The 144,179-nt window shown below is 35.5% G+C and overlaps 9 protein-coding genes, 2 long non-coding RNA genes and 3 pseudogenes across 13 annotated transcripts; 9 read left to right on the top strand and 5 right to left on the bottom strand.

Annotated features, from left to right (window-relative positions):
• The first annotated feature begins 39,556 nt into the window (after positions 1-39,556).
• LOC147523999 (uncharacterized) lies at positions 39,557-40,800 on the top strand. Its single transcript, XM_086573252.1, has 3 exons — positions 39,557-39,889; positions 39,971-40,443; positions 40,533-40,800. The coding sequence occupies exons 1-3, from the start codon at positions 39,557-39,559 to the stop codon at positions 40,798-40,800; spliced, it is 1,074 nt and encodes a 357-aa protein (XP_086429378.1).
• Positions 40,801-46,403: 5,603 nt separating this feature from the next.
• LOC147523998 (uncharacterized) lies at positions 46,404-53,332 on the bottom strand. 2 transcript variants are annotated; one of them, XM_086601262.1, is made up of 4 exons: positions 53,189-53,332; positions 52,821-53,102; positions 46,803-46,991; positions 46,404-46,715 (listed from the first exon to the last, which is right to left on the bottom strand). In XM_086601262.1, the coding sequence occupies exons 1-4, from the start codon at positions 53,195-53,197 to the stop codon at positions 46,656-46,658; spliced, it is 540 nt and encodes a 179-aa protein (XP_086457388.1). In that variant the 5' UTR covers positions 53,198-53,332; the 3' UTR covers positions 46,404-46,655. The 2 variants fall into 2 exon arrangements, with proteins under 2 accessions (XP_086457388.1, XP_086457394.1); XM_086601268.1 differs by lacking the exons at positions 46,404-46,715; positions 46,803-46,991 and adding an exon at positions 47,717-47,901.
• A 55-nt stretch (positions 53,333-53,387) lies between these two features.
• On the top strand, positions 53,388-56,776 carry MED31 (SOH1 family protein). The gene is made up of 7 exons (XM_086601249.1): positions 53,388-53,603; positions 53,683-53,780; positions 53,857-53,953; positions 54,030-54,108; positions 54,539-54,799; positions 55,035-55,100; positions 56,343-56,776. The coding sequence occupies exons 1-6, from the start codon at positions 53,560-53,562 to the stop codon at positions 55,050-55,052; spliced, it is 597 nt and encodes a 198-aa protein (XP_086457375.1). The 5' UTR covers positions 53,388-53,559; the 3' UTR covers positions 55,053-55,100; positions 56,343-56,776.
• A 5,882-nt stretch (positions 56,777-62,658) lies between these two features.
• Positions 62,659-67,540, top strand: LOC147523996 (glutamate dehydrogenase 2). Its single transcript, XM_086601236.1, has 9 exons — positions 62,659-63,097; positions 63,171-63,284; positions 64,998-65,219; positions 65,314-65,388; positions 65,496-65,612; positions 65,718-65,968; positions 66,795-66,870; positions 66,950-67,036; positions 67,154-67,540. The coding sequence occupies exons 1-9, from the start codon at positions 62,990-62,992 to the stop codon at positions 67,337-67,339; spliced, it is 1,236 nt and encodes a 411-aa protein (XP_086457362.1). The 5' UTR covers positions 62,659-62,989; the 3' UTR covers positions 67,340-67,540.
• A 601-nt stretch (positions 67,541-68,141) lies between these two features.
• On the top strand, positions 68,142-69,860 carry LOC147523995 (light-harvesting complex-like protein 3 isotype 1, chloroplastic pseudogene; annotated as a pseudogene).
• LOC147523994 (uncharacterized) lies at positions 69,592-80,529 on the top strand. Its single transcript, XM_086573231.1, has 7 exons — positions 69,592-70,362; positions 72,791-72,853; positions 79,338-79,493; positions 79,568-79,835; positions 79,924-80,023; positions 80,118-80,236; positions 80,468-80,529. Exons 1-7 carry the CDS (start codon positions 70,276-70,278, stop codon positions 80,527-80,529), a joined length of 855 nt encoding a protein of 284 aa, XP_086429357.1. The 5' UTR covers positions 69,592-70,275.
• A 13,981-nt stretch (positions 80,530-94,510) lies between these two features.
• On the bottom strand, positions 94,511-99,333 carry LOC147523993 (light-harvesting complex-like protein 3 isotype 1, chloroplastic). The gene is made up of 3 exons (XM_086601232.1): positions 98,828-99,333; positions 95,165-95,302; positions 94,511-95,075 (listed from the first exon to the last, which is right to left on the bottom strand). Exons 1-3 carry the CDS (start codon positions 99,201-99,203, stop codon positions 94,837-94,839), a joined length of 753 nt encoding a protein of 250 aa, XP_086457358.1. The 5' UTR covers positions 99,204-99,333; the 3' UTR covers positions 94,511-94,836.
• Positions 99,334-103,010: 3,677 nt separating this feature from the next.
• LOC147523992 (putative F-box protein At5g55150) lies at positions 103,011-103,733 on the bottom strand. Its single transcript, XM_086573215.1, has one exon. The coding sequence runs from the start codon at positions 103,731-103,733 to the stop codon at positions 103,011-103,013; it is 723 nt and encodes a 240-aa protein (XP_086429341.1).
• Positions 103,734-113,092: 9,359 nt separating this feature from the next.
• On the top strand, positions 113,093-113,674 carry LOC147523991 (protein FAR1-RELATED SEQUENCE 5-like). Its single transcript, XM_086573206.1, has one exon. It carries the CDS (start codon positions 113,093-113,095, stop codon positions 113,672-113,674), a length of 582 nt encoding a protein of 193 aa, XP_086429332.1.
• A 1,273-nt stretch (positions 113,675-114,947) lies between these two features.
• Positions 114,948-115,651, top strand: LOC147523990 (uncharacterized). The gene is made up of 2 exons (XR_015218268.1): positions 114,948-115,240; positions 115,326-115,651. It is a non-coding gene; the product is annotated as an uncharacterized LOC147523990 (long non-coding RNA).
• Positions 115,652-116,076: 425 nt separating this feature from the next.
• Positions 116,077-118,205, bottom strand: LOC147523989 (serine carboxypeptidase 1-like; annotated as a pseudogene). The gene is made up of 4 exons (XR_015202496.1): positions 118,146-118,205; positions 117,107-117,299; positions 116,871-116,978; positions 116,077-116,762 (listed from the first exon to the last, which is right to left on the bottom strand). The product of XR_015202496.1 is annotated as a serine carboxypeptidase 1-like (transcript).
• A 2,220-nt stretch (positions 118,206-120,425) lies between these two features.
• Positions 120,426-133,515, top strand: LOC147523987 (uncharacterized). Its single transcript, XR_015196834.1, has 5 exons — positions 120,426-120,656; positions 120,744-120,801; positions 121,041-121,181; positions 132,278-132,391; positions 133,323-133,515. It is a non-coding gene; the product is annotated as an uncharacterized LOC147523987 (long non-coding RNA).
• Positions 124,669-126,233, bottom strand: LOC147523988 (BAG family molecular chaperone regulator 1-like). Its single transcript, XM_086562860.1, is given in 5 exon segments — positions 124,669-125,197; positions 125,199-125,226; positions 125,229-125,274; positions 125,381-125,527; positions 125,603-126,233. Coding segments are annotated over 5 exon segments (543 nt in total). The 5' UTR covers positions 125,684-126,233; the 3' UTR covers positions 124,669-124,956.
• Positions 133,516-139,977: 6,462 nt separating the features above from the next.
• On the top strand, positions 139,978-140,298 carry LOC147523986 (putative Peroxidase 48 pseudogene; annotated as a pseudogene).
• The last annotated feature ends 3,881 nt before the right edge of the window (positions 140,299-144,179 follow it).

Genomic DNA, 144,179 nt, shown 5'->3' with positions numbered 1-144,179 from the left:
GAATATTAGCAAAGCTATATACTACCGCCCCCCAACAATGCATGTGGATACAATTCACATGTAGTGTTGAATAAGAAAGTTTAATTTGTGTATACTAGTAAAGTTCAGTGTTTTCACCAGCATAATGTAAATAGCAATAGAATCGATAAGGAATCGACGTTTGGCGATTCACCAATATTCCATTTGTAGAATAACTCGGTTGAATAGATGCAACCGGGATGAGCAGTTTTGTAGTAATACTCAGATAAAATAAGTCTATATAGTTGAACCCTTGTAGGTGTTACATATCATAGACATTTTCGAAAAGATTATCCCAATTAGCCTGAAGCATAGTTGGGCTGAGCTTTTTTTGTTGTGAAGCTCATATATGACATTAACGCACATAGTCTCATTCTTTGCATATTGTCTTCGGTTTAGAGGGTCAATGCCATACAACCGTACCAAACGATGTTCTTTATCCAAACTTGGCGACGCCTCCAAGGGATAGATTGCATCCAGCACTTGGGTTTTTAAAGTCCTAAAGCTTCGGAGTTACCCAGTTCACAAATAGGATCAAACTAGAGGGTCGACGCCATTTACTTGGACCAACGCATAGTGCGCTTCTATATGTTGGATTTTTGAACTTCGGGGATTTGATAACCATAAAAAGATAGTCTTACTCATGAATAAAGCGATGAAACTCTAAACGCAAGTAAAACTATAAACTAAACTGTTACTAGACTTATCAAAGATATTTGTTTTCTACTCTCGAATCTATTGACGTAGAGTTGGAATAGAAAATTTGTTCCACTCCTAGTCCTTTAGCATTCAAGTTTTCTACAATTGACGAGTCTATCCAAAGTCTAATGAGAGTAATGGTGGAATTTATACTACGATGTGAATTCAAATAACAAGCTACGAATAACAAAATGACAAAATGCTAAGAGTTGAATCAAGATAAAAAATTAGGGGAATTTGATTCCACCTTGAATCCAACTTAATAAACTAGCATATAATTGTGGTAAACCAATTCTTACGTTCTTACGATAAGAATTAGTCATTCTAATCCCTAATTATACATGGCATTTCTACCAATTCATAACTAGCATGTGAGGTCGTCCACCCATTCTCATGGCGAATCAACGACCTTCTAGAGTAGAATAGATTCTTACAACGATTCTATACTACACAATCAAGTTTTCATCAAGGCTTCATCAAACCCCTCTAATGGTGGTTTAGCCTTAATTCATCAAACTATCATTTCCCATTGAATTAAAACTAGACATAATATAAAGATTTGAACTTTACTAATTTTAACTAACAATACTTCAAATCTAATTAATAACTAAGAATTGAATAACAACAAGAATTAAAATTAGATCTACAAATTTAAATGACAAAAATCTAAATGATCAAGAACTACTATTTTATTTATCTAATCAATGAAGAACAATCATTCCAATAATTAATCTAAAACAATGTATGAAACTAATTAATTAACTAATTGAAATTCCAAAAACTAGATCTACAAGCTATTTTAATGGCTACTTTCTATTCTAAGCTATCTACTAAGTCTTGTTTTATGTAAAGCAGGAGACCAGATCCACAATTTCATGCATGGGCTGAGGAGCCATGTTTTAGGCCGGAAAATCGAGCCCAAAGCCCACTTTCTTCAGTCCACAGAGCCCGTTTCAGCTGGCTTTGACTTCAGCAGACTTTTCATCCACTTTTGCTCCTCTGATTAGGTCAAGGCTTAGACCATTGGAAAGCTCTTTCCGAGCCGGTCGTTTTGACATAAAGTAGGACTAAATCCGAGGCCTGAGTCCAAAGATATGGTCTTTGGAAGTTCTACTGACTTGTGCACTATTTCTGCCCGTGTTGACTTTTCAGCTTTTGATCGGGCTTCATAAAGGCCTTGTCTCCTTCAATCTTGGCTTTTATCACAGAACTTCTTAGCAACCAACCCTTTGCTCCTTTATATCGCCAAAGTGGCACATTTCTACACATAATTGAGTTCCATACCTGAAATACATAAAAAACACGTAATTAGCATTAACTCTTATTTATTACTCGCATAATTGGTCTAAAAGTAGTATTATTAAGGGGTTAAAACTATAGTTTTGGGCTCTTATCAAACCACCTCCAAACAGCATTTTGTTTGTCCTCAAACAAATATGTGAAATTAGCATAAGTGACCAAAAATGGAGTTCTAACTAATCTCTTTTCGCCTAGTACGATTGCATTGACCATATGCAACAAGGCCTTAAACCGCTAGGAATTCCCTAGTGGACGAGTTATAGCCTCGTGAGAGTTTTCCAGTGAAAGTACTCACAAACTTCATCTATACTACAACGACTCAGAAATAAAACTATTGTTTCCTTATCTATGTCTCAATTATCTATACATCTCACTTAGCAAATGAATCTGAAGATAATCAAGTGAAACCCTAAGCTAATATATGCATAATAATCTATCATCTACGAATAAACATATTTACAATGAGTAACACTATGAGATGAACTAGCAGGTCCGTTTCTGAAAACTCGGAATAGCGTCCTTAAGTAGGTCCTCACATAAATGTCAAGACAAAAACCACTCTGATTTTTCCGCTCAAGTTTCGCTACTCTAGTGTGCAGTGGGCACACTTTACCTTACAAACTCAATGACACACAAGGAAGCCGAAGTCAATCAAACACATCTGCCACTTACTATCACACTAACATATTCCTAATTTAGCTAGAGGTATTTATTAGGTGTTGCGGGGATTAGAAGATGGTTTAAAAAGGAAGGAAATGGATATTCAAAGAGAACAAGTCTGAGATAATAGAGTCTTCATATTATGTAACTAGAGAAAACCTTATTCTTTACTTTTGCTTCTACACTTTGTTTCCATCCTTAGCCATATTTTTCTTTTTCTTTTTCTTTGGCTTTTGACTCCTTGATTCTATTTTTGGATTTCTAACTCTTTATTTCCTTTTATTTTATTTTATTTTATTTTTTATTTGGATGGAAACTTACTTTTCTCTTCTGAAGTGACTAACGAATTCTTGATTTCAAAGGTTCTTCTCTTTTCTATTCTTCATCTCTATTCTCAAACTTATTCAAAGAATTGGGTAGGTTGATTTTTTTATTTTGTTTTGTTTTGTAACAGGGTAAAGGATTTGTGGTTTATGAAAGGCTAAAGAAAGGCTCAGAGGGGCGACTAGCCGAAAATAATGCATAGGTTTGAATTTCTGGCTATATCGATCCAAAGAGGGCCTAAATTCTCACTTAGGATATGGTATAGTAATCAAGCAAGTGGACGTGTGATTTCTCTATCCGGATTTTACTTCTCCCTTGTGTCATTTCTCAAATGTTCACTCATATAAGGCTTTATAGGCTATATTCTCACAGGATTTGTAGAATAAGTACTCTAGCCTAGATTTGAAACTTCTTTTGCCAACAATCATAGATACTAATGTAACATATTTATAGATAGATGCAAGGATTATTACCTATATATTAGCCTAAGTTTCTAAAAACTATTCTAATGCAAAAGCTACGTGAGACTTCTAGATTATTGAGAGTATAGATAAAGAAACCAATACCAATATTCCTAAGTGTATAGCATACTTTTTATTTATATTTTTTAAAATTTTTGAATTTTTTAGCTAGAAAACAAGTGCATATTATACATATCTATATCCTAACAGATGTTTTAATTACATGTGTTTCTATGCCCCCCCCCCCCCCCAAACAAGAAGCATGCTTTGTCCTCAAAGTATTTTAAATAAAGAGGGTAGGAAAATATCATTGAAACGCGTGAAATTCCGGAACATCTGCAAAACAAGGTTATAACATACTAATATATAAAAGAAAACTGACGCAACTCTATAAGAGTTCCACCTGTAATGGGGTTAATGAGAAACAAATTTGCTTAGGACATAAGCAGACACTAACTGAAATAAAAACTTACATGCACTCCCGTTTACACATTGTCCTCCTCATTTCCCTCTTCAAAGAGATGAGGTTCCTTCGCATCCTGCCATGCCATGATAACTTGCCAAGCCTGCCTCCGTGTGTCGTCAACTTGTGCTAACCTGTCTAGTGTTACTATGTCTGATGGGGTGTAAGGAGCAACCAAATGAGGTTGCACCTGCCATCCCGGCCAAGTCATTACTCGAAATGAGCGAACCACCCAATTGGTGGGTCTCATGACTTCAACCCTTTTCCAATCCGTGAACTGGGTACATAATTACGGTAGACATGGCGAAAGCATGATGCGGCAAACCAAAACAGGGCATAAGAAGATACTTATGTCGCATGCTTTGGGCTCTCTTAAGACTAGCCACTAATACTCGGGGAATGTCATATCGGCGACGTCCCTCAGCTAAAGCAAGGAAAACGTCACCAGCGGTACTATTTGTAGAAGTAAACTGCCACTCCCCTAGAATATTCATGAGGATGAATAACATGGTGGTCCCTATATTTAGGGACAGGTGTCACAGCCCGAATTTCTAAACAATAACAAAGTGAATATTAGAAATATAAATATCTCCAACATCACTAGGTTCACTTGTTTAAAAACCCAAACTATGACAGGGGATACTACACATACAAAACCCTAACAGCCATGTCATAAAAGAATCAACTTAAATAACAAAATCCCAACAATTATCCGCAACTTCTTTATTAAGATAACATCCTTCCAAATAAAATATCAACCAAACTCTCATAAATAAAATTCCTCAATACCATGTTCTCATGCCATGAAAAAGGTAAACTACTTTATTACATCCTTACAATAGGAATCAGACCTAAAAGAAAACTAACGGACTGCTCCAGGCACGAATCCCAATCACACGTCGCGGTTCCACTGCCTTCCACCTATGTTCCCAAGAACACACCCACGTTGCCAAAACAAAGCAAACATGGGTCAGCAAATTGAACTTGCTGGTATGAGTAGACTAAATACATATAAACATTTCAAACTTTACTTATCCAACTAACACTTTAAATCTATCATAACCTAATCATTCTCAGCTTGGAAGACAGGTAGTTCCGTCATCTCAACCGGCATAGTTTCTTCCCAAGCAAAACTTCCATTTTATTAACTTCCATTTTATTAACTCATTCTAATAACTCCTTTTAATATCTAAATAATTGAATTACACTTTACCGATGTCCCGCACAGTATAAGGGTAGGGACGGCGTCCCCAATACAAAATATTATTAAGTCCTACCCTCCTGAAAAGAAAGTTAGAACTTGTATATATAACATATGTAGATATTCTATATGTATTCAAAGGTAAACCCAAGCTTTTCATTATAAACAAATCCATTTCTCTTATCAATTAATCAATTACTTTATCTTATACACCCACCCCTTTAGTACCTACTCCACGATTTGCACTCCACACATTTGCCAAATCACACATTCTGTGTGCCTCTCTCCCACCGAATACCACAATATCATAGCCATCTCTGGGCTTTCATACACATATTTCACAGCCTCTTTGGGCACAAAAACTCAGGTCATTCATGGCACATTCAATGAATACCTTAGGTCATTTCCGCCACATTCAAGGAATACCTATCATATCACTAACGGGCTATTCATGGCACATTCAATGAATGCCCTGGGTCATTCCTGCCACATTCAAGGAATACCCAATCCTACATTCCCGTATACTCAAGGAATACAACTAACCCGCAAGACGAATACCTTAGTTCCTCTTTAGGGCAGTCTACTGAAATCTGGTCATTCATGGCACATTCAATGAATACCCGGGTCATTCATGGCACATTCAATGAATACCCTTATATAACACTAACGGGCCATTTATGGCACATTCAATAAATGCCCACCTAACATATGACTTCATCAGTCCTAAATTAAATTCCATAACTTGAGGCGTGGAGAGTTCTAAAAGGGTGCGGTAAGTTTTGTTTACGCATTATTGTACTTTATTGCATAGATTATTTCAGAGAACGTAGGAATATCTTGATTCAATTATTTTTGGTTTACGCGTTATTAATTTCATGAATGTATAATTGTCATATAGCGTTATTGTATCGCAAAAGACTGAAAAATCACAAAGCAGTAAATACACGTACACAAGTATATTTATAAAGGTCCTAGCCTAAGTCAAACCTGCTAGTAGTCCTAGACTTATCCTAATAGACCTAATCATAATTTTAGGAAAAAGTCAAATTTTCGGGTCAACTGGTCAAAGTCAACCCTGGTCAAAGTCAAAGTCAAAGTCCACTCTAGTCAACAGTCAAAGTCGAGTCCACTCTGGTCAACAGTCAAAGTCAGAGTCCACAAACTCTTCTAACCCAAAGGCCCAAAGTCTAAGACCCATAGTCTAAATTAAAGCCCAAAAATAAAATCCAAAGTTTATAACATATGAGCCCACCACGATTTGGCCCAAGCCCAAATCGTGGTCACTGTTCATCTCCTTCCTCATGAAATCTCCACCAGCGCCTCCACCACCGATGCAGCCACCACCGGCCACCTATAACTAAAACAAACCCAGCGGTTTTCATCCTCACAAAACCCCTACATACCTATCCTAACAATTTATGATTTTATCATACTGTAAAAATTCGAACGACGCCATTAAAGCTCTCTCAGAGCTTCCACAGGTATCGCTCGGCACCACTGAGCCATCTCCACTCAACACACAACCCTCAACACCTTACCCCACATCCTCCATGTTCAATTCCAACCATAAACTCACAACAAAACTAATCAAAACACTAGTCCAAACAATCCAGACTCAGGACGGTTTGGTGCTGATTTGGTCGCCAATAGGAGCTTCAACCGCCCACCTCGCGATACCAACACCCCATCTACCACCAATTATAACACTAACAGTTCCAGCATCACCACAAATCAAACAAAATAAATATACTTCAAACACAAAACAAAGAGGACGATTTGGTTATGGCGGTGACGCCATTAACAACCCTCGTCAAGTCTTCGAGAGTTAAACTCTCAAATTGTCAGAATTGATTTACTGTAGTACTTCAAAATGGTGATGGTATCTAATAGAATCGGCATCATTAACAGAGTTCTTTTTTCATCTTTGTGTATGCTGCTGGCCTTCATTATAAATCAGTTGACAACATTAAAGGGGTTTTACACTATCTCAATTCTGGAAAACAGTATTACTGGGATGAATAGCTTAAACAAATATAACAAAAACTTTAGACTACTCACCGTTATAAACCGAACAGCTTTCCTTAAGCAGAAAACCCCTGAAATCGACTGTCGCGCGAAACTGGACGATCTTTCTTGTTCAAACCCCCCTTTTTTTTTCTCTCAGTAAAACTCTCCTCTCTTTTTTTTTCTAAAACTCTCATTTTGTTTTTCCCAAAAAAAAACTCTACGTGAGAAACTCTAGTTTCTAGTTTTTAAAACTTCTCAAAAAAAAGATAACTCTTATCTAGTTATTTACGGGCTTTTATCCGTAACTACTGGATATCCTATATCTATTTTATCTATTACACTATTATTATTATTATTATTATTATTATTATTATTATTATTATTATTATTATTATCTTTATTATTATTAGGAAAAAATAAAATAAAAGACGGGGTGTTATAACAGGCTACCAAGGGCTATGTTGTAACGCCCTTGGTCCATTATACGAAATACCCCTCCCCCATAATACTCATGGAAATATGTATAGTCATAGAGGTATGAATTATCGGTCATATATCCCCACATGTGAATATGATCAGGTATTGGTATTCCCGAAACTAAAGCTACCACATACTTATTGAATTCTAGGGGTGTGTCATCAACCGTGACGGAGAATTCTTGTTCTCCATCCTTGTTACAATAGAACTTAACATTATTGTAGAAAAATTCAATAAGCTTAGGTGAATACGAGTCGTCTTCACTTACCAGAAGATGCCTCCATCCGAACTGCATGATCCTCTCGCGGAACCAATGTCCATAAGACTCGCTCCCCAACAAGTGTTTGAAAGACTGCTCCGGTATTATTATAGGAGAAGTCATCACAGAACTACTCTCTAGAATAGCTGCAACTATCCTGGAACAACCCTCGGAAACCTAGAAATTTTTGGTGCCCCGGGGGTATGAGTGCGCTCAAGGTATGCTGGGATGAAGCGGGTGCTGTTGAATTCGAATTCGGGCACTTGGGGGAGGGTGTGCTCACTTTTAGCTGGGATGGGCGGGGTGCTTCGGGATGAAAACTGGAATTCAGTGTTTTGGCAGAGGTGTTTCGAGGTTTGAATTGGAGAGAGAGCAGGTCGCTTCGGGGTAATTTCTCTCGACAGCCGATCTTTGAGGGCGAGGTGTGCTTCGGGGAGCTGTTAGGCCGAAGTGCGAAGGAAAAATAAGGTAAAGTGGGAATGAAACGTGAGAGATGAATGTGAGGTGTAGTTGGGGTTGTGAGTGTAGAATGAATGCAATTTTTATAGGATTTAAGTTGCTAAAATGAATCGGGAAGTTACCAAAAAGTTTTAAGGCAATTGCTGGAAATAATAAAATTTCCAAAACCGAAAACAGAAACAACCCATATTCTCTATTCCAAAACAAACCTAATATCTTTTAGGTTGAATTTAGGTTAGATACTGCCTAATTTATCGATATTTCATCCTAACACAATATCTATTTATAGCGATGCCCATATCGACAATATTCTCAACCGTCACTCCAAAACAACTTCTTCAAATAGATGATCATATAACGAATTATGCTAGGCTAAACTTAACAAAAATTCGTGATCCCATTCAACAAAAACTTAACGAATTATGATCCTCCTCCCAGCCACCTTAACAAAAATTCGATTCCCATTCAACTCCCTCGTCCTATAAAACTCTCGGACCAAATCTTCGTAGTAAAAATCGTCTGTCAAGTACCACAAACCACTCCAGTCTCTCCTAACCATCTCGTCACCATAAAACGGCGCGAAGTGGTCGGCAGTAAAGGCATGCTCCAGCAATATCCGACGTCTTTGAGCCATTGGAGTTTTTATAAGATGTGTAGGTTTGAATAAGGTAGGGGGACTTGTTTTGAAACACCCTAACTAAAAATAATGGCAAGAGGCGCGGTGGTAGGGGTGGAAATTAAAATTTTTGAATTTTTGGTAGTTTTTGGTTGTTTAAGTTGGTGGAGGTGGTGGTGGTTGTAGTTAGGAGGAGATTTGGGGTGGGTTTTAACTTTGGGCGTGGGTGTATTTAGGTTTCTTATTTTTTTTTTTTTTTATTTAGGTTAGGTTTTTGAAGCTTTGTTGTTTGGTAATGGCGGTTTGGAGAATGGAACACGACTGTTGGTGGAAGAAGGAGACGTCGCACGTGCGCCGCGAGGTTGGGCCCAAGCCCACTTGATTTTCCGATTTTGTTTTTCGATATTTCGCACAACTTCAAACTTAAATTGCCGCTTCATTACCGGGCCGATTTTTGCGAATGAGGTATGGAAATGATCAGGAGAGAATTTCCAATCCAATGATCCATAAAACACTCTAGTCCGACCGTTGGTGACATGTAAGAAGATAGAAAACGCCTCGAAGTGCGTGCATGACGTAAGTTATGCGAACGAATGAAATCTAATTTCATAGATAATGTCAACTCAGATCGGAATACGATTAAACGGCCTAAACAACACAAATGGACAGTTGAACAATCCAGGATAGAAACCGGACACCCCACCCCCAAACAAATTTTTGACAGCAGAGTTTAGAAAAAAAAAAAAAAAAAAATTTTTTTTTTAAAAAGTGGGTCTTTTAAAGTCAGATTCCTGAGACTTCTTAAATTACTATGTTTGTGATTTTAACGATTTTTTATTTTTTATGAATAAAATTTAATATAAGAAAAACAAGAAGGTAATAAAGGCATAATTCACACCATAGAGAGACATGACTCAAAAACTGAGAAAACATGCAAGAGTGGAAAAGGTGAATTATGTTAACCGTGGACTTAGGATCTGGTACTTACAGCCATACACTCTATAGGGAAGGCCCGGTTACATGAGTGGTACACTTACCAATATATTGAAATGAAAGGAAGTACACCAATGAAAAAGGTCAGTCCTCGTAGACAGTCCTGTAAAAGGACTTCCTCTACATCAGGGGACAATAGCTCATGGAAATATTTTAACCGTTGGCCATTAACTTGAAAGGTATTGTTGTTCTTGGGATTTACCAAGGTGATTGCCCCGTAAGGGGTTACTTCAGTAACCAAAAAAAGACCAGACCAACGGGTTTTTAATTTCCCTGGAAAAATATGTAGACGGGAATTGTATAGTAACACCTTTTGACCTACCACAAACTCTTTGCACAAGATTTGCTTATCATGAACACGTTTCATGTTAGCTTTATAATCTTTTGCGAGATCATAAGAGTCGCTACGGATTTCTTCCAGCTCATTAAATTGCAACTTGCGCTTGACACCCGCCTCATCAAAATTGAAGTTAAAGCTTTTTATAGCCCACATAGCACGGTTCTCTAATTCAACGGGCAAATGACAAGGTTTCCCAAATATAAGTCTAAAGGGAGACATACCTATAGGAGTTTTGAAAGCAGTCCTATACGCTCATAAGGCATCAGATAGACACTTCGACCAGTCTTTCCTATCAGGATTTGCAGTTATTTCTAAGATCTTTTTGATTTCCCTATTAGAAACTTCCACTTGTCCGCAAGTTTGTGGATGATACGGAGTTACTACCTTATGTGTAACTCCATACTTCTTTACTAGTGATGCAACAACTTTGTTGCAAAAATGTGTTCTTCCATCACTAATGATGGCCTTGGGAATGCCAAATCGATAGAAAATATACTCTTTTATGAAAAACACAACTGTCTTATGGTCATTGCTACAGCAAGCTATGGCCTCTATCCATTTAGACACGTAGTCCATGACAACTAGAATATAAATGAGACCGTGGGAAACTGGAAAGGGACCCATGAAATCAAAGCCCCATACGTCAAAAAATTCTACCACCATGATTGGATTCAATGGCATCATATTACGCTTCGTGATTCGCCCAAGTTGTTGGCAACGAATGCACGCCTTGCAATGCACTTGGGCATCTGTAAAGAGAGTAGGCTAATAAAACCCACATTGTAATATTTTAGCAGCTGTTTTCATACCACTGAATTGGCAACCACACTCTTTTTCATGGCAGAATGAGAGTACCTCATTATATTCCCACTGGGGAATACAACGACGAATAATCTGATCCGCACAATACTTAAAAAGGTAGGGCTCATCCCAGTAGTATAGCTTAACTCTGGCCAAAAACTTCTTACGTTCATTTCTTGACCAGTCATAAGGAATAACATCAAATGCTAAATAGTTCACGATGTCAGCATACCATGGTGCAGAAAAGATAGCATACAGATGCTCATCCGGAAAAGAGTCCGGTATGGAGTCAGAATCACTATCATCGTTGTTTGTAAGTCTAGATAAGTGGTCGGCAACTACTTTTTCGACCCCTCGTTTGTCCTTTATTTCTAATATGAATTCTTGCAGGAAAAGAATCCATCGAATCAATCTCTGCTTAGCATCCTTCTTAGGGAGAAGGTACATAAAGGCTGCATGGTCCGTGTAAACTAGAGTCTTAGAACCAACCAAATAAGGACGAAACTTATCTAAAGCATAAACGACAGCTAAGAATTCTTTTTCAGTAGTTGTATAATTCCTTTGAGCATCGTTTAGAGTTTTACTAGCATAATAAATAACAGTGGATTTATTATCTAGTTTATGTCCCAAGACAGCACCAACTGCATAATCACTAGCATCACACATGAGTCGAAAGGTTTAGACCAATCAGGAGGCTATATAATGGGTACGGAAGTTAAGGCAGCTTTCAAAGTTTCAAAAGCCTGTTTATAGTTAAAATTAAAATCAAATATGGCCTCCTTTAAAAGTAGATTAGTTAAAGGTCTAGCTATTTTCAAAAAATCTTTGATAAAACGCCTATAAAAACCTGCATGGCCTAGAAAGGCTCTAATATCACGGACAGTCCGTGGTATAGGTAAAGTTGCTATCTTATCTAGTTTGGCCTTATCGACTTCGATGCCATCACTAGATACGATGTGACCTAGTACTATGCCTTTTTTCACCATGAAATGACATTTTTCCCAATTTAAAACGAGACTCTTCTCTTCACATCGCGTTAAAACTTTAGACAGGCATTCAGTGAAAGAGTCTCCATAGATGGAAAAATCATCCATGAACACTTCCATGAAACGCTCTACCATGTCACTAAAAATATGAAGCATACACCGCTGGAAGGTACCAGGAGCATTACAAAGGCCAAAAGGCATTCGTTTATAGGCGTATATTCCAAAAGGACATGTGAAGGTAGTTTTTTCTTGGTCATCAATATCAATAATAATTTGGAAATAGCCAAAGTAGCCATCTAAAAAATAATAAAAACCATGACCAGCTAAACGTTCAAGCATCTAATCTATAAAGGGTAAAGGAAAATGATCCTTTCGTGTCATGGCATTTAAACGTCTGTAATCAATACAGATCCTCCATTTCATAGGGCCATGCCTGGCAACATATTCACCCTTGGTGTTACATACCATGGTAATCCATGATTTCTTTGGAACTACATGAATGGGACTAACCCATTCGCTATCAGAGATTAGGTATATGATACCCGCATCAAGTAACCATAAGACTTCTTCCCTGACCACTTCTTTCATGGCAGGGTTTAAACGACACTGAGGTTCGCGGGAAGTTTTTGCGTTATCCTCTAAATGGATATGATGAGTGCACACATTAGGGTCAATTCCCTTAATGTCGGCTAGGGACCAACCAATCGCAGAACGATGTTCCCTAATCACCCTGATCAACCGTGTCTCTTCCTCCTTAGATAACAGAGAAGATATAATTACTGGATGACTACCATCCGGATCAAGTTGAATATACTTTAACTCAGGGGGAAGAGGTTTAAGCACCGGGGTAGGAGGAATATCGATAAATGCTTTTGGAGGGTTCTCATCTTGAGTAATGAATACTTGCTTAGGCAGCAGGTCTTCAAACTCTATATATGGAGCAACCGAAGGGTCTACGATTTGTGTAGACTCAAAGATGGTGTTGACTTTCTCTATGTAGGAGTCATCAATAAAATCTGAACTTCCAAAAGAAAGGAATTTATGCATATGGTTTTCTGGAAACGTGTTATTAAAGTAATCTTGAGCTAATCTCTCGATCATGCTAACCTCTCCATCTATAGACGAATCTGGTAACTGTTTCATTAGTTTAAAAACATTTACCTCAACCGAAAGATGGCCAAAAGACAAGGACATCGACCCATCGCGGCAGTTTATAAGCGCATTGGCAGTCGCCAAAAAGGGACGCCCTAAAATGATCGAAATAGAGTCGTTAGCGACTTCTGTATCGAGGATAACAAAATCAGTAGGATAGTAGAAATCCTGGACCTTAACAAGCACATTTTCAACCACACCCTTAGGGTACTTAATTGATCGATCTGCTAATTGCAACGTCATTTTAGTAGGTTGCATCTCTTGTAGACCTATTTGTTTATATAGATAATACGGGAGTAAATTAACACTCGCCCCCAGGTCTAGTAAAGCGGTCGTCGTGTGGGAATCTCCTAAGGTGCATTGTACAGTAGGACGACCAGGGTCCTTGTACTTAACGATTCCATTGTGTTCCGTTAAAGTTGGAAATTGTTCAGTTAAAAAGGCGTCTTTATGAATATTTGTCTTACGCCTAGTAGTGCACAACTCTTTAAGAAACTTAGCATGGTGAGGTAATTTTTTTATCGCTTCAAGAAAAGGAAGGTTTATCGTTAGATTTTTGAAAACTTTCTTAATCTCATCAAAATTCGTATCCTTAGTTAACATTGCTAATCTCTGGGGAAACGGTGGTTTCTCTCTATATTTAGCGTAATGATCAACAGGATGTTTAACCTTGGCTTTTTGTTTCTTAGGTTGTGGTTTAACTGGTACCTCTACAGGGGTAGGCTCTTCATTTTCTATTACGGTATCTAGTATAATCTGCGGTGTAGGGACAACTGGTGGGGTAACTATAGGCATAATTACTTTGTTATCAACCACTCTCCCAGAACGAAGAGTAGAGATGGCATTTAGCTCACCTACGTTTTCATTTTCCATACTAGTATTATCATTTACCTCAAAGGCTGTGTTTGGTGTTTTGGATTAGGTATCGCTTGTCCTGGAAACACACCTTTGGGTTGTACTTTCTCTTGAGCTAGCTGTTGTAAGGAAAGTTGGATGGCTTATAAAATCTGTTGTTGAGATTGCATAAAGGTATCGAAATGATCTAGTTGTGGAAGAGTGTTAGCTTTAGGTTGTGTGACAAGAACTATGTCACGTTGATTATTAATGGTTGGATTTTGGTAGTTATTATTTATCGGAATGATACCTCTATTAGCATTATAATTATTATAATTACCCTGACCTTGTGCTTGACCTTGTCGTGGTTGCACTTGGTTGTTATAATTATTATAATTATCCTGACCTTGTCCTTGTCGTGGTAGAGCTTGGTTATAATTATTTGCTTGCCTAACATTTTGATTATTAAACCCTGGAGGTGTTACTTGTTGATTATTTCTCCAATTGAAGTTGGGATGTTGTCTCCAAGGGGTGTTAGGAATAGGAAAACTATTAATCGAGCAAACATTATCTTGTTGTGACTGTTGTTGCTCATAGGCGAAAGGACAATAGGAGTCGGGATGCTCTGGACTCAAACAAAAATTACATGGATTGGAGTTGACATTCATAACGGGGATAGGCGTTTGTTGAACAGAAATAGCTTCTACCTTTTTAGTTAGAGATTCGATTAAATTTTTAAGTTTCGGATCGGGTTTCATCTCAAACATACTGGTGGCCTTTACTGTTGTAGAAGAACTAGCGTTGCGGGAGATATCGTCACTACCCCCAGTTATTGTTACGCTTAGTCTGATCTTCTAAAAATTTATAAGCCTTTGAGGCTCCTTTACTTAAGAAATTAAACTACCCCCATTCATTATTTCAAGGACTTCTTTATGGTGGTGTAGAAGTCCCTTGAAAAAGGCACGAACTAACGTGTCTTTCGCGAGGTTATGATGTGGACACTCTATAAGTAGATCGGTGAAACGATTCCAAGCCTCTGAAAATGATTCATGAGGATTCTGTCAAAAGAAATGAATCTTGGAAAGCATTTCATCGGTCTTCAGTGGTGGGTAAAAATGTTCCATGAATAGTTGAACAAGTTTAGCCCACGAGTCCACAGAATTAGGCACTTGGGCAGTTAACCAAGACGCCGCCTTATCGGCTAAGGTGAAGGGAAATACCCTCAGTTTAATTTGTTCAGCACCTACCGTAGGATGGTGAATTGTAGTAAGGACTTGGTCAATCCTACGCATGTGCTGATAGGGCTTTTCATGGTCAAACCCATGAAAAACGGGTAACAAATTAAATATATTTGGGGGAATTCGGAAATCCCCCAATGGGTCTGATAGAACGATGCAAAATTTAGGGCTATCGTTCAAGGCTTTGTAAAAGTCCGAGAGAGGAGACTCTCTTTCTTCAGCCATTACTTCAGGTGTGGTGTGTGGTATGCTAGCTAGAGGTGTAGTGAGTAGTATACTAGAAAGGCGTATTTGTTGTCGTTGTCGGTTAATTACGTTAGGCGTTTTTCTTCGGACTGACCTTAATGTCATGCAAGGCTAAGACCAATCTTAATGAAACACAACAACACTCCAAACAATCCTGATATGCTAGTATGAACCTCTAACAGAAGATGCGAGGTGTGGAAGAAAAGAGTACCTGGAAGTCTCCTTGCTTCGCTTATGAATAGCGTCATGTTTACACGTGCTCAGTGTATATGACAAGTTAGAACACTGAAAATCCTGAAGAAATGGAAGTTTGAATCAAACATGTAGAAATCGGGCAGTTTCAGCAGAGGGCGCGGTCGCGCTCAGAATAGGCCTAGGCTGGGCGCAGGTCGCGCTCAGGTCAAGCTGAAGTTCGTGTGAATGGAAGGTCGCTCCCAAGTAAGCCTTGGTAGAGGAGCGCAGCCTTCGAGCAAAAAGTGGAATTCCAGGTGTGTGTACGCAGGGTGCGCTCCAATTTGGCTTGCCCAGGGCGCAGGTCACGCTCAGGCTTGAAATGGAATTCTAGGCGTGTGGGCGTTTGGCTTGCCCAGGGTGCAGGTCGCGCTCCGAGTAATTTTCCTAGCAAAATTTCAGTGTTGAAACGGATAACCACAGTGAGAATCAAACAAAGGTGGGTGGGTTATGGGACTTTGAAAAACTATCAATTCTAAAGAAAACAATACTAAAGAGTACTAAGATGGCAGCGGCGCCATTTGATAACCGTAAAAAGATAGTCTTACTTACAAATAGAGCGATGAAACTCTATACGAAAGTAAAACTATAAACTATTTCTTATACTAGACTTATCAAAGATATTTGTTTTCTACTCTCGAATCTATTGACGTAGAGTTGGAATAGAAAATTCGTTCCACTCCTAGTCCTTTCGCATTCAAGTTTTCTACAATTGACGAGTCTATCCAAAGTCTAATGAGAGTAATGGTGGAATTTATACTACGATGTGAATTCAAATAACAAGCTATGAATAACGAAATGACAAAATGCTAAGAGTTGAATCTAGATAAAGAATTAGGGGAATTTGATTCCACCTTGAATCCAACTTAATAAACTAGCATAGAATTGTTGTAAACCAATTCTTACGTTCTTACGGTAAGAATTGGTCATTCTAATCCCTAATTATACATAGCATTTCTACCAATTCATAACTAGCATGTGAGGCCGTCCACCCATTCCCATGGCGAATCAACGACCTTCTAGAGTAGAATAGATTCTTACAACGATTCTATACTACACAATCAAGTTTTCATCAAGACTTCATCAAACCCCTCTAATGGAGGTTTAGCCTTGATTCATCAAACTATCATTTCCCATTAAATTAAAACTAGACATAATATAAAGATTTGAACTTTACTAATTTTAACTAACAATACTCCAAATCTAATTAATAACTAAGAATTGAATAACAACAAGAATTGAAATTAGATCTACAAATTTAAATGACAAAAATCGAAATGATCAAGAACTACTATTTTATTTATCTAATCAATGAAGAACAATCATTTCAATAATTAATCTAAAACAATGTATGAAACTAATTAATTAACTAATTGAAATTCCAAAAACTAGATCTACAAGCTATTTTAATAGCTACTTTCTATTCTAAGCTATCTAACTATTTTTCTTAAGAGCTAAGTCTTGTTTTATGTAAAGCAGGAGACCAGATCCACAATTTCGTGAATGGGCTGAGGAGCCATGTTTTGGGCCGGAAAATCGACCCAAAGCCCACTTTCTTCAGTCCACAGAGCTCGTTTCAGCTGTCTTTGACTTTAACAGACTTTTCATCCACTTTTGCTCTTCTGATTGGATCAAGGCTTGAACCATTAGAAAGCTCTTCCGAGCCAGTCGTTTTGACGTAAGGTAGGCCCAAATCCAAGGCATGAGTCCAAAGATATGGTCTTCGGAAGTTCTGCTGACTTGTACACTATTTCTACCCGTGTTGATTTTTCAGCTTTCGACCGGGCTTCATAAAGGCCTTGTCTCCTTAAATCTTAGCCTTTATCATAGAACTTCTTAGCAACCAACCCTTTGCTCCTTTATATCGCCAAAGTGGTACATTTCTGCACATAATTGAGTTCCATGCCTGAAATATATAAAAAACACGTAATTAGCTTTAACTCTTATTTATTACTCGCATAATTGGTCTAAAAGTAGTATTATTAAAGGGTTAAAACTACAGTTTTGGGCTTTTATCAGGATTTGTGTTTCACACCAAAGCCACATGCAAGAGGGTCAAAGCCATATACCTGGACCCGATACTTTAGTCGTACGGGACATTTTTCAAGCCTGACGCGCTCACAACACTTGCCTTATCACCGGCCCCAGTCGATGCCAAGGGGTTTAACAAATAGGAGGATCGCTCAAGTCTGTACCAAGCCAGAGGGTCAACTCCATTCACCTGGATTATAGAATTTGAGCTGGAAAAACACCAAAGTCAACCAAGTGCGTTGAGCGCTTGAACTTAGATTATAACAAGAAAGGTGAGGCTCCTTACTTGACCAGGCATGCTAAACATTGGAACCTGGATTTTTACAGGGGCAATTTGATTACCACATTAAACCTAACCAAGTGCACTGAGTGGCAAAACTTGGATTTCATAATAAATGGAAGGGGATTAGCCACCAGTCCCATTTTAACTAGGTGTGCTAAACACTTGAACTTGGATTGTATAGTAGCAAGTAAAAGGTAGTTCACCGATTCTAACTTGACCAGGCGTACTAAGCACTTGAACCTGGGTTTAGGGTTGAAGATTGAGCACATAAGAATGATTTTCTGAGTTCAATCTAGCATTGCTTTACAAACTTTGGTGCTGAAGTGAAAACCTTGTGGAACTTCAAAAGCTCAGAAATACTTCAAATATTAATTTGGCTATGGCAAAGAATTTATAATAACATGCCTAGACTTTCCTGGATTAATTGCTGCAATTGTTGATGCTTTGACGCCCCCAGCATTGTTTTTTATTTGCTAAAATGGTATATCCAAAATATTCTGGTTCTGATATCCCTGAATGCCCCAGAATAAATTGTACTGAGGTTGATCTCATCATCATGGGCCTTAAACTGGCTTCTCCACTTACTTTATTTGTTGCAACTGATGCACATACTGTAGATGCCCCCAATAACGCTGAAGTGCCCCTTCTGTATGGGAAATTTGGAAGCATGTTGATATGAGAACTTGAAATTGGCTAGATATAGTTGGACATGCAGTCCACTATAACAAAGTAAATTGTGTAATGTAGACTGATTTTGATGGATCATTTCTTTATTGAATCACAATTGAAATCAATGACAGAAGTAGCTTATTAGCTATAGGATATGAACCATGTTGTGATGATCACAATATCTTGGTGTAGACAACATAATGTTTTATGTCGAGCATGCTGAGCTTGATTATCAGACTTCAACCTTCAAAAATTGAGCATGTCAAGGCGGACGCTTTTGTTTGAACCTCCAAAGATAATTTAATGTTGCCAGATGATTCTTAAGAACAAGGTAAATCAATTGTTTTGTTCCGGCTAGAATGACACCATTGACATAGACAATTAATTAGGCCTAGAGTTTTGCTGAATTCACCCCCAATTATGTTAAAGTTTCAGAATTTTCAAATCTTCCTCAACAGTAGCATACCTATATGCCTACACCAGATACTCTGTGGGTACGATTTCTCCTTTCAAGGCTCCAGCCTGGATCAACAGAGTCGTGCCTATATCACCTAAAATTTGCTTCAGCCCTATGTGGGTTTAGCTTTCTGGTTCCAGCGTAACCACCCATAAAACTATAGAGGGCTCTGGTTCTGTGGCATCCAGCGTAACCACCCATAGAATTATGGTGGGCTCCGATTCTGTGGCTTCCAGCGTAACCACCCACAAAATTATGGCGGGCTCTGGGTCTGTGGTTTTTGGTGCAGCTGGAGGCATGGCTCCTAAGATGATCATTTTTTCTAGTCAGCTTGAGCAACATAGACATTAGAGTTTCTTCATCAGATGGGTGAGCATCATGGCTCAGATCTTGAGGGCCCGATTCAGGCCCAAGGCACTTTTGCAAACGCCTAGGCAATATGGAGATTTGGTGGTAACAGCACCCGACCTAGGCCCAAGGCGTTGTTGCAGACGCTGAGGCAGCATCGAAGGTCTTGCCCTAGTAGATGCAAATCCATCTCCGTGTGTGATCGACGACTCGAGTATCCCTAGTTGCAACTTGTTCCCCTGCTGGAACATTAATCCATAGGTTCTCTACCAAATCTCTTTCTTCATGTTGAGCGTCTAGATTCTATGGGGGAATCTGTCGCGCATGCTGATGTTGAGCATGAACCTCGTCAGCAACTGTGTTATGTTGTTTCAGCATTAGGAGGATGGTTTTGTGCAATTTTTGGAGCCTGACTGGTGTCAGCCAACTTTTGATTTCTTTTGGATCTACCAGCAGCCATTGATCGTGATATTCAATAAGAGAGAAGAACGTGGTCGTGGGTTCGCTCCCCACAGATGACGCCAAAAGATGTAGGGGCAAAAACTATAAGCTACAGATCTACCAAGACACTCTTGAGAAACTAACTTTCCAAATATCGCAACCCACATAATTATGCACAGAATATTCAAAGTGATGGTGAATTGGTTTGTTTAGATGTTGAGACTGAACCACTTTTTAGTTTGGTAGCTGCCTACATACGCCAGAGGGATCAAGTCTCTGAAAGTCTACAACATATATAGCTTCCAATGTAGGTCTATTCAGGAAAACTCTTCAATACGTAACCACCCAAAACCTTAGAGAATCTCTAGCTCTGAATCCTTATCCCTAGTTTTCAAGTACATTAAATAGAGTTATAACCTTTGGATTTTGTGGGATCCGGCTGGGCCTTGTTTTTAGCTGATTACGGGCTTACAGTGAGGCTTGGCTCACATGCCATGTTGTGCCCTGGCTATGAACCAGGGCTAATGATAAGCACCCAAAACTGTAATACTAAACCCCAACATAGCATTTTGGTTAATTATGTGTTTAATAATCATGAAATAATTATATTTTTGTACTTTTGTAGGTTTTCACAGTTAACGTGAATATGATGATAAAACCTACATCAAAGCACAGGAATATTGTGCATACTTGAAGTCTTTCCACTCTGCCCCAGTGAAGCCCAACAAAGCCTGACTAAAGCCGAAAATTCCAACGGGACAAAACCAGTGCAAAACGGGATCACGTGCAAAGAAGCAGCAAACTCCCGAAGCTCATATCTTTCAAACCTGGACTCCGATTTTGGCAAATGAACTGCTAGAACGACCAGGGCAATGAGCTCTACGCAAAGATAGAAAGTTGTAAAAACGCCAACATCCAGGCCACCACTAGACACAGCATGTGGATCCACTATATGGGCCCACAAGAAGTGACAAGTCATCATGCATGGACAAGTGGTAAGTTATGGATACTTTTGTGACACCTTGCAAGACAAGACAAGACAAAACAATAAATGTTTGACTAGACTTGTGGGTAGGAAAGGTGTGCTAACTTTTGGCATGGTTTGGTGGAAAAAGACAAGCTTGGAGAAAAAGTGGGAAGGCTTCACGTGAGATGACGTACTTGATATATCTTTGGGGATTTTTGGAGAAAAGGGGCATTCCATTCTTGCATTCCATTTTCACTATTTTACATTTCATGCATTGTATTTTTCTCTTTTAAGCTTTCGTACTAGTGTTGATACAGGAAGTCTTTAACTCCAAATAAGATCTGTTTTCTTCAAGTAAAATTTCTAGCTCTTGCTTTGCTTCTTCTTTACTTTTTCATTTCATACATCAAAGACATCAAATCCATCCAATGACTACGAGCTAAAACCCTCACAAGGGGAGGGCTAATGATGCTCATATGAGGATCAGGCTGCGTTTTAGTAGTCCAGAATCACTACTTAGGAAAATAGGTTTTGTTATACATCTGGTCCCAAAATGACTGAGTCTGATCAAGTTTGAAGTGCTGATACTTCAGATCAGTCTCGTGCGAGACCCAGTTAACACTAGGTCAAGTCTCGTGCGAGATCCTATGGTATCCAACAGACCGTTAGTTTGCCCAACTAGTGTATAATTGAACTAGGAGTTGAAATGATATTCCAGAGATGGAATGTCAATTCAAACCCTCATGCTAGCAAGATGAACTCAGAGATGAGTACATCTTACTAGGGATCGATACTCGACGCCATTTTGAGTTTGTCTATGAGCTCGAGACGGATTAGAGATGTAGTGATAAGGTGCTCTAAAAGTTTGTAACTGATCTTGCATGATTATGATTGACCCTCTTTATGTATCTCTCTCTCTATCTAGTTTACTAAGAAATTAATCCTTGGAGTTCTACGTTAACTTGCATTCCAAGTTTTAATTGAGATATCTTTAGCAACATATCAAATAACCAAAAATCATACTCACGAATTCCCTTGAAGCTGTAAATTCCAGTTGTGAACTTTAGCCTAATCCTAAGATTTGGACGATCCCTTACTCGATCTATGTTATTGACCCACATGAGTAAGGTAACTTGACTAGTCGGACGTTTTACGAACTATGGACTCAAAAATAACAAACCTATAAAAAGTCTGATTATTAAATAGCGACGATGCACACCTAAGGACTCCAGACCCTTAATATAACAACTGGAATACATCACTTGGGGAACCCCCCCTTTTTCTTCTACACTCTCCTCTTTTTGATTTATCATTTATTTTGCGATTCAATCATTTTTCTTACTACTCAAACTGATTTTTGTTTTTATGCTTAAAGGAACCTGTGATCCAGATTGGAATCATCACTCTTAGGACTTGCTAAGCATGATGTATTAAATTGAACTACTACAAGTTTCTCTAAGTCTCGAGCGAGACTTTCACGGGTTGCGAGCAAGACTGCCCTGGAGTATCAGCCCTCCATTTTTTAGGCCCAAATCACTTCTCTTCTCAGTGTTGTTTTGGACTCTCTGGATCTATTTAGATAACTTCCAATACGTTCACGAGTTCAACTCGTTTCAGGAGTTAATTCGGTCGCTTAATTCTAATAGGTGGAGTTGCAGTACGCTCCAGGTTTCGCATTCTTCCACTCCTCGTCAAACTTTGTCGAAGAGTTTGTTTGGTTGATTGTTATAACCTGTTTTACATCGCGTATTTGTATGCTGGCATGCTCAATAAGAACTCTTTGCATGTATAGAATTTTTCCTAAGTATGTGTGGTTCGTCATTGCATATTGATGTTAATACGGTTAATATGATTCGAATATATTTGGATGTCTGCGTGATTTCAACCCGCCTGCTTAGATTATTTTTGTATGTGTATGTTACATCCATTCACATACGCGGCATTACTGTGCATGAGTTCATTCTCGATATTCCTCTATCTCGCATCTAGTTGCACATGTAGGTTGTATTTTATGTATGTGTAGCTATATATTATTGCATGCGTAGGACGTGTTTCTATTCACGTATGAGTAATATAGGGTTTCATGTGTAGCCTTCCTATGTATAACTAGCATGTGCTTATTGCATGATTAGCCATGTATTTTGGCATTTCTCGTCTTTATTTGCATGTTTCGTAATCTAATCACCTGTTAAGGCTACATATACAGTTGCGCGAATATATTACCTATGTTTCTCCCCCTTCTCCATAGTACATTAATTACATAAACTTTAAAAAAAAATCATAATAATAAAATTTCATCATAATCATATTAATAATAATCGCATAATATACCATAATCAATCATCATCCTATTCCATCAGTGTCTAGGAAACTTGAAAGATTGAGGTTCTCTAATTAAGGAACGTGCTAGCACGGATAACCTCCCTCAATTCTCTCATGTGACCTGGCTGCTGGAATATTCACACGTTATCCTAGCTTACCTGCTCACGTTAGCAACAGCTCAGGAAGACGTGATTCACCTCCCTCCTTCCGTAATTACTAATCCTCATGTCATAATTTGTTCCTTATGAGCCTAGAATTAAAATATGTGTTTGCATGAGACTACGATCTGATACTAATAAGGAATTAGAGCATACATATCATCGTCGCAAATATGATAAACAACTGCATAAGTTATCCCCTAGACATAGTTCTTCCTCCGTAAACCAACCTCGTCTAGTATCTCATTTGCCATTACCTCCAATAGTTATGGCCCAGGAAAATCCCACAATAGATAAACCCCTTTCGAACTTCTATACTGCCTTATAGGAAGGACCTGCTTCCTGCATTAAACTCGATGAAATTGCAGGTGATTTTCGCATTCCGCCAAACGTTTTTGGATTGTTGCCTATTTACCATGGTCTAGACCATGAAAAACCGTACAATCACCTTTCGTCGGATTCAGCAAGTGGCCACCACTTTCCACCATCCGACCATTACCAACGAATAAGTCTTGCTTTGGTTGTTTCCCTTCACCTTAGCTAATAAAGCTTTAATTTTGCTCGCGGGTGAAGCACTGCAATCCCTTGACACATGGGCCAAGCTCGTACAAACATTCATGATAAAGTTCTATACTCAAAAGAAAACTACAAAGATGCTTCAGAAGATTCAATTCTTTCGCTAGCATCCCCATGAATCCTTTACGAAAACATGGAGCAGATTTACTGATATGTTTCTCGAATGTCCCCATCTTCAACTCAACATCACTGTCTTAGTTCGATCATTCTTTAATGGTCTCTCTGACCATCAAAAGGAAACACTAGATATCATGAACGGCGGCTATTTCAAGGATAAAGGTGTTATTGAAGCATACACTTTTCTCGAGAAACAGGCTTCATGAAACACCCATTGGGGTAACACTGATTCTTCTAGATCTTCTAAAGAGACTCCTACCAAAGTTACGTCTATGTTCGAGGTCAAACCTGATCTGGAATTAAAAACTCTGATCGAGTCCCTAACCAAAAAGGTTGATGCTCTTTCTGTTCAAGTGAATGATCAAAAACCCAAACAAGTCATGGTCGCCAACACTTCCCCATGTCTTGCTTAAGTCCTGAGCACTCCGATTCATATTGCCCTTTGGCATACGAGTGCCCTCCCCAACCATCTGAAGAGGCTTGTGCTTTCAACATCCCTAATACACCTTGGCGATAACATCCGAATTTTGCTTGGCGTACCCCTACCCAACAACCAGCTCCTCCAGGTTTCAACAACCCTCCTGTACGGCCATCCATGAACTACAATTCCTACCATCAAGGGAATCCTTAGCAGTTCCCGCAAGGGCAAAGTTAGTTTCCCAACACCGCCAATATAGGGTACCAAAACAACCACAGCCTTGTTCCCGCTACTCCAGGTTATGGCTACCAAAATTAACCCATAAACAATAACCGTGAACTCGTTCTTGCTGCCCCACTGGTGCAATCCACTGCCGATAAAACATCTGAAACTTTACTGACTTATATGAATCAACAATCTTAAATCCTAGCATCTATCCAACAGTTTCTTCAGCTATTAGCACAGGATAAAAGTCAAAAGGGCATGTTTCCTAGCCAAGCAGTTCCCAACCCTAAGCCTACAAACATTGCTTTTGAACTCACCAATGCACCAGGATCTAGTAATACCAGCCATGGTGAGGTAAATGCCATCACCACCCTTCGTTCTGGCCGAACCATCGACAATCATATACGTATGCCAGACATTCAACTGACGAAAGCTGCGGCTAACGTCATTCCAACTCTTACCTCACAACCTATACCGGACAAAGTTGTTCCTTCTAAATCTGAACCCACGTCACTAGGGAAAGACATTGCTGATCTATATACGCGATTTCGCCCAAAAGCTCCATTCCCTATCCATTTGGTAAAAAACAAACCTGACGAACATTTCAATAAGATCCGAGAAACCTTCAAAAATTTGACCATAAACCTACCTTTTCTCGATGCACTTAAGCATTTGCCCAAGCATGCCAAGTTTTTGAAGGACACATGCACCACCAAATGACGAACGAATGTTCCTCAACAAGTGTTCCTCACTTAGCAGTTTCCCTCCATTACTATTACCAATGGTGTGGTTAAATACAAAGAACCAGGTCGACCAACTGTGCCATGCACGTTGGGTGACAAGTATATCTCTCCTGCACTCTTAGAGCTAGGCGCGAGTGTTAACTTACTTCCATACTACTTATTCAAGCAGTTAGGTCTCCATGAATTAAAACCTACTAGCATGACCCTGCAACTTGTCGATCGCTTCATCAAGTACCCAAAGGGCATAGTAGAAAACGTCCTAGTCAAGGTCCAAGATTTTTACTACCCAGTTGATTTTGTCATTCTAGATACCGAAGTTGCATGTGACTCCATTCCTATCATTTTAGGATGTCTATTTCTTACAACTGCTAACGCTCTCATCAATTGTCGGGATGGCTCAATGACAATGTCTTTCGGGAACCTTTCTGTAGAAGTCAATGTGTTTAACTTAATGAAACAACTTTCCAATCCTTAAATTGAGGGTGAGATTAGCATGGTTGATAGTCTGGCACAGGAATATTTCACAAACTTGTTTCCCGTAGACGAGGTACACCAATTTCTTTCTTTTGATAATCCTAAGTTTGACGATGACTCATACATTAAGGATGTCCACGTATTATTAGAGTCAGTACCACTATTTGACCCTACTGCTGCATTACCAACCAATTCAGAAGAGCCTAACTCGCTCTTTTTCATTGAAGAGGTGGTCCTTCACGAATCCTTGATCCCCACTCCTCCAACTCCGGATTTAAAACCTCTACCCTCTTATTTGAAGTATGTGTATCTCGATCCTGATGGTAGTCATCCTATAATAATTTCTTCCCACTTAACTACCGACAAAGAAGTGCATTTTATTCATGTCATTTGTGAACACCACTCCGCCATCGGTTGGTCCTTAGATGATATCAAAGGAATAGACCCTAGTGTGTGCACTCATCGCATACATCTAGATGATGGCGCATAGACATCACGAGAACTGCAATATTGTTTTAACCCCACCATGAAAGAGGTGGTGAGGGAGGAAGTTTTATGCTTACTTGATGTGGGTATCATATACCCTATCTCTGATAGTGTTTGGGTTAGTCCTGTCCACGTTGTTCCCAAGAAGTCTGGCATTACAGTTGTGCGCAATGATAAAGATGAATTCATCTCCACTTGCATCCCAGTGAAATGGAGAATTTGCATTGACTACCGCAAAGTTAATACCGTAACACATAAAGATCACTTCCCTCTTCCATTCGTTAACAACGTTTAGCCGGTCATGTTTACTAAAATTTTCTTGATGGCTATTCTGGCTAATTCCAAATTGTCATTCATTTAGCTAATCAAGAAAAGACAACTTTCATATGTCCCTTTGGCACCTTTGCATACAAACGAATGCCTTTCGGTCTTTTCAATGCCCCTAGTACTTTCTAACACTGCATGCTTCACATTTTTAGTGATATGGTGGAACGTTATATGGAAGTCTTCATGGATGACTTTTCCATTTATGGAAACTCCTTTGACGACTGCCTCTCTAACCTTTCTAAGGTGTTAACGTGTTGTGAAGAGAAAAATCCGATACTTAATTGGGAGAAGTGTCATTTCATGGTTACCAAAGGAATTATTATAGGTCATGTTGTTTTGAAAGACGGGATAGAGGTTGATAAGGCTAAAATTGTTAAAATTGCTTCTCTACCTATCCCCTGAACAATTCGCGATATCTATGCCTTTTTAGGCCACGCCGGGTTTTACAAGCGATTCATTCAGGATTTTTCTAAAGTTGCTCGACCCTTAACCAATCTCCTACTTAAGGATGCAGTCTTCGACTTCAATTTCAATTGCAAACAAGCTTTTGAAACTCTAAAAATTGCCCTAATTACCGCTCATATTATTCAACCCCCTAATTGGTCTTAACTATTCGAACTAATGTGTGATGCTAGCGACTTTGCTATTGGCGTCATACTAGGCCAATGACATGATGACAAATCCGTTGTCATTTACTACACTAGTAAAACTCTTAATGACGTTCAACGTAATTACACGATAACTGAGAAAGAGTTCCTAGCTGTTATCTATGCTTTAGATAAGTTTTGCCCTTACCTGGTCGGATCTTCAACCATCGTATATACTGACCATGCCGCACTTCGGTGCCTACTCACGAAACAAAGATTGATACGCTGGATCCTTCTCTTGCAAGAATTCACTCTGGAAATCAAAGACAAGAAAGAAACCGAAAATGTTGTGGTTGACCATTTATCAAGGCTGGTTGGTGACGTTGATAGTGATTCTGAAGCCATTTGTGATTCCTTCCCAGATGAACATTTGTACTCCATTTTCTCCTCTCCATGGTACGCGGATATCGTTAACTACCTAGTTACTGAGGAAGTTCTTTCCTCTTGGATAAAAAGTTCTTATCTACTGTAAAATATTATTTCTAGGATAACCCCTACCTCTTCAAGTATTGTTCCGACCAACTCATTCGTCGTTGCATTCCCGACTGGGAACACACCAACGTGTTATCCTTTTCTCATGAACAATCTTGCGGTGTCCATTTTAGTGGGAAGAAAACTGCGGCCAAAGTTTTACAATGTGGTTTTTACGGGCCTACCCTTTTTCGCAATGCGCACAAACATTGCAAAGCTTGTATTCGTTGTCAACACCTAGGTCGTATTACCCAACGCAATATAATGCCCCTAAATCCCATTTTAATTGTGGAAATTTTTTATGTTTGGGGCATTGATTTTATGGGACCCTTCCCTATTTCTCATGGTTTTCTCTACATTCTAGTCGTTGTGAACTATGTGTCCAAATGGATTGAAGCACTCGCATGTCGCTCAAATGATCATAAGACTGTCATAAAATTTGTAAAAGAAAATATTTTCTCTTATTTTGGTGTCCCCAAAGCTATCATCAGTGATGGGGGTACACATTTTTGTAATAATTTTTTTGGGTTTTTAATGAAGAAATATGGAGTTACTCACAAAGTTGCTACCCATACTCCGTATCACCCACAGATGAGTGGCCAAATGGAAGTCTCCAACAAAGAGATAAAGTCCATTCTGGAGAAAACTGTCAATCCCTCAAGGAAAGACTAGTCTCTCCGCTTATCGGATGCCTTGTAGGCATACCGAACGGCCTTTAAGACACCTATAAGGATGTCTCCTTACCGCATCATTTTTGGAAAACCTTGTCATCTGCCGGTTGAACTTGATCATCGTGCTCTATGGGCCATCAAAAGCCTCAATTATAATATCAACGCGGCAGGCGATAAGCAAAAACTGCAATTAAATGAGCTTGAGGAGATTCAGAGTGATGCATATGATCTCTCAAAATCCTACAAAGCTAATATGAAAAGAGTGCACGACAAGCACATTTTGCATAAAGATTTCAAAATTGGCCAAAAAGTTTTACTTTACAACTCCAGATTACACATTTTTCCTGGTAAATTGAAAACACGATAGTCTAGTCCTTTCATTGTGTCAGCTGTGACCCATTATGGGACAATCTCTTTGCTTAATCCACAAGATAATAGCGAATTTCAAGTAAATGGCCAATGCCTCAAACATTACCACGAGTTACGCTCTCCAACTGTTGAACAGACTCTTCTTCAGGATCTGATCTACATAGACTAGATGTTTCATTTGGCGTACTCAATCTTATTTTTCTGTAGAGGGTACGTCATTTTGGTAGCCGGACCATCTTCTATTTTATGATCTCAAAATTACTTTGAAGTGTGTGGTTTCAAGCGCCGGAGCCGTAGTCCACAAAAACTCTATTTCAGAACTGAGTATAAATGTCTTCTGAAATGTGAGCAAACATTCCTACTGGTAAACGATGGGTTCCAAAAATTTCACCCTCTTCTTTCTACTCTTTTCTACTCTCTTCCTGCCCACGTTCAAATTGTCATTTGGACAAAGTCTCACCCCTCTCGAATTGGACAAGGTCATAGTACTTTTGCTCATCAACAACGTGCGCACAGAATGGGGTGGTGCATGCATTATCAAACCCCTAACTGCCCTGGTCTTCAGCCGCTTGGTGAAGGTGCTTATTATAACGTGTGCACTTGTTTGACACCAGTAGCTCGAGATCAACTTCGCCAGGTCGTTCCTCCCACAGGTTGGGATTCATCTTGAGGATCTGACGTTAAAAGACTCACCTTGTGTATATGTATATATTGATGTCTTTTAAAATTCCCCTTGCATTAACACTGTGCACAAAGAGATTCGTGTTCAACCTCGGATGTTGCCTACTTGGGACACGGGCAATTGATTCCACCAGGTCAACCCCTAGATGTTGGTTACTTTGAGTTCCCTTTCGGGCAGTTTGAGGCTAACCATATGTAATAATGGTAATATTATTAGACCGTAGCGCGCACGGTCGAGGATGGTATTGTCCTGCACCCTAGGCCCCCAAAACATAATGGTGAAGCCACAGTTTGGCTGGATTAGGTTCGTTCCAAAGCCGACATGACAGTTGCCTGAGAGTTTAGATGGAGAGTCTTCTGACCATCCAGTGTTGTTCACATTAATCTCCCTTGTATAGAAATAAAACCACATATATATATAACAAAAAAAAACCCTCATTGTTTATAAATAAAACATCCTTCCTTTTTTTCAGAAATTCCTTTGTCCTTTAAGCATGCCACCTCTAATTGGATGGCACTTTTCATGCCGATCATTTTGGCAACTCATTTATCCAATTTGGAGTCCAAACGAGTCATGTGTGCATTTACATTTTTCAGGTTTGATTTGGGCTTGGGCCCGACCAAATCTCATAATTCTCAGCCCATTTATAACCCGAGACACCTCACCACGTGTCACTATTCCCTCATTTCTTCTCCCGCAGAAACTGGATCTCGCTCCCCTCCATTTGAGTCTCGCACGAGACAGCCCCCAATTCAATTCCAGTCTTGGACGAGACCACCACAACCCCAGTTCAAATTCTGTTCCACCACCAACTTCAAATTCTTCCTCTAATCTCAAAACAGTTGCCATCCTCTTCCTCAGATCACCAAATGGCCGAAAACATGCGAATTTCAGTTGAAAGGAATTTTGGATCACTCTTTGAAAATGGGATGTTTTCCCCATTTTTTTATACTAAAATTCAATCTCGAGGTTGGGAGTATCTGTTGTATGCCAATGGTAGTCTCTATTCGACGGATTTGGTGTTGAAGTTCTACAACAATGGCGATTTTAATGGCAACCATTTTTGGGTCACCATCGACGACGTGCCCCGCCAAGTCACACCCGCCTTGATCTCTGGGATCACTGGCATACCTCTGGTCGACCATGTGCTGACTCAGCAGCATTCCATGTATCCATGGACTTACGACCTAATGCTCGACATGCTAGTCAAAGGAGATTATAATATTGATGGGAAATGCGCTTATCAACGTTCTCTGCGTCAAAACCAACTTGCAGTGACTCAATGGCTGGGTCAGAATGTCATTGGCACCTCTAAGCCATCTGACATTAACAAGATATTTCTCCACCTACTCTGGGACCTCCAGGAGCAAAAGGGAAACTTCTTCATTGTGACCTTTCTATTCGACATCATTACTCATGCCACACTCAGGTCAGCTCCTCTTGTCGTTCTTGTCACGCAAGTTATGATCAATTTGGGTTTCCTGTCTACTATACCTTTAGTTCCTATACTGCAATATGAGAATATGCATGTTTTCAAGAAATGCGTACAATTCCCATGGGGACCCACAGCACGCATGACAACGGAACACGATAACGTTACTCCACCTCCCCCATCCCTTCCACATTTTTTTGATGAGGCTGCTATGAGCCAGATGAGCTGTTCTATAGATTCCCTACGCACTTCCACGGATGCATTTCAGGATCAGCGTAGTACTCCCCATAACCAATTCTAGTGAATGCTCATGGCAAACCAGCACCAGTTTCAAGACTAGGTGGTGCATACTCTAGGCGATATCCAGAAGCAGTTAGTCTTCATGGGAGCTCATCATGTACGTCGTCGCAGGAATCGTGGTTCTTCTTTAGCAGCCCCTGAGGATTCTCAGTAGACGTTTTATTTTCCTGGACTTGTATTTTATTTATGTTGGATATTTTATTTACGTTTTTCCATTTTAATTTTCTACCTAAGTATGTCTTATATTTCCTACATTTTCCACAAAATTCTGCCTTGTCAAGTATTATATTAGATCTTATATATCTCCAATATCTATTTCAAAAAAAAACAAAAAAACAAATATAAAAATTAAATAATATAACAGTTGACGCCACACATAACAGTGAGTTTTATCGTCAACTAACAATCTACAACGGTCAGAAAACCGCCACCACAACGATCAGGAAACGGCTCTATTTCCTTTCTATAAATAGAAAGTTCACCACATCCTTCACATTCACTCCTTTCCTCTTCTCCTCTACTCTTTTTCTTTAATTCAAATTACGCTTTTTAAGTTCTTACCAATCTTCAGCTTCATGGATGCACTTGAAAAGTTCGAGCAACAGCAAATTGAATATACTACTCACGTCTTCATGCTCGTTAGTTTTATTATCGTAATATTGTTGATGTGGCATATAGTCATATCTAATATCTAGATATGTATTTTTTCCGTTGTCATTATAGTGTGTTTTCACATCCCTGTACGTTGTTACAACTTATTGTGAGATCCTATTTACGTATTCCTTGTTCTTCTACTTACGCTACGTCTAGCGAAAAAAAAAAAAAAAAAAAAAAAAGGAATAGATTAGGTAAAGTGCACCACTCCTTGTAATCGCGTGCCCTATTCGTTCCCCTCCACACTACATCAATTTTTGTGGTTTGCTTAATTGATTTATGAAGTACGTTCGTTGCTTCTCCAAAGACAAAGACATGGTAGCTCATTTGGACGCTTCTAAAAAGAGAAAGTGGAGCGAAGTTTGGCAGGCCATGGCGTGACGCCAAAGAATGGCACTTCGATAGAGATGAAGTTAGAATGGACATAACCCTAATTCTTAATTAGGGTAGTGTAAGTTTATGTACATATTTGTTGTTTTAGTTCTTGATGTGCCCTTTCCCTTTTGTTTTTGTATATTATATGTTGTGTTAGCATAATTTTCTATTGCAGATATCAGCTCTATTTTTGCTCAAGCCTCTCAAGTATATTCTTTCTTCATCTCTTGACACTTTGAGGGCACAGCACCCTTCTGTTTGGGGGTAGTTAGAACCTTTCGAAAAAATTAAGCATTTTTAGGTTGTATATAGCTTTATTTACTGTCTAAATAAGCATATTTAGTGACAAAGTCTTGTTTCCTTTTCTGTGATGAATAATTACCTAGAAATCTCACCCTAGCATTAGAATTAGGATTTGTTCTTAGAAACTTAAGTTAATACGTATGCAATAGTTTTTACATCTTTTCATGAGCATTCATGCACTGACTGTCATTGAATGTACATAGCAGTAAGTTTCTGGGAGCCACGGTTAGACAACTTAATTTCTATATCCTATGAGAATATAACCAAAAAGCCTCAACATGTGTGATATATGAGTAATGACACAGAGGAGTAACTTTTCCGAATAGAGAGGTTAACGCGTCTACTGACTTGATCACTACCCGAATCCTAGGCGAGAATTTAGGCCTTCTTTGGATCGACATAGCCAAAAATCCATACCTGTACAAATTTTACCACTAGTCACCCCACTGAACCCTTTAGCAGACTTTTCATTTTCACCAAAAAGTCCTTACCCATCTATTAACCACAAATAAATAATCCCACCTAGATGATGAGTATGAGAAATAGGATGAAGTGTGGGAAAATGAAGATAAAAACCTATCACAAATCAAAATCAGTTACTTGCTTCAGAAAGAAAAGAAAAAGAAAAATAGAAATATGTTTCCAAAAATCAAAAGAAAAATCAAAGTTAGAATTTTTCCCAAAATCAAATCAAAAGGGAATACAAAAGCTTAAAAGAGCTAAGTATGGAAACTCATGTTAGAAGCAGGAAAGAAAATAAGGATTTCTCTAGTGTAAATATCTTGAATACCTTATTCTCTCATACTTATCCTTTTTTTAATTTTCCATTCCATTTTCTTCAACACTACCACCTATGCCCCATAACACCTAATAAAGACCTCTAGCTCAATTAGGAGTAGGATGGTGTGATAATAAGTAGTAGATGTGAATTCTCGATCTCGCCAAGTAATCCTCCGACTGTCAGAACAAAAGTATGTGAGGAAATGTGTTAAACTATCATTTTCTACTGCATTAACAATGGAGTTAACAAAACTTAAGTGAAAAAATATGAGAGAATTTGTGTTGAACAAGACACATATGAAACTGCGGAGAACCTACTAATTAATTAATAAGGACGCTTTATCCAAAGGATCCATAACTCTAAACTTTCGTTTATACACTTAACTTTGAAAAGCCCACTATTACATGAATGCTCACATATAGATGTTTTGATTATTGTATGTATATTAACTTGAATTTCTAAGGAATTAATCTTCGTTCCCCCGCTAGTGAGATGTATAGATATCTGAGATTAATTAAGGGAACAAGCCTTTGTTACTGAGTTATTGTAGTATAGATGAAGTTTGTGAGTATCTTCTCTGAAAAACTCTCATGAGGTTATAACTCGTCCACTAGGGAACTCCTAGTGGTTTAAGGCCTTGTTGCATACGGTCAATGCAACCGCACTCTGCGAAATGAGACTTAGTTTAGGACAACACATTTTTGGCCACTTATCATTTTAATGTCTCTTCTTTGCTTGAGGACAAGCAAAATGCTGTTTGGGGGTGGTGTGATAAGCACCCAAAAATGTAAAACCCCGTAGAGACATAGCATTTTGGTTAATTATGTGTTTAATAATCATGAAATAATTATATGAGGTATTTAGTTTTTAGTCCTAATTATAATAGCAATATTAGGCTTTGATACATTTATACTTGAAAATTAGACTTTAGTCCAACTTTTGGTAGTCAAACTCGTTGATTGCCTTGTATTTTCTTAATACATAGAATACCCTTACACGTGTGTCTCACGTGCAAACCATAAATTTTGGTTTTAGGCTTGCTACGTGGCAAACATCTAACGCGTGTAGATCTACCAAAGCACCACCGTTGATTTCCACTTTCGTGTATCTCAAAAAGGTGGCCAGAAATAATGAGGGAAAACATTTCCTCTCCCTCACTTGTGCTCTCTCTCACTCAACTTACACTCGTCATCTCTCTTACTCTAACCCTAACCTCTCTCCACTGAACCATAATTCACACTCATTTCAACTTATTCTTCTCAGTCGAACCCAAACTTGAACCATAATTCTAACTCATTTCAACCATAATTCTTCTCAGTTCTCTCATTTTCATTTAACCCTTAAAGATCTGACCTTTACCATCAAAGGTCGTTTGGGGTGGAATATTTGTGATTGTTTGAGGTGACCATTTGAGGTGATTGCGTTGATCTGGGAATTTTCTTCAAGGGACCATTATTGTTTTACATCGTTGATCGAAGAAGTTCTACGTAAGTGTTATTGCATGTGTTTGAAGTTTGCTTACTGTAAATTTTAGGACCAAGGTCTAATTTTTCATTATGTTCTAGTACTATAAACTAAATTACTAGTATAAAGTGATACCTAACCCTAACTTTACTGAAAATTTGGGCTTTTGTTTGCCTATTATCTAATTGTCTATTTTTCGTTAAATGTTTTTGTCACAGCCCGAATTTCTAAACAATAACAAAGTGAATATTTGAAATATAAATATCTCAAACATCACTAGGTTCACTTGTTTAAAACCCAGGCTATGACGGAGAATACTACACATACAAACCCTAATATCCATGTCATAAAAGAAACAACTTAAATAACAATAATCCCAACAATTATCCGCAATCTCTTTATTAAGATAACATCCTTCCAAATAAAACATCAAAACAAACTCTCCAAATAAAATTCATCACTACCATGTCCTTATGCCATGAAAAAATAAACTACGTTATTACATTCTTCCAACCAAGAAAATCAAACCTAAAAGAAAACTAACGGACCGCTCCAGGCACGAATCCCAATCACACGCCACGGTTCCACTGCCTTCCACCTATGTTCCTAAGAACACACCCACGTTGCCAAAAACAAAGCAAACATGGGTCAGCAAATTGAATTTGCTGGTATGAGTAGACTAAACACATATAAACATTTCAAATTCTTACTTATCCCACTAACACTTTAAATCTATCATAACCTAACCATTCTCAGCTTGGAAGGCATGGGTAGTTAAAGTCATCTCAAACGGCATAGTTTCTTCCCAAGCAAAACTTCCATTTTATTAACCTCCATTTTATTAACTCATTCTAATAACTCCCTTTTAATATCTAAATAATTAAATTACACTTACCGATATCCGCATTTTGTATAAGGGGAGGACCGTCCCCTCCACAAAATATTATTAAGTCCTACCCTCCCGCAAAAGAAAGTTAGAACTTGTATATATAATGGATGTAGTTATTCTATATGTATTTAAAGGTAAACCCAAGCACGCTCGTATAAACAAATCAATTTCTCTTGTCAATTACTCGATTACTTTTCTTATACACCCACCCTTTAGTACCTACTCCACGATTTGCACTCCACACATTTGCCAAATCACACATTTCTGTGTGCCTCTCTCAGTCTCTCCCACCAAATACCACAATATCATAGCCATCTCTGGGCTTTCATACACATATTTCACAGCCTCTTTGGGCACAAAACTTCTCAGGTCATTCATGGCACATTCAATGAATACCTTAGGTCATTCCCGCCACATTCAAGGAATACCTATCATATCACTAACGGGCCATTCATGGCACATTCAATGAATGCCCTGGGTCATTCCTGCCACATTCAAGGAATACCCAATCCTACATTCCCGTACATTCAAGGAATACAACTAACCCGCAAGGCGAATACCTTAGTTCCTCTTTAGGGCAGTCCAAACCATCGGTCATTCATGGCACATTCAATGAATAATTTTATATAACACTAATGGGCCATTTATGGCACATTCAATAAATGCCCACCTAACATATGACATCATCGGTCATAAAACTTCGGCCCAAAACTTGAAGTGGAGAGTTCTAAAAGGGTGCGGTAAGTTTTGTTTACGCATTATTGTATTTTATTGAATAGATTATTTGAGAACGTAGGAATATCTTGATTCAATAAATTTTGGTTTTGGCGTTATTAATTTCATGAATGTATAAGGGTCATAACGCGTTGTGTGGTAAAAAGGCGAAAAATCACAAAGCAGTAAATACACGCACACAAGTATATTTATAAAAGTCTTAGCCTAAAATCAAACACGTTAATAGTCCTAGACTTATCCTATTAGACCGAATTGTAATTTTAGGAAAAGTCAAATTTTCGGTCAATCGGTCAAAGTCAACCCTGGTCAATCAACTCGGTCAAAGTCAAATCAACAACTCTGGTCAACCCGGCCTAAACTCCAAAAACCCAAAAGCCCAAATCCTAAGGCCCATAGTCTAACTTAAGCCCAAAAACTAAAAATCCAACAGTTAAAACATAAGCCCATCGCCAAATCGTGAAACACTGTTCATCTCCTTCCCTCATTCAACTTCTACAGCCCCTCCACCACCGATGTAGCCACCACCGGCCACCCATCAGTAAAACAAACCCAGCGGTTTGGTTCAGGGAGAAAAACCCTATCTACCCATATCAACAAAGCATGATTCTGTTATACTGAAAAAAAACGACCGACGCCATTAAAGCTCTCTCAGAGCTTCCACAGGTATCGCTCGGCACCACTGAGCCACCTCCACTCAACACACAACCCTCAACACCTTACCCCATATCCTCCATGTTCAATTCCAACCATAAACTCACAACAAAACTAATCAAAACATTAATCCAAACGATCCAGAGACAGAACGGTTTGGTGCTGATTTGGGCGCCATTAGGAGCTTCAGCATGAGCCACCTCCACTCAACACACAACCCTCAACACCTTACCCCATATCCTCCATGTTCAATTCCAACCATAAACTCACAACAAAACTAATCAAAACATTAATCCAAACGATCCAGAGACAGAACGGTTTGGTGCTGATTTAAAGCCATTAGAGCTTCAAAGCTGACCCACCTCCACTCAACACACAACCCTTCTAACATCAATTATCACCCTCACAGTTTCAAATCTCCAATTCAATCAACAGTCCATACCAACTTGATCTACATCACCACCTTAATCCAAAACCCAATAGAATCGGCTTACCCAACTCCAACAGGACAAGCTTATATCCAACGTATATCAACAATTAAATTTGATTCAACATCGTCTTTTTATTACTTAAGTTTGTTTACACAGTACCCAGACTAAGTCGATCACAGTAGCAACTAACGAACAGTATGTAGAATAAACAGTATTTAGAATAACACTGACGAATAATTGAACAGAAAGAAATTTACAGATTAGCAGATATCAAACAGTAAAGTTTTTTTTTTCACAGACTTGGAAATATTGGTTCTGTGAAAGATAAAATATCTACTCACCGTTATAATCCGAACAGCTCCCCGAAATCGAAAACCTCCAAAGACTGAAGTCGACAACGATCTTTCTTGTTCAAACCCCTTTTTTTCTCTCAGTAAAACTCTCACCTTTTTTTTTTCTTTCCTAAAAACTCTACGTGAGAAACCCTTATTTTCTAGTTTTTCAAACCTCTCCGAAAAACCAGGGTTTTAAACCTATCTACTTACTTACGGGCTTTTTTTTCAAAACTACTGGATATCCTATTTCTATTTTCTATTTACATTATTATTATTATTAATATTTATATTATTATAGAAAAAACAAATAAAAAGACGGGGTGTTATAGTTTTGGTGTAGTATGGCTTCTCCTTTACAGGGTGTGAAGGAATTTGTGGTTCATTATGGTGGTTCGTTGTTGGGGCATAACTACCCCAAGGAAGCTTAAGAGAACAAATTACAAGGGTAGGAAGAAATTAGAAATGCAAATTGATGGTGATGAGTTATGTATGCTTGATGTTAACAAAGATGTAAGGAAGTTGGTTGGTGGAGTTGACTCTTTCGAGATTGCTTATTTGATTGAAGGCCGAGTTCATGTGTAGGATATCATAAGATGCACACCTATTACATATGTGGGATGAGTTAAAGCCTGAAAAAGACAAAAAGTATCACTTATTTGTCTCCCCAGCCCCAAAAGCCACAAAGTTTACTAGAAGCCCTCTTATTATCATCACTTCAAGCAGTAACACTCTCCCAACAATTAAGTCTACACCAAAACTACCTAGTACACCTAATAAATCAATAAATTTTCATGATAGTGTTAGAAGGTCACCCAGATTCACTAAAAGCTGCTCAAATGTCCTCACACTACCCAGTACACCTACTAAAGCAAAAAAAGTTCAAGAAAGTTGTAGAAGATCACCCAGATTAATTCAAAGTTGCTCAAATGTCCCTACAACACTACCCACTACATCTCAAAATCCCAAAAAACTAGTTAAAACTACACATGTTCCCACAGTAGCAATGGCACCTATAAGAAGGTCCATGAGACATAATAGAGAACCATTGGTACTTGAAATTTCTAATAATAAGGGTGACAATGTTATGAAGGGGCCTGAAGAAGTGATTGCTCAATCTAAGCTAGGTGACCTAGATAGTGATGGTGTGTTGAAGGCATCTGAGAACATTGAGCAGTCTCAGCTAGATGAGTTGGAACATGACTTTTGTACTCAAAATATTCATGAATACATGGAGGCATTGAAACATGCAGATGATCATGAAGTGCATGATGTTGGAGATGTGGAATTGGATGGTGTTCCTGATGTGGAATTGGATGGTGTTCCTAATGTGGAATTGAATGATGTAACAATGGATAAAGTGTTAAATGGTGACATTGACAATGACTCTGACAATGACTATTATTATGGTGAAAAGTTTGGTCCCACTATTGGAGGGAGAAATGAAGCTGACAATGCATTTAACTATGAATCTGATGATGAGGATGAGGAGAAGAATAATTGAAAGGTTCTGTGTTAGGCAATGTAGTTAGGGAAACAAAGAACATATATGAAGCAGAAGAAATGGAAAAGGTTTCAGACCCACCAGTTATAAATGAACTATGTGACTTGAGGCCCAAAATGATTTGGCCTGCCTTAAAAGATTGCAGAGATTTCTTCAAGTTCAAGCCAATTAAGCAGAAGTTCAATTTTAGGCAACATAGAAATGACAAGGTCAGATACGTTTTGTTATGCAAGGATGAGGAATGTAAATGGACTATAACATCCACTATCGCAAGGGATGGTCACACTTTCATTTTGAAAAAATACAATGATGAACACACTTGTGAAGCAAATGAGAAAAACGAGTATTGTCAGGCCACATCACCTTGGGTTGCCAAACATTTTCAAGATAAGGTGAGAGATCATCCAAATTACAAGCCAAAAGATCTTGAAGCTGATATGTTTAGCAAATTTGGTGTTAAAATCTCATATTAGACTGCTTGCAGTGCCAAAACACTTATTCTTGAAAAATCGAATGGAAATTATGAGGAAGGGTTTGCTCTTGTACCAGAATTGTGTAGGCAAATAAAGAAAGACAATCCAGGGAGCATTGCTAAGTGGTCTAAGAAAAATGGGACTGATGAGTTCATAGGTGTTGTGATAGCATTTAAGGCTTCTTTGGATAGGTGGTTGAATGGGTGTAGACCAGTAATTGGTCTTGATGGGTGTTTCTTTAAAGGAAAATATGGTGGATGTTGTTTAACTGTTATAGGGTTGGGTGTCATGAATGGTATATTTCCTCTTGGGATTTACATTTGTAAAGGTGAGAATAAAGCTACTTGGATGCAATTATTAAGTCAGCTAAAGCCATTTCTGATTCAGCATAAGGATCCTTTAACTTTCATCTCAGACAGACAAAAGGGATTAATACCAGTTGTGGCACATTACTTCCCAGATTCAAATCACATGTATGAACTTAATTACTTCCCAGCTGTGGCACATTACTTCCCTTATTCACTATGCTTGATTAATACTAAACTATAACTTCTTGTTGCAGATTTTGTTTCAGGCAGATGTACAAGAATTTTAAAAAGACTTTTAGTGGTGAATTATGGGAAAATTTAGCTTGGGGAGCAACCAGAGCATACAAGTTACCAGAGCTTAGAAAGATTTTGGGACTTATTCTTAAGACTGACAAGGCTGCTTTAGATTGGTTAGACATAGAGGATAGGCACACATGGGCTAGGGCACACTTTGATTCGACATCAAAGTGTGATGAGCTTACAAATAACTTCAGTGAGTCTTTCAATTCATGGATATTATAGTATAGAGATAAACCATTGATTCAATTTGTAGACAAGTATAACCTAGCTCTATTGCACATCATGTATGATAGAAGGATGTTGTCTATGGAGTTACCATAAGAGGGTTTAGTGCCTAATATTAAGTTTATGATAGAAAAAAGAGAGCAGAGATATATGAGGTACAAGGTATCTGGTGTGTCAGACACTGCTTTTTTGGTTATGAACACCCAGACTGGTACAAAGTATGTTGTGGATATTGTGAAGAAGACATGCACCTGCATTGAGTGGCAAATGTCAGAGTGCCATGTGTACATGCTGTTGCAGTTATCAGGGAAAGAAGAGAGCCATGGATAAGGTACTTTAGTTATTTGCAGTGTTATCATGTATTTAGTTATCAAGTGCAATCATCCTTTGATATTTGCAGTGTTAGATAAGGTAACTTATTGACTGAGACTTGTCTGCTCTGCCAATGTTAGATATGTGAGTCCATACTTCAGTGTTCAAGCATTAAGGGAGTATGCAAATTACTTGTATCCAATTGATAACAAAGAGGACTAGGATCCAATAGTAAGTTTATTACTTGTATCAAATTTAATCTTTTAACAATATTAACTTATTAAATTAGTATAAATTGGTTTCTAAAGTGTTTTCTGGTTTTTTTTTCAGGTTGCATTCAAAGACTTGGTTGAACCTCCTGAGCTCTCAGTACAACTAGGCAGACCTAGGAAGCAAAGAATTAGAGATGAAGATGAAGCACCAACAAGCAATAAAATCATTAGAAAATGTAAGAAGTGTGGTAAGGAACGCCACAACAGCACCACATGTGAAGCAAGGAAGCAAGCAAACTACAAGAAAAGAAACAAAGAAAAGGTATTAAACTATTTATTAAACAATGTAATGTGCTCATGTTTTTTCTAATTATCGAATATAATGCTTAAATTTGAAGGTGCCCCAGTGGATGATGGAGTTGAAGTGCAGCAATCACAAACAACTCAAGTGCAGCAACCACTTGAGTTTCCAGTACAGCAGCAGGAAGCACCAACACAACAAGATGGAGCAAGTGGAGGGACTAGCAGGGGTAGAGGTGGAAAGGGAGAAGCACCCCTATCACCACCACAAGGTAGAGGTGGTAGGGGTAGAGGAGAAGCACCACCAGTGCAGTAGGCACCAGCAACACCACCACCACAAGGTAGAGGTAGGGGAGGCAGTAAGAGAACAAAAGGAGCACCAATGCAGTAAGTACCACTAGTGCAGCAGGCACCACCAGCACAGCAGGCACCACCACCACAAGGTAGAGGCAGGGGAGGCAGTATAAGGCAAAGAGGACCCATAGAAACCAATGGATGCAGGACAAGGGCTATGTATCATTTGATGTTTGGTGAAGACTCACCTTCAACTCAACGACCTAGGGAGCATCTTAGTCAGACACAATAAATAGTTGGTCAGTTGGTACTTTTTATCACTCAAAATGGGCATCATAGCCAGACACAATGAGGCATATTTTGTTATGTTTTGGATATTCTAGTTCACTTTTGTGATTCTGTTGAATTGATATTGTTATAGTGAACTTGCTTGGTTCTATTTTAGTTATGTCTTGATGGGGTACGTGGACTTGTTTTGTTAGTGAATGAGACTTGTGTTTGCTTCTGTGATGCAATGTTATGGTTTTGCTGCTACAGTTGTGGTGTTGCTACTATAGTATATGTGACAGAATTTAAAGTTTATTTATTAGAATACTTAAGAGGGAAGATCACCCTTACAGGACATAAGTACACACACCACACTTAGAATCACTTGGGATATTCAACAACACAACAACACTCAGCCTCACACACATGACAATTGAACACAAGTTTGGTATTCATATATGTAGGTAGCATTGGTTTAGTTGTAGTTAGTCTCTCCTTTTTACCACATCCAACCCAATCACAATGGAGCCACAATTCAACAACCTTGTTTGATTCATTGACATGTTTTACCAAATTCATGACTCCTCTGCATGGATTAAGGTCATTATCTATAACCCTTCTACATCTCTTGTGCAGGTATGGGCTTTGTGGAGCTGTGGCCTTCTTGGTAACATAGTTGATAGATCTGTTTATAGAAAATAAAATTAGATAAGTTATAAACTTTGACACAAGTTATATATTACCTTATAGACTTTGAGCCCTACTGTAAGTAGGTTAATTAGGTTTTAGTCCTACTTTCTGCCATTACCAATTGAATTAGCTAGTAAGGTTTGAAGAATGTATACCTCTAGTAAGGTTTGAAGAATGTATGCCTTCTTGTGCAGTGAAGATATGTTCTAAAGAAGTAGTAGAGAAGATGACTTCTACCTCTCCATTTATAAAGGAAAAGAGTATGTACCAGTGGGTTGTAACGGCTCTATTTTTTTTTACCGTTGGATTTTTTAGATCAAGTTGGTTGAAAATTGTGACAAGTGTCCATTTATGCTCAATTTTTATGACCGTTGGGTTTCAAGCCTAACTTATGGTTTGCACCTTTTTGAGATACGCGAAAGTGGAAATCAATGATGGTGCTTCGGTAGATCTACACGTGTTAGATGTTTGCCACGTAGCAAGCCTAAAACCAAAATTTATGGTTTGCACGTGAGACACACGTGTAAGGGTATTCTAGGTATTAAGCAAAATACAAGGTAGTCAACGAGTTTGACTACCAAAAGTTGGACTAAAGTCTAATTTTCAAGTATAAATGTATTAAAGCCTAATATCGCTATTATAAGTAGGACTAAAACCTAAATACCCCTAATTATATTTTCGTATTTTTCCAGGTTTTCACAGTTAACGTGAATATGATGATAAAACCTGCATCAAAGCACGGGAATATTGTGCATACTTGAAGTCTTTCCACTCAGCCTCAGTGAAGCCCAACAAAGCCTGACTAAAGCCGAAGATTCCAATGGGGCAAACCAGTGCAAAACAGGATCACGTGCAAAGAAGCAGCAAACTTCCGAAGCTCATATCTTTTAAACTGGACTCCGATTTCAGGAAGTGAAGTGCTAGAACGACCAGGGCGACGAGCTCTACACAAAGACAGAAAGTTGTAAAAACGCCAACATCCCGGGCTGCCACTGGACACAGCATGTGGGTCCACTCTGTGGGCCCACAAGAAGTGATGAGTCATCACGCATGGACAAGTGGCAAGTTATGGACACTTTTGTGACACCTTGCAAGACAAGACAAAACAATAAATGTTTGACTAGACTTGTGGGTAGGAAAAGTGTGCTAACTTTTGGCATGGTTTGGTGGAAAAAGACAAGCTTAGAGAAAAAGTGGGAAGGCTTCACGTGAGAGGACTTGATATATATTTGGGATTTTTGGAGAAAAGGGGCATTCCATTTTCGCTATTTTACATTTCATGCATTGTATTTTTCTCTTTTAACCTTTCATACCAGTGTTGATACAGGAAGTCTTTAACTTCTAATAAGATCTGTTTTCTTCAAGTAAAATTTTCAGTTCTTGATTTGCTTCTTCTTTACTTTTTCATTTTATACATCAAAGACATAAAATCCATCCAATGACTATGAGCTAAAATCCTCCCAAGGGGAGGGTTAGTGATGCTCATGTGAGGATCAAACTGCATTTTAGTAGTCCAAAATAACTACTAAGGAAAATAGGTTTTGTTGTACATCCAGTCCCAAAATGACTGAGTCTGATCAAGTTTGGAGTGCTGATACTCCAGATCAGTCTCATGCGAGACCCAGTTAACACTAGGTCAAGTCTCATGCAAGATCCTATGGTAGCCGTCAGCCCACTAGTTTGCCCAGCTGGTGTATAATTGAATCAGGAGTTAAAATAATATTCCAGAGATGGAATGTTAATTCAACCCCTCATGCTAGCAAGATTAACTCAGAGATGAGTACATCTTACTAGGGATCGATACTCGACGCCATTCCGGGTTTGTCTATGAGCTCAAGACGGATTAGAGATGTAGTGATAAGGTGCTTTAAAAGTTTGTAACTGATCTTGCATGATTATGATTGACCCTCTTCCTATATCTCTCTCTATCTAGTTTACTAAGAAATTAATCCTTGTAGTTCTACATTAACTTGCATTCCAAGTTTTAATTGAGAATATCTTTAGCAACATATCAAATAACCAAAAATCCTACTCACTAATTCCCTTGAAGTTGTAAATTCCAATTGTGAACTTTAGCCTAGTCCTTAGGTTTGGACGATCCCTTACTCGATCTATGTTATCAATCCACGTGAGTAAGGTAACTTGACTAGTCGGACGTTTTATGAACTTTGGACTCAAAAATAACAAACCTATAAAAAGTCTGATTATCAGCTAAGCCTGCAGATATGAAGGGTCCAGTCTAGGTGCCATGTCCAGAGAACATGCCCAGCTGGTCCATAGAGGCATTGTGATGCTAAGCATTCCATCGAGCTGGATGTCTCACTACACAAATCGATCTAACGAGACCACAGATGAGGAGGATCAGATAATGTCATGTGGACTATTTATGAGGGTCCACACACTTACTGACATTAACAAGATTACAAGATGACCAACATGGAAAACTCGTTCAGCATGCATACGAGGTACTAAAACTTTATTCAATATGTACAATAATGCAACTATATTTTCCATGTTATTGGAAAGTCTTGACATGATGTTCCAAATTTATGTTTAGTTTCAATTCCTATAGCAATAGTAGTCCAAACCAAAGTTTATGTTGCTTTTTTTGGATGTAGTACTCGATCAAGACAGAATTTTGCTCTTGTATCTGGGACAAGCATGGCCACCCCTCACATAGCCGGTGTCGCTGCTCTGATTAAATAGAAACACCCTAAATGGAGTCCTGCTGCAATAACATCAGCAATGATGACAACTGCTAATATAACAGATCACTTGGGCACTCAGATTCTAGCGTAAGAATCTAACCAATTATCTAATGCGACTCTATTTGACTAAGGTTCGGGATTTATTAATCCTGCTCAAGCCATTGACCCAGGACTAGTGTTTGACGCTTACTTCCAACACTATATACAATTCCTATGTGCCCATCCAATAAGAAGACTTGGTGTGGATGAGGAGTAAGTAAGGCGAGTAGTCGGTGATGGGTGCCCATCTAATAAGAAGACTTGGTGCTCTGACTTGAATACAACAAGTGTTATAGTGTCGAATTTGGTTGGTACAAGGAAGGTAGTTAGAAGGGTCACAAGTGTCGCATCTGAGAAAGAGACTTATCAGGTCACTGTCCAGGAACCAGTGGGTGTATCTGTTACTATGCAACCGACAAATTTTAGCATCAATACAAATGTATCCAAGCACCTTCAAATTATGCTAATAGCAAAGGAAGCCACAAATGCCTACACGTTTGGGGAATTGTTACTCAAGGAAAATAAGAATCATGTGGTTAGAGTTCCTATAGCTGTTTATGTGACCACTTCCTTAGGATATTAAGTCCTTGGCTATTTGGCTTGGCTTTTGAGCTGTATCCTAATTTTGCACACTTACAGCAATGACAATTTCCAATTACCGTCTGACAATCAGGCATGCACCATCGAGAAATAGAAGACGAGAAAAAGCTTCTATTATATATTTTAATAAATTGAATATGCCAGTGATTTTGGATCTTGTTTATCGAAGAACAAAAACTGTTGAAAAAGCTTTGATTTGGTCCAGTTTACAATTCAGTAGTTCCTATTAGTACATGTATCAAAGAAATGTATGGGTCTCAAGATGGTAAGAGTAAGGTAGACAACTAAAACGCAAGAAAACATAAACCTTTCACCACTGAGGGCCAAGGAAGGATTCCAATAAAATCCCTAACCTTATTTTAGAATCTTCCGTGGCCCTTGCACCTTCAGATATATGTTGCACTTGTGTGGTCCACTATAACTGAACACTTCACTTTCGCTTTTTGAACGAAGTGACTAGTTTCAAGAAGAATCCTGACTTCTTTTGTGCCTGAACAAAATTTTGAATGAGTGGTTGCATTGCAGTGACAAAGAATGACAGTGATTCATGTATATAAAGCACTTTCTAAACATTTACCTGAAAGCTTTTCACGATAGTGTTAATACTAGAGGATGTTGATCTTGTCTTCTTCTTTTTATACTTCTTTCCCTTTTCGTTTCTATATGAGCCTGCTAAGGATTTGATAAAATTTGGAATGAAGTTCTTCAAGCTGCCCATGCAAGTAGGAGCCCTTGATTCTCTCTGTTTGCTTTGAACAATAATAATCTAGTGTGATTGGACAAAGATTGTTATGATATATTCAAGATATATATGAATTGATGTATTAAAATCACATTGAACTTGAAACATTCCTAATTTGATCAAACTTCCAAGAATAGTATTTAGTGTGACAATAAATGTTCATCTAAGAGTGTACACCGATTGAGGCTTCAACTCTTCTCTCAATCACTTTGAGCTAGCTAGGGTCATATGTATCATGATATTGGTCAAGCAGCATTCAATATATATCCTGTACAAATAGTCAAATCGAAAATCATAATACTGACATGTGAAGTTGAGGGTTTTGAACTGTTGAACTAAACGATGGTCCCCCTTGACACCCCTAGATCCATCACTAAATCGTAGCAAAATGCAAGCATAACCAGAGCCTTTTGTCTAGGATGTGATTTGGCGAGCATGAATACAAGTGGAAAAAACAAAACAAGAAAACACAATTGTCATTTTTTTATTGCAAATCCTAAATAAAAATATATCTTTTTTTTTTCTTTTTTTTGGTGAGCAAAAGGGAGGTCGCCCCTAATAAAAGGGTCGACTCCCTAAGATTACAGACTCAATGACAACTCAACTAAGAACCGTGCTTAACCAGGGTCCAGAGAAAAGTATGGAGGGGCCCATCTACCTCTAAAGGCTTTATAGGTGATAAAGTTTAGAGTCCAACATAATAAAATTTAGACTCAACCAATTGAGATAATAACGAGTAGATATCATAAGCTATAGAAGTTGCTCCCTAATAAAGCATTGTTCATCTAAGCTCCAAAGTAGCAACAAGAGTTTGAAAATCTGACAATATTGCCAATTTATATATTGATTTGCAACAGTTGTGCTAACTTCAATCCTTCAAGGATAGCTCTCGCTTCGGCCTCCTCTGCGTCCCCATATCTAACTCTGTCATGTCCTGCACCAATACATATACTAGCAGAGTTCCATAAGGCAAAACCAAAGCCTGCTTGGGTGTGATCGTCTACCCAAGATGTATCTGTAGATATATAAGACCAATTTGAGCCTAAGTTGAGCCAATTGGTACTCTTAATAAGTGGTTGGTTGTTCTTGATAATGTAAGTGTTTGCCTTGAAGAGGATAGCGGTGATAGGAGTTTGCTTGTTGTTAAAGGTGAGATCATTCTGATCAATCCATATGGAGTACATGTTGTAGCTACGGAGCTATGTCTATGATATCATGCTTATTATTGTGTCGATTGATAAGCCTACTCAAAACGGAGCTGAGATTATCACTCAGATTCCAACATTCAGTTCTTAGGCCAAGACTAGAATTGGACCAATCAAATACGTACGCTTGATCATAGTGCAATGGAAGAGAGCATGAGAAGTAGATTCCACCTGGTTATTGCATCTTGGGCAGGTAGATGACTAGACTATGTTTCGGTAACTCAAATTTTCCTTTGTAGGCAATGCATTTTTTATGGCTTTCCACAAGAGTTTTACCCAAGTGCTCTTCAACAAACACAACCAATGATCTTTAAAATGTTTCAAGTGTTAAATGTTGATTGGTGTCTGGTTGCTGATGGAAACGTGTTTGGTTAATATGATGAGTCATGAGCTAAATGGGGAATGCCAAATGTTTTTATTTCAATTTCGACAGTCAACGTGGAGTCAAAAAACTCTCTCTCTCTCTCGGGGGTTTTAGGAAATTGCAATTTTCAAATTTTCATTTATGATTTATTAGGTTTCTTCCCCTTCATCATCATCTTCTTCTTTCTTCCTATTATCTTTCAATATAAGGTTGTTCAATATAGCTGCAAGGTCATGTGCATACAATGGATCTGTGTTGTTTCTATAAGAAGTTAAAAAATCTTGATGTTTGCTTGGAACTAGCTAGATAGTGAAGAGAAGTTTGGGTTTTTATACAGGAAAAAACGAAAAACGATTGTGTTTTTTGTTTGGGTTAGTTGTTGAAGAAAAGGAAGAGCTCGAATTCTCCTTATTGTAAATTACCACATTGTAAATGAGAGGAATGCAATGTATAAGAAAGGTGTTTAATTTGTTTAAATGAGGAAGAATGATAGATGAAAATGTATTGTATAGCCACACCTGGCTTTTTTTGGACACTCCGTGATTTAATCAAATTTTGTACCAAATTCTAAACTTTTTAATTAAATATTGTACAAGAAACTTTTTGACAATCTCTATCACTTATTAAGAAAAAAAAAAATTATTCATCTTATTTTTTGTATTTATTTATATTAGACTAAGTAGTAAAATACATTTAGTTGTATAAATGTTGATCAAGGGACATATGTCGCAATCAAGAATTTACCTATCAAAAGACATTACATTTAGCTAAGATAATCATTTATTATGCAAAGTCGTTCATCCGAATTGTTGTTTCCATTGAACAAAAACATACAATTGCCTGGGTGATAATATAATGTATACGATATGACCAAATTGGTTATTGGGCAGTCAAAATTGTGAGAGGCGTACCTGATGCTATTCCTGTAATCAATGAAACTCCTACATTTGCTTAGAAGTAAGATTTCAAATACATTTGGGATCACCCCCGCTATCATATTGGTATGCGGTGTCTGGAAATAAGCCCTGTCGAGCTGTATTTTCCATTATGTTTTCAGGGATTGAGTAGACTCCCCTCATTTTGTTGTGCACGACTCCTCTGATAGACACGTTTCCACCACTCTCGACGTGGTATCTCCAACCCATGGACCAAAATATCGCCTGTATATCCCATATATCGATATATATCGGTATTTTGGTACACCGACATCGATATTTCCGACATATATCCACCGAATATAGAACTCTTTTTTTTCCGATATATATCGGAATTTCCGATATGAAACTTTATATCGCCGATATAATCGATATTTCCGATATAATCGATATATATCGGTTGACTTTTTGACCATTTAAAAATATAAATCCGATATTTCCAATATATTTCCGATATATATCCGATATTATATTTCCGATATTTTGATATTTTAAATAGTTTGAACTGGTTACCAAAAAAAATAGATATATCCGATATATATATATATTTTTAGGTACACCAATATATTCATCGATATCGATATTTTGGGCCTTGCTCCAACCTTCTTGTTTAAGAATGTGAATATTATGAACTGGAAAAAATACCGCATCTAGATATACATGTAAAATTTTGTAAAAGTTCTTTATACAATGGGCTATCTAGGAGAGGATAAAACGTCATATCAAAGATTATAATAGCATTTAGATATGTTTATATAGTACATTTATCAACCTCAGCCATAGAATCTTTAACTTTATAATTTCTCGAACCACAAAATATCAAATGCTCCAGAACGTAGGCAACTCAATTGCAACTCTTCAGAAGAGTTTGGAAAGCTTTTTTTTCTCATCATTGTTAATCACTGAAATAACATCTGCACCAGCTCTTATATGACGATAACGTGACACAAAGAAATTGTACTCCACCATATACTCTTCCGACAACTTCTCAAATTCACTGATGTTTTGAGAAAAAGATAATCTTCTTAAAACTCCAACTACTTTATCTAGAATCTAAGCCATCTCCACTAATCGAAAAAACTATACCAACGCATATACAATACAAACAGTCAAATTTCAATTCAAAGCTTGAAACCTTATGTATAGATGAGACTCTCAATGGCAAACTATAATCTTTTTTGTCGTTTTCGTGATTGCTTGAAGAACCTATTATTTCCTTTCCCCATCACTCCTAATCACTTTAAGCATTCCCTCATTTCTTCTATATTATCTTGTTAAACTGATGTGGCTTTTAAAATTCTAGCAATACATACGTACATACTTTGAATTCTGTAGCAGAAACAAATGTGATTTGTGGCCGGTAGAGTATGACTAGCTGCGAAGGGTGGAGAATGAAGAGGAGGAAGTTATGGCGTTTGGAACATACAAGCGCCAACAAACAGCTCACCAATTGAAACTTGACATTATAAGCATGTCGTAACAGCCAAGTGCAAGAAACCTTGTGATCCACTTATAGCCTACCCCAAGATATTGTAACAACGTAAAAGTAAGGCGAATTAGTAAAAAAGTCTGAGCAGCAGTAGCATGCCCAACATCTCTTCTAAAACATGATTATAAAACTTTCCCCTAAATCGATAACCAGGGAAACCCTAAACTCTTAATTCCACAAGGTTTTTTCTATTCTGACAATAATAATACAAGCCCAAAGAATCAGATCGATCAGTTGGCTATTGTATTTGGCCCAAAGAGCCTTGCTGTTTACTCCACATAACCCAAGTATGTTTGTCCACGTGTTAGGCTCCAATAATATCACATGTGAGGGGGCGTGTTGAGATTTTTAGTCTCACATGGGATATGTCAATAAGCCACGTGATAAACTCTCAAAATTGTAGTTTAAAGCCCTTAATAATATTCCATTTAAACCAATTATGTTTATAATAATAGGAGTTTATTACTGTTTACTTGGTTTTGTGTATTTCAGGTCTTAGAGTTAAATATGTACATAAAGACATCACGTTTGCAAGAGAAATGAGTCAAATTGATTGCTAGAGAAGTTCTATGGTTAAAGCCCAAGTTTCAAGGAGAAAAAATATTTTTAAACCTAGTCAAAGTCAACTCGGACAGAAAAAGATTAGAAAGTCAACATAACTTCAACAGATCGTATCTTTAGACTCAGACTTTATAATTAAACCTATTTTATGTCAAAATATCTAGCTTGAAAAGAGCTTTCTAATGGTCTAAGCCTCGACCCAATCAGAGTAGTAAAAGTGGACGAAAAGAATATTGCAGTAAATTTCAGCAGTTAAGACCTTTTTGGACTTACGTATTTAGATTTTAGGCTTGATTTAATGGCCCAAAACACAGCTCCCAACCCCATGCAAGAAATTGTAACCTAAACCTTTATTTTATAAAGAGGTTTAGGGCAAAACAAAATAATCTTCTTCCCCATTAGTTAATATAATTCTAGATTTTATATTTTTAGCCTCCAACTCCATTAAATACCAAGTTCTTATTTTTATACAAGTATTATTATTTTCATGTCTTCTTCTTATTCTTTTATTCATGATAGTCTCATGAATCAAAGCTAAACCTCAATTAGAAGGGGTTTGAATGAAGCTTTGATAAAGACTTGATTTGTTAGTATAGAATAGTTGTTTAGAGCTTCAAGTCTAGGTTTTTCTTTACTTAGAAATAAAGAGAGTTAACCTAGACTAGAAAATAGTGAGTTTGCCATGAGAAGGGAACAAACTTTTTCTCATGTTAATTAGTTATGACTAGAGATACCATAAGTGAGTATGGACCATTAAAGGTCTAGTCTTTATGTTTGTACCTTGTGTAAAAATATAAAGACTAGGGTTTATATTTTTTAGATGCCACAAGGTGAGGATCGCTTTCTTGAGTAATAGGATTAATCACATAAAAGAGAGTAGGTACTATTTGCACGTAGTTTAATTTATGCATTCTAGGGTTCTAAACACTTGGTTTAGTCCCATATTGGCTCACGTACATATTATTAAGGGGTTTTAGAAGCATGTTTGATTATTAAGGAGGCTAGCTTGTAAATTCATAATTCATGTAGTCTATATATATTGAGTTGTAGGTCTTTGGCCATATTGGGTTGTTGATTAACGCTCTTTGTATTCTTGTTATTGATTATTTATTTGTCGAGTGATTACAAGCGATAACTTGTCGTCTCCATTCTCAAATTTGTAGGTTTCAAGTTCGGTTGTCACTCACAAGCAACCAGTTCGTGATTTTTCGGCGTCACTTTCATATCTATATGCACACTAGTGCATCATTAGCTTTATCATAATAACCGTATTAGTAGATAGTACAGAGGTACTGGTACCTTTGTTGTAGGTCTTCGGTTGTGTACTTGTGATGAGGCAACAGCTGCAGGACGATGCAATGGTGTAGTTGATGTCGAACGTGCAGACTCCCTTAGGCAATGTGAGTAACGAAGAAGCTCGGCTTTCCTGTCATAGCCCCTACCACCACCCCTATTACGTATTACTGCCTGAGTTATAGGGTGATGGATTTTATTAGGATGATGGTTTGATGAAACTCTCCTCCTTGTTGGCCTCTCGACAAAAACAGTCACCAACACTGCCTTCTCCCCACAGCATGCTCCCTGAAATTCAGAAAATTAATCAATCATTCAATATCCATTCATTACAAATATGGGGAAAGGGGAGTTTGGTCGATCAGAACAAGTACCCTTCTCATGATGTCAAAGAATAGCAAGATTTTGAATCACACTGATGACTGATCACATATAGAGAGAAAATGAGATGAGGAGAGAGGAAATATAGACGGTGGTTGAATTGAAAAATATGTTGCAGGCCAAGACTGCAAAGCAAAGAAAAACACAACTGTATGCTTATTATTGCTTAGTCTGAAAACGAACAAATAATTTGTTTAAACTAAAGTTGATGCACGAAAAACAAAAATGACATAACAATAGAAAACAAGGAAACAGGCAAATTTACATTCCAGAATTACCCAATCAAGATCGGGGTATTTTTGTCAATTCAGAAGATAATTTAAGCACAAAAAATTTTTAGTCCCCATTCTTTCTCGACGCAGGAATGGCATTTGAAGATAGGAACGAAGACACAGAAACTCCATCAACGCAAGTCTTTATTCTTTATTCTTTTAATTATTTACTATAATACATCACCTGATTTTATATTACTATTACTGTTACGCAGTCCACCTAACTTGTACAAGGATCCTGATGATGGGCGCCAACGATTTTTGCTCGAGTTAGAATTTGTTCAATGTCTAGCTAATCCAACATACATTCACTGTAAGCTGTGTTTTTTTGAAACGATATTGTCCCATTCATGATTGTTTATTCATTACTGTTTCTGCATTTAATGCAGATTTGGCTCAGAATCGCTATTTTGAGGACGAAGCTTTCATTGGCTACTTGAAGTATCTTCAATATTGGCAACGACCTGAGTACCTAAAATTCATTATGTAAGTTTTCATATCAGTTTTTTAACGTTCTTTTGGCACTCATAATTACGCACTTATGAGCTGTGACTGATGTCAGGTATCCACATTGCCTGTACTTTCTTGAACTTCTACAAAATGCAAACTTCCGCAATGCCATGGCACATCCAGGGAGCAAGGTTACATTCTTCTCTTTCTTGGAAATGTGTTTATTTTCCTTTATGGTATTGGTTGATCAACTGGACGCTCAATTAGGATCTTGACTATATACTGGCTGAAATTCATGTGTGAACCTCATGCATCTTCTGGTTGGACTTTCATGCGTGTTTGTTAAACCCTGAACCTAAATCAGTCGAGTCTTTTCATATTCTAGTGAGGTTAGAATGAAAAAACAAAAGAGATAAGTGGCAAGGAAAAACTTCCTTAAAGACATGGAAAAGCTGCAGATTTCTAATCAAGTAGTATTTAGGCTGTTAGGCATTTGGTTGTTTTTAGAGGTACTTATGACCGAAATATTAAAATGTTCATTTATTTAAAGTGATGCAAATGGCCATTAAATCAAATATGGTTGTTGTCTGAACATTATATTTTCTTATTTGGGGTTATTAGGAATTAGCCCATAGGCAACAATTCTTTTTCTGGAAGAACTACAGAAACAATCGTCTGAAGCACATAGTACCAAGGCCTCTTCCCGAACCAGTTGCTGCACCTATATCTTCCGCACCACCTTCGACACTAGTGTCAACTTCAATGGTCTCTGTTGCACCTGCTCAGGCCCTTTCTCCTATGCAGTATGGTGTACCACCACCTGGACCTGCTCCACCAAAGAATGACATGAGGAATATTGGTGGTGACCGAAGGAAGAGAAAAGTATGTTCCTTTCTCAGTCTTAGTTTTGTATCTTGTTAACAATATCTTAAGAGTAATAAGTGGAGATCATAATTGCGAGTACTTGTTCTAAAATTAGTTTTGTTTAATTATTCCTTTTGATGAAGTGACCCTAATATGCAATTAAGTATTATTTTACTGTTAGCTAAATTATCTGTAGAAGCTTAGTTTATCAATGCACCCTTTTGCTCATATTATAATCATTGTTTTAATGCAGGAAAGAAGCGTGAGTTGAATGGAAACTTCTCCTTTTAAAGATGGTGCATACTTCATATCGGAAGAGGTAAAGTTAGTTTTCTTTCCATCTTATTCGGAGTGTTAAGAGGAACAAAGAGAGAAACCTCATGCTAATTAAAATTGTTGGATTAGGTTTTATTTACATTTTGAAAAAGTAGGTTTTGTACTAAGGTACTATGAGAAATAAGCTTAGGAACCATTCTTATTTCTACCTTTGGAAGAAACACTGGTTGAAGCCTGCAGATGGATAGATTTACTGCAAGTTAGATAACTCTTGTTTCCCTGATGGGGAGAAAACGTTTTTTTCAATTAGGATGTATGCTGAGGCGTGGGGATGTATACTTGTTCTTGCCCCATGCAAAGTCCTTTTACATTTGAGGGCGAGACAAGGAGTTACCTATCCTGTTTTCTCTTCCTGATGGTAGAGACTTTGGCGATTGCATCCCATGTCAAAAGTCCGGTCTGGGATTTCATTGAAAACCAAGTTTAACAGAGCCTTCTGTATTAAATTAATTAAGGAGATGGCATATTAGTCTATCTCCTTCTTACTTTGTGGGATCCAATTGGACAAGCTTCTGCCTATGAAGGGTGCAAATAGTTTGTCTAAATTACTTCTTCTCGATGGTAGAAACAGCTTTTGATCTTGATCTTTCCGAAAAAGGATTTTATGTGTCAACTGGACTCGTATATCCTTGTGCTGAAAACAGATTTTCGAACTTGTTTTCCACCTAAGCTGTATGCTAGTATGGACAAGATCCCGATCAGCTTGTACTGATCCGTCTAAAGCTTGACCTTCTCTGGAACACAGACCACCTCAGGAATTGAACTTAGGTGATTACGCTTCAAAAAAACAGGGTCGCCTGTGGGTGTTCCAAATAATATAAGTCTTTCTTTTAGATGAATTCAGGATATATGGACAAATATTGAGTTAGGATTTCGATATGTGCTAGACAAGTCGGCTAGGAAACTCTTAGCATTTTTAATCCGGTTACGCTAGTGATAATACATTTGCTATACATTCCAGTAGCTAGGTAGGGGCTAACAATATCCTTACGTAGCTTTACATTGCTATTCCATTTATATGAAGGTTCCCCTACGAAAGGTTATATTAGGACATTATGAACTTATGCTGACCGTATATGCATGTGGCACACAATTCCTCATTAAACCGAAACAAAGATCACGTATTTTGTTGGTTGCCTATTTCACCTTCCATCATTCAGAGTACTCGTTTGGTCGTTTTTTCATGTTTCTTTCTGATCTGTGTCTTTATGTTTGAGTTTTTCAGGTTGAATGCGCTATCTCTAAAGATTATGGATCTACATGGACTTGAGAGTTCCAAGGAGATAATGCTTCTGAACTGACGAAACACAGGATTGCATATCATTTCGAAGTGATAATATTTATCTTTTCTTGATTTTGGTATGTTTGAGGTTCTATAGGTTTTGTAGATTGTTGTATGAGAATTCAATCTGAACAGATTTGGTTTTTAACCTTCAGTTCATTTTGATGTTTTAGAAACCCTGATTAGTGGAAGGTAGATATCCGTTTCTACTTAGTTGGGCTCTTTAAAATTTTAATCTAAGATATCGAGCTTGTTTAGTGGTGTATATTTTTTAGAATTTAATGTAAAATAGTGTGGAGTTTGGTTCTTATACATTCAACTTCTATTTAGTATTGTTGGAACCCTGGAAACAGATTATGGACTTTGTCTTTGTTTTCTGTTTCTTGTGTTGATCCTTTTTGAGGATTTGAATTTCAATATAAATTTAAATTTAGTAAAATAAGAAATTATAAAAAGATAAAGATAAAAGAAAAGATGATGGTCCTTCTTCAATTCTCTTTTCTGTACAGAATGAGGACGAATATTTGAATAATGCTTGTTCGAATCCTCGGAGGCTTCATGAATATTTGAATTATGATTAGTTCGGACTTCTGTGAAAAGAAATATGAAAACTTCTGTATAACAAAATATATAATATACAGGCAGTAATTTCTATTCCAGTAAAACTGGGTCAGTATACATATTCATAGAAACAAAATGATTGTAGGTGTTGCACCAGACTACCAGAGTGACTTCTGCGCTAGCAACAGGTAGCTCAAGTTAGGTGTGTGTTTGGCGTCAAGTACAAGAATAACTCTTTGCCTTCCGCGCCTATGCACTGATCATATTTTGGACATGCTGGAAAGTCTACAAGGCCTGTGTTGAAACGCTTCTCTTCTTCTTTGATGATAAGACGAAGATCGAAATAAAGCAGCCAAGGGACATTTTTTACCCCAATCACCTCCAAGTATACTCATTCAAACCAGCAGATCCCAATGCAGTCGTATAACATGTTCCTACATACTTGTTGTCTTTGTATGTTCGAGAACGCAACAAATTCTCTTCGGTGGCTGGGATGGTATATAGATCATCCTTGTGTCGTTTCTTCACTACTTGGTCACTATGAGATGATGTGTACTGTATTGCTGGCGACCACCAAAGCATGGCGTTGTTGTTGAACAGAATCTCTTTGATGGATGACTTGATTGCTGTTGTTGTACACTTCTATTAACTGGTAAAACTAGACAAGTCTCCATTGTTGAACTAGAGAGATAAGGGGAACTTTCTTTTCAAGCTACTGTTTAGCAAATCCTATATAGTTTTAGAAGTTTTTCGGGTAAACAGTAAAGGGTTAATTAGTATTACCACCACCACCACAAACGTTTTTCTTTTATAGTGACTCCAACAAGTTAAGCGAATACTAATTGAGTGCCGAGTTAGGAAACAAAATACGCGTATAGTTTGGGCTACTACTATTTTTAGAAACTTGTTTAAGATCATGGATTTAGGATCAAGTTGCGCCTAACCTGACATTTTTAATCCATGAATTTGGGCCGAACCCCTAGCCAGCTTGTTCCAGTAACCGGGATGGTGCTTGAAAATGGGTCCAGCTGCTCAACGACCTACTTCCTAATTTTATTATGGTATTTGTTATTGACAGACCCCATATTGTGTTAGGCAGACCCTAAAAAAAAACAATTATTACAAGTGTGTCATTGGTTCTAAAAAAATTGAATTCGAAAACCCCAAACTTAAACGACCCGGCTAGGTCGTTCATTGTACAAACTCAACGATATGGCCACACCATTTGGACTGTACAAACCCAACGATATGGCCACACCGTTTGGACTAAGTCCCAAATGGTGTGGCCACACCGTTTGGACCAGTGTAGTAAAGGCGTTAAAGCGCACCTAAGGCGCAACACCCTCTTGTGCCTTAGGCGCAAGGTGCGAGGTGTTGCGCGCGCCTAATTGAAGTGAGGCGTGTAGTAATAAATATATATATATATATATCAAATAAAAAATAAAATAAATATTAAATATGACATGAATTATCACTGATTTGCTTAGCCAAACTTTTAAATTAATTTTATGTGATTGTAAGCATAAAACCATTGTGGTCATTTAAAAGAAAAATCTTAAGTAATAAGTAAAGAGCAAAATAAAACTCGTATCTCTCAATACAATCTAGCTCAACTTCAATAAACTAAAATAATGAACCGATCGAATTGAGCCAAATGAGTTCTTTATAAAATAGAACACGTGATTCAAAGTTTAGAATCCCGTAAAACTTTATTTAAAATTTAATTCATCTTTGTGTCTTCTCTCAATCCATACAACTTAACAAAAACTAGTCAAAATTAAGTTTAGTGTACTCCACAATGAAACTTACTAAATTTGTACAATTTCTTATATCATACAACAACTGGATTGAGTGTAAATGTGTCACGTATAGCAAAAATTGTAAAAGTTGATAAGGCGCGCGCCTCGACAAAAGGAGCAAAAATGCACAAAAAACGCACGCCTTATGTTACTTCTCGCGCTTTGGTCAAGGCGAGGCACTAAAGTGCACCTTACGCCTTAGGTGCGCGCTTATTTGCGCCTTGACTACGCTAGTTTGGACTAAGTTCCACACGACTTGGCCACACCGTTTGGGACTTAGTCCAAACGATGTGCCCACACTGGTCAAGAGCCCAAAAAACAGAACTTTATATTTTTTTCAAAGTTCAAATCCCAAACGGTGTGGCCACACCGTTTGGACTAAGTCTCCAACGATATAGCCACACCGTTTGGGATTTGAACTTTGAAAAAATATAAAATTCTATTTTTTAGCCTCTTGACCGGGGAAAGCACATCGTTTGACTAAGTCCCAAACGGTGGTAATCGTTGGGGATTTAGTCCAAACGATGTAACCATATCATTTGGGTTTTTAATGAATGAACGACTGGCCGGGTTTTAAGCTTGGGGTTTTCAAATTCATTTTTTTGGGACCAATGGCACACTTGTAATAATTGTTTTTTTTAAGATTTTTTGGGACCAATGACACACTTGTAATAATTGTTTTTTTTTAGGTGTGCCCAACACAATATGGGGTCTAGTAATAGGACTCTTTCATTATTTCAAGCTTTTAAACTTGCGAACTAGAGTAGATTACTAGGGTTTAGGGCTGGAAATGGAACAGGGTTGAATTCTCACTCAAAACTCTTTACCATATTTGGATCCATCCGGATTCGGATCGGATTTCGGATATCCATATCTATTAAAAAACACTAAAAAATACACTATTTTAATGATTTTTATATATAAATATAAGATATAAATTAATTTTTAGACATCAAAATATAAATCTTGTTAAAATGATTCGGGTTTTCAGATATTCAGGCCAGATTCTTCACAAACATATAAACCATATCCGTTAAAATTGATTCAGATATGGTCGGATTCAGGTTGAATCCCGTACCATTTTAAGCCCTACTAGGGTTGTAGCCTATAAGGCTGTCAACGGGCCCGACCTGAGCAGGACACACTTACGTCCAGACGCAGCCCACAACATATATGAATTTTCGAGTCCAAGTCTAGTCTAGGTCCTATTGGACAAGTTCGGATTCCAACCAGGTCTAAATCCATTACCAATATATGGAAACTTTTTTTTTTCTTAAAAATCAATCAAATTTAGTAGCAAGAGTTGAACCCTTATCTCTTGTGTACACTGACCAACATTGCTTTCAATTTTTTATGTACATTATTAGTAAATATATTACTAATAGTAACTATAAAACATACAAATCTATAATAGATTTCGAGTCGGGCCATTATCGGACCGAACAAAGATATGTCTAAACCTGGCCCAATAATCTTATCGGATTAAAGGTAAAGTCTAAGTCTTTGTTTTAAAGTCCTATTACTGACAGACCCCATATTGTGTTTGGCAGCTGACCCAAAAAAAAAAAACAATTATTACAAGTGTGTCATTGGTCCCAAAAAAAAAAAAAAACAATTATTACAAATGTGTCATTGGTCTCAAAAAATTGAATTTGAAAACCACAAGCTTAAACGACCCGGCTAGGTCGTTTATTGTGCAAACCCAATGATATGGCAACACCGTTTGGACTAAGTCCCAAACGACTTGGCCACACCGTTTGGGACTTAATTAGTCCAAACGATGTGCCCACACCGGTCAAGAGACCAAAAAACATAACTTTATATTTTTTCAAAGTTCAAATTCCAAATGGTGTGGCTATATCGTTGGGGACTTAGTCCAAACGGTGTGGCCATATCGTTGGAGACTTAGTCCAAACGACTTGGCCACACCGTTTGGGATTTGAACTTTGAAAAAATATAAAGTTCTGTTTCTTGGCCTCTTGATCGTTGTGGGCACATCGTTTGATTTAAGTCTCAAGCGGTGTGGCCAAGTCGTTGGACTAAGTCTCCAACGATATGGGCCAATTGTTTGGACTAAGTCCCGGCGACTTTCTTACATAACCGTTTGGGATTTAGTCCAAGCGGTATGGCCATATCGTTGGGTTTCTTATGATGAAGCGGCCTCCGGATCATTTAAGCTTTGGGGTTTTGAATTGATTTTTTTGGGACCAATTAAAGATCTTTGTAATAATTATTATTTTTTGACTTTTTGAGACTAATGGCACACTTGTAATAATTTTTTTTTTTTTTTTTTTGTGTCTCTACCCAACACAATATGGAGTCTGTCAATAACAAGTAACTTGTTTTATCGTTCGGATTCAATCATGCTTGTCTCAACCCATTGACAACTCTAAGTAGGGGGTGTGTTTGCCAACCAAAATTTTAAAGTGGAATTAATAATATATTTAGTAATCCACAAGATATAGTTACGAACGTTTGTAATTGCAGTTCCAACTTCCAAATCAACGCTAACAAGGAGAGAAGAACCACTAATCAAGAAAATGAACAAAGAATTGAGTTGCATTCATCCATGCAAAGTTACCTTCGGCCTGTTTTTATTTCTGTAAGCCCAATTTAGATCCAGTGCTAATAGTGTTACCATATGGTGCCATGGTGGTGTCTGTCTATCAAACTTCGAAAAAGTGTGATGTGTCAAAACTTTCACTCTTTTTTTAAACCTTTGCCCACGTTTATTAATAATATCTCACAACAGCAAGACGCGGCGACTTGTCACAACTCACAAACAAAATTGCCAGCGCAGTGACGTAAAAGATAGATGCTTACGTGTTTATGATTATTTCAATTGACTGACGTGCTATATATATGGTCTAAAATTCTAAATTATCGGTTTCTTCTCGCCACGTAGAAAGTTAATTTATAGTACACCTGGTTCTAAATTATTTTACTACCACTCTTATCTTTTGACCACTGGAAAATTATGAGATCACAAAGTATAGTATCTACAGTAATGATCTAGGGATGCAATCGAGGTGGCAAGGTGTTATGTCGTCACCAAATGTATAGGATTATTGTCGCTCCATACAAAACGCGACTGCACAACCAAATGCGCTCTTTCTTGGGTTTTAATTGTCCTCTTTTTGACATTTTAATGACAATACTCTCCTTCCTATGTTAAGGTTTAGAGAATGAGAACAAACAAATCTTTATTAGTGTACTTTTTGAAATTTATTGTAATAAATAGATTTACTAAATTTGCTTATATTTACTTGGACAATCAAATAGTTTCCATTCAATCATTAATATATTATCATGAAGGGATCTTAAATTAATTTTCATTTGGTTGGTTATATTAGTATTTTAATTTATTAATGATTGAATAAATTCATCACTCTATACAGTTTTAGAGAAGTTGTCATCGGTAGCAATTTGACAATTTTTATGAACAAATTTGCCAAATTATAATAACAAAACAATGTCATTGTTAGATTGTAGCAAATACTGGTCACATATTATCTGGGCTTTAGACACGCTTAAGTTAATAATTGGAGACCGATAATTGTTAAAAGACTTTAAAAATCATAACTAACACTCGTTTCTCGTTTCTCGCCAAAACCATAAACTAAACATTTGGATTTAATTGTCATAGATAATCCATAAAAATTCAAATTATTCTCTGTAACATAATTAACTAAACAATAATCTATACACTTAAATATTAGCATTTTTCAACTTTGTACACAAATTGAACACCTCTTACTTCCAACTAATTTAGTAAGTATAAAATCATAATTAAAAATGAGTCACACTCTATAAAAATAAAAATCAAGCTTATCCAAACGAGGACAATATAGTAAAATCCCACCCACCACATATTTAGGAAAAGGAAAAGTAAATATAGTATATAAAATCAAAATCTCATCACAATTTATTACAAAAATAAGTTTTTTTCTTCTTCTTCTTCAGAATGGATTAAACTTCTTACCTTGTATCATTCCACACAAGTGTCGTATGATTCTTTGAAACGTTTCTGACTATAAATACCCTTTTCAACTCTTTCAGTTCTCTTCATCTTTGTTCTTCTTTTGATGCTCTGTTTTTTGTTCTCTTTCCACCACCTTTTCTTGTTCTCTGTCAACTTTGAGTTCCAGCCTCTTTCTTTGTAATCCCAGACTTGTTTTTTCAGTTTTGATCCTTGGGCATTCGTTGTTTTACTGTTTTATTTGATTCAGAATGAATGCTCTTGCTGCTACCAATAGAAACTTTCGTCATGCTGCTCGTATTCTTGGCTTGGATTCAAAGCTTGAGAAGAGTCTTTTGATTCCTTTTAGAGAGATCAAAGTAATTTTCTTTTGATTGAAAGAAGTGGTGGGGTGTTTGATATGAGGTTTAACGTGTTTTTTGTTTTCGGCAGGTTGAATGTACTATTCCTAAAGATGATGGTTCTCTTGTTTCTTACATTGGATTTAGAGTTCAACATGATAATGCTCGTGGACCGATGAAAGGCGGGATTCGTTACCATCCTGAGGTGATGATATATGATCTTATTTAATCTTTCTTTGATTTTGTTATGTTTCATGCTTGTAGATTGTGTGCTTTGTAATTTAGTCTCAATTGATTTGGGTTTTAGTTCGTTTTTATTTAATGAATGTTTATCTTGTTGTGTATTGTCTGTGAAAAAAAGAATATATTAAATTATCATCTTTGGCACTTTTTTTCTGTTTGTTATATTCATGTTATTTATAAATATATGTGAACTGATTTGGGAATTCATTTCTTAGTTCAATTTGACTATTTTCTAGCTGCTAAAAGTTGTGGGAATTTCAGATCAGATCTTGTTGATTTTTTTTTTCCGCCATTTTCTTGGGGTTTTATGGCTTTCCATCCGTTTTTGATAAAATCTCTGCATCAGTTTAAGACTTTTCTAGCAATGACTTTAGGGATTCAATTTGGGCATTTTGGAAATGTTGACCAAATGATGGAGCTTCCAAAAATAATTTCTAAAGTGTTGTTTTTATCTGTTTTGCCTTAATATTGAGTACATGCTTTCTCAAGAAAGTCATGGTCCTTTAAGCTAATATGTTGGATTAAATTTGTGCACAAATATAAGTTGATCCTCATTATTTCAAGATTAGTACATCATTTTATTTTGTTAGAATAGTCACAAGATATGCATAGAGCTATTATCGTAATAATTACTTCCATAAAGCAAAGAAAAAACTTAATTATCAATAGATAGGTTTATAATTATAACGTGCAAGGGTTTCCATCTCTAGCAAAATCGCAAAGATAATAAGATTTCAGAACTTTGATTCTTCGTATTTGGTAGTTACAGTTTGACTGCAAATGTCTGGTTTGTACGTGTATTTGGAGGGGGTATCTTTTGGATTTTTCTTTGTTTTTATCATCTCTAGTTTGAACATTCTCGTCCTTATCTGTTGGATGAATATCATGTTGTCTAGCTAAAGAATGTTCCAAACAGCTTTTTTTTTAAATGGAAGAATCCAAAGGGGTTCTTTTTTCTGTTATTCATTTTGTTTCCTTCTTGTTATCGTGTCGACTATTAAACATATATAAAGAGACACGTTGAACGAATAACTTCACATTATAAACGGATGTGTTAAAACTAGACCTGTGCTATGTCAGAAAATGTTTTTTTTATTATCAGATAATAATGATAGCAGAGATCATTAATAACCAACAAGACACTTTAGATGGATACACGTGTTATTGACCATTAGCAAATATTCAGGTAACGCAACATTTTATTCCCACTCATACACATAGATTGACTCGTTGTTGATTAGTGTTTAATTTCCTAATGTATCTTTCTCGTTCTTACCTGTCTATAGTACTATAATTCCTGTAGTAAGGTTTAAAAAATCTCCGATGATAACTCTTTCTTCTAAGTAGGTCTGTACCGCTTTCTTCTAAGTTAGTAACAATGTCATACAGTTTAAAGCGAATACACATATCTCTTATGAATATATGTGATGTCGAGTTGTATTCCGATTTTGTAAACACATGCATATTGTTAGATTCTCTTTTGTTGGATTCTTGAAAACCTTTCAATTGAATGGAGGAATTGGGTTTACTCAGCTACTTCTAGATGTTTGTAACGAGGCGTCCTTATTATTGTTCATTCTTTTCTGTCTCTTTGATCAACATAGCAGATTTCAGATGTGTGATCTTCTTCTCATTGTCCTTTTGTATTGATATGTGAGTTGATTGATGTCAACAGGTTGACCCTGATGAGGTGAATGCTCTGGCTCAACTAATGACTTGGAAGAGCGCCGTCGTGGACATTCCATATGGTGGAGCAAAGGGTGGAATTGGATGCTCACCTAGAGACTTGAGTACAAGTGAATTGGAACGGCTCACTCGTGTCTTCACTCAAAAGATCCATGATCTCATTGGAATTCACACTGACGTTCCTGCCCCTGACATGGGAACCAATGCACAGGTACTCTAAGCCTCAGAGTATGTAGACAATGGGCTTCCTGTTGTCATAGTTTCTCCTTGAAGCTGAAGTTTAATTTGTTTATCTCAATTTGCAGACAATGGCATGGATTTTGGATGAGTACTCAAAGTTTCATGGTCACTCACCAGCAATTGTCACTGGGAAGCCTATAGTAAGTATTTGTGGCGAAGGAAAAAACAGGGTCTTCGTGATGTATTCCAAACTGGTCAATATATGGAATGTCAAGAACTAAGATTTTTACAAATAAATTCTCTGTAGGATCTTGGTGGATCACTGGGAAGGGACGCTGCAACAGGACGAGGCGTAGTTTTTGCAACGGAAGCCTTACTTGCTGAACATGGAAAGTCAATCCCTGAAATGAGATTTGTTATCCAGGTATATCTGAAAAAAATTCACTTCTATTTTAGTCCATTTTGTTCCTGATTACAGAATATGGATATTCTTATTATGCTTGTTCTTATTTTTAACATGAATTTTCAGGGGTTTGGTAATGTGGGTTCTTGGGCGGCTAAGCTCATTCATGAAAAGGGAGGGAAAATAACTGCAGTAAGTGACATGACTGGTGCAGTTCAGAACCCTAATGGACTCGATATCCCAGCTTTGCTCAAACACAAAGAAAACAATGGTGCTCTGAAGGATTTCGATGGTGGTGATGCAATAGATCCCAATGAATTGCTCGTGCAAGATTGTGATGTTCTTATTCCATGTGCTTTAGGAGGAGTCCTTAACAAGTTCGTCTCTTCCCTCCACAAACCTTGATATATAATTATTTTTTTATGATCTTCATATGCTCTTTTTACCATTATATTCTGATCTTTTAAGTCTTAAAAGGTGGTTGCATTAATTGTTCACAACATGTCTTCAAAGATAGTGGATTACATGTATCTGATTGCTCTTAGTTCTGAAACGTTACTGGTCAGTGTTAACTTGGATTCTAAAATTAAAGCATAATTTGCTAACGGAGCTAATGTTTCTACAACTCTACATTAATGTATGGCTGCAAATTAAGTGTTCATGTACCATACTACATAATGTGCTGCATTCTACTTTATCTAAGCACATTAAATATGTTTGACATTCTTACAAACTAATATGTATGATATGGTATTCTATTAAGACTCATTTTTTGCAAAGTCAGATTGAGCAGGCATACTCAGTTAGTATAGTAGTATATCAGCTCGACAAACTTCTTTATCAATATCAGCTCGATGGACGTACTCTTATAAAACTGTCATTGAGTATACCGTGGTAGAATATCTGTATGTATACTATATGACCTTGGAAACAGAGTCCCCTAGAGTATTTCAGTATAACATGGTAGAGTATGTATAATATGAGCTGCAAAACAGAGAGTAATTGAGAATTTGAGTAGAATGACAACTTTTTAGTTTAATGTTAAAAGGTTGTCTACAGCTAGTCTCAAATCCTTGACAGAAGATGTAGCTTCTAGCTCAGATAAGGTGTCATCTTATAATTTCTGTCTGATCTTAATAGGATAAGAGCTCACTGTAGTTTGGTTTTATGAACCCTAATCATCCTTACATTCTTTGGCTTCAGGGATAATGCTGCAGATGTGAAGGCCAAATATATAATAGAAGCTGCAAATCATCCTACTGACCCTGAAGCTGATGAGGTAATAGTTCTTGGTTTGGTCAAATCCATATGTTATACTGTTATAGTACACTTCCTAACTTCAATTTTCTATGTTGTAGATACTATTGAAAAGAGGAGTTACTATACTCCCAGACATATATGCAAATGCTGGAGGGGTGACAGTGAGCTATTTTGAATGGGTTCAGGTACTTTATAGTACTAAAAGTTTGTGAACTTGGCATCTCTCTTTTATTCTTATCTTAGAACTTAATATCCATCTATCCTTATACTGAGAATCTGTCCTGTTTATTACATTTTTTCAGAACATTCAAGGTTTTATGTGGGAAGAGGATAAAGTTAACAATGAGCTGCAAAAGTACATGAGACGCGCTTTTGGTAATATCAAAGCAATGTGTCAATCTCAGGACTGCAGCCTTCGAATGGGTGCCTTCACATTGGGAGTCAGTCGTGTCGCTCGTGCCACCCTCTTAAGGGGTTGGGAAGCATAAGATGGATACATTTTTCATCATACTTTAAGAACATAGTTCTGAGTCGGTTTACCTGTGTGTTTTTTCCTTTTTATCATTTGAACTTCTTTTATGTCTTGGGTCATTAAAGTGAACATGGAAAGATGATATGTATTCATTGAAGTTTTCTTATAGAGCACCCCGGGAGCCAAAAAAATTAATGAATCAGGGTTTGAGCTTAAATAGTTACTTTATCAGTTAACTATATTTCCTTTTCTTTGCAACATTTTGATCTTCCGATGCCTATGCCAGTAGGCCTGCCCCCTGCATGCTAGGGTAGTAGCTAACCTTTTCAGCCTAATATAGTAACAGTACAGACATGCGCTGCTTCACCTTCCTGTCTGACTAACCTGGGTAAGTTTAAGGCTCAGTACAAAGTGAGCATTCTAACATAAAGGCACAATTCCAGTTACTTGATCCTCTACACTTTTCTTTTCAAAATCGTACACTATGCAAATGGGGCCTGCATTTGGCAGATGATGAACTTCACGGGTCTGCCTGATTTAGGAGTTATTTTTGTGTGTATAGATGATATAGATTAGCCAATTTTTTCGTAACAAGACAAAGGAGCGATTAGCCAATTTTTTCGTAACAAGACAAAGGAGCTGCGGTAGTTTACCCATGCCCACTTTGCCCAGACTGACAGTAATGGGTAGAAGGATAAACTTCTTTATTTTCAAGGATGGGCTTTCATTCTTCATATCCATTCCTTTTGCTTGCAAGAGTGGAGCAAAGGAAGATAGAACTCGACGAGCATTAGAACTATAGCCCTCCCCTATCATCTATGGCTTCAGTTGCAACTTCTGCCTCTTTGCAAAGAGCTTTCAGTTCTCACCGTGTAATCAAGAAACATAACTCCATTTTGAGACCAACATGCTCCTTGGGAGCTATGCATGCGTCCAATGTCGCCACCATTGATGTTGAGAGCAAGAAAATGGTTAACATGACAGAAACACATGAAAGACCCGTTGTACTCAAGACTGAACCAGTGGCCATTAAAAGCGAATCAATGCCTGGTACTGAGACAGAGTTATCTGATCCAATGTTCAGCGACGAGAGATGGAAAAATGGGACTTGGGATCTGAATATGTTCGTGAAAAATGGGAAGCTGGATTGGGATAGTGTTATTGTTGCAGGTAAGAGGCCCTTACAGTGTTCTTACTTCAGAGTTGATTCAACATGTGAAGTTTCACTTAACCTCATAATTTTTTTGAAAATATATTCCTCGTTCTTGGTAATGACAAATGAGTATATAAATAGTTCATAGACAAATCTATCTAATTAGAATCTGAACGTATCCGTCAATCTGTATGTTCAGGACCTGCCTGATTTGCCTTAATGGTATTGTCTCCATAATACTAGGGTCTAACAACCTATTCCAGGATACACTTATCTCCACTTCTTGCATGCCGTACGCCGTGTCGTTCGAAGTCGAAAAGAGAATTAAGATCTAGTTAAAGCATTGATAATGATGATGGTGGTGATGATGATGATAAATCACCACTCATTTTAGTTCAATCACAGTAATCTCTATTATCTACTGAGAGTCAGACACATTCTGTTCATAACTTCAGATGCTGAAATTAGTTATGGTCTTAGGGAGAATCATATAACATGTACACTTACTGAATTTGCTATGATCCCATCTCCTATTTAAATTCCACCTAGAAGCTCATTGATTCAAGTATATTGTATTTATTCTAGTCACAAGATAGAAAAACAAACATATTGGTCCTCAATAACCGTCAGCTCTAAATTAAAATTATTCGAAAACTAATGAATGAATGAATAAGACTAAGACAACGTTGAGGAGCGAGTCTGCATTCTGCAATCATAAAAAAAACGTTCATTAGATACTTCGGTGTGTGTGGACTGCCAATACAAAGCTTGTGAAAATTAGTTCAAACGCTCAGCTAAAGGTTTTAACACGAGACAACAACAAATATAGCTAAGGTATCACCCTTCTCTTAATGTCATCCAAATATTTGTTTTGCTGCTATTGAAGAAGCAACACGGAGAAAGTTTCTAGAGGTTTATCCAGAGACTGCAACAAACTAAACTCCAGTAACCTTCAGAAGCTCCATCATACCTTGGTGGGCATGGGTCATGAGGTCCTATCTTCCAGAGGCAGAGCTTATCAATGGTTAGCAGGCCATCAGTTTCTTCAGCGTATATAATGTTTCATATATATGGGCTAAACCCTTGAGGTTTCTTTCAATGGCATTTTCTCACAGGACGTGCAGCAATGATCGGGTTTTTTATGGCATATTTCGTTGATGTTTTAACCGGGCTAGATGTGGTCGGCCAGACAGGGAATGTCATCTGCAAAGCGGGCCTCCTCATAACTGTTCTTGGAGTCGTAGCATTTAGAAAATCCGAAGACATTGGAAACCTGCAAAAGCTATTAGACGAGGCCACTTTCTATGATAAGCAATGGCAAGCTACATGGCAAGATCAGAGCATAGACAGTTCATCAAACAAGAAAGATAAGCCAACTAAGTAGAAATGACACCGTAACACATAGAACTTCACATGCCGCATGGAAGGTACCTCTAGTTTTATAACAAGGAATGCTATGTGATGGTTTTATTATGGATTTGAGTGCTGAACTGATGGAGAATATAGCATCTAGTAATTTCTTAGCATGGAACTGAGATCTCTACACTATATGATAGCCGGGTCTTTAGGAGTCCCACTTCAAAACCGAACAGTGTATTTCCAATCTCTCTATTTTAAGATTTTAGAACCACCTCCCTTAATTTGCAAAAAACTCCCCCACTTTACTGAATACCAATTCCAATCGAAATTAAACACCAAGTTCACTGTATTACACATACACACCAACTCCAATTTCTCCAATTCCAATCGAAGTTCACTGTATTACACATACACACCAACTCCAATTTCTCTCTATATATATGAAGGGCTTTCTTGAGAGTTTGTTGAGAGGTATAAGGTTTTTTTTAAGCATTATCAAGTGTGGGTTGCTGTGGAAGAGGTATAAGGTTAGAATTTTGCCTTTTTTGTTTTTTTTTTTAATTATTATTATAAAAGTTTGAAAGTTTGATGGATATGTGAAATCATGTGAAACTATGATTGTGTCATGTTTTGCTTTCAACTTTCTCTTTGATCTTGACTGATGGTGAGGAAGAACAATACTATTATTGTTTTTTTACAAAGACAACGTTAACTTAGAGTGTGTTTAGGGTCTGCAAACATTGTACAATAAAGTATCTATTTATATTTGGGGATCATGACGGAATATCATCTCAAACACCACTATAATAACACGGAAAGCACATAATTATTATAAAAGTTTGAAAGTTTGATGGATATGTGAAATCATGTGAAACTATGATTGTGTCATGTTTTGCTTTCAACTTTCTCTTTGATCTTGACTGATGGTGAGGAAGAACAATACTATTATTGTTTTTTTACAAAGACAACGTTAACTTAGAGTGTGTTTAGGGTCTGCAAACATTGTACAATAAAGTATCTATTTATATTTGGGGATCATGACGGAATATCATCTCAAACACCACTATAATAACACGGAAAGCACATAGGAGACTAGGCAATACGTAATTAACTACATACAACTGCATTACTGCCATACAAGTAGTGGTGTGGGTGGGTTGGGGGAAGAAAGTCAGAACTAATAAGTGTCTTTCCCTCCCAGCAAAAAAAGTTTCCCTAAAGCAAGACAACTGAAATTCCTATATGTTAAAAGGAAAATCTAGCAGCAAGTAACTACTTTAGCTTTTTCATAGTAAACATCTGAACCTTACGAATTTCTAACCACAATAGATTTTACATCAAACTATTTTGGCGATGCTTAATCTGTAATAGAAAATACCAGCATTAACTCGTGAAATCTAGCAAGCGTAGACACAAGTGACAAGGATTATTGGTGACTTCTTCAAAAACAAATCAGAGTAGATTGTATAACAAGGTAAGCAAATGGATGTATCAAGTCCTTTAAATTTCAGGAATCTTTCTTAGAAGTGCAACACCTTATCATTCTCAACCAATGATAAGTGTTAACATTCAATATTAGAAATGGATGTATCAAGTCCTTTAAATTTCAGGAATCTTTCTTAGAAGTGCAACACCTTATCATTCTCAACCAATGATAAGTGTTAACATTCAATATTAGAAAACTCCTGTCAGATGGTTTGACATACACAAAAAGGTCCTCTTAAATCATTGTAAACCCATCTTAAGTGATGTCTAAATAAAATTCAAGGTACCATTGTCAAGATGGTTGCTTAATTTGAATATCAAGGATAACAGCTTAATGATATGGAGACAGTGGACATTACTCATTAGGAGTTAGGAGCTCATGTTCGAGGGCACTTTACTTTCTCTGAATTTGTTATTCAGACAACAAAATACTTCAAGGGAGGTTACCTCCTGAGTTTACAAATTTCCGCATGTCAGACACCAAAACATGTAATGTAACTTTTGTTGCAAAATCGCCGTTTAGTTGTCAAGAAAGCTGAAATTTTAATGACAGTGTCAATAACCCATCTCCAAATTTCTAGCTCAGCTGAAATTTTACAGGCTTCATTTTCTCAGCTTTCAAGGATTTGTTACACGCACCATATTATCCACTTATATTCGCCTTTTCCTACCCAAATAGTATATGTGAAAGGCATCTTACATATTTGCTCTTATTCAGGATTATCACTTACCTATTCTCACAGAGGCAATATCTTTATGATTAAAGGTTTTTTTTCCTTACCCAAATCTCGCAGAAGTCAGGGCTCTGTTTCATTATCTCTACGGTGACTATGATATGCCAAGAGTGTTTGACAGTAGCAGTAAGCCTTCTCAGCTAATGACTTCTCTCGACCTTGGTACACAACCCCCTACGCACATAGGATATGACCCTTAATAGGATATGACCTTGGTATAAGGATTGTTGTACTTATTGTAAGAGTGGAAAAACTGACATGGGCTGATCACGTTGATTTAAAAGTAATTTGACGTGCATTTTTTCAGTAATACACTGGAGATAAGAAATTTGGAACTGATTTTACCTAGAAACTGGTGTACTTCTTAGGATGTAGTATGAGTGGAAACGATTTGAGCTGTGCTTTACGTCGCAGAAGTCAGGGCTCTGTTTCATTATCTCTACGGTGACTATGATATGCCAAGAGTGTTTGACAGTACCAGTAAGCCTTCTCAGCTAATGACTTGACATGGGCTGATCACGTTGATTTAAAAGTAATTTGACGTGCATTTTTTCAGTAATACACTGGAGATAAGAAATTTGGAACTGATTTTACCTAGAAACTGGTGTACTTCTTAGGATGTATGAGTGGAAAATATTGACTTGCTCATATGTGTTTATCTCTTAGATCTAAAAGAAATTATGAAATTAAGGATAAATTAATGCTGGAGTATAACTATGTCTGTTTCTTATAATAGGCACTGTTGGCTAGGGAGCGTGCTAGAGCTGAATTTCAGGATTGGGAAAAGAAAGAAGAGGAGGTTTGTAATACAACTTGACATTGTCTCACTTTTATTCTATGATGGATTGCGTATTGATAGAACTCGCCAGTGCACTGCTTCATGTGCTTTTCCCACTGCAGGACATCTTTTTCCATCTTTTTTATTCTAGGTAACTTAAAAGTCCCCTTAAGAACATGTGCTAGCCTACACCTCATCCCGGATATAAGTAGTCACTTATTAGTCCTTTAAGTGCTTTCTTTTGTTCCAGCCCAACTCCAAATGTATTGTTGTTCACTTGAGTGTTGGGCTGTTTAGTGATAGTAATGCCTCCCTTTTCCCACTGCAGGACATCTTTTTCCATCTTTTTTATTCTAGGTAACTTAAAAGTCCCCTTAAGAACATGTGCTAGCCTACACCTCATCCCGGATATAAGTAGTCACTTATTAGTCCTTTAAGTGCTTTCTTTTGTTTCCAGCCCAACTCAAATGTATTGTTGTTCATTTGAGTGTTGGGCTGTTTAATGATAGTAATGCCTCCCTACATCATCAAGTAGTGTGTCTTGATTGGAAAGGATCATGCTGGCTGTAATATGCTGCTCTATCTCTGATACCCTCAACGCATCTGATTGAATATAATATATCAATTAATACATTGAAGGTATATTATCATTGAATTAAGTCGAGTACAAGATAGTGGGATTGTTAGTTGCCATGCATGACCCTAACAGTGAGGTATCAAATGTCTTAATGTCAATTTGTAGATTTGGTTTTCCTAAAGTTCTTGGTTGGGTCCACGAATTTACTATTGTTATAAAACTTCTAAGCAATAAAACTTTATTTTCTAACAAAACTTTGTTTGCTATTGTTATGAGAACCTTATATTAGAGTTTGCCCTCTTTGGATTCACTTACATGTAAATTCGTTTCTTCTGAGGTAATGTTAAAATTTTAAATTACATGATTTAATTCATAATATTTTTGTATGTGCATGTAATTATATATCGAAAGTACTTCTTTTCTTTATATTAGATTTTTTGTGAGTGCATAGTTAATTTTTTTTTTGTTATATCCGAAAGTACTTCTTTTTTGTATGTGTTCAATCTAACTACTCTATATTAAATGTCCCTTACAATTATAATTTGCCTTTTTTTTTATCTTTATTATAAGAAATCCATTATGGCCAAGGACAAGAATAAGCAGGTTAAGTAAATCAAGGCTAAGATGCAATCTTCTCCCACAAAGAGAGTTGGTTATAAATGATTCACGTGCTACGAATTTCAAATATTGAAAAGTTCAATCTATGCGAGAGAAGAAACCGTGAATAGGCAAAGAAGCATCACTCTTGATGTTGATTTTGAGAACATCAACAACAATTCAACAAATTTTAATTTGTCAGATTTTGATTTCATTGACGGCATTCCACTTCTTAAAAAGTACTTTCGCGATATTGGTAAGTATTAAATTAAACACGTTGAATATTTAGATTAATAACTTATATCCTTTTTCTTATCTTTTTTTTTCTTTATATAGAACTATGGGACTTTGGGGAACCCAACAAAATTTGTTCTTTCTGTGGAGCTATACTCTGGAATGAAGAAAGGAACAACAAGAAACAAAAGGGACAACTTCCTACATTCTCCATTTGTTGTCAAGTAGGAAAAATACAACTTCCACTATTGAAGAATCCTCCACAATTCTTAAAGGATCTGCTTGAATTAAGGGGACCAAGAAGCACTCATTTTATTGAAAACATAAGATCATATAATTCGATCTTTGCTTTCACATCAATGGGTGGAAAAATAGACTATGCAATTAACAATGGTGGTGGTCCATATGTCTTCAGAATTCATGGACAAAATTACCATAAAATCGGATCGTTACTTCCATCAGGAGATAAACCAAAGTTTGCGCAGCTTTATATATATGACACAGATAACGAGGTGTCCAATAGGTTAAGTGCTCTACCCAATCAAGCACTCGAACAAGCATTGGATGGTAGTATAGTTGAAGGATTGATAACAATGCTGAATGCAGAAAATGAAATTGCAAAGGCCTTCCGAATGGCACGAGATAGGTTCAATGAAGAGGATTACATACACATGCGCATTAGACTTATCGGCTGCGCTCAAAAGATGCAAGACAAGTATAACCTACCTACATCTAATTATCGAAGTAGCAAAGAGCGATGCTTGGAAATGGAGTTGAATTTCATCATCGAGATATAGTTGTTGAACACCAAGAAGAAGGCCTCAAGCGAATTCTTGAACATTATCCTAGCTTTATGGCAATGCAATATCCTCTTTTATTTCCATACGGTGAGGGGCGGCTACACATTCGATATTTTGTATCGAGGAGAAGAAGAAATATCGAGAAAATCACCATAACACGGTTAGCATCGCGAGAATATTATGCCTTCGGACTTCAACATAGAAAATGAGGGCGGACTTTAGTCGAGGTGGTAAAGTAAAATTGCAATTTTCGGTCGATATATACACATGTGTAGAAGAAGAAAGACTTGATTGGTTCGAAACAACCAGTCCACAATTAGAGAGAACTATATAAGAATATAGTTGACTCGATTACTTATTTGGAGACACGGATGCAAGATTAGTCGAAAAGCGTTTAGTTTTGCCTTCTTCATTTTCTTGGTGGGCCCGCGGTACATGGTGCAGAATTATCGGGGATGCCATTGCTATATGCGGATGGCTTGGGACCTCGGATCTATTCATCACATTCACTTGCAATCCAAAGTGGAATGAAATTAAACTTGCAATGAAAAGAGTTGAAGGTCTAAAATCGAATCTTGCCCGAAGTTGTTGTTAGGCGTTTAAGATAAAAGTGGATCGATTATGAAGGACCTCAAAGAAGAAGAACACTTTGGCAAAGTTATGGCAGGTAATTTTAAATATTTTACATCTTAATTTTATTTGTGTGATGCCTAAACTATGTGACTCTTGGCTTGAAAACATCTTACTCCTTTTTTCCCCCGTAAATTATTCATTTTTATTTTATTTTATTTTCTAATGGTTTTACTTTTATATAGGAATAATTAGTCGATTTACAATATAATGTCTAATGTCTCACTTAGAACCTTCAAGCCAAGTGTAATAACTAATAAATAAGCCAAAAAATGAATGATATTCCAATGGTTGCTCGGGGTTATGCAAAACTTTATATATTATACTCTTTTCTTAAACGTAACGACTTTATACAAACAAATTTGTAAATTTTCATGTGATATAGTGGTATCAAGCACTCATATTTATTTACTTTTAAATTTGAATTTTTGCGACAATCTATGTTATTGAATTCCAAAAAGCGAGGTCTACCACACGCTCACATACTACTTTGGTTGCACCACGATGACAAACCTTCTACACCGGTGACATTGATAAGATTATATCAATTTGAACTTCGGACAAAATGATGACCGTTGTTGTTATATGAAATTGTCGTGAGACAACATGATTCACGGTCCATGTGGAGAGCTAGACAAGAATTCACCTTGCATGAACGAAGCGAAAATGTACCGGACTTTATCCAAAAGAATTCTCTGAAGAAACTACATTCGATGACAAAGGGATTTGCAAAGTACATGAGAAGACCGGGTAGAGCGGCTACAAAAAGCGGAAGAAGAAGACTTTCACCGTTGATAGCAGATGGGTTGTTCCTTATAATCCGGCTCTTTCAAAGAAAATATGGAGCACATATCAAGCGTGGAGTTACGTAATAGAAGTCGAATGGTCAAGTATCTCTTCAAATACTTGAGCAAAGGTCAAGATAGATCCATGCTGTTGTTGAGGCCCGATACCAATGTTGAAAACACGAAACCGAAGAAACAATAATACAAGTTGATGAAATTCAAAGATTCTGGGACCGAATCGGTATGTATCGCACATGAAGCTTCTTTGGAGATTATTTGGATACGATATCAATATCGATACCCACCCTGTTGAGAGACTACCATTTCATCTTGAAGGCGAACATACGGTGTTCTATCATGACGATGACAACACAGGATGAAGTCATCACCCGTGAAAGTGCAAAGAAAACCAAATTCTGAGTGGATCGCTATAACCAATTACATGAAGATGGTAGACACGAGGTATGTTGATTTCCCATTAAAATTTGTTTGGGTTGATTCTTTTAAATGTTGGCAAGTAAGACAAAAAGGAGTAAAAATCGGAAGGATCTTTTATGCACATCCGACGTCGGTTAACGGTTTTATTCGCGAATGGTATTAAATGTTCAAAAAGGTGCAAGGTCATATAAAGATCTTAGAACCGGCTAATCAGCGGCAAGGTGTATGAGGATTTCAAATCAGCGTGTTTTGCACTTGGGTATATTGCAAAATGACGAAGAATGGAGCGATGCAATCGTTGAAGAAAAGTCAACGGGCCGGTAGTGCTTCCTTGAGGCAGTTATTTGCGACACTATTAGTTTTACGTGAGGTGAGTGAACCTTTGGTTCTATGGAACAAACATTGGGAGTTGTTTACGAGGCGACATCTTGGACAAAAAAGAAAGAACTTCGAGCAAATGGCGGTGATCCGATTTTAACACACGAAGAGCTTAGAAACCATCTTGTTGAGATTGACAAATTACTTAAACAAGTCAACCGTCCGGTGAAGGATTTTAAGATACCGTTCAAAGACATGAGGTCAGAACCTAGAGACCCAGATAGACTCATCACGGAAGAACAAGACTATAGTCACAATGAAATGCACCGACAATTTCATGAAATGCAAAACTGCCTGAATCATGACCAGAGGACTATATATGATGAAATTATAAATGCAGTCAATACAAACTCAGGTGGGGTTTATTTTGTCTATGGAGGAGGAGGGACTGGCAAGACATTCCTCTACAATACCATACTGACCCAACTGCGGTCACAAGGGAAAATAGCCATTGCAGTTGCTTCTTCGGGAATAGCAGCTCTACTTTTCCAGTGGAAAGACAACAAGATTCAAGATTTAAAATCCCAATAGAAATTAATGAGTACTCGAACGCAATATAAGTCAAAACACCATCTTTGGCGGACTTATTCAACGAAGTGATCTTATAGTATGGGAACTAAGCTCCTATGACCCATGGCATGATTTTGAGGGATGAGACAAGGCTGAAAGATCTAATGGGCAAAAGAAAATGAAAACAAGATCTTTGGAGGTAAAATTATTACGCTGGGGAGATTTGAGGCAGATTTTACTGTCATTCCAAGAGGTACAAGGGAAATAATAATTTCTTCATCGATAAACAGATCACATATTTGGCAACATTGCAAAGTCTACAAGCTAACTAGAAACTTGGCGGCTTAAAGAATGTGCATTCTTCATTGGCCGATTTCAAGCAAGTGGGTATTAGACCTCGGAGAAGGAAACTTACGGCATTTCCATATTCGAAGGTAAAGAAAAAAATTGGATCCAAATTCCTAATGATCTTCTTTATTATTCCGGGCGATGACAAAGATAAGTGATATCGTGTCAAGTATTTACAAAGATTTACCATCAAAATACATGGATGACAACTACTTCGTGAGATAGATGTATTTTGTCGCCTACAAACGAAGTCGTAGATGATATCAACTCCCACATCCTTCTTCTTCGAGGGACAAATCATTGAGTACTTCCGATTCAATAAGCTCCATATCTGAAAATATTGAAGAACAGTATGCAGTATACCCAGTTGAATTTCTTAATACAATTAAAGGATCTGGTCTTCCAAACCACAAGCTGGAGTTGAAACTTGGCACGCCAATCATGCTCATTAGAAACATAAACCAAAGCCTTGGTCTTTGTAATGGAACCAGACTTATTGTTATTCAACTAGCTCCAAAGGTCATTAGAGCAAAAATTATAACAGGGAGCAACATTGGCGGAGAAACTGATATACCAAGGATAGAGACAACTTATAAGTGCACTAACTGGCCTTTCAGTTTGAAGAGAATACAGTTTCCAATAAAGATTTGTTTTGCAATGACAATAAATAAAAGTCAAGGACAGACATTGAAGCATGTGGGGGTATACTTGCCTAAGCCAGTTTTCAGTCATGGACAACTATACGTTGCAGATCACCGAACAACTACAAGATCAGGACTGAAATTCCTAATCAAGAAAAATGGTGATGAACCAGAAGGATACACTCAGAACATTGTCTACAAAGAAGCATTCAACAATTTACAATGAGGTAAAAAAAAAATATTAGTTTAATATCAAATTTTCATTTTTTAACTTCAGATAGTATTTAATTACTTATTAACTGATTAATTTTTTTATCCTATTAGGTGTAGAAGACCATCTACTACTATGGAGACATTATTCACATTCGCCATTTTTTTATATTCTCTTTTGTTCTTTATTGGAATATACACACCCATTTTCTATATATGCCAAGTGTTTGAAATCACTACAGGTTTACTACCGTTGGACATACATTTGTTTTCCTTTTATATTTATTTTTTAGTTAATTATATTAACTTTGAAAAGATAATCTCCTACTTATCTGTTCTCGGTCGATCTACTTGCAGCATTTAGACATGACAACTCATTACAATTTGATAAAGCAAGCCACCAAGTCAGTTAGGAATTTGAAGCTCAGAGTAAGAATTGATAGAAGCTGGGACCACTATCTGGTTGGAAATGAAACATTGTTAAGTAAGGATATGATCCTTATTGACGAAAAAGTAAGTACCACACTTATTCAACATTTTTTTTATCACTTTAAGATTTATATCCATTATTTTTTTCATTCATACAGGGTGACCAAATTAATGCGTCTATACCTATGGAGATCTATTCACAGTTTAAGGAAAAAGTTCAAGATGGTTCAGTGGTACATTTGGAAAAATTCACTGTTAAAAACGTTAGGTCTTACTGTCCCGTGAACAATAAAAACAAGATAACATTTGAGAAGTATACTACCATGAGGAATATTTCAGATGAAACATCAATTCCACGACAACTATTCAGCTTTGTCGATTTCAAGAAATTAGCCCCACGTGATAAGCAAGACGAATTTCTTACTGGTAATTCTAACATTTTTTTTTCAAATTACATTAGTTCGTTTATTGGTAAAATTTTCATAGGCTTACCAATAAAGTTTACCTTATTCAGATGTCATTGGTTTCTACAACAACATCGGTGAATTGCAAAAAAATGTTCACACAAGAATGGGACAGTCAGATAAAAAATCAATCTACATTGATAATGAGAGGTATGCTTTTTCTTATTAATGATACTCTACTATTTAATAAACCAACTAATCACCAATGGTATATTTTTAACTCTGTTTCCTTATTTGTTGTTAGAATGGAATGCTTGGAAATTACTTTCTGGGGAGATCGGATTAAACAAATACCACAAGTCCTAACAAAAAATGGCCCAAGAGATATTATAAGCTGTGACTTCAACAACAAGATTGTTCTCGGTACATCTATCTAAATATGTACATTCAATAAATTTGAGTGATATGTGCTAATGTACAAAGTTATTGGGCTTCGGTAAATATGTACTACAAGCAACACCGTGACAAAGGTGTATATAAACACTGAAACAGATGATGCTCATACTTTAAAAATAGGTAACAATTACTTATTTCATAGGAAAAAATCATGTACATACTTTAAAGTTTATGACATATCTCTTATGTAAAATGCAGTTCAAACAATCCACGGCGGAGTTGCCAATTTCAGAAAAAGGCCATCTACCTATGCAACGTGAGGCAATTCAAGTGAAAAATTTAGAAGAAATTGATACATTGCTAATGAGTACTTCATCGATTGGTAACTTCCTCGCCTTTATCCAAGTTCATGTGTAATTCTTCTTTTCAATTATTGTTTGACTATTTAACAAAATTTGAAATTATCAATGTATATGGGGAAAAGGTACAAATTTAAAGCAAAAATATCGGATATTGACAACAAATACAACCGGCATTACAATTGTTGTGAAAGCGACCAGTCTTGAGAAGAAAGGTAGAACTAAAATATCCGGAATGGTGGTGTGACTATTGTTCCATTTCAATGAAAGAACCAACAAAAGGTATTGAAACAAATATTATTAAATAAATTACAAATATTATCATAGAGAATAAAGTAATTACATTCTATGCAGGTACAAAGTCCAATTTGAAATAGAAGATTCAACATGCAAAAGTTGATAACAACGTTTGATGATGATTTTGAATATTTGTTGCAACGCCCTTTGGATGAACTGTTGAAAATTGAGAAACAGGTATTAATTAGTTTTAACTCTTTAAAATTACATTTATTTACAAAAAATCTCGCACGATGATATTAAAATATTATATGCGGGAAAATGGCTTCGACTTGGTTTTCAAATATTAGAAGAACCAATTGGCAAGGAATATGAATTTGAAGTCGAATAACAAAGTACAACTGTGAAAATGGAAAAGATAGCTCATTAACCGTCTCAAAAATAGACAAAATTGAAGGTAAGTACAAATTTTATTGTTGCTTATAATGCATTGTTAAAATTTTCATTGTTGCAATTTATTGCCTAAGCAAGTTGTGGAACTTTAGCTTCATTTCATACCCCAGTAATAGTCATAGCTAATGTTTCACTCTACTACTAACCTATCTTAAAAAGGGGGCATCAAAATCATCAAACAAGAAGATGAAGAACCAAATGCCAAAAAAACAATGTGTAGAAATTCGGGTAACATACTCATTCTCTAATACTTGGAAATAAAATATTGAAATAATAACTAATTGTGATTTAAAATTATTCTTAATCTGCAGGATTGATTGAATTCATAAGGCTTCTCATCAATAGAATCATGGACGAAACGAAGGAGTCTTGAGGCGACATACCTGAAAATACACTCAAGTTATATGTTGAAGTTGCTTTAATTATACATTTTTCTTATTTAAAGGGATATTATACATACATTAAACTCATTATTTGCTCATTGTCTTCCACTTAATTGAAAGTTCTTTCACGATCTAATAGTGGTAATCGCTAAAGGTTTGCTTATTTAAACATCTTTCAAAAATTTATATATGGGCTTAGAAATATCTATTTGATTAGTTTAATGGGGATAGTGTGCTTACAGTCTTTAGTTTATCTATGCAAAGACGCAAAGAGTAGATACTATGGTACTTTTGTGATAGGGAGATTTGGCTGAGTCTATGGAATTCCACTTGAATTGAGGGATTGTAGTTGCGAGAGTTGGAAGTGAAGGGATGGTTGTTGAAATGGTTCTTTGGGATGGTAAATGAAATGGATGATATGGGTGTTGAAAGCGGTGGATAAAGCCGGTTATAAGACACCTTCTCCTATTCAAATTTGATACCACTTGGGTTGCAGAGAGATGTGATTAGGATTGGAACCGGGTCGTAAAACTGCCGCTTTTGTACTTCCTATGTTGACTTATATATCTAGATTGCCATCTATTAGTGAGGAAAATGAGGTTGAGGGGTCCTTATCTTTGTTGTTATGGTTCCTACTAGAGAACTTCTAAAACAAAGTTTGGTATTAAGGAACATACCTCCGAAAGTGTTAAAGAAGCAGATTTTTGTTTTTCGCATTATGGATGTAATGGCTGAAATCACCCCCTTCGAGGTCATTGGACCGAATATTAGTTCTCTGTTATGGAGCAGATTAAGCATTGAATCACGATCGCTTTCACCTTCATATATCATTGATTTATCACCGGATACCATGCTAGATAGTTTCCAACTCCAATTGCCGAAGTTACGTCGACTTTACTCTATATATGTGTTTTGTCGAGTCGATCATCGTGTATTCCACCTAATTCTACATCGTGATGTTAAGCCAAGCAATATATTGTTGGACAATGACTACAATGCTTACCTATCCGACTTTGGATTGGCCGGGCTTCTTGGTACCTCCAAACTCATGCGACAACAGGTGTAGCGGGCACATTTGGATACATTGCTCCGAGTATGCAATGGCGTGTCGAAGTTCGACAAAGGCGAGAATATATAGTTACGGTGTGGTGTTTGTTGGAGTTGATCTCGATAAGAAAGCCTTGGATCCCTCTTTCTCTTCATTTGGAAATGGTTTTAATATTGTTGGAAATGGTTTTAATATTGTTGGATCGACTTTGGAGAAAACAATTTGGTCGTGTTGCTCCAGTTGATTCGGTAAACTATGTTTTAACAATTCTTCTCGAGTAAGGTTTTAAAGATAGTAACATATACTAAATAACAATCGTAACATTAGGATTATGGTGGACTTCATAGGAAAATTGTTAGTTCATCCAGTTTGAACATTTTCCTATTTTGAACACGTACATCTCTGAAGTCTCAATTGATGTGTAATTTCTCTGTTTTGATCGCTTGAGATAAGCTTCACAATAAAGACGAAGCACTTCGAAAGTATTTTAAAATATTCTCGCTTTGATGGTTTCGCAAATTAGTTCGGTTGGAACAAGAAAAGTAATCTCCAGTTTTTTAATCTTGAAACAAGATCGATTACTAAAACATTGTTTGCTAAAAATAAAGGTAATAAACACATCATTACACGTGTTGATGAAGAGAGTGAATCTGCCTTGCATGAATTAATCAAGTCGTGGGTGAATATGCTCGTTGAACCGTGATACAACCACATATGCTTGAAGATCACAAATCCACCTTAAAGTGTCGTGGAAAAATCGTTTTACCTCGTCCTTCACCATAATCACACATCACAAGACCTCCTACATTGTACATATCGCTACAACTAACGCTAAGGCCAACAACTTTTAGTTACCTTGAATTTTTAGCCACTCCAAGATAAACCACGCGAACTGAAAAATGCCAACATGATCCCCCGAAACACTTTTTGGTAAAATCCCTAAAATACACCGGTTGAAAAGTTGAACATCGCCTCAAGATCGGGCTACTTTTGATAAAACCAACTGAAAGCACGGTTCGCATACTAGTGTATCTAATATAGCAGGGAAGTAACGGAGAATACAGCTTCTAGTACCCTCAAGCAAGGTTCAAAATATCGATATCGATCAATATATCGGTGTACCCAAAAACCGATATATATCGGAAATATCGGATATATCCATTATTTTGATGACCAGTCCAAACTATTTAAAATATCGGAAATATCGGAAATATAATATCGGAAATATCGGAAATATATCGGAAATATATTGGAAATATCGGATTTATATTAAAAAATGGTCAAAAAGTCAATCGATATATATCGTAAATATCGGATATATCGATTATATCGGCGATATAAACTTTTATATCGGAAATTACGATATATATCGGAAAAAAAAGGATACTATATTCGGTGGATATATGTCGGAAATATCGATGTCGGTGTACCAAAATACCAATATATATCGGCGATATATCGGATATATCGGCGATATTTTGAACCTTGCCCTCAAGAAAGGGGAGTTCTATCTTTCAATACTTAAATAAAATTCCATCAGGTTCTGCACTTCTTCTAGTAATGAATGAAAGCGTTCAAATGCGTCATGTCAAAAACCATATCCAACATAACAACACGACAGCTGGTGATAAGTTCTTATTAGAATGGACTAGATTTTGGACCCGGGCATACGCCCGGGATCTATTAAATATTTTGTGTGCTGAAAAAGTTTTTACAAAATGTTTTACACAAATTTTCGAATCAGAATATATTTTTATTGAAAAGAAACCGAAAAAAGTTAATGAGCAGCGATTATGGTGCATAAATACTTGGAAACTAATGGATCAAATTGAGATAGCCTCTTCAGTTTGTGGTTTATGATATAAATCCATAATTTTCAAATATAATTATCTTAAATTCGATCTAGCTTGTATAATAGTTTTATTAGATTTATGGTGATTTAGCGGCAAATTTTCGAATCAGAATATATTTTTATTGAAAATAAACCGAAATACATTAATGAGCAGCGATAATGGTGCATAAGTACTTGGAAACTAAGGGATCAAATTAAGATAGCCACTTCACTTTGTGGTTTAGGATATTAATCCGTAATTTTTAAATAAAATTATCTTAAACTCAATCTAGCTTGTATAATAGTTTTATTAGATTTATGGTGATTTAGCGGCAAATTTTTGAATCACAATATATTTTTATTAAAAATAAACCGAAATACGTTAATGAGCAGTGATTATGGTGCATAAGTATTTGGAAACTAAGAGATCAAATTGAGATAGCATCTTCACTTTGTGGTTTAGGATATTAATTTGTAATTTTTAAATGGAATTATCTTAAACTCGATCTAGCTTGTATAATAGTTTTATTAGATTTATGGTGATTTAGCAGTAAATCATCACCGCTCAGCTTACATACTAATGTGTACAAATCACTAAAACAGATTGATTGTTTCCATATCCTCAAAGAATACACTACTCCCACTTGAAAAGATTTGTCACATGAACGTGTCCTACGAACAGGTGTCGTTATATTAAATTATTCTAAAAAATATTAGCAACTATGCATAGCTATGAGATATGAAAATTATATTAATTACTCATTTAAATTTCTTGCATCACTATGCATAGCTCTATAAAAAGGAAGCATCAAACATTGATAAAACTCATCGACTTCTTTTTATTGTTAGGTTTAACAATAGAAGTTTGATTGAAGTTTTGTAAGAATGCCTAATGTGGCGAAGATAATATTGAAGCTACTTGAATAGCAAGACATTCCCAATCACAATAAAAGAATTATGATAAACACTACTTAAATTGTAAAACTATATTTGTGGAGATATTTATTCCTCCTACATATAATACAAATATATTTTAGGGTTATTAGTTCAATGCATTTGCATCAAGTTTCGATTTTCCATTAATTATTCTTTGAGGTTAGTTTAATGTAGACGTTGCATCTAGTTTCCAAATTCTCATTAATTATTCTTTGAGGTTAGTTCAATGGAGTTGCATCAAGTTTCGATTTCCGTTAATTATTATTTGAAGTTAGTTGGTGCAATTGCATCCACTTTATGATTTCCGTTAGTTATTCATTAAGGTTAATTGATCTGGTTGTATCCGGTTTTCGATGTTTCGTTAATTAGTATTTGAGATTAGTTCATTGCATTTGCATCCAGGTTCCAATCTCCCATTAATTACTCTTTGAGGTTAGTTCAATGCATCTGCATCCAGTTTCTGATTTCCCGTTAATTGTTTTTCTAGGTTAGTTCGATAGTTTACAATTTCTATACAGTTTGCATACATGTAAGACTCTATTTTTATAAACTCACTTTCGTTTTAGGTTCCTAATTACTGATGTGAGAAGGCTAAAAAAGCAGACATTTATGTTTTGAGGTCAGCACGATGCAGTTACATTCGACTCCTGATTTCCAGTTAACTATTTTTTAAGCTATTTCAATGCATTTGTATCCAATTTATGATTTCCCATTAATTAATCTCTGATTTTAGTTTTATGCAGTTGCATCCAATTTTTAGTTTTCCGTTAATTATTCTTTGATGTTAGTTCAATGCAGTTGCATCCAATTTTCGATTTTATGTTAATTGTTCTTTGAGGTTAGTTCAATGCATTTGCATCAAGTTTCTGATTTTCCGTTAATTATTTTTTAAGGTTAGTTCAATGTAGTTACATCAAATTTATAATTTCCCATTAATTATTCATTTAGATTAGTTCAGTGCAGTTTCAACCATTTTTCAATGTTTCATTAATTAGTCTTTGAGATTAGTTCATTGCATTTGGATATATAATTTCCCATTAATTATTCATTTAGATTAGTTCAGTGTAGTTTCAACCATTTTTCAATGTTTCATTAATTAGTCTTTGAGATTAGTTCATTGTATTTGGATTCAGTTTCCGATTTCCCGTTAATAACTCTTTAAGGTTAGTTCAATGCATCTGCATTTAGTTTCTGATTATTTATGCTTTGAGGTTAGTTCGATGCAATTATATCCGGTTTCTGATTTCCCATTAATTATTCTTTGAGATTATTTTATTATATTTGCATTTAGTTTCCGATTTCCCACAAATTATTCCATGAGGTTAGTTCAATATAGTTGCATTCGGTTTTTTATTTTCTGTTAATTATTTTTTGAGTTTAATTCAATGCATTTGAATTGCATCTACTTTCCGGTTTCCCATTAATTATTATATGAGGTTTGTTTGATGTATTTGCATACTGTTTCCGATTTCCCGTTAATTATTTTTCAGGGATTTGCATCCAATTTCTAATTTCCCGTTAGCTATTATCTGACATCAGTTTAATGCAATTGCACCCAGTTTCCGATTTCTAGTTAATTACTTTTTGAGTTTAGTTTATTGCATTTGCATAAAGTTTCCGATTTCCTGTTAATCACTCTTTGAGCTCTATTATGTATTTGAATCCAGTTTCCGATTTCCTTTTAATTATTCAATGTGGTGTCTAATACCAACTTCTACTGATTCATCTGTAGTGTCTTTGCAAACATGACATAAAAAGTAAATTATGCTTGATTTACTATGTGGGATCATCGAAGATTATCCAGTTCCCGATTTTCCATTAATTATTATTTAAATTATGCATGACTCACTATGTGGAATATTCAAAGATTATCTATGAACGGGTGTGTTATATTAATTATTCTGAAAAATATTTGCAAATATGCATAACTATTATATATTAATATTATATTAATCACTCAACCAAATTTCTTATAACATGAAAACCTCTCTCCATTAAAAAAAATAACTCACATTTGATAAAACCCTTCAACTTTATTTTGTTGTTTAATAATAGAAGTTTGATTGAAGTTTTGTGAGATTGTCTAATAAGGTGAAGTTCATATATATTGAAGCTACTTGAATAGCAAGGAGTTTCCAATCATACGGAAAGAGATAAGATAAACACCATTTTAAATGCAAAACTATACTTATCGAGATATTACCACAATATAACCTAACTATGTTTTGAGGTTAGTTCAATGCATTTGCATATAGTTTTTGATTTTTCGTTATTTATATTTTGAGGTTAGTTCAATGCAGTTGCATCCAATTTTCAATTCCTGTTATTTATTTTTTGAGATCAGTTCAATGTAGTTGCATCCAGTTTCTGATTTCTCGTTAATTATTCTTTTCGATTAGTTCAATACATTTGCATCCAATTTCCAATTTCCTGTTAATTGTTCTTTGAGTTAGTTCAATGCATTTGCATCCAGTTTCTGATTTCCCATTAATTATTTCGTGAGATTAGTTTAATGTATTTCATCCAGTTTCTGATTTCTCGCTTATTATTTGATAAAATTGCATTTCCATCTAGTTTCCGATTTTCCGTTAATTATTGTTTGAGGTTAGTTCAATGAATTTGCATCCAATTTTCGATTTCCCGTTAATTATTTCTTGAGGTTAGTTCAATGCATTTGCATCCAATTTTCGATTTCCCGTTAATTATTTCTTGAGGTTAGTTCAATGCATTTGCATCCAATTTTCGATTTCCCGTTAATTATTTCTTGAGGTTAGTTCAATGCATTTGCATCCAATTTTCGATTTCCCGTTAATTATTTCTTGAGGTTAGTTCAATGCATTTGCATCTAGTTTCCGATTTCCCGTTAATTATTGTTTGAGGTTAGTTCAATGAATTTGCATCCAATTTTCAATTTCCCATTAATTATTTCTTGAGGTTAGTTCAATGCATTTGCATCTAGTTTATTTTTTTGAGATTAGTTCAGTGCAGTTGCATCCGGTTTTCGATTTTCCGTTAATTAATTTTTAATATTAGTTCCACGCATTTGCATCATGTTTCTAATTTATAATTAAATTTTCTTCGAGGTTAGTTCAATGCATTTGCATCAAGTTTCCGATTTCCTGTTAATTTAATCTTTGAGGGTTAGCTCAATGCATTTGCATCCAGTTTCCGATTTTCCGACAATTATTTTTTTATGTTAGTTTGATGTATTTGTATCAAAGTTTTGATTTTCCGTTAATTATTCTTTGAGGTTAGTTTAATGCAGTTGTATCCATATTCCAATTTTCTATATATTACTTTTTAAGATTAGTTTAATACTTGCATTTGCATCCAGTTTTCGATTTTCTGTTAAATATTATTTGAGGTTATAGTTTGATGCATTTGCATCCAGTTTTCGGTTCCCCATTAATTATTTTTTACGTTAGTTTCATTCATTATTATATATTTTTTTAAAATATTTATCATTATTGCTTTGCCGTTATTTTTTTTTAATTTTCTATTATATATTTTGTGATGTTATTTTTTGTATAATTGTTTTTAAGTATATTTTGAGGCCGTGTTAAGGATATATTCGAAATAAGTCGGTGCTTTATTAAAATTGTATGATTTGTAATAGGGAATTAGTTTCTACAAATCACATATTTTTAGCAAATTTTTTTATATGATCAAATATATAAGAATTGGAACACTAAAAATGTTTGATTCGTAACCTTTTATAAATCATCTATTTTTTAGCAATTTTGTTTATCTGATCAAATATATAAGAAGTGGAAATACACTCAAACTCTCAAAATATAAGAATTAAAAATACACTAAAACTCTCCAAAGAGGTTCTATGTACGTGAGATTGTAGGCTATTATAAAATATTATCTTTCATATTAGAGTTTCACATAAGAGAGAAAAAAAAACTAACTCTCATATTAGAGTGCCACATAAGAGAGAGAGAATCCTCTATTAGAGGTCTCTGCTTTAGTATATAGACTAGATTTTGGACCCCGGGCATACGCCCGGGATCTATTAAATATTTTGTGTGCTGAAAAGGCTTTACAAAATGTCTCACACAAATTTTCGAATCAGAATATATTTTTATTAAAAATAAACCGAAATACGTTAATGAGCATCGATTATGGTGCATAAGTACTTTGAAACTAACGAATCAAATTGAAATAGCCTATTCACTTTGTGGTTTAGGATATTAATCCATAATTTTCAAATAAAATTATCTTAAACTAGATCTAGCTTGTATAATAGTTTTCTTATATTTATAGTGATTTAGCGGCAAGTTTTCGAATCAGAATATATTTTTATTAAAAATAAACTGAAATACGTTAATGAGTAGCGATTATGGTGCATAAGTACTTGGAAACTAAGGGATCAAATTGAGATAGCCTCTTCACTCTGTGGTTTAGGATATTAATCCGTAATTTTCAAATAGAATTATCTTAAACTCGATCTAGCTTGTATAATAGTTTTCTTAGATTTATGGTGATTTAGCGGCAAATTTTCAAATCATAATATATTTTTATTGAAAATAAACCGAAATACGTTAATGAGTAGCGATTATAGTGCATAAGTACTTGAAAACTAATGGATAAAATTGAGATAACCTCTTCACTTTGTGGTTTAGGATATTAATCCGTAATTTTCAAATAGAATTATCTTAAACTCGATCTAGCTTAGTTTGTATAATAATTTTATTAGATTTATGGTGATTTAGCGGTAAATCATCACCGCTCGGCTTACGTACTAATGTGTACAAATCACTAAAATAGATTGATTGTTTTCATATCCTCAAAGAATATACTACTCCCACTTGAAAAGATTTATCATATGAACGTGTCCTACGAACGGGTGTCATTATATTAAATTATTCTAAAAAATATTAGCAACTATACATAGCTATGGGATATGTAAATTATATTAATTACTCATTTAAATTTCTTGCACCACTCTCTATAAAAAGGAAACATCAAACCTTAATAAAACCCATCGACTTCTTTTTATTGTTAGGTTTAACAATTGAAGTTTTGTGAGAATGCCCAATGTAGTGAAGATAATATTGAAGCTACTTGAATAGCAAGACATTCCCAATCACAATAAAAGAATTGTGATAAACACTACTTAAAATGCAAAACTATATTTGTCGAGATATTTATTCCCCCTACATATAGTACAAAAATATTTTAGGGTTATTAGTTCAATGCATTTGCATCAAATTTCTGATTTTCCATTAATTATTCTTTGAGTTTAGTTTAATGTAGTACGTTGCATCTAGTTTCCAATTTCTCATTAATTATTCTTTGAGGTTAGTTTAATACAGTTGCATCAAGTTTCCGATTTCCCGTTAGTTATTGTTTGAGGTTAGTTCAGTGCAATTGCATCCTCTTTATGATTTCCCATTAGTTATTCATTAAGGTTAATTCAGTACAGTTGCATCCAGTTTTTGATGTTTCGTTAATTAGTATTTGAGTTTAGTTCATTGCATTTGTATCCAGATTCCAATCTCCCGTTAATTACTCTTTGAGGTTAGTTCAATACATCAGCATCCAGTTTCTGATTTCACGTTAATTGTTTTTCTAGGTTAGCTCGATAGTTTACAATTTCTATACAGTTTGCATACATGTAAGAGTCTGTTTTTATAAACTCACTTTCGTTTTGGGTTCCTAATTACTTATAATTACTCATGTGAGAAGGCTAAAAAAGCAGATATTTATGCTTTGAGGTCAGTGCGATGTAGTTACATCCGACTTTCAATTTCCAGTTAATTATTTTTTTTAGGTTATTTCAATGTATTTGCATCCAATTTCTGATTTCCGTTAGTTAATCCCTAATTTTAGTTTAATGCAGTTGCATCTAGTTTTTAGTTTTTCATTAATTATTCTTGGAGGTTAGTTCAATGCAGTTGCATCCAATTTCCGATTTTATGTTAATTGTTCTTTGAGGTTAGTTCAATGCATTTGCATCATGTTTTCAATTTTCCATTAATTATTTTTTGAGGTTAGTTCAATGCAGTTACATCAAATTTATAATTCTCCATTAATTATTCATTTAGGTTAGTTCAGTGCAGTTTCATCCATTTTTTAATATTTCGTTAATTAGTTTTTGAGATTAGTTCGTTACATTTGGATCCAGTTTCTGATTTTTCGTTAATAACTCTCTAAGGATAGTTCAATACATTTGCATCTAGTTTCTGATTATTTATGCTTTGAGGTTAGCTCAATGCAATTATATCCGATTTTTTTTTTTCCATTAATTATCCTTTGAGATTATTTCAATACATTTGCATTTAGTTTCTGATTTCCCACCAATTATTCTATGATGTTAGTTCAATGCAGTTGCATTCAGTTTTTTATTTTATGTTAATTATTTTTTGAGTTTAGTTTAATGTATTTGCATCCAGTTTTTAGTTTCACATTAATTAATTATCTGAGGTTTGTTTGATGTATTTGCATACCGTTTCCAATTTCCCGTTAAATATTTTTCAAGGATTTGCATCCAATTTATAATTTCCTGTTAGTTATTATCTGACGTTAGTTTAATGTAATTGCATCTAGTTTCCGATTTCTAGTTAATTACTTTTTTAGTTTAATTTATTGCATTTGCATAAAATTTCTGATTTCCCGTTAATTACTTTTTGAGCTCAGTTATGTATTTGAATCCAGTTTCCGATTTTATTTTAATTATCCAATGTGGTGTGTAATACCAACTTCTACTGATCCATCTGTAGTGTCCTTGCAAACATGATATAAAAAATAAATTATGTTTGATTTACTATGTGGGATCATCGAAGATTATCCAGTTCCTGATTTTCCATTAATTATTCTTTAAATTATGCATAACTCACTATGTGGAATCTTCAAAGATTATCTACGAACGGGTGTTGTTATATTAATTATTCTTAAAAATATTTGCAAATATGCAGAACTATTATATATTAATATTATATTGATCACTCAACCAAATTTCTTATAACGTGAAAACCTCACTCTCCATTAAAAAAAAATAACTCACCTTTGATAAAAACCCTTCAACTTCATTTTGTTGTTTTATAATAGAAGTTTGATTGAAGTTTTGTAAGATTGCTTAATAAGGTGAAGTTCATATATATTGAAGTTACTTGAATAACAAAGAGTTCCCAATCATACGGAAAGAGATAAGATATACATCATTTTAAATACAAAATTATACTTATCGAGACATTCCCACAACATATAACCCAACTATGTTTTGAAGCCGGTTAGTTCAATGCATTTGCTTCTAGTTTCTGATTTTTCGTTATTTATATTTTGAGATTAGTTCAATGCAGTTGCATCCAATTTCTAATTCCCATTATTTATTTTTTGAGATCAGTTATATGCAGTTGCATCCAGTTAGTTTATGATTTCTCGTTGATTATTCTTTTCGGTTAGTTTAATACATTTGCATCTAATTTCCAATTTCATGTTAATTGTTCTTTGAGGTAAGTTCAATGCATTTGCATCTAGTTTCTGATTTCCCGTTAATTATTCTGTGAGATTAGTTTAATGTATTTGTATCCAGTTTTCGATTTCTCATTTATTATTTGATAAAGTTGGATTTGCATCTAGTCTCCGATTTCTCGTTAATTATTGTTTGAGGTTAGTTCAATGAATTTGCATCCAGTTTTCGATTTACAGTTAATAATTTCTTGAGGTTAGTTTAATGTATTTGCATCCAGTTTATTTTTTGAGATTAGTTCAGTGCAATTGCATCCGGTTTCCGATTTTTCGTTAATTACTTTTTAAGATTAGTTCCACGCATTTGCATCATGTTTCTAATTTATAATTAATTTTTCTTTGAAGTTAGTTCAATGCAATTGCATATAGTTTTCGATTTCCCGTTAATTTAATTTTTGAGGGTTAGCTCAATGCATTTCCATCCAGTTTATGATTTTCCAACAATTATTTTTTTATGTTAGTTTGATGTATTTGCATCCAAATTTTGATTTTCCGTTAATTATTCTTTGATGTTAGTTTAATGTAGTTGTATCCATATTCCAATTTTCTATTAATTAATTTTTAAGATTAGTTTAATGCTTGCATTTGCATTCAATTTTGATTTCCCGTTAAATATTATTTGAGGTTAGTTCGATGCATTTGCATCCAGTTTTCGGTTTCCCATTAATTGTTTTTTGACGTTAGTTTCATTCAGTATTATATATTTTTTAAAATATTTGTCATTATTGCTTTGTTGTTTTTTTTATTTTTTATTTTTTTTTCATTTTCTATTATATATTTTGTGAGGTCGTATTAAAGATATATTCAAAATAAGTCGGTGTTTTATCATAAACACTAAAATTATATGATTTGTAATAGATAATTAGTTTCTACAAATCACGTATTTTTTAGCATTTTTTTTTTATTTGATCAAATATATATTACCTTTTATAAATTACCTATTTTTTAGCCATTTTTTTTATTTGATAAAATATATAAGAATTGGAAATACACTCAAGCTCTCCAAATATAAGAATTATAAATACACTCAAACTCTTCAAAGAGATTCCATGTATATGAGATTGTAGGTTATTAGAAAAGACTATTTTTCATATTAAAGTGCCACATAAGAAATAGAAAAAACTAACTCTCATATTAGAGTGCCACATAGGAGAGAGAAAATCTTTCATTAGAAGTCTCTGCTTTAGTATATAGATAGTAGATAAATAAACCATAACTTTCAATTACAACTCTAGATATACTGAGTTGTTAGCATGAAGTTCAGAAGGTATGCAATAAGGAGGTTCAAAAACTCAGACTGTAAAGCTGTGCTCCTTAACCAATCAAAAAGAAAGTGTAGTCTATAGTGCAGTAACTATTAGACTTGACATTACGGCAGCCTCATTATATAAAGTACACGGACAAGATTCAAGTACAAATCTAAAAGATTTCGAAGAGTACACAGTTTTTCTGTTGGTGCATGTTGGGCAGATATCCACTAAAATGCAACAAATGAACTAACAATGAGTACTGACGAAGGAAGAAAGTTATCTAGCTACTTGTTCATTGTATCAACATGCATGTTATATATGTACCAGGTTGGACCACGAGACTCAGTTTTAATTTGTATCCAACCAGCACCAACTTAAAAAAGAAGAGTTGTCACGATCATCGTTCTTCGTCTCCAAATCTGTTGAGTACTCAATAACATTCTACATGAACTTACAAATTAAGGGATACTCTGAATTTCTCACTAACAATGAATTAGAATTTTCAATAAATACCAAAAACATAATGGAGGAAAATTCAATACTGAACTCGAAAGTGAACCATCCTTATCCTCTATATAGAAAGCTCAAGAGAAGCCAAAAATACAGAATGGACAAACTCACTGAGAACAAATTCGGTAGTCTTTCTTGATATCATTACTTTTTAGTTGTCTCATCCTTCCACGTTGCTTGCCATTGCTTGTCATACAAGGTTGTTTCTTGCAGAAGGTTCTTCAGATTTTCGACATCTTCATTCTTTCGGACAAAAAGCACTCCAACTACAGCAACAAATAACAAAGTTTTGCAGAAGAAGTTCCCCATCTGATCAACTAGCCCTACCCCAGTCAAGCTGTCTACCAGATAAGCCATGAAGAACCCTATCATTGCAGCACGGCCTGTGAATTCACAAGCATCAACATCTTTTAGCATAAGACAACAGTAGTTCTGTCTATTCAAATTAGCAAAGAAAGAAGATCAAACTAACCATTAAGTAACTCGGCTTCAGGAAGATGAAATCTCTTCACCCATGACCACCAGGGTATAATGGACGTGTCAAAGACTACAGGCTCATCATTATTAGATGATTCCGGGTTATCTTGAAGCCACTTTCTCCTCCTGACCTCTGAAAAGAATAGGCTGACACTGGTGTGAGAGCCAAACTAAGTACAAAAGGCTATGATGAAGCCAAACTATGTAAAAAATTGAGTGAAAGAGGAAGACCCAGACAAGATAAAACGTCAAATTAGAGAGAACAAAAACAGTGATGGATAGACTGGTAGGGTACGAAGTAAACAATTCGTAAATGAGACACCAACAATATGTATAGCATTTATTTACATGCAACACAAACAATTCTCTCCATATTGAAAAAAATAAATAAAAATATATATATATATATATATATATATATATATATATATATATATATATATATATATATATAAACGGACGTCCGTTTACGCATGTTATATAGTGTCTTGCACAGCTTATATAATGTCTTGCACAACTTATATAGCGTCATATATAAACATAAATGAAAAAGTTAATAAGCGTAAATTAAAAAAGTTGTTCACGACACTATATAAACTGTTCAAGACACAATCCGTTTAAGATATATATATATATATTATTTTTATTTTTTGTTGCTCAATAAAAGTTAAATTGTATTAATCAAAGAAAACGTAGGTCGAGAAAACCTACCATTACAACGAAAATATAAAAACAACCCAAAAATAAACCAACCACCCTACTCAAGACTCTCTATGCATAATATCTTCCCATCTAGCAACAAATTATTCAAAATGAATGTTTCTTAGGTCCACAAAAAGTTTACTCCAATAACAAAGAACCCTGGTACGACTTTCTGGATCACCATAGCTTTGCCCTAAAAAATACGTCTATTCCATTCCAACCAAATACCCCACATTATTGCAAAAGGTAGCATATTCCATATTCTTTACCCTCTAGATGAAAAGGGCCATGTGTACCACTGAGTATGGAGATCCACCACTCGACTAGGACTGACCCAAACCATACCAGACTCCCAATGAAAGCAAGAGCAAATTGTCTAGGAAAAAGGACAATGCAAAAGCACATGATTAACCGATTCCTCAACCATCGAACATAAGGGGCAAAAATTTAGAGTTTGACCCCTAAAATTTTTATTCATGAGATTGTCAACAGTAAAAATACGCTCTAAAGCTGCAGACCAAACAAAGAAATCAATTCTCGTAGGGACTTTGGAACCCCAAATTCTTGAACCTGGAAAATGGGGAATGGAAACAACCCCATTATTTTGGGGATACCAAGAACCCTAGAACGACTTGGTAGAGAAAGAGTACACATAGGTATGGTTTCTTAATTTGTTTACTGAAGTTGTGCGCTTGCAGCCTTTCAAGCATAATTTGTCCAAGTAGGGAACCTAGACCCGTGTTGTTGCATAGCCATCTTCAGATCAACCAATATCCAATACAATTATACAATCTCTGATGGACTTTAGTCATTTTAGTGCCCTGAGCTAGAAAATAGTAGCCAAGAACCATGAGTTCAATTTGGAAAAACATAAAGAGGCATGGAGCCGAATTACACTTATCTTAGCCTAAAGGCTGAGAAAGGTATAAGAAATTATAGGAGAAAATACTCAATGAGGAAGAAACGCCCATCAATTTGGGAAGAAACATAAATTCCTTACTTAAACAGCCTGTGTTGCATGGGTACGGGTACGAGTGTCGGGTTTAGACACGGGTACGGCGGTTTGGACACGGTGAGGTCTAAAAATCAAGACACGGGGACACGGCTAATATTTTAATTTAATATTATATTTTATTAAAATATAAATTATTTTAAATAGAAAAAATATATATAGATTTTGATAAAGCCCATTAGCCATTTAAAACAGTTTTTGTTATTTTGAACTTGAATATAACCATTCTAAAAAGCCCAAGTCCACATTGCTTATTAAAAGCCCAATTAATCTTATCTAAGTATCTATGGAAAAAAGAAACAAAATAGCCCAAACCCACATCCCTTATTAAAACAAAGTTAACAAACAAACCCTAGATCTTAGATCTGGGTAGCAGCCGCCGGCCATAGAAGAAGATGGTCTGTCCACATCAATCCACCACCACTCAGGAATTCAGGTCAGTCTATTCTATTTCTTTCTTTCTTCCTTCTTTCTTAATCTTCTTTTTTTTTTTCTTTGAAACTGAAAATAGATTCAAATGCGAATTTGTGTCGTGTCAATGTCGGTGTCGGTACGACACGACACGGGACACGCCGGAATAATAGGCGTACCCATGCAACACAGTAAACAGCTTATTTAAAACAAATATTGCATAAATTCTGATCTTTGGGACTAAATGAGTTCTTTATTTGAACAGATTGTGCATAATGACATTATGCTAAATCCTGGTGAACTCCAATCTTCAGAGGAACAATATCCTAGTTAAACAATCTGTAGGAAACTACAGCTGTAGCTCCCTGTAACTTTGAACATCAAAACAAGTTCTTCTATCCCTACATATATCCAGATGCAGTAACATCGAAATGAGTTACCAAAACACACACTATCATTCAACGAATTGATTCATTTTTATTACAATACTAGGTAACGTTGACACGCGCATGACGGTGTCCGACACTGATATAGAGGGTCCGACACAACGACCTATATGAAGTAGGACATAGGGACACAGGTAACTCAAAAGAAAATTATTACTATCTTAAGTTACACAACTAACTCTTGGGGTAAAGACTTTACAAAACACCTCCTTACAAATAAATAATTGTATAGGTCGTATATCAGGGAGTTATAACTATGATAATAGATTATTTGCTAGTCTTGTAGGGTATTATAGAAGAAACCCTAGTTTGAAATCATATGCACAAAATGTCTTTGTCGGACACGAATTTTTTTAAGAACATAAAATGTCCATGTTACTCAGTTATAATATAGCAATAAAAGCGATAGAACTCGGAGCTAGTAATTAACCTATAGGCCTGTACCTTTTTTTTTGTTTAAACCTAAGCTTTTTGTAGTGAGTAGTCAAATATTAGCCCAATACAATTGTTGATTCCACATGTACACAAACTAAACTGCAAATAGTATTTAGAATCATCATGTATACAAACTGAACATTGTGACAAGCATTACCAACTATAAGTGGAATCAATTATCCTGTTGCTATCAATAAATGGACCCAAATTGCTTATCCTGACTCTGTAGTCTGTATAGCTCAACAAATGGCAGCAGACGATGAGAACGATTATTATAGACTTACTGTATACACCAATTAGTTCATTTATTTCATGATCCAGTAGAATAACATAAGCACGATAGACACCGAAGTTGTAATTAATCATGATATTATGTAAAATAATATACAGCATTGACATTATGTGATCTAACATATATTCATTTCTGAAATCTGAACAACTAACCACAGAAAAACTTGGCACAAGTTGCAAAAGTATTCCATATGAAATCCAGCGATAAATCAACATAACCCCACAACTAAAGTCTAAACAATATTCAAGAACTAATAGTCATATTGACCAATGCATAACAAGAATCACTCAAACAATTCCACATAACAAACAAATAATTCTAAAGGAACGAAATTTCAACATCTGTACAGCAATATCTCACCTGCATCAATAACAGCATCCCAATTAGTCTTCCCATCTTTCCCAAACTGCTTCAAATCCCAAGTCCCTCCAATCCATCTTGGGTCACCAAACTTAACTTCTTCTTCCTTCAGAGCAGCTACAGCTGGTACTGCTGCTACACCATTTGAAGCCTCTTTTTTCTCCACTTTCACTTCACTAACCCCTTCCTTCTTTTCCTCTACAGTAACAGCAGAACCCATTGTTCCATCTCCAGTTGCTTTAATGGATAAAAAGATGAGATCTTTTTTCTTACATAGAGAAGAAAGATATGGTCTTTGTAAATAATGAGGCTTGGCTGAAAAGTTTGTAGAGAAAGTTGGCAAGTGTGATGATGGAGATGATGAAAATAAGGCCATGGATATAATGTTGTTTGCTGTGTCAAGTTTCACAGCATTTTTTTTTTTTGCTTTCAGCGTTGAGAGTTATTGTGAGCCTTACAAATAGAGGGTGAGCTTTTGGGAAAGAGATAGAGTGTATTTTAGACATAAAACTAGATTTTGGACCCGGGATATATCAAATATTTTGTGTGCTGAAAAGGTTTTACAAAATGTCTCACACAAATTTTCCGTATCACAATATATTTTTATTGAAAATAAACCGAAATACGTTAATGAGCAACGATTATGGTGCATAAGTATTTGGAAATTAAGTGATCAAATTGAGATAATCTCTTCACTTTGTGGTCTAGGATACTAATCCGTAATTTCGAAATATAATTATCTTAAACTCGATGTACCTTGTATAATAGTTTTCTTAGATTTATGGTGATTTAGCGGCAAATTTTCGAATAGAATATATTTTTATTGAAAATAAATCAAAATACGTTAATGAGCAGCGATTATGGTGCATAAGTACTTGAAAACTAAGGGATCAAATTGAGATAGCCTCTTCACTTTGGGTTTAGGATATTAATCCATAATTTTCAAATAAAATTATCTTAAACTCGATCTAGTTTGTATAATAGTTTTCTTAGATTTATGGTAATTTAGCGGTAAATAATCACCGCTCAACTTACGTACTAATGTGTATAAATCACTAAAATATCTATCAATTAATTTACATATCCTAAAACAAATTGATTGTTTCCATATCCTTAAAGAATACACTACTCCCACTTGAAAAGATTTATCACATGAACGTGTTCTATGATGAATTGATGAATACAAAAAAAAAATCTTTCAAGAAAATGCATTCGCCTACTTAGAATACTCTCCCAAGTATTTTTTTTTTTTTGTAGGTGATTGTTTATATACATGCAAAATATAATTATTCAATTCCAACATGAATAACAGAGAAGATCATGTCGTCCTATGTCTTTCGTCAATGCGAACATGTCAAAGTGTTAACATAAGAATGGGGGGGGGGGTTTAAAATGAGTAATGGCCAATAATTTTCAGATTTGAACAATCTAATAATCAAATGGATGGAAGAAGAGTGTGTCTTTCAAATAACATTCTCTTTCCAAACTTGAAACTTATAACACACACCTTGAACTTACAATAAAATGCTCAAATATTCTATCTTATTCCACCTTTTTTCTTATTTCTTATAGTAGATTTATCTATTCTCAATATTTCTGCAAGCACATTGCAAAACAAAGTTTGGATGAAGAAATAGTACCACAAAGTTCTTCCAATATTGCACTAATGTTGAAAGGGTTAAGTTTGATGGTATCAATAAAGTGCCACAAAAATAAGAATAACAATAATTCACACAAGCACTCTTCACTTTTTTGGGACCAAAGAATTATCATCCATCAATTATCAGTAGAACACTCGTAAGAATTTTTAAGCTTCGATATATTTTACTCTAAAATTATTAAAATTCCTACAACCAAAAAATGTTTAGGTGGCTCTCTTTGCAACCAAAGTTTGTTGTGTATTGAATAAAGATTGTTGAGCTATTGCATGTTCAACTGTAGTTCCATCGCTTTAAAATGTTCATCACAATACAAATTCAATAATAGCTTTCTTATGCAATACCAAGAGTAGCTCATATAAGACATCATATTATTATACAACTTGGCAAAATCCTACTCTATGATGATATGGACATTCTATAAGCATCCACACCCATTTATTAAGTTAGAGAGGTGAAACATACTTGGCAAGATCCTACTCCATGATATGGACATTCTATAAGCATCCTGACCCATATCTTTTAGCACTATCACATCTTCCTGCACTCAAAATGAGCACAAATTTTGAAAATTTATTTTTAGCGCTATCCCATCTTTCTGTGCTCGGGAAAAGAAAGAACAAAACTTAGGAAACCAAAGACAGCCACCTCGATCAGTTAATTTAATCCTCGCTCCTAAATGAAATGATTTCACTCACCGTATCTTGTATTTGTTATAAGAGTCAGTTCAAATTTCTGTTCCAGGAGCTGAAATGAAATGTAAGAAGGTTGTATATATTCAGTTCAAAAAAAGGCAATGTATTGTTTATAAATGAAATTAGTTAAGTACATATACTTAAGGTTTTGCTTACCATTTGGGCCCTAAAGGAAACCGTCCCAATTGTCAAATACAATTTTGCTTTTGAGTTCATTTGTGTTTCCCGATGATATCCGAATACAAAATCTAGATTGTTATAGTCAGCTCTTATTGTGATGGAAAATTCTCTATGGATTCACATGTAAACATACCCTATTGCTCTATATACATTGAATAGAAAAACAACATCACATGCATAAACATGCATTACATCTACCTGTCTTCCAAATATGACTATCGATGATCGTCCGATCCTTTCATAGTGTTCTTAAACTGATAGAAGCATAGTTCTCTACATTAATGAGAAAAAACTTGGGAGAGTTTGCACCTTGGCATTTGATCTCGTGTTAACTTTGACATTTTCTGAATCGAGTGTTTGAGTGTATGTATGTGAGAGGTTATGTTTGGATGATTATTAGATATATCATTAGATTGTCTAAAAAAACAATGTCATACAAAGAAGCATAAATCAAATGTGCAAATAAAAGCACCCCTTCATAATAAGTCGGTGTTCTTTTTACAGGTCTAGACTTTCAATATGTATTATCATATTGTAGCATGCGTGTGTTTGAAAATCAGAATGAGATCCAAGAAAAAAAAACAAAAAGAAAAGTGCATATGTTAAAAATATGAGAGTGCGTGATGGGTATTCGGGCACTTACTCGAGAAGTATATTGGTCTACTTCTTAAAACGTTAATAACCAACAATAAATGCAAATTCCAGGTATATGAAAAGGTTATGCGAATAACATTTTGAGTGTTCTGATTCGGTATATCTCACATAATCCTTAGAGAATGTGGGGAACTATCGGAAGCTGATTTTACACCCTATAATAAGTTATTAACTAAAGAATATGTAGTGTTTTTTAAACCGCGTTAAGGATATATTCGAAATAAGTCGGTGCTTTATCATAGACACTAAAAATGTATGATTTGTAATATGGAATTAGCTTCTACAAATCACCTATTTTTTAACAATTTTTTTTATTTGATCAAATATATAAGAATTTGAACACTAAAAATGTTTGATTCGTAATAGGAAATTACCTTATACAAATCACCTATTTTTTAGCAATTTTTTTTATTTGATTAAATATATAATAATTGGAAATACACTTAAACTCTCTAAATATAAGAATTAGAAATACACTCAAACTCTCCAAAGAGGTTCTATATACGTGGGATTGTAGGCTATTAGAAAAGACTATCTTTCATATTAGAGTGCCACATAGAAGAGAGAAAATGTTATCTCTCATATTAGAATGCCACGTAGGAGAGAGAAAAATATATTTTAGAGGTCTCTCGTTTAGTATATAGATAGTAGAAGACAGAATGTGTGAAAATACAAGTTGATATGCCATTATTCAAAAGAAAATTTATATCGAGATACGCACTTCCATGTATATCGATGCCAATCAACATTGTGGTATTAGGGAGTGAGAATAGGAAAATAGGAAGTCTGATAGAATAGAAAGCAATATTTTTGAGGTTATCCAAGTTGGTGGAGCGTATCGAGAAAGAATGTCATCGCCTTGGTATAAAACATTGATTTTCTCGGTTTCCATACTGAAAATTCCCATATGAAGACCAATTAATCTTCCAAAAGCTTCAACAAAGTCATCAGTGAAGTAGATTCAATTAGGCTTGCATCCTGGATAACCGGAGGCCTTCAAAGAAAAGGAACTATGAAGATGGCATGTCTGTCCAAGGTTTGCAACTCATCCCACTTGCGGTTGTAGACTTTAATATATAGAGTCTTCACATAATGGTGGAATTTCATAGGCTCCAAGTGCAGAATTCTTGCAACCAGATGCAGCTCCCCTCGCAATTCTACAAGGTAAAACCTATCAATTCCTTGTACATCTTCTGGAGGACGTTCAAAAACATCTGATACTGACCTAAGACCATTAGTATCATAGAGACGAACGTTCCCATAGGCATCAACGGCATAGAATTGACCATTTAGGTGTAACACATCAAACTGAATCATATTATTAAGCATTATTGACCAAGTTGTATCACCCGGTCTAGCAAAAGCCAATCTTTTATAACTTCCATAAATTATCAAAACCAGTATTTGTTCCTCAGCTGTTGAGGAAGAAGGCACCATGGAAACAACTGCTTTTGTTATGTAATTCATACGATTTTTCCCAGGCAAATTCGCCTCATTATACTTATCTTCAACTGCAGATGATGGTGGGAGTGGAATTCGAGCACGTGAAAGAGGATTTAATAGATGAACATTTTGATCAAAGCCCACAGTGATCAACCAACCAAATGGAGAACCAAAACAATGACATCCACTAGCTTCTGGCAAGTTTATACGGTGGATTTTATTCTCAGATACACTATAGAATCCTTGGTTATTTTCACCATCATCAGCAGTAAGCATCAACCATGGCTGAGGCTTTAGGAACAATGAGAAGTGGCGTTTGTCAAGCGTAACATATCTCCATGATTGACAAACGACACCAAACCTTACAAAATCTAGAATTAAATCATTTTTTTTCTGCTATCAACCTGAGGATTTCCTCAGGGAGTTCAAACCAACTTTGAAGACACACCTCCTTTTGACAAGGGAAAAAAAAGGGATTAGTAACCAGATCCGCAACCCAAAAATATAGCTATTACTGCAACCCAAGTAAGAGTAACTATAGATCACCAAAACTCCAATGAGAATACAACACGACAAGGATTAGTATTGTATTCATATTTGGTAACAAAGTAAGGATGAATTTCATCAGAGAACACATGGATAAACAAAGGAAATAAGACATGCTTCACTGATGAATTAAATACCAAATTAACATTATTCCAACAAGACATCCAATAGGATATTCTCCTCAAATAACTAGTCAGAAAGAAGCTATAAGTTCAAATCTTCAGCTAGTGTGAAAATTAAAACCAACCAACAGTTTCACTTTCCATAATGTCTCGTCTCAACAGTTGTTTGAGTTCTTCAACTAAAGACAATTATATACAAAAGGGAGAGCTGTATTCTTATCTTTTCTTTTTTCCATTCAAGCTGTAATTTGCAAGTTTGCAGCATTACAGCTTGAAGGGAAGTATTAGAATATGTCCTATATGTAAAGTCTCATGTTTCTATAAATGTGGATATCAATATCTAGGTTAATATAAATATGTAACTCTAGATAGAGTACAAACTCTGAACTTTAACCCTAATCAATTTCTATTCTTCTCCATTGTTCTTCTTCTTGGTTTCTCTCGATATATCAATGTCACAACTCTCCTAGCATCACCACTAACATGGAATTCAACTTGTTAAATTGTCAATTTCTTCCATAAGCTTGAACTTATGTGAAGGGCCAATTCTATTAATATATTAGAGTAGGCTCGGGGACACTCATATATGTCAACACTCCCCCTCAGCGAGGCACACTGGAAATACACAGGTAGAAGGACTGGACATCTTCACCTGGCAGGAGTTGAACTCGAGACCTCTCAGAAACCAGAGGCTCTGATACCATGTTAAATTCCATGTTAGTGGTGATGCTAGGAGAGTTGTGACATTGATATATTGAGAGAAATCAAGAAGAAGAACAATGGAGAAGAATAGAAATTGAATAGGGTTAAAGTTCAGAGTTTGTACTCTATCTAGAGTTACATATTTATACTAACCTAGCTATTGATGTCCACACTTATAGAAACGTGAGACTTTACATATAGGACATATTCTAATAAAAACTAAATCAAAGTTTCTTCAACAAAACCAAAACAACAGCAACCCAGACTGTTCACTAATAATTTCAGGAAAACAGAGGAAGAAGTAAAATATAAATCAGTTTTATATGGAGTGTGTTCGGGCTGCTGGCTTGCTTAGTACATGTACTATGTTCAAAACCATGGACGACCAATACCTTCTAACTTTCTTTAACTTGAATGGCAGGGCAAAAAAAAAAGCAATATTAGAGAAGTAGTATGGTATGCACCTCGGTGGGGAGTGGTCAAAGCAAACACTGGTGGTTCTGCGTTGGGAACCCCTGGAACAAGTGGTGCTGGTGTGCTATTTAGAAACCATGATGCAACCATTATAGGTGTAAGGGACATCCTATCAAGCGCGTGATGTACACACAGTCCACACACAACGACTCCACAAGATTTCATGACTACAAGAACACGAGTACTCGCTCACTCGATCGACATCAAATCAACATCTCATGACTCGACACTCGAATCCATCTTGTGACATCATCACCTACTACTCTCATCATTGTTATCATTAGCATTAGGCCTCCACCCGCCGTAATACCCAAATTATTACAACCATTTACCATCATTACGGTGGTCTCACCATCATTATGCCCTATGCTAGCTCAAACAACCTAACGCCTAGAGCTACTACACACACGCTCATCTCAACCGCACATCTGTCCAGACCACCACACGTGTCTTACCAGATGTACACCCTCAGAACTACGTTGGCTTGATTTTAGCACTTCTAATTAAACTCTCACACACAGTGCTAGATACGTAGACATTTTCTCACTCACGAAGAGTAGCCATTTCTATCAACCAAAACCATTCCCTTCCTTCACCCAAACTAGAGCTAAGTCTTAAATCACTGGTGTAATGTCCTATTAATCCCACGGGACAAAATTTGACATTTACAATAGGTGTACTCGCATATGGCATGGGTGTGACTAGCAACTATACAACAGATTGCACTGCCACCGTCATGGCAGCATAGATAGTTGCAAGGCATAACTAGAAGAAGCTTTGGACTGAAAGTGATTCAAAGGCAGTTGTCCAATCCTTTAGGCAGAACCAGGTGCCTTGGATGTAAAAAGCAAGATGGCTGAGAACAGTATACAAGCTTGACTTTTGGTGTATTCCACACATCTTAAAGGAGACAAATTTAAAATTTGGAGCAGATTCAGCTGCAAAGAAAGGTAATTCACTAATCAGGGGAGTTTCTTTATGGAGCACTACCAAATCAAGCTTTATCAGCTCTCTAGAGAGTCCTTTGAGAATCAACTACAGATTCGATTAGTCTGGCTTGTAAGTCCTAGTTTTAATGGCATGTAACAAACTCACCACTTTGTAATTATTTTCTGGTTCTAATAAATCCCTACTTGTGTGCGAAAAAAGAGAATTTAAACTGGGTGGAAGAAAGGGAAATAGGATAATATAAAAAAAATTGACAAAGTCATCTAACTATTAAAAGAATGATGTTGTCAAATGCCAAAGGATTCTCATTCAAGAATATTAACTGACACAATAATCAATCTAATTTTTTAAGTAAACAAGATCCATTTCTTAATTAATGAATCCCAGAAATAATAACTATGGATTAGCCCTACCAACAAAACCCGCAAGCAACATAGTTTTTATCCACATACGTGGAATATCCAACAAAAGGGTGTATCAAGTTTTTTTAACAATGATATAGCTAAAGTGCAGGTGCCGATTAGCAAAGTCGGTAAAACTTTTAGGTGATGATACCAGAGATCTGGGGGTCGAACCCCGCCAGCATCAAAGAGTTACTGATCTCATTTCAAATATATATATATTATAGCTCTATCCTCTTCAATTGAGGAAGCGTTTCTAGAGTGCCCACGTGTCAAGGCTAATTAAGAAAAAATAGGAGATAAAATAGGAAACAAATATTTATCTTTATCCTTAGATATATATTATAACTATACTCTCACAAAGACTCCAGTTTTTTTTAAACTCTATTACTAAATATAAAAGCAGTTTTTTCTAAACTCTATTACTAAATATAAAAAAGTTGGATATAAATAAATAAACAATCCCATCTAAAGTTTTACATACTCTCTAACTTTTTCTAAACACTATAGCTAATTATGAAAAAACAATCACATCTAGAGTTTCACAAAATCTCCAACTTTTCCTAAACAATATAGCTAATTACGAAAAAAAAATAGTAAACAAAAAACTAAATTGCTAAAAACAATAATTTCCACCGAAAACGATTTTTCTAAAACTCTTTCAATTTGATGCGTCATCCACTGTGTGATTTAGACATTTATTCATAGTTAAGAATTCAAAAAATCACAATTACTTACATATTCCAATTATATATATATATATATATATATATATATATATATTATATATATATATATATATATATATATATATATATATATATATATATATATGTTACACCCTCACCAATCTATTTTTTAGAACACTCGCAGGGACTCCAGTTTTTTCTAAACTCTATTACTACTTATAAAAAAGTAGGATATAAATAAGAAAACAATACCATATAAAGTTTCATAGAGTCTCTAACTTTTCCTAAACACTATAACTAATTACGAAAAAACAATTCCATCTAGAGTTTCACAAAAACAATCACATCTAGAGTTTTATAGAGTCTCTAACTTTTCCCAAAAAATATAGCTAATTACGAAAAAAAAAATATGAGACAAAAAAACTAAATTGCTAAAAACAATAGTTTCCACCAAAAACAATTTTCCTAAAACCTTTTCGATTTGATGCGTCATCCACAATGGGATTTCAACATTTATTCATAGTTAAGGATTTCAAAAATTACAATTATGGTCACAATAATTACGGCAGATTCCAATTAAATTTATAAATTTATAAATTTTCAACACTATATATATATATATATCACAACAATATATATATATATATATATATATATATATATATATATATATATATATATATATATATATATATAATTTTCAGTTAAAGTGGATGTTGGGCTTAAATAAATTATATACCAAACCAAAACAAATTACATGTGAAAAATTAAATTATACAAAAAACAACATCACAAAATATATAATAGAAAATGGAAAAAAAAATAACGGCAAAGCAATAATGACAAATATTTCAAAACATATATAATACTGAATGAAACTAACGTTAAAGAACAATTAATGGGGAACCGAAAACTAGATGCAAATGCATCGAACTAACCTCAAATAATATTTAACGGAAAATCGAAAACTGGATGCAAATGCAAGCATTAAACTAATCTCAAAAAGTAATTAATAGAAAATCGGAATATGGATACAACTACATTAAACTAACCTTAAAGAATAATTAACGGAAAATTAAAACTTGGATGCAAACACATCAAACTAATATAAAAAAAATAATTGTCGGAAAATCGGGAACTAGATGCAAATACATTGAGCTAACCTCAAAGAAAAATTAATTATAAATTAGAAACATGATGCAAATGCGTGGAACTAATCTTAAAGAATAATTAACGGAAAATCGAAAACCGGATGCAACTATACTGAACTAATCTTAAAAAATAAACTGGATGCAAATGCATTGAACTAACCTCAAGAAATAATTAACGGGAAATTGTAAATTGGATGCAAATTCATTGAACTAACCTCAAACAATAATTAACGGAAAATCAAAAACTAGATGCAAATGCAATCTTATCAAATAATAAACGAGAAATCGAAAACTGTATACAAATGCATTAAACTAATCTCATAGAATAATTAACGGAAAATCAGAAACTAGATGCAAATATATTGAGTTGACCTCAAAGAACAATTAATAGGGAATTGGAAATTGGATGCAAATGTATTGAACTAACTGCAAAGAATAATTAACGAAAATCAGAAATTGGATTCAACTGCATTAAACTAACCTCAAAATATAAATAACGGAAAATCAGAAACTGGATACAAATGCATTGAACTAACCTCAAAACATAGTTGGATTATATGTTGTGAGAATGTCTTAGCTTGATAAGTATAGTTTTGCATTTAAAATGATGTTTATCTTATCTCTTTCTGTATGACTGGTAACTCCATACTATTCAAGTAGATTCAATATATATGAACTTCGCCTTATTAGGCAACCTCACAAAACTTCAATCAAATTTATATTATTAAACAACAAAATGAAGTTGAAGGGTTTTATCAAAGGTGAGTTTTTTTTTTAATGGAGAGTGAGGTTTTCACGTTATAAGAAATTTGGATGAGTGATCAATATAATATTAATATATAATAGTTATACATATTTGCAAATATTTTTTAGAATAATTAATATAATAACACCCGTTCGTAGATAATCTTTGCAGATTCCACATAGTGAGTCATGTATAATTTAAAGAATAATTAATGGGAAATCGAGAACTGGATAATCTTTGATGATCCAGCATAGTAAATCAAACATAATTTATTTTTTATGTCATGTTTGCAAGGACACTACAGATGGATCAGTAGAAGTTGGTATTACACACCACATTGGATAATTAAAAGGAAATCGAAAATTGGATTCAAATACATAACTGAACTCAAAGAGTAATTAAAGGAAAATCGAAAACTTTATGCAAATACAATAAACTAAACTCAAAAAGTAATTAACTAGAAATCGAAAACTGGATGCAATTGCATTAAACTAACATCAAAGAATAACTAACGGAAAATTAGAAATTGGATGCAAATCCTTAAAAAATATTTAACGGAAAATCGTAAACGGTATGCAAATACATCAAACAAACTTCAAATAATAATTAATGGGAAACCAGAAACTGTATGCAAATGCATTGAACTAAACTCAAAAAATAATTAACAGAAAATCAAAAATCGAATGCAACTGCATTGAAGTAACCTCATAGAATAATTGGTGGGAAATCAAAAACTAAATGCAAATATACATTAAAATAACCTCAAAGAATAGTTAACGGGAAATCAGAAACAGGATGTAATTGCATCTAACTAACCTCAAAGCATAAATAATCAGAAACTAGATGCAGATGTATTGACCTAACCTTAAAGAATTATTAACGAAAAATTAGAAACTAGATGCAATTGCAATTGCAATGAACTAATCTCAAAGACTAATTAACAAAACATTGAAAAAGGGATGAAACTACACTGAACTAACCTAAATGAATAATTAACAGGAAATTATAAATTTGATCTAAATGCATTGAACTAACCTCAAAAAATAATTAACAGGAAATCAGAAACTTGATGCAAATGCATTGAATTAACCTCAAAAACAATTAATATAAAATCGGAAATTGGATACAACTGTATTGAACTAACCTCAAAGAATAATTAACGGAAAATCATAAACTGGATGCAACTGCATTAAACTAAAATTAGAGATTAACTAATGAAAAATCAGAAATTGGATGCAAATGCATTGAAATAACCTCAAAGGATAGTGAACTGGAAATCGGAAGCCGGATGTAACTGTATCGCACTGACCTCAAAGCATAAATAACTAGAAATTATAAACTATCGAACTAACCTAGAAAAACAATTAACGGGAAATCAGAAACTGGATGCAGATGTATTGAACAAATCACAAAGAGTAATTAACGAAACATCAAAAATTGGATGCAACTGTACTGAATTAACCTTAATGAATAACTAACGGAAAATTATAAAGTGGATGCAATTGCACTGAACTAACCTCAAATAATAATTAACGGGAAATCAGAAACTTGATACAACTGCATTGAACTAACCTCAAAGAATAATTAATGAGAAATTGGAAACTGAATGCAACGTACTACATTGAACTAACCTCAAAGAATAATTAATGGAAAATCAGAAACTTGATGCAAATGCATTGAACTAATAACCCTAAAACATGTTTGTATTATATGTAGGGGGAATAAATGTCTCGACAAATATAGTTTTGCATTTTAAGTAGTGTTTATCATAATTTTTTTTATTATGATTAAAAATGTCATGCTATTCAAGTAGCTTCAATATTATCTTCGTCACATTGGGCATTCTCATAAAACTTCAATCAAACTTCAATTATTAAACCTAACAATAAAAAGAAGTCGATGAGTTTTATCAAGGTTTGGTGTTTTCTTTTTATAGAGAGTGGTTCAAGAAATTTGAATGACTGATTAATATAATTTTCATATCTCATAGCTATGCATAGTTGCTAATATTTTTTATAATAATTTAACATAACGGCACCTGTTCGTAGGACTATATATATATATATATATATATATATATATATATATATATATATATATATATATATATATATATATATAGTAATTCTCTAAAAAATAGCTACTTAAGTTAACTTAAAATAAGTACGTACGTAAAACTTCACCTACAAAATAAATTCAAACCTAATTTTTTGTGGTTATGAAGTAGACACCATAATGATTATCTTCCCAAAATTTCAGTTCATTTGGAAATCTCTAACATAGATAAAAATTGTTGTCATCTTTAAAAAGAAATCTAACAGTCCATAAATGTTGAATTTTTGTAATTGTTTTTTTGCCAATGTTAGAGGTTTCCAAATGAGCTAAAATTTTGTAGATTTGATCTTAATATTGAGTATATCATATCCACAAAAAAATAGGTTTAAGAGAAGAATTGTAGGTGAAGTTTTAGTTACGTACTTATTTTAAAATTAACTTAAGTAGCTACTTTTAAGAGAAGGATTATATATATATATATATATCGCCCCGCTCTTAAGTGGATGTACTTAAATGGATTTTATCTAAATATTGAAATTTTGGGAAATAAAATCCACGGTCCCTCAAAACCCAAAATCTCTCCCTCGATCTTTCTCTCTTTTATTTTCTCTCCCATCTCTTTTGTCAGAACACTCCTCTCTCTCTCCTAGCACTCTCTTTCTCTTTATATCTCCTGTTTTTCTATTTATCTCCTTCTCATCTTATAGAAAGTCCTAAACAAAAAAAGAGAGGCACAACACAAGTTTTGAGAATCTACGATTACACGTAAGTTTTTTTTACGCATAGCTTTCGTGTTTCTCTTTGTAAGTTGTTGTTGATTGTCAATATGTGTGTGTTTGTGTGCAACAATTGATGAAATAATATGGCAAAAGGGACAACTCTTTGTTGGTATGGTGTGTTATGCAGTGCAACAAATTTGAGTAAATTTATGTTCACAAAATGAATGAGAAAAATAATACAGTCTAATTCATATTGAATAAATAAATATAGTTTTAGAGTGATACAGTGATTACATTTTTGTTTAAAGAAAGTCCTCACTGAAAAATGTTTATCTTTCTTTGGAGTAGTTAGTTATTTTTGACATTGTGGGTATTATTTTTTTGGTTCTGTTTGGACTTTGGAATTACATTAACATGTCAGCGTTCTATCTTAGTTCAACTAATATAATGCATGTCAGCATGTGTTAACTAAAAATATTCATATTCATATAAGTTTTTGCATTTGGAACTCTGTTGTTTGAAGTTCTATTGCCCATATTCAATATTGTTTACTATGTTTTTAGCTTATGAATTGAACTGATATAAGGTTTTTACAATGTAGCCTGCCAAGTGTCAAATCTAGAAAAGAAGATTGTAGATCATATTACTCAGTATTGCCTCTTTTATTACGGTGCAAACAAAGAGGTACATCCCATTTAGAACAACTTATCAACTAGGAACAATCCATTGAACATTGTTTTATTGATACCATCACAACTCAAGTGAAGGAAAAACACATCATCTACTAGAATTTGTTTAACGTTGCATTCCGCTTATTCGAACTTGGGTTTGTTATATTTTTTTTCCCAGGTTACATTGAGATGGAAAACGAGGATTTCAAAATTGAGAGTGGGAGTGTAGGTGGGAAACCTAATCACATTTACAATCCCCAAGTATCAAATGATACCAAACCTAGAAAAGAACAGGAGTTTGAATCACTTGATGGTGTCTATAGTTTCTACAATAATTATGCCAAAGCCGCTGGATTCAGTGTTCGTAGTTGTTCTGAAAGGAAAAAAGATTGTGAATGTGTAAGAAAGGAATATGTGTGTTACAAGCAAGGAATATGTGTGTTACAAGCAAGGAAAAAGTTTAGAAATACCGGACGTTGATACTAAAAGGCGTCGGGGTAATGTAAAAGAAGATTGTAAAGCAAAAGTTGCTGTAACGAAGTCAAACTCTGGTACATTTGTTGTTACTGTATTTGTTGAAGGGCATTCTCACCCGTTGTCGACCCCGCGAAGAGTACATCTTCTAAGATCTCACCGTGGTGTTTCCAGTGCCCAAAAATGTTTAACACAACAACTTGGCATGGTAAACATACCACAATATCAGCAGTTCGGTCTTCTTGGAGTTCAGTCAGGAGGGATAGAAAATATTGGTTTCACACAGAAAGATTTAAATAACCAGGAAAGGGACAAGCGTAATAAGTTGAATGGTCATGATGGAGATATGCTTTATGAGTTTTTAAAATTGGAACAAGGGAGGAATCCTTTTTTCACTTTTAAAATTGAGACAAATGATGAACAGAGAATTACACATTGTTTTTGGGCTGATGCAACCTCGAGACGAGCATACAAATTTTATGGTGATGCTTGTTCATTTTTATGTGATGAGACCACATAATCATTTATTTGGTTGTTCAACCAATTTTTAGAAGCTATGCCAGGTAATCCCCCAAAGATGATTATTACAGATCAAGATCCAGCAATGACAAAAGTCATTTCTCAAACTCTTCCAACCACTTTTCACAGGTTTTTTTTTTTTTTTTTTTTTTTTTTTTTTTAAAATTAATTTGCAGACGTTATTTTTTATTTATTTGTTTTACATGCTAAAGCTTTGGGTACTCTATCAACAGGTACTGTAGTTGGCATATACTGATGAAATTTTCAATGAAAATAGATTCAGTTATATATAGTAAGTACTACACTGAGTTTTCAAACTGCATTTGGGGATCTGAGATGAAAGATGAGTTTGACTTGAAGTGGAATGGTATTCTTCAGAGGAGTGGTTTACATGAGAACAAGTGGTTGGAGTCGATGTACGAAATCCGATCACAATGGGTGCCCACACATATGAATCACATCTTCTCTGCAGGTATGTCAAGTAGTCAACGAGCGGAAAGCGCTCATTCATTTTTCAAAATGTATGTTTCAAAAGAAAATTCTTTGGTAGATTTTATGGTTCAGTTTGGTAGGGGACTTGTGCGCTAACGTCATGAAGAATTAATGACAGATAACAAAGATATGATTGAGAAACCAAAAATGAAAATGCCCCATAGCTTTTTGGTACACATGGTTGATATTTATACACATGAGTTTTTCTTTAAATTTCAAGATGAGTTATGGGAGAGCTTGAATTATAGATTTGTACTTGTTAGTGAAAATGAGAAGTGTTGCGTTTATAAAATTCATAGAAAAATGGCGGCTAAAAAGTCTAGAGTGCGGGAAATTTCTTATAAAAAAGATCTAGATTTTGCTTCATGCACTTGTAAAAAGTTTGAGAGCTTAGGGGTTCCTTGTAGGCATATTTTAGCTTATTTGAATAAGATGCATGATTTTGATAAGTTGCCGAATCAATACATTTTGAAGAGATAGTGTAAAACTGCAAAGTCAGGGGCAGTCATTGATGATGGTGGAATGAAGGTTCAAGATGATAAATTATACATCATGAATTGATTCTAATTAATGTCAACACTTGTAGTTAATAAATCCATCGAAAGTGGAGAAACAACTAAAGTGTTTTACAGATGCTTTAAGTGGTGCACTTGGAAAAATTAGTAAGTTGGTTGGTTGTGATACAAGTGTAGGAGTTTCTAGAGCAAAGCATTCTAATTTGGCAATTAATTATCATGCCGAGTCAAGCAAGACCAAAAAGATGTGGAAAAAGACTTAAAGGAGATAAAGAGAAAGCACTCAAAAAGGCACAAAAATATAAAAGGAGATGGTGCAATAGATGTAACAAGGTTGGAGTGTCACACAATAAAATGAATTGTCCGGAGTTTAAGAAGAAGGGTAAAGAAGAGCTAAACAATGGGTAAGAAATGCAAATTTTTTCTTCCTTTCTTTTTATTCCTCTTAGAGTATTCACAAATTCTTTTCTTATGTTAATTGACTTGTGAAAAAACTTGCTTGTACGACGAGGACGCAACTTTGGACTCTAGCACATATGATGATTCTTATTCATCTTTGGGTAAATATACATTTTTTAATTATTTATTTATATGTATGTTTATTGTATTTTCATAGATTTGAATATTCATATGTGTTTATTGTAGGAATGTCGCTTGATTAAAGAGAGTTGCACATAATTAGATTTTGAAGGTCGCATTGCAAAGGTTACTGCCATTTTGAAGAATACAAGCTATGATGAGTGATGTGGAGCTTGCTTTTGGAAGTTTCATTTGAATGGTTCTGCATGTATTTGGAAGGGTTTATTCTAAGTTTTTTTTTTTTGCATTTAACTAGAGTGTTCGCTATATCATTTACATTCAGTTGTTGTGTTGTCCTAGATGAGTGAAACTTCTATTTCTTGTGTTCATGAGAGCTTGGAAGTGTTTGAAAACAGATTGATCTCGGAAAGGAAATTGAGACATTAAATTTATTGGTCTCGTAGCTCTAGTTTTTTATTTGTCCGAACATCATTGAAGAAGAGTACTTTCCAGTGCTGTAAATGTATCATATCCTAGCTCTAAAGCATTTAGTTTATTGTTATTTAGAAACAAGTGTTTGCTTTTCAACTTTTCTGATATCCATGAACGAAAATAACATTGAACAGGTAACATGGGCACAGGATCAAGGAGGGGCTTCAAGGTCATGGAACTGGAGGTCTGTGAAAGACGTGTTTCTTAATGGAGCCAATTTCAGACAAACGGGAAATGGTGTAGCAAACCCAAATTACAACCCTCAACAAAGATTTGCAGTAGCAAATGCAAGAGCTGTTAGGTCATTAACAAGATCAGCAGGTGCCCTGCCGCTCAAATTGATCAAGATGTTGATTCAAGTTTAAAAGCAACTTGATCGATCTGATTGTCTAGCAAAAGAAAATTCATTTCATTCTACATGTAGTGTTTTGGAACGTTCTGAAATTTTAGCTTGATCTTTCGTACTGACACATGCACATAGAGGCTCATGTCTTGCACACAAAAGATTAAGTCAGAAACAAAAGGTTATATCATTATACTGTTGTAGAAAGATACAGTGTTCCACCAATACACATCAACTTCATAACAATCAATCTTCCTCACTTTCAGAACTTTCATAGGCTAAACCTAGTAAGCTTTTAATGGGGTTCTCACTTTTGAACTCAGCTTCTCCTTCGTTTGGCCATGGTGATGTAAGCTCTTTCTTTGTATTGGACTCAGCCTTTTCATTTGTCATAGCTGGAGGGCTTAAAACAGCAGCAGGTTGATTTCCATCAGAAGGGATTGAGTGTCATACGATGATCCCTTTGAGATTGATAGTAGTCTTGTTTTCCAGCTTGTTATGTCTCACGATGTTATGTGCGAGCTGAGGAACATAATGCCCCACGTAACTCTCTCCCGATATATAGAAATCCCTGTCTTTATATTCAGGAAATCTTTTAAGCCAATTCAGCAAGAAAACATAATTATCATCCGCGGTCATTTTTTCCCCACTGTTTTTCAAATCGGATGTTGTATTCGAGTATGAGAAACCTACTCCGACAGGGGACTCCAAGAACAAAACGTTTGCAACTAAAATCCCCACATAACAAATAATTAGAGTTAGAAGTTTGTAATGAAACAGTGAAATTGTTTTGACTGAAAATCTAAATCAATATTCTAAACTTAAGATAATTCTACCTTTATTCCATGCATAAGGATTGTGGTGAAGCGTTTTGCCATCGCTGGCCACTCGGAATGGTCCAAGCTCCTGCATTGCTCCATAAGCAAGAGAAGAGCAACCTGGGCCTGAATACACATAAACAAAAACAAGTCATTCTCATTAAGATCCTTATTGGTAAACAACATCAGATTACTATTAAGTACATTGAAGCAACATATTACAACATTAGTGAGAATCAGGCCGGGTCATGTACCTCCATTGAGCCAAAGAAGAAGAGGCTTAGATTATTTTGAGTGTTCTGCCTCAGTGAAGTAGTATTAGAAAGCGCGACCGGCCTTTTCATCAACCGTAACATAGCCTCCATACTGAGCAAAGTCCAGATTATGAGGCTGTCTAGGTAACTTCTCAATCCTATCATTTTCCTTCAACCCCTCTTGTGAATAACTCTAGTTTCATCAACAACCCGAAGTTCATCATAGAAGTTTGTGTCAATTTTCCTCTCTCTCTCTTCATTTTGTAAAGGCGAGTGAGAGCATCTTCTTGTCTAGCATGGATTGTTTGTGTAACAAAGAGTGAAAGTAGAAGAAACGAGCTAAGAAATTTGGCCCTCATGGTCGCTATATATACAAGTTTTCAACAGATTGAGGAAATGAATAGCTTTTGTTATGAAGTAGATAGATAGCTTGCAAAGTTTCAAGTACGAGACAGTGTCAAACCTGTTTTGAGTTTTGACAACATAATTCTACACAAAAGCACCGTGACTCCTGACTCACCCAAACAATGAAGAGTTGCAGACTACACTAAGTAAATTGACTTTATGTAAGTTACTTCACAAACTTGAATCCATATCTCAATTTTCTGTTTTGAAGCTTCTGATTCAAAAACAAATACTCCAAATTATTGTAAGCAACTGGAGTTGAAGAAATGGAGAAATGATCTTATGTTTACATCAGTTTGTATTAAATCAAATCTTAGAAGCTAGACTCAGAGCTTACCAAAATACTCACCCAAGCCACAACCCTTAAAATCAGACCCCAAGAACACGATCAATTCAATTTGTTTCAAAACTACCAAACTCAGACTCCATAGCGATAGAAGTTCAATCTCATGAATTTTGTGAACCGATTTGAAGAAAACAGACAAAAGAGAGAAAGAGAAAGTGGTATATAGGAGGGACTAGGGAGTGTTCTCACGAAAATAGGAGAGAGAGGTTTGGGGTTTTCAGTTTTTAAAACCTTAGTGATTATATTTCGTGTGATATTTCAAAATTTAGTTAAAGTCCGTTTAAATACATCCGCCATGCCAATTTGGAATATAATGGTGAAATATTCCAAATTGGCATGAAACGCCATGGTAGCCAATCAAAAACCCAACTGAGTTCTAGAACAGTTATTAACAATAATTCAAGTCACCCCTCTTTGTTTCTTGCATCCTACGCTAACTACTTTCCCCTACATACCAGTGCAACATTAGGAAGGGTTGATTTTGATTTTTATATATTTGATCAGCATTCTCTTCTTTTCTCACCCCTTATATTTCTTTCCCACTCTCATTAGCTTTTCTCTTTTTTTTTTTCTCATTAGTAATAAATCTTTTTCTACTAACTCTAATCAATCCTTGTCAAATTCCGTATTGCACCACAAGACGTCATGCACATAGCTTAACGGATGTAGCCTTGCTGAAAAAATGAATCCAAACCAGAGAAAACAACGTTGTTTGCATGAGATAACTCAGACTCAAAACAGTTAACAACTTACACAAAGAAAAATTAACTTAGCGAACTGACCTCTGTTTGTAGCGGGAGAATTTGCTACTTTTGCAACAGATTTGAGATGAAAGAGTGCTAACCTGTCTGGGTTGAGGACTTGTGGCTAGGTATACTAGAACACTACAATGGGTGGGGCACTGGGGCGCGAGGCGGGGGCGTTTGAAAATATGTTAAGAAGTAACGAAACTAAAGCTACAACGAGTTGTTTGTTTTTATTATAATCTCACCCCCAAAAATTTCAAAATACCTATTATACCCCTCCACCACTACTAATGAATTATTGAAGTAACACCCATCGGTCCATCAGCACCATTAGATCAGCTCCAACTCTGTAAATTCTTAACACTTGTGTGCATTGTCATGCCCAACTAATATATATACTTATTTTGATTCGAAATTCTCTATTATTTCTCTTTTTGTTCAGCGAGACTTAAATCAATTGAACATCTGCACTCCAATAAAATTTCTAAGTTCTTCATAATCAATATATGTTGTTCTTCATAGTTTTTTTTTCCCACAACTTCATAGTGAAAACCACAAGATGGTGTGGTGGTATTTATTTCATCCCACGTCAATGGGTTATATATTCATCACTCGTTTTTAAGTTTAGGTTTTTTAATTTTCAAATTACAACAATGTGAACTGGGAATCGAGTAATTGAAGTTTCCAAAGACTTTTTGATCTTGTGTTGTTCTAATATGACCTCTTGCTAGCTAATTAACAATGATTTGATTTTTAAGTTCTCCATTTTTATTTTTGTTTTGCTTATTTAAGTGTCTCGTATGGCGGTTATCAACTTAACAAAACAGGAGCGGCTGGAATTCGTTTTGAGGGTATAAATCGAGGGTCCACAATGCGCCACAGTATGAGAGAGGTTAGACACATAATGAGAAAGGTTAGAAATTAATTAATTAGCGGTCTTAATTGTGAAAAGGGAAAAGAATCGGCAAACCATTCGTTCTCACTCTCAAAGGCTTTAAACTAAAATTAAATGAGAAAAAAAAAACGGAAACCTCAAAATCATTCGTTCTCCAAAGTTCTTCCTGTCTTTTTCACTCTACCCTCACACTTCTTCATGTGATTTTGAGAGATCCTTGACAGTCCATCTATTGCCTACAAATATTGTCAGGACAATCCACTATGCTCAAAGGCAAAAACGAAGCAACAATACAACAAGGGATTCCACCTTCTTTTAGTCTCTATACAAATAGAGTTACAACATGTGAGTGAAAAGAGTTCGATCCATAAAACGCGCTTATTCAATTACAACTTCCATCGTGGAGCGGAGCTACGTTGCAGAAATCATGGTAATTAGTAAAGATTTCTCTATTTAGCAAGTCTTGAATACTTTGTATTTCTGCATTTAGATAGTAGTTTCTGTTCTCGGGCAAATTTTTAGTAATATAGCATTCCAGTAATTAGCAAGCCTTAATCTCCTAGAATTTAGAGTGGTATAATAATTAGTGTCCGTGGATGAAAAGGAAACTACGTCAAGTACAAGGCTCTCTCTAATTCTCTATCCTATAAATAATGTTGGGGTTTGCCCGAGATATAGCTGTTACTAATTAGATTTCTCTGTTTCATCAGTGATTTTTTGATTGGTTGGTAGCCAGGATTGAGGTATCTATCTCCATCAGAGAGATGGAGGATGGTTGCTTTGAACTCCCAAAACATGTTTGGGAGCTGATGACTTTGCATAGACTATGTCTGAGAGATTATATCCGTTTCGCTGCAGTTTGTCATGGATGGAAGTCCATTGCAGTAGAGAACATACACTACCTTCATGGACTCGCGATGAAACCGCACAAACTGGAATGTTCTTAACTCTCTCAGAAGGTACAATCTATAATCTTAAGCTGCCAAAGTTAGCAAGTCGGAGTTTCTGCTGTGGATCAACCCAAGGCTATTTGATAATGGCAACTCACGATGGTAAATAATATTGATTTTATTAATGCTATTAAGGTATAAATAGTTGGATACTTCTATAAGTGGAACTGTGGAAGAGGTGAGGAACCTGTTTTTCGTGACAAAGAAGGTGAGAAACATTCTGTTCAGTATTTATTGTTTACGATTACAATGGTTGTAAGTTGTAGCACATGCATCTGATAAATTATTGCTCCAGGAAAACGCATATTGAAGGAGGAGGTCTTAAAGTTACAAAAAGGGAAGCAAAGCCCAAGGTATTTTTAGACACAATATGTCTTGCTTTCGTATCTTATGCTCAACTGTATGAAGTGATTGCCAATTTTTGTTCATGGGGTTTTTGGTTGTGGGTTTACTTTGCTCCTTTTGATTACTCTCTTAAAGTTGTGCATCTATTTTATGATAAACTTCTTATTTCAGTGTCTATAGTATATTAGAGTAGTACTATCTATCGCACAAGTATGCTTATGCCATCTTAATCATGGTCAATTTGCAGCCTTTCATTAAATGCCTCTTGATGGAATACGTGCCAACTTTTCTAAAGGTTGTTGTTTCCACACTTCAGCACGGAGGTCCTTCTTCCGGTTTTGCATTTGGCATTTGGAATTGCAAGATCATCTTTGGCTTTACACTAAAGGTTAGATGACTACTTTTTGTTTAGTTTTCCACAGGCAGGCCTATCCAAAATGAATATGTATTATCTCAATTCAGCTGGTAAAAATGCCTTAAAGAATTAGAATGTAGCAGGTCTAAAAAACGATATCACTGCCATGCCAACTAGGAAGAGTTGCAATCTTTAAGGTGACACAATCATAGATTATCCCAACCCTTAGACCGATTTTGTAATTCTATACCTTGATTATTGATTCCAAATATAAATTGAATAATATCACTGAGCTGAATTAAGGTGTAGTGGTGATTCATGTTGCTTCTTTGTCATTGCACCACTAAATTGTTTCTGTATTTGTATATAATAAGACAGGGCAGTTTTTGGAGAGAGGTGTTAGTGTGAGGTGTGGATAAGCTTTGAGGGGACATGTGTGCAGTGAGGATCTTCTCAAGTTTTACGTGGGCTTAGGCTTGGAATAGAAAAAAAATTCAGCCCATTAAATTAATTGAACATTTAACACACGGGCATTAATTTTGTGAATAAATGATTCTCTTTAAAACGTTATTTTGTTTCTAGACTAGTTAATGCCCGTGCCTGAAGGCACGGATTTCATAAAGAGACATCCTCGATGGCATGATTTTAAATAACACATGCATTTATAGTAATGGAAAAGGAAATTTGAGAAGGAGACAACTTGAAAAGTGTAACGGGTGCTAAAAAATTAACAACTTATTTAGTGATGAAGAGTAATTTACAAATGAAGAATGATACAACATAATACTCCTTATGATGACGTGGTTTAGGGTATAACATTGTGTTTTCCAAGCAATCTTCAGCAAGATGTTGGACAAACTACTAAACTTTTGCTGCTAACTTGATTACATGTTATTACCAAAAATAAATAGTACTTAAAATGTATAAAAATGTTATGTGCAAATCAGAAATATGCATATAGGCAGTGAGACATTAAAACAAAATGTCTACGCACACAATAACTGTCAAGTATACCCCCCACATCTTAATTAAGATCCACCAATTGTGAAGTAAACATGAATTAGACGCCACCCCCAACTAATTGACCACATAACATTCACTACGATAGAGACAGATAAAAGCTCCTTTAATAGAATTATCCACATCAAGGATCTTTGTTTTGTTAGTTCATATAGCAGGTATCAAAATCAATATCACATAAACAAAACATGTCATAAACCCACTATAGATAAAAACATTATTTTATTTTTTGCTTGAACAAAAAAGTTTCCTTCATTTTTTCTGTGGATGACTGGATGAGGAGAGCAATGACACTTGACCATAATTATAGTGTCGGATTAAAGCCTTAAACTTCATGTAGAAAATTCTATACGGTTTACTAATTTCCCCAGTCCTCACTAAGAATAATCTTATAAAAGAAATATTAGACTAAACATTCCCCGAGAATCGGGGCTAGCAAATATATGAACAAAAACTAAGTTAAATTAAGATGCAATCATCGGCGAAGCCTTTGCTTTCACAAATATAATGAAAGCCTAATATCTGCTTAGTTAATAACACATGTAAACACACGCTTCCGATTTAAGGTTGAAAAGATTGTTGAAGTAAAGGGCAAAACAGCATAATACAACCTACACTTATTGGTACGTAGATAATAATTCATTCAAGTGCATGTAAAAATTCCAAAATATACACACATAGCACCATTTAGAAAAAGAACATTAAACCATGAACAATTAACTACAAAAACCATTGTATCATGCAATATTTTAATGGGGGAGAAATAAACTTTTCTTTTTTTCGCATTGGAGAACTTGAGGGTGAAGAACTTTGGAGAACGAAGGGATGTTTCCAAATCGTTTATTTTTTCGGCATATAATTTTCTCTTTGTCCAACTGAGAATGAGAATGAAGGGTTTACCCTTTATTTTAACAATTAAGACCTCTAATTAACTGCTAACATGAGCGGCAGGGTGACCCTCGATTTATACCCAGTTAGATTGAATCCCAGCCATTCGTAATAAAGCAGCCCTGTCACAAAATAAGAATTAATGAATAAGGTATACCTCTACTTCAATCACCTTGTGCACTTCAACTTGGTACAACATACTTTTCGGAGGAATCACAAAATAAGAATTAACTTCAACCAACCAAAAAGTGAAAAACTTAAATAAAAAGGAAAGAAGAAAGAGACAAACTAAATTTGCCCTAAAGTCTTTAATAGAACTGAAATTCAATGAAAAGGGATTTTCCACAAAGTTAAAAATGGGGTTTCATCATCAGACGAAGGACCAAGCATCAACAAAGAGGGGTAGAAGAAATTGAGTTTCAATAACCAAAAAGAAAATATTTGCTTGTGCTATCAATGTAACATGAAATGTCATCAATGTAAATACAGAACAAATGAATAAAATTGTTTAAAAAAAACTCACGGTCTGCAAAAGCTAAAACAGACCCAACAACAAAAAAGAGTTGATTACAATAACTTTTCTCAACTTGACCATTTGAGTTTGAATGCAACTGAAATTGGGAATTTTTCAAGTAGTAATTCTCTAGAGACAAATAGATACATCATTGTCTCCACCTTCAAAACCCTTGGCCAGTCCATACCCGGCGTAATTAATAAACCCCTTAGAGTACCGCATTATAGAAGAAGTAAACTATAGATTAAAGATGTGTGGAGTTAAGACAGCTGCTAAGCAATTATTTTCTAGCATGTGTGGTGCTAAGACATGGAGCTTAAAGTTCTAGCATTGCAGAACTCCTATATCCACAGTGATTACACCAAGCCAACCAAATCTAACAATATAAGAGAAAATGCACTACACTACAAACCGGAAAATTGAATTTAAGCCAAAAAAAACAGGTGGCTACTTTTATAATTCTCTTTCTAGATATTAATCTGGGAGAAAAAATAGAATGACCATGGAATAATCATTCCATATTGATCTTAAGCAATCCATATAAATCATTACAACATGAAATTTACGACATCAATGATAGCAGTGGAGTAGTAGTGTAGTACCATAACTGGAGCCTGGAGATCTATTTGGTAAAGATTTGCAACACTTCAAAAACTTTTTGCAAAGTGATGTGTTGGACTTCGCCACACCAAGAGAGCCACCTTTCACAGATTTACAATGACCTTGGCGGCCTGAAAGAAGCAAGAAAAGAGAGTGACTAAATGATAGGTAGATACTGCTAAACCAATTAACCCAAATACCGAAACAATGAGAATACCTTGGAAATTTAAAATTAAAGAATTGAGGTTGAAAAAGTGGCATTGATTGATTGACCTAATATAATAACAATAAAAGAAATTAAGTAAAAGAAAGAAATGAAACGAAGAAGTTTCTTAACACTTAAACACCAGCAGATTCTATCTCAAGTTCTCAACAGTCAACATGTTCTTTAATGGGGTTTACACCCCCCACATTTCCCAACTATACCTCTCTATGATCTAGAGCAAATCTAAATCAGCAATGTGATTAACAAATTTACATATACAAATATCGTATGATTCTATCTCATTTGAAAAACTCTTGACACATACAAATGGTGAATGAACTAAAAAAAATGAACAATAATCGGATAACACTATCTTCACAACCCAACTTATTTATGCTAGACTAAATGAAAGGGGGAGCTAAGGCCATGCTTTATCTAAATATAGAAAAGAATCAACGAAATATGCCCAATCCAATTGAAGGCAAACACAAATACAAACACATAGATAGAGAACTCAAACCACTGCTGCAAACAGAATATATCATGTGTGTTTGAATGCGATGTACAGGTTGTTGAATGACTTACTCAAAAAATTCCCAAGTGAGCTTATTAGCAGGGGTCGTCGTGGTAGCAGAGGTTGATAGGTATGGTATCAATGGTGGAGCATGATCAAATGTTTCCCACTTTGTAGTCACCACTACTCCCCCAGCCGTAGATTGCTTATCGCGACAAACGGTTGTTTTTTTTGTTGTTGTTGGCTTTGGATTTCTATTTGGATTCCTACCAACTGAATTCCTTTCAGGGTTAGCTTCGGGTTTGAGGACCTCCATTGCTACTTGGCATGGAATTCGAATCTTGAGCAAGTCAAGTGTTTCTACATACTTCTGCACTCTCTTAACCTTCAATATCCACAATAGTCCAATTATCATTTAGGTGGTAACAAAAATATATAATATAAGAACAAACCAAAGTTTGATTCCATCGGTTTATAGGCATTGAAAATACCTGCATTCTCCTCTGCAGTTTCACATCTCCATCAACCATTATTGCATCCAATTTAACCAATTGGTTCATCAACAATTCAATCAGATTCCAAACATCAGTCTCGTTGACTTTACCCCCTTTGGTGATCACAGATTCCAAAGCAGAAACCTACCCAATCGTATTCAAAAAATTACAGACAATACACACTTAATAGTTGTAAAAAAAATAGTAATATAAATATACCTGGCCAGCAAGCTTATCAACTTTCAAACTGATTTCTGAAACAAACTTAGCCGCCTTTTCCATCTTCGCCGTCTTGCGCATTTTCGAGATACCGTATATATAACAATCGTCCAATCTTGATAGTCGAATTGAGAGAGAACGCAAGAGAGTTTAAGCTATGAAGTTTGTTGAGAACAGCGGATGACCCTCTTCTTGTCCTCAGTGAGAATGAAGAGTGAACACCGACCTCTGTTTTTCTTTCTCAATTCAAGAACATGCTATCATGTTGGGGGAGAGAGAACGAAGGTTTTTTCCAAGGTTTCCGCTAATTAATATCCCATTTAATTGAATTTTCACCAAGGGTTAGCACACGAAGGGTTTTCACAATTAAGACCTTTAATTAATTAATTAATTCCTAATCCAACATGGCGGCATTAAGACCTTTTCCACGTGTCTTGAGTCTTGACCCTTGATTTATACCCCCTGAAATTGAATCCTAGCCGCGAGTCAGAAAACAGCCCTGTTTTGTTAAGTTGATACCACGGCACATTCATTTTCTACTTTTCTGTTCACCAATAAATGTTAAAGAGGAGAGGAAATACTTCTATATGGCATGACAGCGCACACCAATAAATAATGAACCACGATGCATTGTATCCTCCACCCCGGAAAAAGAACATTCAAAGGTTTCTTTAAAAGGTCAAATATCACCGAGGAAAGGGGTGTCATGCCAATGTAAGATCCCTCAATCTCTACCGATTTTGTACACAAATATCTAATCTTATGGTGACACTTCTGAAACATCTCACTGAGATGGTGATCAAGATAATATGAAAACCATATGTAATAAATGCTACTAAATAAAGGAGTGGAGCCCAATAGGGGATGTCACTTAATAATAAAAATAAATTAGCTTATAAAACCTAAAAATTTATGCCAGAGAGGTAATTATGCCCAGTTCCAAGGGGGTGTACCAATGATAAATTCAATTGTAGTAATAAGTGCCAATGTTATGTTAGTCAGCGGTGAATATATTGTAAGAAACAGAAAGCAAATCCCATTTCCAACGTTTTTTTTTTTAAAATCAAATAGCCAATTCAAAAGAAATATAACCTTGTTTGTGGTACCGCCGTCAACACCTCCATCATCGGGCTAAAAATCTGCATCATCGGGGTAGTCTTCTGGAAAACAAAGGAAAGAAGAAAAGATAACTGAAATAGTTACACCAACGAAACAAATGTATTCTATATAATATAATGAATGGTGATGATTGTAACTCAGTAAAAATAAATGGTGCCAGCATAAATGGCGTGAACCACATTCAGCACTTCCTATTCTAACATGTGCGAAATCTGTAAACCTATTAAAAAGGAAGATAACTTCCAAAAAATGTATTATCTTCTTCATCGTCGTCATCTTCGTCTTCATAATCTTTGATTTCTTTGGAACAAAATGAGACGGCCTCGATAGCTTCTTCAAATTGGAAGTGGTGGACCGATTAACTTCTTTGTGATGAAAAGAATCACTCGGTCATCACCATCTTGCTCATAATAATCATCGGACAACACATACATCATCACCATCTTTCTCACAATCCCCCAATTCTAACCTACCGTTCATATCATCCAAAGAGTTATTATCTTCGGACCCTTCATCACTTTTATAATCAGAATCCAAATTCTTCGATTCCCGACTTGATCAGTCACTGCTTCCCGTGGGTTGTACATAGGTTGACAATCTTTCCAAAATAAAGAACCCCACCTCCCAACCATATTTGTTCTAACTCCAAAACCCTGAATGTCACCTCTACTTTCCTCAGTATCATCAATCCTCAACTAAACATCCTTCTCACTCAAACTCCCATTCACATATTCATTTCCTATTACATTACCAACACCAAAATCCCCTCCTTCCTCATCATCCATAACAGTGTTTATATCTATTCCATTTGTAAAATTCTGAAAGAAAGCCATCCTTATTCACTATCCTGTACAATACAAATAAACACTTCAGTTTTTCCCACTCTATTGAAAAAAATGTCAAACAGGTGTTTCAACTTCCCATATCTTTTTTCAAGGAAAACCCCTAGTTGTTGTCCTCTTCCCTAGTTGGTTATGGACATGCCTCCCCACATCTGCTAAACTACTCCTGATATTGTTCCTTCCTTCTTGTCTCCCCACCTTATCTCAACCAAGTTCTAGACCCAAATCCAGAAGTCCCACAACCACTATACAAAAGCATGCCAAATTTTACCCCAATCCTCTCAGGTACACACAAAGCTTCTAATTTCCTAGCGAAGCCACACCAATTAAGACCAAAGAACGTCTTACTGATGGGAGAGAAAGATAAAGTTCGTGAAGGATATGTAAGAATTATCAAGGCATCATACTCAAAGAAGTAAATCCCATACCATGATAAGGGTAAATGTACTTTCAGATATGAAATATATATAACTTCAATGATGCGCACTCTAATTCTAAACATTTAATTTGGTTTTAATGCATGAGCGTTAAAAGGTTGGGATACTTTAGAGTTCACACTAAGAAATCAACAAAAACACAATCCCATTGTAGCAAGCAGAGAAAAATAACTTATTAAGGGATAGGAGGAGGCAAAGATGGGATCACCTGGAAGTTATAAATTGATCAGATGACATGGAACTATGATTAGAAAAACTGATCTACATGTGACGTTCTCCTTGGAAACGTATGAAACGACTCTCGTAACCTTTCTTGGTGCGATTCCACCGCAGTTTGTTTTTATCACGGTAACTATACATTCAAAACCAAAGCATTAAAAATGGGAAACACATCTATAAACGATAGTCTAATACAAACTACTCCATTAATTTACTAAAACGATAGAAAAATAGTTAAGAACGCTAAATGGAAGAATTAAGAGAAGAACAATAACCATATACAACGTAACCTATAACTAACTTTAGGTATCTGAAAGACCTTCAGTTTGGGTTTAGCCTTTGTTTTCGTTTCCAAGCGATAACTTAGTAACCCTATAGAGATAGAAATGAGAATGAGAAATATAGATTTTATGAAGTAAAGTTCCAATAAAAAATATTATAGTTAGGGCATAAGAGAAACTCGATGAAGAGAAAACTAATACCGTTCCCGAGATTTATATTGGAGAGAAGAAGTTAATGCTGGTTGTTAAAGAGAACAATCAAACCTTTGGATTTCATATTGATGAAGGCTTTGCAAACTCCTATTAAGCCTTTTCAAATCAATTCTTACATGGTGATCAAGGCACATGAGGGATTCCAAGCCATAAGTTGCACTACGTACCATAGAATTAAATATAAAGCTAAACATAACCAAGTGTTAACATTATTTGAGGCACTTAGTCTGTTTATGAAATGGCTATGAAATGCCTGCTTGCATTCAATCGAAGCACTGAACACATGTTTAGCAATTGAGAAGAAACAAAATATCACTTCCTTCACCACCACGTTTTTTGCATGGACAAATAATAGCAAAGATAAAATATTCATCAAAGGAATGCAACATAGTTAAAGGAAATGTGGTGAAACAATAATATACATACCCACACACATACACAAAATGATTCAAAAAAAAAACGTCCTAGAAAGTTTTTAAATGTGGTGAAATAATTCTAAAAATTTGGCTTTCATGAAGTGTAAGCCCATAAATAGATTGGGTGGCGTTGACACCTAAATTCATATTCTATAACTATGGTTTACTCCCTCAAACAAGTGGTATTTTTCAAAAGTTGTAATCACGCATAGGAATTTACAATTCAAGCCTTGCAAAAGTAACTCTACATCATCAAAAGTATAGCAATTTGACAATGATAAGATATGCAGTTACTAAATCATCTTAAGCAAAAAAAACCAAAGAAATTGGGTGAACAAAATAAAGTAAACAAATAAATCTCCGTCTATAGAGCGCAACAGCCATCACATGAATATACAATCCAAACTTACATTAAGTTTAATTAAGTATATGCAACCGAGTGCTACTTACCTGTATTAATATCTGTAATTGCAAACCAACACTGTTTACACGACCAATGGAAATTAGAGAGCTTAAACTTTCCATTAAAAAAACTTAAACGAACCAAAAATTGAAAAAAGAAAAATAAGAATGAAGAAAAAAACAATTTGAACCTGGAAATTAAATAGGAAATTGAAAACAAAAATAAGAACCTCAATTGGCGAATCAGGTTGAGAATGCAAAATCCACTGTTCTAGCGTGCAATATTTTAATGGGGAGAGGTAAGCCTTTTTCTCTTCATTAACAACTTGGAGGGGAAGACCGAAGGATGTTATTACTCTGGAGAAGAGAACGAAGGGTTTGTAGTTTCCAAAAGATTTTTTTTTCACATTTAATTCACGACTCCTAATTAATTCTAATCACGTCCTGTTTTTTTCGTTGTCGCATCAGGAATGTGTGACACTCAATACTGATGGGTCTTCCTTTGGCAACTTGAGTTTGGCGATGATGGCAATACAGATAATAAAACCAATAAAACCGACACTGAAACCACAATATCATTATAAGAAAAACAATTAGAGAGTCCATTCTTTGGCTCCCCAACAAAAAACTAAGAAAATTAACTTTGTATTTGATTAAACAAACCTGAAATATGCAAAGAATATATATCTAACCACTCCGTAGTTTTTTATATTGCATCAGTCGCTAGTCGCTATACCCTCCTCCAAATCCCAACTCAGCAGTTACCACTATCATCTCTGGTAATGTTGTCGAGACTCCTGCAACACAGAGAAAGCAATTTCAACAACCCTAAAAATGACACCCATGGAAAGAAAAAATTACCCTTGTACCATTGTAAAAAGATGAGATTTACAGTGGTATTCCCAATTGGATTTGATCGCTAAACTAAAAAAAACCAAAAGACCCAAAAAAGAGATAAAGAACAAAAATCAAAGCGGTAAAGAATTTAATAAGAACAATAAACATAAGATTCATGCGATAACCCACCGTATTGTTAGTGCAGTTATGAACAGGGCAGTATAGTTCAATGCACAGAATCTGCAATTCCATAAAAAAAAAATGCAAACAATAACAACAAAATATAGAAAGGTGGATGAACTCACTACTTGAGGTCGTATCTGCTTGTGCAGAACCAATATACAATTCAATCTGAGTATCCAAAGCAATCCAAACAAACAACTTAAAAAAACAAATAAATAATAGTGATATATGCGTTGCATAAATATGAAAACCAACGGAAAAGATCACAACATTTGAATTTAGAAGGGAGAGAAGAAAAGAGTGACTTAAAAGTGGGTTCAATTTTCTACTTATCATTTAACAACGGACTTAATGGCAACCAATGGTTTTTGGAGAGCCAAGTTAGGACATGAGGTCAGATAGAGAAGAGAGATTTTGGGTTTGAGAAGGTAAAAATGGTGGCGAGACAGTAAAAGAAAGCAAGAGACGATTGTTTTGATGTTGACTTGCAACTGAAGAATCATCCGAAGAATCATAACTATTCCCGTCTTCATTGTCTCCATTATCCAACACCTTCCTTTCTTCCACCTCGTCACTCTCTATATAAAACGACTGATCGGACGCCGAATTGTTCATACTTCTACAGTTCTACCTGATGAAAAAATATTCAAGAAAAGAAAGAAAGTATAACCTCTAGTTTTGGAAAAAAAAAAATACATATATCGATTACAGAGATATCGACAAAAAAAGATATTCAAGAAGAAATAGGAAAACAAAAGAGCTACTAAATCTACCTTATCTTTCCTGCAGAGAACTTTACTTTCAACGTAGATTTGGACTTTTGAGTTCAGCGAAACTCTGAGGACCGTACTGATATGAATGTATATGAAACTAATATGATTAGTTTGCAAAGCTTGAGAACTTTACTTTCAACGTAGATTTGGACTTTTGAGTTCAACGAAACTCTGAAGATACACACATGCATGATCGAATGATCAACATTAGTAACTAATGTTTCTCTTAGATGCAAGGTACAGACCTATATCCAATAGGAATCCCATTTACCCAAGCGTAAAAGGCAGAGTCAACAGCTTCAAAGTGAAGCAAGATGCGATGACCTACCAATTGAAAATGAGAACAAAGAAGAAAATGATGAGATGAATGGGTGGTAAGACAGGGAAACACAAACAATCAATAAGTATTAGTGCCGTTTCAGAAGATAAAGAACCGAAGGGTTTATTGGAACCGAAGGGTTTATTGGAAAAGAATTCGTGCTAATTAATGACTCATTAATTATTTTCTAATTTTGTTCCCACACGTGCCTTTGGTTTCGACTGTAGATTTATACCCCCTGAAACTCAATCCCAGCCGCGAGTCAGGAAAGCGAGCTATTTTGTTAAGTTGATGATCCTTTAAAACGTTATTTATCTTTTTTCTCTGTGAAACTGTCCAAATTGGTGTTAAACACCCTCCAATTTCTACCCACCTTAACTTTCTCATGATTCTCACAGTTTAGCTAAAAAAAAAAGTAACGTTCTCGCAGTCTCTATTCTCTCCATTCACCTTCCATTAAATTTTTGGTTTGTGTTAAAACTTAAAAAGGAAAAAACGGTCCAGAGGGAAAATTAACGAGCTTATTTAATTTTGTCCCTTTCTTCTCCTCTATCCTGTTTTGTTTTATAGTATTCAAAATATTTTCTATTTTTGTTTCTAATTCTATCTTGAATGAATGAACAATATAATGCAGAATTTCCGAGGACAATGTTTGTGGGAGTGGCTTCTACTTGCGCATGGCTCAACTATCAGTTGGGCTGGCAAACTGGCACAGACTACGGAAGGTAGAGCAGAAGTCATTGAAAAGGTAAATATGGGTGTGGACTCTGTGACTCTTTCTCATGTTTATGGACCTTTTTTAGTTGAATAGTTTGTTTTGATTGATTAGAATAATGCAACATCTATAGACTTTGGTGAAATAAACCAATTTGTGCTTTTAACTTCTATTGAAGAGTTGAACAACTTTTTTTGGTGTTTGATTGGAATTGGGGGTTTAGATAATTTAGAAGTGACTATCTATTATCACAAATTAAATCATTAACTTAAGAGTAAATCTTCCATGTGTACTAGACTTATTACATGTCCTAATATAGCCCTTTTGATTTGGTTCATTAATTGACTAAATGCAAGATAAGCTCATGAGCAGAGTACTGTAAGGTGAGAGCCACTTTCAATATCTAGGTGACTTCCTTCTTATGCACACCGGCATGTATATCAAGTTCTAATATAGTGTTCTGCAGATTCTATGCCTGATTAACAATGTGCATGGCGGCATTATTACTGTAGTATTTTATAAGTTTAATTACTAAGGATATGAGGTTTTGATTAGGAATATTTCTAAATGAGGATCTAACTCGATCTATATATTCCATATCTAGAAGGTCACCTTCTTTACATAGCATTCTATGTAATTAGTTACACCATGCTTGAGATATTTCAACACACCACCTTTTGTTATTGCGCAATTGAAGTACAATAATGGTTTTCATATTTCTAGCATGCGAATAGTTTTTGTCCTCAATCTATGGTTTTCAAATTTTCGTTATCTTTTTAGAGTCTGAATTCCAGTTTACATGTTTCATTTCTAATGCACTAAAAAACGAACTCTTTAGACGTAAGCTTTCATTATAGAAATAAATTGTATATCCATGCACTTTTATGGGGATTTGGCCTAGAGACAATTTATGGTTTTACTGGAAGCAATAAAAGTTTTATCGTGTATTTTGTATACTTTTCAGGGAAAAACGAGCTAACGGCAAAGGAAAGATGTTACCAAGCAAATCTGGTGTTAAATGTAGTTAAGGTGATATCATACCCTACTTTATTGATATTATTCTACTATACTCTTATTCTTTTAATGCAGTTAACGTATCCATATTCAAGGTAATGAGACTTGCCTAGCCTACTGTATGTGAAGCATACCTGTTCCAGGTGATATTTTGTTCACTATTTCATTAATTTTTTGGCTACTTAGTTGTTGGTGTAGAAAATTTCCTTCATTTCATGTTGAGTTTGAGTTTTCGTTTCATATCACCCCTATTGATAACAATAGGTCCGCATAACGGTAACTCGCATGTGCAATGAAAACAAGCGACCTTCCGACCATGCATTTGTTTGTGAAGTATTTCAGAAATTTTAGTATGTATTGAAGGTTTCATGGGGTTGGCCATAGTTAAAATAAAGTGGATCTATAGGTGATATGTTCGTTCTTCCTCAAGCTATATATATGACCAATTTGCATATGACATCGTTTAACAATTACTTTTTATGTAATAATCCTTGCTAATCTCTACTTTAGTAATTATAAAGAATTCAAACAACTTTTGCACTATAATTATCGTTTCATTCTAATTTATTTTGTCCGCCCCATTGAATTTCAACGTGATGAACAAACACAATTGGTTCACATTAGTGTTTTGATTTACTTATTTATCGAGGTTCACAGGTGAGACGTAGAATGTTGAGATGTAGAAGAGGGAAGGAGCAAATTGTAGTAGATCGCTGAGGAAGCGAGCTAAAGTATCATAGTTTGTGCTCTACTTTGAACATTGAATGAATTACACATAGGTTGCACTATATATAGCAATTAGATTTTCATATTTTCCTTTTGTGCATGAGCAGTGAACTGTATTGCTTGGCACATTGACTCTTTCCTAATTTAATTGGTCTATTGTGTTATTCTGATTTTAATGATAGTGAATGTTGGCATAAATGACATCTGCTCTGCATCCCCCCCCACACACACACACACCACAATTGACCATCGAATCTCCTCTTCACTAAATAGTATCAAACCCTACTACCTTAGGACTTTTAACAAGAAAGCTAGACAAATATCTCTAGATGCATCTGAACTTCCAGTGAAATGTTTGGATTCCTATATATTTTAGTTATAATCTAAGTGAAAACAATAGTTTCATACTTCAAATTAAACTTAGCTGTTTGGATATTCACATACGTCCTATTGGTCTTTATGTGTAAGTAGTAACATTTTAAATAATATTGTTAAACCTTGAAACTGTTCAAGGTAGAAAACATCATTAACCAATTGGTGTTTTCATTCCATCTTTTCAAAGCACAAGAAGAAATTTAAGGGGAGTAGCCTGGAAGTCTATAGTTACGGGATCAGAACAACTATGACAGACTGTGATGTGTCTGATAATAGTACAAACCCAGGTGGAGGAGGTGGGAAAGAATATTCTGTGAATATGTTACTGTTTTTGTTGTACATACTGTCACACCCCGAATTTTGACAGAATTCAGAAAAACATTATTTGTTCCCGACTCTTCGATCTCCGAGGTGTGACGCACTCTCCACTTCCAAAAACCCATAAACAATTTAAATATGCGGATAATTTAAAAACCAATAAAAATTTCAAATTAACAAAAGTCCTCTTCATTACAAAAATTAACAAATGAAAATGCAAATAACCTTATCTCAACTGAAAATTTATATCACCTCAAAGGAAAACAAAGCCTATCTTGAAATGCGACGCTAACGCAAACCACGAGCAGCAACCAATCTTCTTCAACACTAAACTTGTCAAGACTTATCAACTGTGTTCATTTATGAACACACCGATAAGCAAACATGCAATCGGTGACAAGATTATAACAATCTTTGGTGTGAGTAGCTCTAAAATACAACATATACTTTATATATATACATACACAATCCATCGTGAGCTTAGTTCCTCCACCGAGGTTTTAACTTTCAACGACTAATACAAAGATCCTTAAGTACAATAATTAAGGCAGGTAGTTCCTCGAGAGGCTTTAACTTCCCCTAACCACACAACAAACTATACGCATCATAAATAAGGCATGTAGTTCCTCCATCGAGGCGCCTTAGGTTCTAACTAAACAAATAACCAACCAAACATATTATATCCGTACCGCATTTCATGCTCAAATACAGAGTGGGTCGTCTCTGCCCAAATAATTAGTTTGACCCACACTTATGCAAAACCATCTACAATCATATATTTCAAGATATATTATTAACCAACACATTACCATAATTATATTAATTAAGGCTTTCTTTGTGTGTCCCTAAAATCACGTCGTATCTATGTCTTACCTAGTTTCTCTAGCTACCACAATCGCTTCCCAACGCCGAACATGTACATCCACATGCCTCCTCTTACATAATGAACCACTCCGTGCGTAACTACCCTGAGCGGGATGCCGCACACCAGGTAACCCTCACACGGAAGCCATTATGGGCATCGCCACTATCGGCATAAAATAAAATATCGCGTGTCTCGTTCTATTTTGCAAACGGAATAATCAAGCCACTATTCGGCTACGATTGCCCAACACATGGGTCAATCAACATCTCATATATATACACCCTACACAAGGGCCAATCATATCACATACGCCCACACAGGGCAAATCACATGAGTTGTGGTAGTCAGGTTCTAGGATTTTCGTTACGTAATTTATTCAAATGTCATACATCTATGACTCATAATAATTCCACTATATCTCGTGCAGGTCAAATACCTTATTGCACTAAGCCACAATATTTACAAATATCTCCATTATATCTCATAACCACTTTCATTCAATTCTTTCACGTGCCAATATATTATTACACTACGCCACACTCCCGTGGGAAAATATTCACCAATATTATACTACCTCATAGTAACATCTCACATATATAATAATAGAGTGTTTATATAAATCTATGTCTCCAAAACTATTGCATTCAATATATATATCCCACATATTATATAGTGTCACAATTGCTTCAAACATATCGCATAATATTTTTGTAGCGTTTTAGGAATATTATATCTCCTAAAGTTTCTATCTCGTCACGTGTCAAAATATACACAGCATCAACGTCAAATCTTTCCTAGATACTGACAACCAAATTTATACAAACTTCCACAGCATTTTAGCATTTGATTTGTCCATACAATTTAATATATAAAAACGTAACACAATTAAACAGTCAACAGTCCACAGTCCACAATCAAAGCCCAATATATATATGATTTACACACTACTCACGTCAAATCCTAATTAGATAATGACAAACAACGTTATATAATTTTCAACAATATTTTATTACTATATTTGTCCATATTCTTAAATATATGAAAAAATGGAAAAAGTCAACATTCTACGGTCAATGGTCAAAGTCAACGGTCAAAATCAAAGTCAACACATCATGGTCGAAGTCAAACTGTCATTTCTATGTTCAACAGGTTCATGGTCATAGCCATGGTTCATGGCTAAGGTCAAAGGTGCATGGCTCATGGACTCATGACTAAAGAAACGGTTCGGACCCAATTAGCCGAGCCTATGACTCAACCAAAGATTTAAATAAAGTTAGCCTGATCCAACATCAAAGCCAAACCAGAGACCGACCCAACAATAGATTTAGCCCAACTAGAAATGTCTAAAGGGAACAGATCCACTTAAAACCAAAATGACCCAGCCCACAAAATAAAACAAAACCGGCCCATGTATACCAAAAACTAGAACTGGCCCCATCCAAAAAAAATAGAACCGGCCCAACTTAAAAGATTTGGATCGGCCCAAACTCAAAAGATTTAAAATCGGCCCAAAACAGAAAATAGAAATGAATATGGCCCAACAATCACCTAAGGCCCAAGCCCCAGTCCCAAACCCAAATCGGCTACTGTTCATCTTCTCCAGGCTTCTCTTCCTCCACCACCAGCCACCAAATCGCGTCGACCACCCACTCCTCACTTCATCAAACCGATTTTACTCCTTATCAAAAACCAAACACCTTTAATTAAAGCAAAAACCGAAAATCATAACATCAAAACTCTTCCTAAATCCATATCTGAAATACTTCCCGCTGCCATTAATGGAGCTTCGACAGCTCCCATCTACCATCCTCACACACACTACACGACCCGACACTTCCCAACAATAACACTTCACCTACTCTAATCGACTGCGCGATTTCCTCTAACCGCCATTAGCACTTTTTACAGAGCTTAAGCAGAGCATGAACTGCCCCACTCCTCTCCAACTGATCTCCACACCAATTAATCTCGACGGCATTACAGCCCCTTCCCTAATCACGATTTAATCAACACCAAACCCAACAACACAACAACAAAGATGAATTAAAGAAAACCATATGAGCTCGCGCCTCCATTAACCCCTGTCCAGAGCTTCCACAGTCCAACCCCAATCAATACAACAAGAGGAATACACAAACAGTTTCAAATAATATACTAACAGTATCAAACCGTACACAGGACAACCGTTTGGTTTTGGCTCGCCGCCATTAACAGCTTCTCGAAGCTTCGACAGTTAAAGGCAAAGTATCACAGTTCAATAGTTCAAATAAAATTTCTAGAGTTTCAAGTTTAAATAACACACAGATTTCAACTGAAAAGAAACCGACAGTAACGAGACTTTAATAAAAAAAATTATAAAATATCTACTCACAATAATGAACAGCTCGACGAAATTCCTCTGAGTCCGAGTCGTCGCGCTCCACGCTCTAGCAAACGGGTTTCTAGCTCTGCCTCCATTTTTATTATTTTTTTATTCTTAGAACCCTATTCTCCATAACAATACGAATATATACTTGGGTTTGAAACCCAAGCCCAATACAGAACTTCGGGCCAGAAACCAGGCCCACGTATCCCGAATCTAATCCAGCCGATTTTTAAATAAATAATTTAATTAATTAATAAATAGAAAAAAAACGTATTTTAAATACGGGCGTTACACATACTTTTGGTCTTAGAGATATTATTGATACATGGCAATGGAGTAAGTTCTTCGCATGATTGGTGAAGCAAATCACTGTGTCAAAATTAGTAAGTGGTTGCACCCCTCGCACTTAATATTCTTTTTGCTAAATATATATTCTGAATTTATTTAGTCAAACTTAATCAAAATTTATTTTTCTTGGCTATACAATTTATTTTTATTTTCTCTTTACTTTTTCCTTTATAATTCTTCCTCTCTTTTTTGATAGAACATGAGATTAAAATAAATTAGCGATTTAGCACCGAGTGTTTGTTAGAATGCCTAAAAGAAATGACTATCATTAATAGTAGGAATACTAAAATACAAACTAAAATTGTCACACCAAAACCTAATACCAACACCACCAAACATATTTAAATCTTCTATTTCCGTTAATCTTTGTACTTAATACCACTTGATATTTTCTTGCTTTTTATTGTTTGAATGCATGCAGAACAAAAGCAGAGGAAACTTTCAGGGGTATCGCATGAATATATCATGATGTACTTATGCGAACTGGAAACTGAGGTTAGTTAATTGTTTGATTTACTATATTTTATCAACATTTCTAGGTATGACTAGTGCTTTCGACATGAAAGTTCTCAATGCAGATCTTTTAATCTTCATATTTATCAAGTTTTTTTTTTCAAAAAAAATAATATTTTATTTGATATCCAAAATAAATCATACGAAGTTAGAAAGGGGTCATATGTGCTACAAATTGCGCCGCAAGCCCCTTCTGAATGGCAAAACCAATTCTCCTAAATACATACTCATTGGAACCAACCGTCATCATGTTGTTGTCCATGATGAAGGTCTTTCATATACCTAAGGTTAGTTATAGGTTACGTTGTGTATGGTTATTGTTCTTCTCTGAATTCTACCATTTAGCATTCTTAACTATTTTTCTATCATTTTAGTAAATTAATGGAGTAGGTTGTATTAGACTATCATTTATAGATGTGTTTACCATTTTTAATGCTTTGGTTTTGAATGTATAGTTACCATGGAAAAACAAACTGTGGTGGAATCGCACCAAGAAAGATTACGAGAGTCGTTTCATATGTTTCCAAGGAGAACATCACATGTAGATTAGTTGTTCTAATCACAGTTCCATGTCATCTAATCAGTTTACAACTTCCAGGTGATCTCATCATTGCCTCCTCCTATCCCTTAATAAGTTATTCTCTCTGCCTGCTACAATGGGATTGTGTTTTTGTTGATTTCTTAGTGTGCACTCTAAAGTATCACAACCTTTTACTTGAAGTTGTGAACACAAAACGCTCATGCATTAAAACCAAATTAATTGCTTAGAATTAGAGCGCGCATCATTGAATTATATATATTTCATAATCTGAAAGTACATTTACCCTTATCATGGTATGGGATTTACTTCTTTGGTAGGATGCCTTAATAATTAATACTTTTTGTCCATGTTGTCAATGTGAATATTAAATGCATGTGCTTGGTACTGCAGTATTGGTTGTTACATGCAGTCCTAATGGAACTGTCATGGTTGTTCATCAAGTGCTCATAGTATTGGAATAATTCACTGCCAGTTCTTCCACAATCGTCTAAACAACTTCGCAGGGAGTGGTGGACCTGACCCTTCTCTTGAACCAAGATTTCTAAACTAGCTAGATGAGGTCGAGATGTAATAACATTGGGGATTTACATGAGGAGCCTGGCATGAATATGGACTATGAGGGGACAACAAGATCAGGGTTTGGTACACACTACTATAAGAGGTTGGTGGAAGGGAAGGGAATTCTACATGCTAATCAGCAGTTGATGGCCAGTGAAGCAACTGCAAGCTGGGTTCAAACCTACTCATCAGATGGACCATTGTTTCAGCGGGACTTTGCTCAAGTGATGCTCAAGCTTTCGAGCCTTCGAGTCCTGACAAGGCCACTGAGTCAAATCAGACTCAATTGCTTTATGGTTTCCTCTGAAGGGCTGTGAGAAAATGACTTTCTGTTTCGAAGTTCATGTATGTACTGTTAGTTCTTTTGTTTTGCTCTCTAAGTATGTAATGTAGAAGGAATTTTTATGTATTTGTTCCCATAAGTTTCAGCAAGAAAACTCATTGTACACTATTTCCATACAACCGGGCCCAGGTTTTTTGTTCTTCAGTGATTTGCAATAAGATAGGAACTAAGTTGTCAACTTGGCACACTTTGGATATATACATCAACTATGCTCTTCTTTTTCTTTTCCTTTTTTCTCTTTTTTTCCTCGTTATCTCATTCCAGATATTCTCTTATAGATTCCTTGATGATTTATGCCTAATATTAGACTGTTAGGTTAAGTCATATATATAAATTAGCTTAATTAAACCACAGACACACACATATACAAACTGTTGTTTATTATTATTATTATTATTATTATTATTATTAAGTCCACCCCATTGAGCTTGGTGAAAGAGTTTTTTTTAAGCAGATTAAGTTGGAAATCGAGTCGATCATCTTGCAAATGCACCTATTTCAACTACTTACATATGAATGTAAGAAGACCAATCCAACCACTACTTTTTTCGGCTTTATTCGAATTCTTATTGCGTTCTTTTTTAATACAGTTGAACATTATCTTCCAAGGCTGTTTAGATGATTGTAAGTAGCATGCATGTAATGTCATGAGCATTGTTACGTTATTATAATTTCACGCGATCAAGCAACTAATGATGGTTAGGGGTTAGCCAACCATGCGAACTCTGGAGTCATTGTGTTAGTAAACAATAAACATCAATACATACGGAACAAATGAATTCTAAAGATTGTTGTGCTATAATTCATTTTCCAACATCACACAAATAAAGAATTCTAGCATCACATACGTAGTTCTAATGGATTATTTTTCTATTAGATAAATGCATGTACAATTTTATATCACACACTATTGACGATGTCTCTTATGAAATCCGTGCCAAAGGCACGGACATTAACTAGTCTATATAACAAATTAGGGTGGTTCTGGACATCCAACACCACCCCCTAACCTTTGGATCTAGCTTATGACGTGGCGAATCGTATGACTTATGAGGTGTGGGTCGTTTAATAGTGTGTAACAAGAGTGTTGCATCATTATTGAAGTCAACAAATGTGGCTGTATTTTTAGTAGGCTTCGATTGGGTTTTTTTGTCGGGTTTCTAATGAGCTCCGATTAGAGTTTTTTTAGTTGGGTTTCGGTGGGGGTTTTTTAGTGCCGTACGGCACGAGCAATATACTAGTATCCCAACAAGGCAACATCTATCATCTGACATGTACGACAATTTGAGAGAAGGAGGGGAACACAAAGAGGGGGAGGAGGAGGACATGAGGTAGTAAAATATGGGTAGGATAGATAATATAGAACTTTTGGCGGTGAACTTGTACATGTTGGTGGTGAATATAATATCCCCCTATCTTAAATTCTTCATGTTTTTTTTTCTTATTTTTTGAGTGATCTTGGTCACACCCAAGAAAATATATAATATGGCATATCTCAACTTAAATAAATAAATAAATAATTTTTACTTTTATTTATATATCCCATTTTGTTTAGCATACCCCAAAACAAAAGCTAACAAATTAAAGAGATAAATTTTTGTCTCATCCTCTCACCTCTTCCTTTTACAATTATATTCTCTTATTATATTTATTAGGTCTTAAAAAGAAAATTCCAAAGTATGATGAAGGATAACAACCACCAATATAATTTGATTTATATTTAACCCGATTCGCCCAGTAAATTAAAGCAATAAAACATGAGGTTCTCTTTTACAGGAAATTATAATAAATTCTAATGGCCATATATACCAAAAAAATTAGGGTTAATTTGTCTAAACCCCCTAGATTTGTCACCAGATTATAATAAACAGCCCACATTTGTAAACATTTGGGATGGAAGTCAAACGGGGTGGGGGGTTAAAACAAATTAACCCAAAAAATTAATGATTTTGAATTTTAAATAAAATAAACTTTTTTTATTAAAAAAAACTTTATGCCCTTAAAGAAGTCAGACTTAACATGTGATTTCTATTTTTTTTTTCTTCTGACACCTCGAATTTTAGGTTTAAAAGTTTTAAACCACTAACATGCTTCATCTAAATTAATTGGTTCACAAAAAAAGAGAGGCTAAATTAGATTGTTTATGATTTCAACTAGGCTACCTTTGACAGGCACTTTGACATTTATATATCCACTGTTTTGATCTTTAACGACTTAGTTCTTTGTTAAACCTCGACTATAATATGGAATTTATATTTACATTATATTATATATATATAAAAAATAGTCTTTACAATTGTTGTTGGTCAATATAATATAACATTATAAAGGAAAATATTGTATTATTTGAATGAACAATTGTTTAGTACATTCAGCTCTGTTTGGGGTGGGGATCATTTTGGATGGATTGAGGCAGTATTCTCCAATCCAAGTAATAAGTCAAAATTTTGACCCTTCTCTTTCTTCCCTCAATCTCAATTCAAAAATTTGAGTCGAGTCTGTTGGTCATTCCTTATTCAACAATTTTGCATCTAACAGTGTATGTGGTATATGTGATGATTTTTTCTAATCTAGAAACACAAATATTTTATTAATGATCAAAGAGCAATGAGAAGTATTGGATCAAGAAGAATAAGAGATTTAGAAGATGATGAGTTGAACCATGTTCTTTAATAGCTGCCTACGTATCTTGTGAAGAAGAATAATCTCAAAACGTAGTTCAACTATTCTATTTATAAGAATAGATTAGGTTTATCATAATTACTTGTGTGCTGAGTAATTAGTGTTTAACTATGAAACAATCTCTCGTAAGTTTTAATCAGATGTACTCTTCTAGAAGCTCATGTTTCCCAAGTCAATAAGCCCCATTTATTCATTTGAATAACAAGGAAACATGTTCATGTTCGGATTGGGAGTTGGGAGTTGGGAGTTCTGAACTTAGTAGTTCCAGATTTGGTGTTAATAGTAATAAGGAGTTAGTTCTCCGAACCTACTACTCTAACCAATTTCGAACATCCTCTTCTTATTTCACTCTGGAACCTAAGAAGTAAGTTAGTTAGGACTAGGACTTAAAGTGTGTTCTAGTACTTCCTACCCACACTAAGACCATACCCGAGCGTTAAGAAGATGTTGCCACGTGTTACATATTTATTTGCTAAAATATGTACACACATGGTACATGCATATTTCTTCAATAGTTGTAGACATTATCTATTTTATTATTTTTTAAATAATCCCAAGAAAAAAAAAAAAAAAAAGTTTAGTGGAAATGTAGTCTTGAATTGTTATATAATATATAATTGAAATTTTTTTTTATCAACATATTAATGTGACGAATGACGGCTCGATCAACAAGAGAGAACGAGAGCTAGCTCATCTGTAATGAGATTGTGTTATTGTTATGTATGATTGTGTTATAATTATGTAAGGTTGTCAGATTAAGTACGTGGAGATCTTTCTCTGGTAGTTTTTTTTCTTCTATCAGTTGGTTCATTAACCATTCATCTTTCTCTTTTTTTTTCGATAACCAACCATTCATCTTTCTCATATGTACAGTAGTGTTTAAAAGCCAATGACATGGAACATTAAAGCTTCATAGGGTCTTTCTGTCTAGGTGCAGGTAGTTCGCATCTTCACAGACATGCCTATTTAATATGTAAGTGATGTGATGAAGTCTTTGACAAGAATTTGATGATTCAAGATCTAAAAAATACAACATATGTAGGTTATGGTTTTTGCTCCCATAATCAAGTGAACTGTTGTACATTTTGTTAATTAGTAGATTAGCTTTGGATGGGTATATTTGATATTAGTATTTTTGATACATATACAATTCAAATTTTGTGTGAGCTAATT

This window comes from Coptis chinensis, chromosome 1 (assembly GCF_015680905.1).
Source record: "Coptis chinensis isolate HL-2020 chromosome 1, ASM1568090v1, whole genome shotgun sequence".
In the NCBI taxonomy this organism is placed as follows: domain Eukaryota; kingdom Viridiplantae; phylum Streptophyta; class Magnoliopsida; order Ranunculales; family Ranunculaceae; genus Coptis; species Coptis chinensis.
Note: the sequence above shows the minus strand (reverse complement) of the source record. Positions and strands in the feature narration are given on the sequence as shown.

What these genes read in the sequence shown, in the direction of transcription:
- LOC147523999 (XM_086573252.1), top strand. Translation starts at nt 39,557, where the DNA reads ATGGAAAAGGTTTCAGACCCACCAGTTATAAATGAACTATGTGACTTG. An exon ending in CCAAACATTTTCAAGATAAG is followed by an intron (nt 39,890 to 39,970) that starts GTGAGAGATCAT and finishes ATCTCATATTAG; the next exon opens with ACTGCTTGCAGTGCCAAAAC. An exon ending in TTCCCAGATTCAAATCACAT is followed by an intron (nt 40,444 to 40,532) that starts GTATGAACTTAA and finishes TTCTTGTTGCAG; the next exon opens with ATTTTGTTTCAGGCAGATGT.
- LOC147523998 (XM_086601262.1), bottom strand. An exon ending in ACCGAAGACCTACAACAAAG is followed by an intron (nt 46,992 to 52,820) that starts GTACCAGTACCT and finishes CAATCACACTAG; the next exon opens with ATTATTATTGTTCAAAGCAA. An exon ending in CTATCGTGAAAAGCTTTCAG is followed by an intron (nt 46,716 to 46,802) that starts GTAAATGTTTAG and finishes AATTTTGTTCAG; the next exon opens with GCACAAAAGAAGTCAGGATT.
- MED31 (XM_086601249.1), top strand. Translation starts at nt 53,560, where the DNA reads ATGGCATTTGAAGATAGGAACGAAGACACAGAAACTCCATCAAC. An exon ending in GAGTACCTAAAATTCATTAT is followed by an intron (nt 53,954 to 54,029) that starts GTAAGTTTTCAT and finishes GACTGATGTCAG; the next exon opens with GTATCCACATTGCCTGTACT. An exon ending in TGGCACATCCAGGGAGCAAG is followed by an intron (nt 54,109 to 54,538) that starts GTTACATTCTTC and finishes TGGGGTTATTAG; the next exon opens with GAATTAGCCCATAGGCAACA.
- LOC147523996 (XM_086601236.1), top strand. Translation starts at nt 62,990, where the DNA reads ATGAATGCTCTTGCTGCTACCAATAGAAACTTTCGTCATGCTGCTCGT. An exon ending in AAATGAGATTTGTTATCCAG is followed by an intron (nt 65,613 to 65,717) that starts GTATATCTGAAA and finishes ATGAATTTTCAG; the next exon opens with GGGTTTGGTAATGTGGGTTC. An exon ending in TTAGGAGGAGTCCTTAACAA is followed by an intron (nt 65,969 to 66,794) that starts GTTCGTCTCTTC and finishes CTTTGGCTTCAG; the next exon opens with GGATAATGCTGCAGATGTGA.
- LOC147523994 (XM_086573231.1), top strand. Translation starts at nt 70,276, where the DNA reads ATGAAGGGCTTTCTTGAGAGTTTGTTGAGAGGTATAAGGTTTTTTTTA. An exon ending in GGGAAAAGAAAGAAGAGGAG is followed by an intron (nt 72,854 to 79,337) that starts GTTTGTAATACA and finishes ATCTACTTGCAG; the next exon opens with CATTTAGACATGACAACTCA. An exon ending in TGATCCTTATTGACGAAAAA is followed by an intron (nt 79,494 to 79,567) that starts GTAAGTACCACA and finishes TCATTCATACAG; the next exon opens with GGTGACCAAATTAATGCGTC.
- LOC147523993 (XM_086601232.1), bottom strand. Translation starts at nt 99,203, where the DNA reads ATGGCCTTATTTTCATCATCTCCATCATCACACTTGCCAACTTTCTCT. An exon ending in GGATGCTGTTATTGATGCAG is followed by an intron (nt 95,303 to 98,827) that starts GTGAGATATTGC and finishes TATTCTTTTCAG; the next exon opens with AGGTCAGGAGGAGAAAGTGG. An exon ending in TGAAGCCGAGTTACTTAATG is followed by an intron (nt 95,076 to 95,164) that starts GTTAGTTTGATC and finishes GTGAATTCACAG; the next exon opens with GCCGTGCTGCAATGATAGGG.
- LOC147523992 (XM_086573215.1), bottom strand. Translation starts at nt 103,733, where the DNA reads ATGCTTACTGCTGATGATGGTGAAAATAACCAAGGATTCTATAGTGTA.
- LOC147523991 (XM_086573206.1), top strand. Translation starts at nt 113,093, where the DNA reads ATGTGTGTTACAAGCAAGGAATATGTGTGTTACAAGCAAGGAAAAAGT.